The sequence below is a fragment of the Populus nigra genome, chromosome 11, assembly GCF_951802175.1.
Source record: "Populus nigra chromosome 11, ddPopNigr1.1, whole genome shotgun sequence".
NCBI lineage: Eukaryota > Viridiplantae > Streptophyta > Magnoliopsida > Malpighiales > Salicaceae > Populus > Populus nigra.
This window is the reverse complement of record NC_084862.1, coordinates 6,673,039-6,817,217: the sequence shown is the minus strand read 5'-3', so window position 1 is coordinate 6,817,217 and position 144,179 is coordinate 6,673,039. Positions and strand designations below refer to the sequence as shown.

Sequence of the window (144,179 nt, the reverse complement as noted above, 5' to 3'; positions counted from 1 at the left end):
TGCAGAATATACAGAACACCCAACCAAAAAAGATGTTGAATATAGTATTGGAATGGAACCAATACACTAACCTTTCCATGTCATAATGGAAGGTTAAACATCGCATTTTCAACTAGTAAGAAAGATGTCATTCCAGGTTTTCTATTTTTTTTATTTCCAATTATTATTCTCCTACAAAACAAAAACTTCATCCCATAGTATATGCATTATTGATCTCCTCAGATTATTAAGTGAACAGAGCAATTTAAAGAATATAGAACTTCGCGTGCAAGATGCCAAAAGTGAAGAAACTTGGATAAACTGAAGTGAAATTACACAGCTAACCTTGGCCAGAGGGTTTTTAAATTCAGTTAACAAGAGCCTTGTCTGTTTTTATGTTGCCTGATAGAGTGAATGAATTGAGCTTGCATACCTGCCCTTGGGATTTGTTCCTTTGCGGAACCAGTGCAGAATGGTGTCTTCTGCAAGCACGTCCTGATCATAGAGAGACCTCACAATCTCAGGAAATAGCTTCATCAACTTAGCATCCTCATAGCATTGCATCTGAACTTTGTACAAGAGTTCCAGCTCAAGTTTGCCATTGGTGCAAAATGTATTTAAGAGTTGTGCCCATGTCTTTACCTGATTCATGAAAAGAAAACTCATCACAAAGACAGCATTATTTCATTAGATTACAACTGGTGACTTAATCAATAAGCAACTGGCATGCAGTTGCCACAGGTTAACAGAGAGCTTCGTACTTAAATAACCATATCTACACATGCAAGATCTTTAAACTCAAATTGTCCTTTTCAAGTATATACAATTAACCCATCAAACTGCACTCTGAAATAAGGTAATGTAGTCTACCTAGACATTATATGTGAAAGCATTCAAAAGTTCACAAAGGTTGCCCCAGCACAAAAACTCTTACCAATTGATCAAAAGAAGATAATGATAAAAGGACTAAGAAATACGGATGACAAATTAATTTGAACCCGATGAATACCAACCTGAATTGATGGATTTTTTATGGATAAAGTTTAATATTATCAAACCTAACCCAAAACCCGACACCAACCTAACCCAGGACATCATATATATATATATATATATATATATATAGAGAGAGAGAGAGAGAGAACATTTATATTTTTTTTGGGTTGGGTACTATTTGAATAATAAATAATAATAGTAAAATAGATATCCATATGGATACCCGATACTCGAAACCCAATGAATAGCATATGGATATCTAAATTTCTTCACCTATGGATAAGGATAGGATATGAATATAAAGAAACCCAACCCATTGGTACCATCTCTACTAAGAAATTTAAATTTTGTCTTATATGACACTAGAAAAGACAACGCAGTGAGGGAAAAATCACTCATTAAGGCTTTGTCTTCCTAGCATGTCATGTACTCAGTATGTTATGAAAACAGAAATTCTCCACCGACCTTACCATTGCTCATAAGAACCTTAGTGTCTCTATGTGAAGGAAAGCACAAAAACAAAGTTCATAATGAAAACTACTTGCAAGTATAACAAGTACCAAGAAAAAAGTGGATCAAATCTCGTTATGCAGACAATAAAAGCAGCAAAATAACTTTATTTTTGTAGGCAAGGGTATTTCTACAATTTCCAGATTTTCTAGGTCTACATTTTATTTTATCAGTTCCAAAATAAACTATTAGGATGCTTTTTACATATGATAAGAAGTCCTTGTAAGACATGCTTTCTACATGTGATAACAAGTCCTTGTAGGACTTGGGGCCTACAAGGATTTTTTGCATATTTTTGTTTTTGCTTCTCAACCTACTTAATGGGGCCTACTAGGAACTCTATAAAAGGTTATGTAATTGATCAATATAAAGAGCCGGTATAAATAAAATTTCCGACAATTTGCTTTTGATTGTGCAACTCAATTTTCTCTTAGGTGTGATTTCTACAAATACTAGGTGTGAAGCTTTGGTTTTTCCTCCTCCTAGGCATGACTTCTAGAAATCTATCCCACATCTACATCCACATCCAAAGAGAAAAACCATGTCAATCTAGCCTTGAACACTCATCAATAGTCCCTAAACAGCCTCCCACACTCACCTAATCAATCCTACAACAATTACCCATCAAAGATTAAGCCTAAAGTCCCCTAAAAAAATATCATATTACTATTCCAGCAGCCCCTATATCCAGACACGGAACAGGCCCATAAGCATCCTGTGTCATCTAGTCAATTTTCCTTTCTAACTGAAGTATTTCATTCATTTGCATCAACACGAGCACACAAGTTCACTGAAAAATGACATCAATATCTTCGGTAATACAAGCGGAAAAAAAAAGGTGTGCTTTAAGCCATACCTGGCGCAAAGCTGAATTGGCATTCTGCTGCTGATTCTTCCCAGACCATTGTACAGCATCCATTAATACATCCCACAAAATACGCACAATTTCAATGTCTGGTAACTTAGCATCTTTAACCCGTTGTTTCACTGTGTCGATGACTTCAGACATGTCAGCTTCCTCTGCTATCTGAGTTGTTAATGCAGATTTCATTTCCTTCAGCTTCACCTCAAATATTTTCTTTTCATTATATTCAACCAAAGGTATCAGTCCTTCCTTGCTGAGGATCAACAATGATTAGATATAGATAAGTTCCAGATTATGGGTAATAAAAATTTAGTGTTACTGATGAAAGACAATGCATGCGAAAAACAAGTGCTAGGGAAGCACAAAGACTATAAATTTGTGCATGCTTTGAGAGTTCAAATGAGACTTTTAGATGGGCGAGTTTTCATGCAACTGAATTTATAATTTATTTGTGCATAATTAATCTTTATTGCACTCTTATAATCATTTCCACCCAAGGAAAGAGTTTGGGTGCATTGTTGGAACATATAAGCGAACAAATTAAATTGACAGAACTGTAACAGATAGGAAAAGTCAAATGGTTAAAACTAGCATCTCAAGATCTAAAAAATAGAAAAGAAGTTAAGGCAGAGCTTAATTCATTTAACAATCATGAGAAAAGCTTTCTGTATCGAAACTTGGCTACCATGTATCATGAGCCAAAACCAAGCAGCATAACATCAATCATTTTACTGTTAATGTTGTAAGAATATTTTTGTTTCTTCAGAAAATATTTCATTGGCATAGGAAATAGCACTACTCTTCTGCTCCAAGCTACAACTAGAATTTCGTTCACATTTCGTCAAGGGATGTCAACTGAAACTTTTTCTTCAAAATTTCTCAAGACATTTATATTTCCCAAAAGCATACACACAACCGCATCTCACCACACCTGCAAACTACCATATGTTGGGTCCAAAATGGTACTAGATCAAGCATAAAAAATTACTTTGTCATCTCAGCAACAAGTTTTCACCAAAATAAATCATCAGATTGGACGAGCATAACCATTCAACTCAAATCAGAAAGGCTAAACATGTTGGGCTCTTCTCCATTCCAAGATAACGAAGCAACATACCATTGATCACAGATATCTTTGCCAATATCCAAATTAAACAACTATTTTTTTTTTCTTTTCGAAGCAATGAAATCTTACCATTTGCAAATGACAAGAAGACAGCCCATTTCTGGTAAGGACCAGAGAGGAAACCATCATCCAAATACACGTCACAAATGACATAGTAATTTCAAGGTTAAAAGAAAGACAAGAACCACATAAAAAGTAACTCAAAGCGAGAAAAAAAAAGGATCAGAATTGACATGTATAAAAAAGTCATGTATTTTTTGTGGCCATGAAACATTATATATCCTATCAGAAATAGAAGCATTCAGCAAAATCAAAAGCTTAAAAGGGTTAAATCAACAGATGCAATAAAGAACCATGCCAATTTTATCAATCAGCATCACAAAGTGTAGATTCGCCTTTGAAAATAAAGTTTGTTTTAAATATTACAAGAAAATAATAAATTATCTCTGAAAAATATTTCATTCTATTATCGAAGAGCAGGTGGGAGAAAACTCACGAGAAATGCTCAGAGAAACCTTCAGCAGATCGCTTTGCAGATGGGAAGAAGTCCATAAGGTTCTCCTCCATTTTTCCCCGTTTCAGAATTGAAATCAGATCATCAAGGCTATTATCAACCAGATACTCCTTGAAGAAGTCTGTTATAAATGAAAGAACTATCCCTTTGGCCACAAGGTTATCCTTAAGCAGAGGCTGAAAAACAGTCTCCGGTGGCAACCCAGATAATTTCTGGGAGAATGCAAGAGCCGTGAAAATGGCCAGCTTCTTCCTTTCATTTTCTTCAAAAAGTTCCAGTGACTGCAGGAACCTTCGCATAACATTTTCAAGGTTCTTAATGAGAAATGGTTTGCGGCGCAGAATTTTCTGCGTGTAGATTACTGATGGTAAAATGATTTCCCGTGTAGGCTCACAATCTATTATAGAGTAAGGATGGCGTTCACCTTCATCAGGTTTTGTTGTGCCAGGTTGTGTACGGCCTCCTGTGAAAACAACCTGCATGTATATGATAAATTAGATTGTCTGAGAATTTAAGAATTCACTTTAGGTGAAAACATAGTGATATAAGCAATTTGTTGGAATATTACAGCGCCAAACAGCTCAAAATTTCCTCCAAAACAGAACATACATGACAGTAGATAGGAAACCCATTGCCTATATTGCATAGATTAGCATCTGCATTAATGTTGAGCCCAAGCATTTTAGCTCCCAACATTTCCTCACACATTTAGAAGGGAGAAATCAAGGTTTTTTTATAAAAATAAAAAAACACGCGCGCGCACTCCAACTTGCAAATCAAAATTAATTTATAGAATTAGCATAGCAAGAGTGTATTAAATGCCTTAAATCCTGCAAAAGTAAATTTCATGCATGCGACTCCAAAATATTTGCTCCTGCATTCCTTAGCATGATTTTTCTTTCATGTTCTGCACATGGACCACCAGCAAGCATATGCAACAAGGATATAACTTCCCTAAATCTAATATTTTTTCACTGAGATTAACATTTCTGATTCTGAAAAAAAAGATTAAGTCTAATTAAACTAACTCCCTTTGATTTTGGAGCATTCTTTAGAAATGATATTGACAATTTGAACCTTCTATATAATAAATGATGAGCTTGCCTCAAAAAAGGTGTCACCGTATCTTGAGAAGTTAAGGTCTGCAGATTCAATGCTCTTAGCAACAAGTTCCTGCACGTTGGGAATTTCAATAAGATCCAGGTGCATGAGCTAGTGATGCATATTCAGACATGACATAAGAAAAAAGATGGTTGGCGAGCATTAGATTTAGGAAAAATAAAAAAGAAAGAAAGAGAAATTACCAAATCACCAGCATTATCCAAGTAAATCTGGACCACTGCATCAGCAAATGCTGCAGGGTCCAGTGGAGCAGCAATATTCCGTTTGCGGGTCTTAATCCGCGTGCCACTGAAGATAAAACGTTAAGTCAAGAGGTATTACAGAAAAAACTTTTTGTAAAAATCAAGGCATCCATTGACAAGAACAGACACCATCAGTATCTTAACATGTACCATATCCATAAACTAAAAATTTGACGTTTTGTACTGTAATTAGATCAAGTAATTCAACAAAATGAAAAAAAAAAAAAAGAAACCAAACAATTCATTGACTAGAACCCAGGAACCGGAACTCTCCAACTAACTATTTGCATGTTTTTTCTTGGAATACGCGATCATATCCAATAATTTAATTGGAAATTGCCCAATATAAAAGCAATAACACAAGAAGGAGAATAAAAGACTTACCCAAGAGTGGGTCTCTCCTTCGAGCTGCATATAAGAAATAGAACATAAAACCAATCAGAAGAAAAAAAAAGAAGCAAACGAACAAAACAAATCCAATACGATAAAAGTGAAAGAACATTAAAAAAAATTAATTCAAAAAACAAAATGTCAAATAATTAACAAGAATTTGCTTTAAAACCAAATCAAAACTTGAAAGAACCAGACCCTTCTGCTCTAAGAACCCTAAAAGAAAAAGAAACAGTATAAAAGCCCTAAAACAAGAAAAGATGATATTTTAGAAGAAAATAGCGATGAAAAATAAAAACACAGATCCAAAAGTAATTATGAATATTGGCAGATCCAACGCAAGCAGGCGTAAGAGAAAGATGAGCATACCTCATAAACCAAGATGAAAAAGGGATCTGCGAAGCAGAGGGTCTCTCTGAGATTTGGGGTTGAGATTATCGAGAGAGAGGGGAACAGAGAGATTTTTGGTAAGATGGGGTTTCGACAGTGATATTATATATTATTATTGATTTCAGTATTACCTTCTTCGCCTGCACTCTTTTCTTTTCTTTTTTTTTATTCTATCCTTAAAAAAAATACCTAAAACAAATTAAAATATAGAACACTTTTGAGGCAACCGTGCAAAAACATTTATATAAAATTTTGATTTTTTTTATTTTTTTTAAATTATTGTAATATTTTATACCAAAATTAAATTTTAAAAAATAAAAATATTAAAATACATTTAAAAATTTACAATTATTACTATTTCAAACACTCAAGGTTAATTAAAATACTAATAAGATAACATGTAAAACAATATATTTTATTAAAAAATTTGAGATTGTGATATATTATCTTGACGCAAAACAAACATGATTAATTTACGAAACTCATAATTCAAGGTATGAGATCATAATAATTTTATAAAATTCAAATTAAAATAAAATAGAGAGTTCAATTGTAATAACTAAATATTAAAGGTAAAAAATGAAAAAAAAAATTCAGTTAAAAAAAGATCCAAAAAATATTATATTTAAGCAAATAAAAATATCATGAAATAAACACAACAAAAATATTGGATAACATATTAAATGAAATATTTTTTAAATATTAAGATAGTGATTAATCCATAAAAAATAGAATAATAACCCACGTTATATTGAATGATATATTTCAAAAAACAGAATAAGATGATAACATTTTAACTCGATTTTGATCAACTATAATTGACCCACAAAACTCATGATTTAAGGCATGAGACTTGATGATCTCATGGAACCTAAATCGAAACAAAATTAAGAGCTGAATTCTAATCAACTAAATTTTAAAGGTCTAAGATGAAAAAAAATACATAAAAGCTATATTTAAGCAAAAAAAAATTATCATGAAGTAAGCACAACATACTTATATTTAAGCAATTGATATAATTTAATTCAACACCAAAGTTTCTTTTTAAAAAACTAAATTTAACAAAGAATGATAAATAAAAAAACCCTAAATAACCTAGATTATTTTTAAATTTAGTGAAAAATCATGTAAAAAGTAAATAAAAAAATAACAGAATCTAATCTATAATTTATTCAAATGTTGAAAGATCAAATTAAAAAAACATGAGTTTTAAAAAAGAAGAAAAAAACAATAAATGAACTGGGCGAATCTCCTAATCTCTCAAATTCGCAACCCATTAAATTATAGACCCGGACTCAATCAAGAAGCTTAATTCAATGTTAAAGGATAAAATCATAAAAATTATATATATATATATATATATTAAAAAAATCAAAGTAAATGACACGACCAAAAGATTGATGTCTTTTCCCAAGTGCAAAAGTGTCGAAGTAATAAATAACCCGGCAAGACAAGGTCGAACTACAGGGAGGTTACTTGTATAAATTATAAGCAACAATAATACAACAACAATAGTAACAACAACAACAATAATAGTAGTAGTAGTAATCATACTAATAATAGTAATAGTAATAGTAATAGTAATAATAACACCAATAATACTATTAATGTAAGGATTAAACAATGATAACAACAAATGTCAAGGTTAGAGAATCCATTAATGGTATTTCAAACAAGTATAGTATAAACTCTTATTATTCAATTGGAAACCACACACAAGGAGGTTCCAATCAGATTATAAATTGTTAACATGATTACATTAGTTATCTTATTCGAATAATGCTAATACTTGTAAATGTTGTCAACCATTCATGATTATAACTTATGTTAACAACAAATCAAGTTCCTTTCATAGCTCAAATGTCGGTTATACCATACAGTATGGGCTATGAAAGTGCCAAGTATTTGTTGTACCAAGTGTTATACAACATAAATCTAGATTAATCATTTAACAAACAAAGTATTAAAAGTGAACAAGATAACAAATATAAAGCATGTTAGTATCCAACATTAAGGTCCATGTTAAGTTTATATTATACTTATTCTTACACCTTTAGTGTACCCTTTTCACCTTAACACAATTAACTTAGTTAAACATAATGAAAGAAAGAAACATAAATAAACAAGATAAGAACATAAATGAGAAAGAAGTTAACTAAGTAAAGAAAAGAAAATGAAAGGCATAAACTAGATATTAATGAAAGCAAAACTTAAATATTAAAAATACAAAGAGAGAAAGCAAGAGCATGATCTTGATTTCAACACCAAGATGCCTAAATACATGGCAAATGCCTCCTTTTATAGGCCAAAATTTGGAACTATTGATTTGTTGACTAATTGATGAGTGGGTGGCCACATCTTGACATGGTGACAATCCTTATCTTCTTGTCTTCCAAAAACATCATTGATAACGTCAGGATTTGAAGAGATTCTCTCATGAAGGTTATAGACAATTGTCTCAGCTTTCCAGGAAAAAAAAAGATGAGGTCATTTGAACTTCTAGAACTCGAGATATGGGCTAAACACTAAATAGTGTCTGGGTTGCAGGATAAATTCGGACTTCTCCATTGTTGCTACAATTTGGACTTGAAAACGGCCTTTTTAAATCTTGGGCTCCACATGAAAGTTGTATGCCTATGTCTTATCTTTCCATCCATATAAAATGGACATAAATCCAAGATCTACAGCTCCAGATATGACCCAATTACCGAACAGTGTTCCAGTTTGGACTACACCAGCATCTCTTTTCTAAGTTTGGCCATCTTTTTGTCCTTTCAATTTCAGTACTTCAACTCATCAATCAATTCTTTCATTTATGTGATAGGCCTGCATTTAAGATGAACATTTACCATAAATTAAAGGTATCTTATATAATTAGATATGTTATTATAAAACATGCTTTAGTTAAGGAGTTATTGATACTTCAAGTGCAAAATAATGATATAAAACCTTGATAAAAATGCACTTTTAAGTACTAATCAGTAAAAAAATAGCAACGAAGTAAAAGAGGATGAAACCATAATAAAAAATCAATTTTAAAAATGATCTCAAATAAGATAAATAGCAATCAAGAGAATGGAGGCCAAATCTGACATATTAAAAAATTAAAGAAGGGTGAAATTGAAAATAAATTTTAATTCTTTAAAATAATTCAAATAAAAAATATAAATTGAAAGAACAAGGACCATTTTCGAAGGAAAAATAAATTGAAGGTTGTGAAATTTTGCAAGGTCAAACACGAAAATCAAGGAGGGGAGAGAAAATAAGAAGAAAAGGAAAAACAAACCAACACCAAACCGAAAGGAATTACACCACATATATCGCTCAGGGAGGTAGACCTCGTTTGTGATGAATCGGAAAACATTAAGAAGCCACACATGTTGCTTAAATATAGAGGGGCGACTTACTTATTGATGTGTTCCATGAAAGCACCAATAACCTTTTATATATATATATATATTAAAGTACAAAATTGTCCTCAAAACCAATGAAAATTAAAAAAAAACTAAATAAAAGTACATATAAGCTCCTAGAGGTAAGGTAAGGCAATTTGATTTTAAGGACAATAGAGTCATTTTACTATACTGTGAAAAGTGAAATATCAAAAAGCCTATAAACCCAAGTTAATTTTTTTTTGCTTTTAAGAGCTATTAAATAATTATCTTATGTATAAAAAAATGAAAAGACTGAGCTACCATCAATCAACTCTAAAATGACCAATAGACCTTATAAAAATATCCAATTACCCTTAAACCTATTTGTATTCTTAAAGTAGCAAAAAATCAAACTAAGACAAAAAATCTTCCCAAAGCCAGATTTATTTATTTTAAGAAAGAAGAGGACCAAAAATCATCGCTATCAAACTCTTCTTGCCGAATGGAATATTTTTATATCAACTTGATCATTTTGGTTGCCATAATTGAAAAAAACCAAATACTTTCTTTTTTTCCGCAACTATTTTCTAGCAAGTCTTTCTCTCATCCAATGACTGAAAATAACAAAAGTAAACTTTATAATCAAAATGAAAATTATAAAAATTTGGGATTAAACATGAATTATCATGTCTTACATTTTAATCCTTTGTTTTTTAATTTTATAAGTATACCACAATTTCAAGGCTAATTTAATCCAATTAAGCTAGAGAAGAACTAAATTGAACAAAAAAATAGAAATAAAAAAACAATAAGCAGGAGCTTCACTATTTATATGAAAAGTGAAGCTCCATAACATATTCTAGTTCTTTTAGTTTGTTCAAGTAACTATCAATTATGTTATTATGCATTATGCATTATATATTAAGTATTATAATTATTAAAAAATACTAAAATAATATGTGGTTATACAGTTCGGAAACCACTTTTAACACTCACATAAAAACATATTTATCATTTTTATATTTTTTATTTTGAAGTTTGCATTTTTTTTTCAATTCAGTCATATCAGTTATTTATTTGTAATTACATCTTTTAAAATTATGTTTTCATGGTTTTATGAGCTCTATTTTTTTTTTGAATTCTTATCTCACTTTTTTGATGTATTGTTAATTTTTTTACATTAAATTGCAAATAGATTTTATGAAATATATAGTTTTAGCTTTCTTTTGAAAACCACTTAGGACCGAGATTGACATAAAAGGAATAAATCACTTAGATTTCTTTTCCATAAATGTTGCACAAGAATTCCATTTGATCGCTCAAGTTATGTTTTGTTCATATTCTTTTAGGTTATTACATTTTAGTGCTAGTTTGATATTATGTTAGATTTGCTTTTTAAAATATTTTTTAAATTTATTTTTGCATGAAAAAGCATTAAAATGATGCTTTTAGGTGTTTTTTTAATTATTTTGATGCATTGATGTCAAAAATAAAAAAAAAATCATTTGATGCATTTTCAAATAAAAAATACTTTTCAAAAGCATCATACACTACATTAACAAATACAAACTTAGTCTTAGAGGTCTTTTTTTAAACATTTCAATCCTTGTAAGTTAAGAGGAAAAGAAAAGGTCATTGAAAAAGTTGAAGATAGAGAAAGCTCTTGGATGAAAAGATTTCGACCAACACTAACTTTGATTTTAATGTTTATGGTTTTGACTTAGAGAGAGAAACTCAATAGAAGTAGTTTCCACTTTCAATAATACTTGAAGAATATGTTTGATCTTAGAAAGTTTTTTTTCCAATTTGAGTATGAGTTTGTAGACATATAAGAGAGCGTTTTAAGGTTGATAATAAACATATCAAGCTCTCCAAAATGTTTTTTTAGATGAAAATAGATGAGAAGTTAAGTTATGGAATCCTAATACACTAGACCCTGATTTTCGATCACCTGTGATGGTTGTGGTTTGAACTATAAAGGAGTCATTGCATGGATTTTTGTTTTTAAAAAAGGAAACTTTCTCATGAATATTTAATAATTTTTTATATTTTATATTAGTTTTTTATATAATTTTTTCAAAAAAATTATTCTTTTATTTTTTATACTATGATGTCATAATTATCATGACATTTTTTCTTACATTAAAATTTTGTTTTTTATATGTTGCTAAGTTATTATTTAAAAAAAGTATTCGTCTAACAAAAAAAATAGACATGTTTTCAATAGTAAATAAATATGAATAAGGTAAGAGGGTTTTGGAAAGATAAATGTTTATTTTTCTCCTTGATTTAAATATTTTGAATTCTTGTAAATATTTATTTTAATTGGGTTAGGTTTTCCTTCAAAAAAATCATGTTACTTATAAAAAAATGCATGCTTTCATCAAAATGAAAAAAAGAATGCATTTATACAAAAAATAAATTTTATACTAAAACAATACTTTTCTCTATAATTTAAATCATTTGGATTATTAAAAATATTTGTTCTAATTATTGTAGAATTTAGTAAAACTAGAGTTTGAGAATTGCCCTAAAGTAGCGCACGAGTATACAGCTAGTAACATAATATAATATGAAGTAGTTGCTTACAAAATACTATTGTGTTTTTTTAATTAAACTGAAAAGGTGTATTAGCTATATATCTCTATGGTGGTATTTGATTAGTATTTCATAATAAAATATAAAAAAATAGCTAGGAGAAATAAGACAAGATGGAATTGAAGACAAAGACAAAGTTGTATTTGATAATGATATACAAGACAAAATGAATATCTACATATTTTGTATGATTGATAGGGGATAAGGTAGAAGAAATTATAGAAAAGTTTGCTTTACTATTAATATACATTACTATTAAACTTGCCATATTGTAACAATAAATAGAGATCACTAGATGGGGTGCTCACACTTCATCTCGGGCTAAATACAAATGTTGTTAATGTGTTTTATAGGGCAAAAAAAACTTTGATTTTGAACTAAATAATTGGTGCATATGTCTACTAAATTATAGGGCAAAAAAAACTTTGATTTTGAACTAAATAATTGGTGCATATGTCTACTAAACTAATCAGGAACTATATATGTCAACAAATGTTAAAAAAGCTTTAACGCTAACCAAAGTAAGTTATGAGACTAAAAAAAAGATGCATATTAAGATATTTAATTTTATAATGTGAGAAGCCTCTCAAAAAAAATTCTAAACAATACATCAATAATTTTTTTTTCAGGAAAGTAAGTAATTTAAACTAAGTTTTAAAAAATGTGGTATATTTTCCCCTTTCCTTGTTAATATATTTTTCTTAAACCCATTTCTTTTTGTCCTAGGTTTATAATTTAATAAATATCAAAAGCAATTAAAATAAGTATAGAAATATTTAGATAATTTCAAATAAGGGGGAAAACACCTCTCTAATTTTATTTTATTTTAAAAAACAATTTTTGGATGATTTAAAAAATATAAAAACAATGCACCACTCGCAAATTGTCATTAAGATGTTTTTGGAATCCTTTTTGCGAAGACAAGAAGAGGAAAGACAACTAATAAAATTTAAGTAGGAAAAAAACTTAAGAAGGGTTGTATAGAAATAGCACTTTCTGATATTACAAAAATATCGTAATCCCACAAAAAAACAAAGTTAAAAGTGAACAATATGCAATAAAATATTATAAAAAATATATTTTAAATAATTTAATTTTAATGAATTTAAATAAAAAAATGGAAAGAATCAAATACATTTACAAATTGAGCTTAAATGCATAAACCCAATTCATAAAAAGAAAGCGAGACATGCATGGACTTGCAAGCAGGTAATTTGCTCATATTTTTTTCCCAAAAAAAAACAAATGATATAGAGCTGTAGTGGCACACAACACATTGCATTGTAGTATGATCTTTGGCCACCTCGAGTGGTCGGAAACTCAGGTTCCAATAATTTTCATACAAAACTGTGCATAGTAACATTTTTCTCACCTAAAAAAAACCTTTTAGACCTTAGTAAACATGTTAATAACATCCAATCAGCCTTTTATCTCCCAAACAAGAAAAAAGAAAACAATGTGGATCATGATTGTAATACATAATGTATTATCTCCTCCTCCTATGTTGCATTTTTGTTTATTTTTTTGGAACATTTCTTCCATTTCACATCATTTTACGTATACATGATCTCAAAAACAACCCCATGGTTTATTGAATGTTGATTCTGCAAAACCAAATAATATTTGTTGTTAAAAATTACAAATAAAAGAATGAGATCAAAGTTGACATTAAAAAAAAATTGACTAGCCCTTTTTTTTTTTTTGGAGAGAGCCAAACACAAAAACTGATGAGCAAAGAGATAAAAAAAAGAGGAAAAGAAAGAAAAGAAGAATGAGTTTCTAGAGCCACATCGAAGCTGTTTAATCAAGACGTATCACACAATAAGAAAGCCATTGTCAATATGACTCTAATAGCACCAACGAAAACCGTTTTTGAAGCTTAGAGGAAGCCATATGCACCACCATAATGTAGTGGTGTCCCTCACATGCTGGTGTGTGTGTGTGTTACTCATGTAGTCACTTTTCCTTTTTAGTCCTTGATTTGGCTAAAAAATGGCTAAAATTTTATTTAAGTTTCCAGTTAAGTCCTTAAATTTTAAATTGTTTTGAATCAATCAAAATTAAGTTAATTTTGCTCAATCAAGCATTAACCAAGTGTTTGATTTATTTGCTGACATTGTGAGAACCCTATACCAAGTTAACCAAAACAAAAAAAAAACAACGCCCAACCCTAAATCAATCTAATATAAAAGGATCAAATAAAAAAAATCAAGTGATAAAAAAAGAAAAAAAGAAGAAGAAAGTGTCGTGGATGGTAGATTTGGCTCTTAGATTGAAGAGAGTTTTGAATGTGTTGGGACAAATCATAAAAATATGATTTGAAGGGTTTAAGAGTCGCCACTTACCTATGGTAAGTTGCATTGTTGATTGATTTTTTTTTCTAAGATCATGTTTCTATTTGTTGGCCTATCTAAAGTTCAAGAAAAGTCCTTCTAAGTAAGAACGTCCTTATCATGCTAAAACTTAACAATTCTAAAGCTCAAAAAGTTATGTATAATACATATCTCAAATTCAAACAAAATGAGTTTTATGGTGTTTTTTTTGAAATTTTGGTCAAATCTTAATGAATAATCACAAACTTGTTGTGATACCTATTAATTGTTTTTTTTTTGTATTTTTCTAAGTATGATAAAATGCAATTTTTACTTTTTTATAAAATATGCATGAAAATTTTAGAATAGACCATATACACACAAATAAAAATGTATTTTTGTATTTTTTAAATAAGGAATTTTTTATTTTTTCTAAAATTATAAAGAAAAGCAAGTATATTTAATACTGGGTCAGTATCTTACAATGTAAATTTATAGTCTAAATATTAAATGAAATGGTTGGAAAACATGTGAGGGACCCACAATATATATTATATTGATTTTTCAGTAATGATATTGATTTTTTCATGATGTAAAAAAATCACTTATTTAGTAAAAAAAATAATTTTTAATAAAAAATAATTTTTCATTAATTAATTTTATTCAATCAATAAAAAAACTTATTTACTCTAATTCATTTCTTTTGAATTATTATAAATTATTAAATTGCATAAAATAATTTTATATTTATTTTGAGGAATTTAGTTTCCATACTAATTCGATGAAAAGAAAAATCCAAAATTTTAATGCATCAAATTTTATATATATTTGTGTGTGGGGTATGATAAAACATATTTGAAAATTAATAAAATAATAAAAGATTTAAGTTATGGAATGTTTAAAAAGACATTTATGAAAACAAATAAATAAAAGATTGGTTAATTTCTAAGCTTATTTGCAAGTTATTTATTGTTGGTAGATATTCGTTGAGTTAGTGTCATACCTTAAATCAAGAATCTCGCAACTCAATGATTTTTTTAGTTTATTTATATATTTATTTATAAACATTTGTTGACCATGTTATCATTATTATTTATTTATTTACAAAAAAAATTGAAAAAAAAATACTATGCTCGTCCCACATTGGTCCCTCATTGGTCCCTCATTGGAGAAGTCTTGTCGACTCATTATTGAACTCGTTTTAAAATTGTAAAAAAATATGTTAGGCCTATATCAGTCCCTAAAAACTGGGAGACATGTTGACATAGTTTTACAACCCAAGATTAATAATAATAAAAAAAACATGATGAAAACTCTTCGATGTTGTTTTTGTTTTTTTTAAATAAATAGTTACACACACATACGTACGTAAAAAAATAAAAGAATAGTTTTATAAAATGCAAATAATGTTAACATGAAGAAAGTAAAAATAAAAAAAAATGCATAGGTGAATAGTAACTTATTTCCAATAAGGTAAGAATATAGTTTTACAAAATAAAGCTAACGAGATTGTGAAGTGAACAAAACTAAACTAAAATAACAATAAATGGATGTATACTAACCATACATAAATAGTGTAAAGTACACTATTTTCATTCATGAATAGTAAAAACAATGCAAAAACCTTATTAAAAAAATAAGAAAACAAGGATTTCGCTTACCTTGGGGTTGGTTCCAGAAAGAAAAGGGAGATGTTATGTAAATCCCGAGAAAAAAAAAAACAAAGCTGAATTAAATTAAAGAAAATAAATTAAAATAAAAAGAAGTGGGGGCAAGAACGAATACACTTGAAGAAAATGGGGCCTAAATGTAAATAAGAATAATTATAGAGCATAAATACTTCTATTCTCACCAAAAACAGATCTGTAGCTACGTAAAGAAAGAAAAGAGGTAGTTTTTATATCTATTTTTACAAATCAAGAGAGAAACACCAAAATTTCAAGAACCCATCCCAGATTGAGGGTTATAGGTAAAATAAACCCTGGTGGGAAAGGGATTAACAAGAAAAATTGAACAAGAAGAGAAGAGGGGAGGGTCGGCTGTCATTAGAAAGAAAAGGAGGGTTCGAAGCCTTGATTCGCATCAGGAGGGACCACAAACGTGGTGCAACAGTAGCAGCAGGGGAGCACGAGTAAAGCTTCTATTGCAGGTAGGTGATTCACACCTATGCTTCCTAGTTAAATTCCATGATTTAATATATTTTGATGTGAAATGTGAATTACTGAATGTATGTGTATTCAAGGTGAAAAGTTGTTATGTGAATTGCCAAGTGATGAAATTATCACTGAAAAAGGAAAATATGAGAAGTGTGATTTGAGGCATAAACTAGCATACATTGAGTGTATGTTAGGATCCCGGGTAAGGGGATCACCATGTATTGTCTAGCATACATTGAGTGTATGTTAGGATCCCGGGTAAGGAGATCACCCTGTATTGGCTAGCATACATTTAGTGTATGTTAGGATCCCGGGTAAGGGGATCGTCACGAATGGACTAACATACATTTAGTGTATGTTAGGATCCCGGGTAAGGGGATCTCCATGTATTGGCTAACATACATTCAGTGTATGTTAGGATCCCGAGTAAGGGGATCACCATGGAGTGGCCAGCATACATTTAGTGTATGTTAGGATTCCGAGTAAAGGGATCGCCTTATATTGACTCCTATGGGGTGGTGATGACGATACCAGTGAAATTGGTATCGGTAATGTGATAAGCAAAAGTAACCACGTTGATCTTATAAGGTCTGGAATGAAGGTTGATAGTGGTAGAGGGAACGATTATTAATAGTTTGAATAAGGAAGATATTTTAAATAAAAAAAAAACTAGAAGGGAGAAGTAAATGAAATATGAATGCATGTTACCCTATTGAAATTATTAGATATTCGTATTGTTATATTTATGGAAATATTCACCTTGCAATAATATGGATTTTGTTTCAGGATCATCGCATGCACGACAGGAGTAGATCCTAGCTTATGTTCCCTTTTTGAAGTCTAGGTTCTAGGGAGTATACCCTTGTATTTTGTAAACATGAAAATGGTTGTATAACTTAATTTGTAAAATAAATGTTTAAACTTGATTGGATGAATTTAACGTTGTAGTTTATATAACCATATTTCATGTCTATAAATTTATATTTATTTAAATTATCTATCTATAATGATATTTTTGTTATATCATGCATATCATAAATATTATGGTTGATAGGTGTGAGTATAATTGTGGAATTGAAACCCAGGTTGATTGGGTCGGGAATTAAGTTATGAGATGCGAACTGTTAGAAGTGTAAACAGGTTACATGTCAGTAATTTGGGACCTTCCGATATAGGGGGGACTCCGTCAAAATTTCCGGTAGATGTTAACACGAAGACCGGGAATATGTATATATATAAAAAAATTTAACTACTCCGTTTTTCTATTGACATGAGATTGTGGTTTTATCCCAGAAATGGGGGATGTTACATGTTATGATCACTAATGGTGTAGTTTTCGGGTGGTTTTCTCTCTACTTCAAGTTTCTTTATCTCTTTTGATTTTGCCTTTCTTCTTTCTTGTTTTTTTTTCTCTTTTCTTCACCTTCACCCTCTATTTCTTCCTAGTTTAGATCCATTATGTTTTCAACTTAAAACTATCTTCTTTTATTTATTGAATTTCAGGTTTTTTCCTCTTTCTTTTCTTCTTTCACCTTGCCTACCTTTTAACTCAATTTACCCTCACTTTTTTTTTTCCATCTTAAACCTTATTTTTCCTCCCTCCCTCATTCCCTCTATATATATCTTAACATTTTCTATCTATAGGTTAGCTCCTTTCATTCCTTTTTTTGCCCCTGTATTTATAGACAATGATGAAACTTTTTGAACCTCTATTGGTGGAATGATTGTGGTCATTTGTTCCCTTGGGTTAATCTTAACCCTCCATCATGGTTGTACACTTTGGCAAAACATGTTTGGGTTTGCCTTTTTATACCAGTTTTATAGCGGTTTTAGAGGGTCCGAGCATGCATTTATTAGCTGAGAATGTAGTACAACGCAGAGTAAAAGAACCAACATCTCTTTTCTAAGCTTAACCCTCTCTTTATCTTCTCAATTAAACTCATCAATCAATCCTTTAATTTATGTGATAGGCCTACATTTAAAATGAATATTTACCATAAATTAAAGGTATCTTATATTATTAGACATGTTATTATAAAACATGCTCTAATTAACGAGTTATTGATACTTCAAGTGTAAAATGATAATATAAAACCATGATAAAAATGCACTTTTAAGTACTAATCACATCCCCCAACCAGCTTATTACTAGTCCCTAGTAATCAAAACGTTAAAATAGAAAAACAATTTGCAAGTTCCATAAAGCAAGGCATTCATCATTCAACTTCCATTAATCTATCCAAATAAAGAAACTCTCATTAAATTTATATATCTGTTTCGTACTTTTGAAACAAGATATTAATAAACCTTCTTTTTATGTGCTAAATGTATGAAAACATAGATGATGAGACTTTTATTGGAAGAAAACAATATTATGTTCTAATGTTTTTCTAAGGTTACTTCCTTGGGTTGGGATTACTATCTTTTTTTTCTTTTTGTTTTTTAAATATATATACATATAACTTAAAACACAATGCATCTTTAACCCATGCAACGAGCTTTTGACTACTGACTCCCAGACCAGTTGGTCTTAGGGCATTAGGTGTTGAAACACCCCTACGAGCTTAGTAACTCGGGTTGCAGATACTGATACATAGATAGTGCAATGTTTGATTCCATTAAGCTTTTCTCCTTAACCCATGTAATAAGCACTGGGCCAATAGCTCCCAAGTCAGTTGACTTTAGGGTATTAGGTGTTAAAACACCCCTTCGGGTTTAATTGCTTAGGTTAGGGAGGCTACGAAACCAAACTTATCTACGTTTTTATTATCATCAATATTTTGTTTTTTTTGTTTTTTTTAATACAAATTATATATTATCCATTTCCCTTAGTTCTTACCTTTAACAAAAGAATATAAATAATGTAATAATCCAATATGCAACCCACAATCATATGTTAAAGTGTGTGTGTGAAAATGAAGGTTTAAGAATACTTGTTAAATGAGTATATGAGCATAATCAAGTGATAACAATGCGAGAGTTTGTAAATCTGAATATTTCAAGAAGTATTCTGATAGACCTTGATAAGAATATTTACTAAGATGCGTCTCAAGAGTCAATAAAATTCCTCCTTACTCTGCCATCCTAATAACAGTTTTGTCAAATGGTTTTAATAATAGCAAAAATAGTTAGTATGTTAGTTTTTTTTGTCAACTATTACCTTCTCCCCCCAACCAAAACGAGACATTATCCTCAATGTTCTAAGGTAAAAAGATAGAGTATAGAAGACATCACCTGAAATAACGAACACTGACAAACCTGAAAACACATTTAAACAAATATAAGAAATAACAAAATAAAATAATATGCTATTAATAAAACCAAAGGACACAAGGTTTCATAAATGAAAGTTCAAATCCAATTTAAGCTTTTTACGGCTTTCCATAGTTGACTAATTTATGCGACTCATGGAGGGATCCAAGTACACGGATGAAAGATTGAAGTTCGTCAATCAATTGTTCAGCAGTAGCAGCAGGGATTATGATTTGTCGTGCTGAAGATGTTAGAAATTCCTGTTCCACAGCTTGATCAAGAATAGATAATAAATTTTCATAAAAACCATTAACATTTAACAAACCTATAGGTTTATGGTGAATGTGCAGTTGGGCCCAAGAGGAAATATGAAAGATCTCTTCCAATGTGTCCAGACCACCTGGTAAAACAATGAAGGAGTCAACATGGTTAAACATTGCATTTATTCGATCAGACATTATGGAGACCTATAATTCCTCTCAAATTGTTTTTCCAATACTATCCCTTTTTACTAAAGATTTAGGGACGACCCACAAAACTTGATTGCCTCCTAAAAATACAGCTATTGACACACCCCCATTAACCTAAGGCTGCCTCCCCCATACACTAAATGAATCTTTCTTGCAGCTAGTACCTGACCAAGATGATTTGTTGATTCTAAAAACTCATTTTCTTTCTCAGGACTGGATCCACCGAAAACACAAATATTTCTTATGTGATGACTTGAGGAACCTGCCATTTCTACACACTTCTATATCTGTTGAATGTATGGGTTGAGTATAAATGAAGGGAAGAAAGATAAGATTTTATAGATGAGAAATTAAAAATGCAATCATACCACCTATTTGTAGGCCAGCTGGAGTTTCTCCCTCTTCCCCCTCTCTCTCTATTTATTTATTTTGAAAAAGCATGTATATGTACAAGTAGTTGTGATTGTGGCTCACATCTTCCTTTGATTTTATGTCCAAGAATGGCTTAAACGCCCTCTATGGGTCGGGGATAGGCTTCCCATCTAGTTGTCTTAAAAACTGACAAACAGGTTCTTTTTAGTCAGATTCCCAAAACTATGTCAAGCATGTTCTTTATGGAATTGTGGCCATAAATCATGAATTGCACGATGCACATCTCTACTAGGATCTGGCTCAAGAGTCAATAGAAGATTATCTAAAGACCACTTACTCAGGCCATCCTTAATGAATTGTATTTTATCTTCACAGTTTACAGATACCATTCCTAAAGAAAGACATGTTGCATTATAAGTCTATCTAGCACATCTGTGATAGACTTTCAGTCGTTTTGCACGACGTTTCTTTGCAACAGTGCTTCCACTTGTTCTAGGCAAGTATAAAATGAAAGAACTGGAAGACTCACTTGATAATTGGACCTTTGCTTCAATTAGCCAGCGAATATCTTCATGAATTCCATGATTCATTAACAACCTCAATCTTTCACACCTAGAACGGTAAATTTTTGTAATCGCATTTGGAGGCAAAACGGGAAAATAATTTTTTAATTTTTCAAGAGTGGTGTCCATTTTCAAATGAGAATTGGAGAAGAGATGCAAAGAAAGGAGAAAGAACAAAGAATTGCACAAATATATACACATATATCAGTTATTATGGGAAATTGAAAAAACTGACTTAAGACTCACGGAGTACTGTTATCCGCCATTTAACCAGGGTGAGAAAGACTAACAAAATAAAATTCACACAAAAAAGAAACACAAAAACAATGTGAGAAAAAGAATCAATATTTATATACATGATCACTTAATTCAATAGAGTCATTTTCAACTGAAAAATTGTCAAACTAAACTTTTAAACGATACCCATTTACCTTGAAAATATTGTCATTCTTTGGATTCTCAATATCACAGGCCCCATATAGATACACATGTTTCACAATAAAAGGACCGCTCCAACCTGATCTTAGTTTTCCAGGAATAAATGGAGTCGAGAATTATAAAGCAAGATTTTTTGACCAACATTGAATGTTTTTCTCAGTATTTTCTTGTTATAAAACTCTTTAATTCTTGCTTTATGAATTCTTAAATTTTCATATGCATCATTTCTTATTTCCTCAAGCTCACTTATTTGTAATTTTCGCAGTTGACTAGCATTATCAAGGTTTGAATTAAAAGCTTTAATATCCCAATAAGCTTTATGTTCAAGCTCCACAGGCAAGTGACAAGGTTTTTCATAGACTAATCTATAAGGTGACATACCTAATGATGTTTTATAAGTAGTTCGATAAGCCCAAAGTGCATCATTAAATCTTAAAGACCAGTCTTTCCTATTATGGTTCACTGTTTTCTCAAAGATCTATTTGATCTCCCTATTAGCATGTTCTACTTGTCCACTTGTCTGAGGATGATAAGGGGTATGTGTTCCACCATCACTTATCATGGCTCGGGGGATTCCAAATCGACTTAAAAAATTTTGTTTCAAAAACTTTATCACTGTTTTATGATCATTGTTTCGACTTGGAATTGCCTCTATCCATTTTGAAACATAATCTACTTCGACTAATATGTACAAGAAACCAAATGATGGAGGAAATGGACCCATGAAATCTATACCCCTACAGTCAAAGATCTCAATGACAAGAATAGGATTTAAATGCATCATGTGACGTTTTGAAATAGATCCTAACTTTTGACAATTTTCACAAGTCTTGCAGAATGCATGTGAGTCCTTGAATATGGTGGGCCGGTAAAATCCACTTTGTAAAATTTTTGCAATTGTCTTTTTTGACGAGAAATGACTCTCACATGCCTCAGAATAACAAAGTTTAATAACACTACTTACCTCATTGTCCGAAATGCATCTTTGAAATATTTGATCAGGATAATATTTGAATAAGTAAGGGTCACCCCAATAAAAGTTATTCACTTCGTTCAAAAACTTTCTTTTATCTTGGGTATTCCAATGAGCTGGTAAGAAAATTGATATTTTTAGCAAATCAAGGTATTGAACTAAGAGAAAGTAAAGATTCATCAGGAAAGTAATCATCGATTGGTGTGATGTCAGATGTCAAATCTATTATCAATGTTGACAAATGATCTATGACAACATTACCGATGCCTTTCTTGTCCTTGATTTTTTTTTCCAGAATAAATCATTTGTAAATCTGCATATTTGTCAGACTCTGTTTTACTCATGGTAGATTCAATTTGATCATAAACTAATTCTTCAATAAGATCTGCTTCTTATAAATCATTATCATCTCTAGGTTGCTTGCAAATATTGAAAATATTCATCTCCAATGTCACGTTTCCAAATGATAGCTTCATTAGTCCATTCCTACAATTAATCAATGTATTAGAAGTTGCAAGAAATAGTCATCCTAAAATAATTGGAATTGAATTATGCTTCAACAGGTTGTGTATCCAAGACAATAAAATCCACAAGATAAATGAATTTATCAACTTGTACTAACACATCTTTAATTATTCCTCTAGGCACTTTTACAGATCTATCAGCAAGTGAAAGAGTTACAGAAGTTGGTTTTAACTCACCTAGATTGAGACTTTGAAAAACCAAATATGGAAGTAAATTCACACTAGCTCCAAGATCAAGTAAAGCTTTTTCAATTTTATGTTCTCTAATAGATAATGAAATTGTAAGACAACCAGGGTCTTTATATTTCAAAAAGTTATTGTTTTGAAGAATAACACTTACTTGTTCGGCTAAAAAGATTTTCTTTTTCACATTCAATTTTCTCTTCACAGTGCATAGATCTTTCAAAAATTTATCATAAGAAGGTACTTGTTTAATAACATCCAACAAAGGTATATTGATCCTTACCTGCTTGAAAGTTTCAACGATTTCAGAGTTATGATTGACTTTCCTTTGTTTGGTCATGACATAAGGAAATGGAAGTGCTGGCGGGGAATCAGTCTTTTCTTTGTTCAGATTCAACCTCTTCCTTACCCTCAGAGATTGACTCATCATCTTTCTCATAATGTTCAAGAGTGGATTTTTTAATAACCTTACCACTACGAAGAGTGATGACTGATTTGATATGATCCATGTGTTGGCTTCCGGAACTACTTGCATTTGCATTGTATTGCCCCTTTGGATTTTGCTGTGGTTGAGATGGAAACTTACCTTTCTCTTGAAAATTGAGAGCATATGTGAACTTTGCAAGAGTATCTTTAAAATTTAAAATGGTTTAAGCAAGTTGAGTGTTGATTGTCTCCTGGTTTTCAATGAATGCATGCAATATTTCCTCAAGATTTCTTATAGGAAGTGGAGCATAAGGAGGTGCATGAATTTTAGAAATTATGGTATGCTTGAAACTGTGACTGTGAAGTTTGTGCATTATTGTTATCACTCTTCCAACTAAAATTTGGGTGATTTCTCCAACCAGTGTTGTATGTAAGCGAATATGGGTTATGATTGGGCCTTTAGAAATTGTTTAGAGCATGGGCTTGTTCATGGAGGCATTCCTTGAAAGAAGGCAAAGTTGGACAATTATTGGTTGAGTGTTAATTGGTTTCACAAATTTGACACACAATGTCTTGAACATATTTTAATTGACCACTCTTTTTCAATTCTAGTGCCTTGACTTTTCTAACTAAAGATGCAAACTTGGCTTGGAGGTTATGATATTCCCTAAGGTTATACATTCCTCCACTAGATGTATGAGGTTGAGTTTTACTTGGTGCCTCATAAGTGCATGTAGTGTACTAATTTTAAGCATTTTCAGCTAGCAAATCTAGATACTTCATTGTTTTATTAGGGTCTTTATCTTCAAAAGTTCCATTGCACATCAATTTCACCATTTGCCTATCTTTAAGTGTTAACCCTTCATAAAAATGTGAAACCAATCTCCATGTTTCAAAACCATGATAAGGGCAAGTATTAAGCAAGTCTTGATACCTATCCCAACATTGGTAAAATGTTTCTCCTGGTTTTTGAGTGAAAGTGGTGATTTGTCTTTTGAAAGAGTTTGTTCTATGACAAGGGAAAAACTTCTTTAGAAATTGTTATTGCATTTCATCCTAAGCATGAATGGATCCTGACCTAAGATTTTATAACCATATTTCAGCTTTATCTTTTAATGAAAAAGGAAAAAGCTTTAATCTGATGGTGTTCATGCTACAATTTAAGTCATTTTAAATGTTACAAACTTCTTCAAATTCTCTCAAATGTAAGTATGGATTTTTTAGATCCAGACCATGAAAAAAAGGTAAAAGTTCAATAATGTCTGGCTTAAAATTGAAGTGAGATGCATCAGGAGGGAAAACTATACATGAGGGTGCACTTGTTCTTGTAGGATTCATGTGGTCTTTAAGTGTTCTAACTCAATTATTCTCATTATTCTCATTATGAAGCGACTGATTATCTTCTTCAGCCATATTTTCTAAAAATGATGAGGATACCCTACAAAGTCTACCACTTAATGTATGTGACCAAACTCTTATGCACGTGTAGGAAAATAATAAAATGGAAAAAAGAAAAGAAACAAAAAGAAACAAAAGAAAACAAAATAAAAGAAACAAAAGTTAGATAAAATGAGAAGTTAAAAGAGAAAAAAAATAAATATTATAATTTATACAAGAATTTACCTCCCTGGCAACGACGCCAAAAACTTGATACGACCAAAGAGTTGATGTCTTCTCCCAAGTGTAGGAGTGTCAAAATAATAAATAACCCGGCAAGACTGGGGTCGAACCACGGGGAGATTAACTGTATAAATTACAAATAAAAAAATAGATAATAACAGAAAAGGAGTTGAAGAGAGCTTTGAGATATGATATTGATATAAGGATTAAACAAGGATAAAATAATTGTTAAGGTTAAAAGATCTACTAATGGTATTTCAAACAAATATAGTATAAACTCCTTTTATTACTCAACTGGAAACCACACACAAAGGAGGTTCCAATCGGATTATAAATTGTTAACATGATTACATTAGTTATCTTATTTGAATAATGCTAATACTTGTAAATGTTGTCAGGTATTCATGATTATAACTTATGCTAACAACAAATCAAGTTCCTTTCATAGCACAGATGTTGGTTATACCATACGGTTGGGCTATGAAAGTGCCAAGTATTTGTTGTACCAAGGGTTATACAACATAAATCTAGATTAGCCATTTAACAAGCAAAGTATTAAAAGTGAACAAAATAAAAAATACAAAACATGTTAGTATCAAATATTAAAATCCATGTTGAGTTTATACTATACTTATTTTTACACCATTAGTGTAACCTTTTCACCTTGACATAATAAACCTAGCTAAACATAATGAAAGAGAGAAACATAATTAAACAAGATAAGAACATAAATAAGATATAAGTTAACTAAGTAAAGGAAAGGAAAGGAAATGAAAAGTATAAATAAGAGATTAATATAAACAAAACTTAAGCATTATAAAAATATAAAGAGAGAGAGTAAGAACATGATCTTGATCTGAAAACCAAGATGCCTAAATGCATGGCAAATGCCTCCTTTTATAGGCTAAAATTCAGAACTATTGATTTGATGCCTAATTGTTGAGTGGGTGGCCACATCTTGACTTGGTGACAATCCTTATCTTCTTGTCTAAACAAAACATTATTGCTAACATCACTTTCTCTTTGCTTTTCTTCACTTGGTTTTGAACATTGTTATCATATTTGCTATTTTGTTTGGTGCGCTCAAACCTTTTGAACTTTTTGAATTCTCTATATGCCCCTAGCTTTGTTTGGGCATATTTAATTATTAAGGATTTATTTTTGCATATTTCTCGTATTTGCCCCCAGTGTGGGGTGTAATCTTAGTCGGGGTTAATTTTCTTAAGAAAAATGCATTAGGCTAAAAAGGGATTGCAAAAAATTCCTTTTTAGTCTTGTGAAAGGACTATTTAAGATGACTTTTTTTTTAATTTCAAACACATGTATTTAGGATTGGTAAGCTTTGTTTTCTTTAATGTGATCATGCGAAATGGTTTCTCATTATTCATTCTGCTAAAACTTAGCTTTAAAGTCGTCTCATTGTATTGTTATTCTTCAGGTTTTTTAGGCATATACTCACCTTTCTAGGAGATCACTTGAATTTTTAGAACATGTTTGTTATAAACAAACATCAATTTGACCTTTTTCTTTTGTACGAAAACTTTGATTTTCCAAAAACCTTTGTGAAAACATGAGATTATCTATAGTTTTTGGAGAAAAAGGAAAACACACCAAATAGTTCTTTTATGAATTGATGGAACTTTTAGGATTTCTGAAAGTGTAAGAATGAGGACAGTCATAAACACACAAAAATGCATGATATTATTAAAAGAATGACTTATTTAAAAGGAAAAGTCTTTTGGCATTATGAGTCAAATTACTGACAAGACTGAAACATGACAAAGTCAAAACAATTTTGCAGACATAATCAAACAAAGTCAATTACTTTTTAAACACAATATGAGTAGGCTCTATCTTCCAATTCTGGCCAGCCTCCTCACGAAAGCTCTTGCAGGGATCTCATTTATGGCGAGGATAAAAACTAAGTGCTTGCTCGAGTAAGCTAGCGATGCGGGCCGTCTTAACTTTCAGGGAATCCAGCTTATTGCGGCAAGCGTGTTCTTTATTTTTCATGTTTCTTTGTCAAAGTTAGGTGTTGTAAACTCTATAGATTTGAGCTTTTAGGGGACATATATTTGAACATGTCATATGCTAACATGACATTTAAACTTCAAAGCATGAATACATGTATGCCTATAGATGTAAGTGTATGTACATGTACATTGAATATGGATTAACCCGTTCGAATGGCTAATCCATGACTTTTTTTTTTGAATATGGGAAAAAATCCATAGTCTGATTAATATGGAAAGATCTTTTCCAAGTCTCTATCTCGGTTAAATCTCATACATATAGAATTTATTCGTAGTAATCTCTCAACCTTGGTCCTTAGATAAATACACCATCTCAAATTCTTATCCATATTCAAAAAAACAAATCATGATCTTAGCTCAGAAAATCCTACGGAGTTCAGGATTATTGACTAGGTTTGCCTTAATACAAAATGAATTATTATGGTGTTCAAACCCAAAGGGAAGGTTCTAGGTCATTACATAAAAGGTAAGTTTTCTACCTTATCTTAGAAAGGGTATTTGAGCTACCCAGTGACCACCTTTCATAAAGACAGTATAAGGGTTTACAAGGAATGGTTGGGGCATAGTATGACCGCCATTACTAAGTAAATGCTCAGCTTATAATTGGATGTTTCACGAGTCTGAACCCCGACTGAAAGTTATGAGGTAGACTATTACTCCTTACCTAACCTAAAGTTTGGTTTATTCGTGAAAATTAAAATTAAAATTAAAATCCATACCCAACGTACTTATGCATGCAGTATGTAAAAATGCATGTTAAATGTTGTAGAGTTAAACAGACCAAAACAAATAGGCAAACAATCAAACAAGCAAAGCTTAGTCTAACTAGATAAGGCGTTCCCTAATGGAGTCATCATCTTGTCATAACGGCGCGGCGTCGAGAACGACTAGTCTACCTCCCAAATAGTGTGTAAAAATGGGTTTTGGATAAATCATAAAATTATGATTATAAGATTCAGGATTTGCCACCTAGTATTATGCTTATTAGAAAACCTATGGTCTGCGAGAGTCCAGGTAAGGAATTGGTTGTGCAAGGGGAAGACACATTACCCCTAGTGCACCCTAACTAATGTAAGTTGCATTGTTATTTCATTATTTTTATAGGTCGTGTTTCTATCCATTGGTCTTGTCAAAGGTTCAAAGTAGATATCTTTTTGTGAGAAAGTCTTTATCTTATTGGGTTAAAACTTAACTGTTCTAAGGCCCACATTTTAGCACTATATTTATTTCCTAAATATAACTAGTTCCTAACGTTTCGAATAGAATAATTTTTATGGTTTTTTTTTTGTATTTTAGTCAAACTCTAATGAATAATTATAACCTGGTTATGATATTCATTTAAAAAATATGATAAAAATGATTTTATCTAATTTTTTTTAGAGAATATGTATGAAAAACTTTTAGGATTTGTCCATATGCATAAAGACAACATATTTTTTGTGTTTTTGGAAAGAGAAAATTAATTTTAATTTTTTTTGAAATTTTTGAATTTTTTTAAAGAAAACTTTCGAAGAAAATCGAGTATTTTTAATATAGGATCTGTATCTTACAATATAAGTCTACAACCTAAAATTGTGAAAAATAGTTGGAAAAATATGGGAGGAGCCCACAAATATTTTTAAAATGTCATTTGGAAAATTTGAATTTTTTTAAAAAATAATATTTTTTAATATTTTATTATTATTATATGGGGTTGGCCCGGCCCAGCCATATATGTTGGGTTGAAACAAGTCTAGCTCATCATTGCATGGTCATTGGGCCAGCCTAGTGACCATGCTTAATTAGTTGTGTCACTGCATGTAGAATGAAGTGGCAAGGGGGAGATTTGAGGAGAAAAATAGAGAGAAACCTTGCCTAGCTAGAGGTAGAGGGTTGCTGGGAGCATTCCTAGTCATGCAGGGAAGACTAACATGTGGTTGGTGGTGGCAACAACGACTGAGATATGGTGGTTATGGTGTCGTAAATGATTCTGGTGGAGGAGAATAAAAAAACAAGGGAAAGACTGATTTTTTCCAACTTTGACCTCTGATTTCTTCTCCCTCAATGCCTAGAATCCTCTTTTTATTTATAGGGGGTGGAAGAAGGACACTTTGTTTTTATTGGGGACAAATCTTGGCCATTGATTCAATTAGGAAGGATCCCAACTGTTGGCTTAAAGATGCAATCATGGACTGAAAAAATTAGCAACTAAAGGCTTTATGAGTTGGTCTCTTTAAGGCAGTGTCACGATAGCTGTGGTGACAATCATTTAGAAAGAATCATACCAGGATGTAGTCAAATGTCAGGCCATCATGGTGGTTTGTGTTTTGTCAAATTTAGTGAAAAGACAAAGCATTATATACCTTTGAAATGTAGCCACACAAGCAACGTTTTCAGAAAAGAAGAAGATGAAGTTGATGAATAGTAATCAGACGACTTGTCGTGTGGTCTATTTTTTTTTGTATTGTTAGGTTAAAACAACGTTGTTTTGGTCAAAACGTGTCATTTTGGCTTTCAGGGTTTTAATTTAGGGAATTGGCCATATTCAATTTAGTTATTTGGCTTTTGATTTCTTTCAATTACACCCTTAATTGACCCCAAACTTTTTATTAAATACAATTTTACCCCTACCAAATTTCAACATCAGCTCTGAATTTCAGCGTCTTTTTTTATTTTAGTCCTTGGTCTCGAATTTATGCAAGTTGACCCTCAATTAACCATTAAACTTTCAAATCTCTTCAATTTCACCTATGAATTTCGATCAATTTAGTCCCTAGTTCAGCATCCTTTTCAAAATGGTTCTTAACTGTGAATTTCTTTAATTTAATCTTTACTTGACTCTAAATTTTCAATTTCTTGCAATTTTACCCCTGATTTGAACTAATTAACTTTATAAAAAGTTTATAGAAAAGTGTTTTTTATTGGTTTATATCAAAAGCAACAATTCTCCAGTGTTGTTCACAATTTTAACACAAAAAAACCATTAGAATAACATTAGCTACATAAATTTGTTCCAAAAATTTGCAGCAATATATCTTTATCTCTTGACACCAACTCTTCACTACAAATCATGCAAACACACACTCTTTAAAATTACCAACCCAACACAAAAAATCATCAACCACACACATTGACTAAAATAGACACAAAATTACCACAATAATTTCATCATATTTATCAAATGCTAATAGCTTACAAATTTGTAACAACTAGAATGGATTAAAGTTCAAGAACAAAAAGTGCACGAAATGTGAAAAAAGAACAGTTGTCAAGATATCAGAAATAGATGCAAGTAAAAACAAGTTTTTTTTATAGGTGCGATGAAATGTTATGCAAGAACACATTCATTAATTGGTGCAAACTTATTAATAATATTGAATTAACCACTGTAGAAGGAGAAGGTGTTAATGAAATCAATCGAATAGTAGATGAAGTGAAGAAGACAAAAGATGAATTACAATGAGTTTGGATCATGAATTACAATATGAAGGCTACCTTTAAAAATGTAAAGTTATTATTGGTTTGTAATTTAGTGTATGTAATTTTACTATTCCTAACTATGATATTGTTCATCATATTCAAATGAAATGAATAACAATAATGAATTTATGAACTAAATATTATATTTCACAATGCATACTTCAATAAAGCAACAATTATCCACAAAGCTTACTTTTAATCAATACAACTAGTTTGGGTTGAGTGTTTGAGATGATGATGTTTCAACATCACTGTAATTTCTTGCACCCTTCAGACCCTTTTCAGTACCCTTTAAACCCATAGAAACACCTCTAGCAACACTTATCAAACCCCTTCTAATATTCCTCATACCTGTGTAAATACCCTTTAGGCCCCTTCCAACACCTATAACACCCTTTCCAACACCTTTCACAGCTATATCAACACCTATAACCTCCTGCTAGTATCAATAACACTAACATGACCCTTTAAACCCCTTACATCACTTTTTAGACCCTTGCAAGCACCCTTTATAGCCTTTATAGTATCCCTCAAACCCTTGTCACCACTTAAACCCATTGCAACACCACCTGAACTTCTAGCACTATTGAGTTGTCCAATTTGTTCAACAATATCTCTTTGACAATTCCTTGTGTAACATCCCCCCTATACCGAGATAAAAACAACAATCTCTTGTCAATCGAAAACAGAGTAATTATAATTTTTTTTTACATATTCATGGTCTTCGTATTAATATCTACTGAAATTTCAATAAGGTCCCCCCTTTATACCGGAAGGTTCTAAGTTATCGACATGTAACTTGTTTACACTTCTAGTAACTCGCATCTAGTAACTCGCATCTCATAACTCAATCCCGACCCAATCAACCTGGTTTTTAATTCTACAAATATTATCACACCGACCAACCACAATATTTATGATACATATTATATAACAAAATATTATTGTGGATGGATAAAAGTATAAACACATAGACATTAAATATGATTATATGAACTACAGAGCTAAGTTCATTCATTCAAGTTTAGACATTAATGATACAAATTCAATTATACAAACATTTTCATGTTTACAAAATATAAGAGTATACTCCTTAAAACCTAGATTACAATAATAGAAATATAAGCTAGGATCTATTCCTGTTGTGCATGCGATGATCCTGAAACAAAATACATATTATTGAAATATGAATATCACAACATGCATTCATATTTTGTTCACTTCTCCCTTCTGGTTTTTCATTAGAATCTCTTCTTTATTCAAATATTAATAATCATTCCCTCTTCCATCATCAACCTCTATTTCCGACTTTATAAGATCAACCATCATTATTTTTGCGTAACACATTACTGATACCAATTTCACTGGTATCATCATCATCACCCCGTAGTAGTCGATGCAAGGTGATCCCCTTACCCGGGATCCTAACATACACTAAATGTATGCTAGCCATTACATGGTGATCCCCTCGCCCGGAATTCTAACATACTCTAAATGTAAGACAATACATGCTCGATCCCTTTACCCGGGATCCTAACATACACTAAATGTATGCTAGTCAATACATGCTCGATCCCTTTACCCGAGATCCTAACATACACTAAATGTATGTTAGTTCATGCCTCAAATCACACTTTTCATATTTCTTTTGTCAATGATGATTTCATTACTCGGCAATTCACACAACAACCTTTTACCTTGATTACACATATATTTAGTAATTCACATTTCACATCAGTAATATATATTAAATCATGGAATTTAATTTAGAAAGTATTGGTGCGATTCACCTACCTACAATAGAAGCTCTACCCGTGCTCCCCTACTGCTGCTGTTCCACCACACCTATGGTCCCTCCTGCAAATCACAGGTTTATCTCATAAATTTTCCTTACCTAGGATATTTTTTATAGTAACCATATCAACAATCAATAAGTCTTTATTTTAGTCATTTCTTAATATTTTATGTTTTTCTCATTTCACCCATTAATATTGTTGTTATTTGTCCAACCATAGTTATCATTCATTTCTTTATATTTGGACTGTTACTATCCAACTGTTACTGTCTTGTTTTTGAATCGTTATTGTCTTGTTTTGAACTATTATTGTCTTGTTTTGAACTGTTACTGTCTAAACATTTGATCTGTTACTATCCAACTGTTACTGTCTAGACATTTGAACCGTTACTGTCTTGACATTTGAACCGTTACTGTCTTGTTTTGAACTGTTACTGTCTAAACATTTGAATTGTTACTGTCCAACTGTTACTGTCTAGACATTTGAACCGTTACTATCTAGACATTTGAACCGTTACTTTCTTGTTTTTGAACCGTTACTGTCTTGTTTTAAACTGTTACTGTCTAGATATTTGAACTGTTACCGTCCAATTTCTCCTTAGATGTTTAACTGTATCTAAAGTTATAGAACTCTGTTTCAAGCGAGATTAGTCTCGTTGGAAGCTAAGACATGAGGCTCTAAGTTTTCTGAAGGAAGGAGAACCCAGATCTATCTCCAAGACAGTTAAAATGGTTTATCAAAGAACCGGACCTATTACCCTTCAGGGTCTATCGTGACCCAGTCTCGGTTGGTGACCTATAGCTGGAGTTCTATAACTCCAAATTGAGCAAGACCAATTTTTTTAGTTAGTCGACATCTAAAACTACAATTTCTATGAGGAACCTGATCTTAATTCCTTCATCCTCCAACCTGAAATCCCTCTGAAAGTGAAGAGACGAAACTGTCCAGATTCGTTTACCTTAATACACACAACACCTAAAGTTATTTAATTTAGCGACTCATATATTTTCCCAAAATTCAAGTCTAAGAACCCTAACTATAATTCAACATCCAGATATCAATTTATAATCGACTTTAAAACAACTTATAAAACCATGTTTAGAACACTTTACCCGGAACGAATCAAGGTTTCGATCTTCAACTCCTTCCTTTTCTTTCTAATGATAGCTGACCCTCCCCTCTTCTTTTCTTGTTTAAATTTTCTTGTTAATCCCTTGCCCACCAATGTATATTCTACGAATAACCCTTAATCTTGGATGGGTTCTTGGAATTTTTTGTGTTTCTCTCTTGATTTATAAAAAAAAGGTGGATACAAAAACTCTCTCTTTTCTTTTTTTATGATAGCTGCAGATCTTTATTTATTTATTATTATTTTCATTTAGGCTCCATTTTCTTTAAGTGCATTTGTTTTGCCCCCACTTTTTTTTAGTTTAGTTTATTTTTTTTAATTTAATCCAGCCTTAATTTTTCCCAGGATTTACACCTTGAATAATGTTCATATTGCTTATATATATTGCACCTCAAAATAGATGCTTTTTTTCTTTCTAATATTACTAGTATGTTCTTCTTTTTGTTTCCTCTTTCTATTCTTTCTAAGTCTACCAATACTTTTTTTGAGAGTATAAAGTAGAATAAAGACATCATCTTATGGATCCAGATCTACTTTAGGTAAAGGGTAAACAATCTTATTATATATGTAATATACATGATACAAGTTAAGTCTCTTGTGTTGCACATAAGGGATCATATGCCTACAAGGGATGTTTGTCATCCTTCATTTACCACATGAACACTCTATTTTATCAAAATCTATAGAAAAATTTGCTCGACCATTAAAAACTTTATATTAATTTGAACTAGCTACTATCATTCTCATTTATCTAGACTTTTTAAGTTATCTAACAGCTTCCTAACATTAGGTGTGGAGCATGTTTCACAACATGCAACCTTGGCATATATATCATGAAACTTAAACATAAGTTTCAATCTATTTTTTTCTAGTAATAAAATAATTTACATACTTCTATATTTTCCACCCCAACCATTAAACGACTTACGTAATTTTTTGTTACATTTTCAACCTTAATCTTACTATCAAACAAATGTCTAAACTATGTTTTTGCATTGATGTTATTCAACCAACCTGGAGTTGCTTTGTCAACATCACCGATATCCTTCAAAAAGGACTTATACGGCATATTTATATAAGCTTTTGATGCTCCTCAAAATCCAATTTTCATCTCCAAACTATAAAACCCATTGTTCTTCATATTAGCATAGATATGCATTGTACGATGTTTCTAAGTACAACTTCTAGTAAACTTTGCATTCAAAAAGACAAGTTAAAACATTACACAACAAAGAAAAACATGTTTAAATATTATGAATAATATACCTTTTACCTATTATATATAATGCAAAAACACCTCTAATATACTCCATGTTTTATAAAACCATACAAGACATATAAGAACCATCTTCAGGTGTCATTGTTTTTTGCCTTTATAATGGCATACATAATTAAAAAAAAAAGTCTATTATTTTCACCCAACCCCACTGCTGATAAAAGGACACCTTAATATAGACCTTGTAGATGGCATTCATCAATGTTAATGAAAGGTTTACAACCATTCATAAAAACCTCCTTTTAAGCTATCAAGCACACATATATTCTTTAAAACTTTCTTGGTGAATAACCTTCATAATTGAAATTGGGATCATTTCTTAGAAATGCATAAGAATATGAGACACATATTTTTTTTTAACAAATGTATATCTAGGAAGTCTAATGAATGACTCCTTTTGAGTTCCTTCCATAAACTCATTCTTTTTTGTCCTAACCCTTCAAAATTGCATTGGATGTGGTTTGATACCATACTTTTCCTTTAAGATTATATAAAGTGCTTCTTTATATATGTTTAGAACAACATTAATAACAGATAGTATCTTATTTGCAATCCAGGTAAAATTGATACCTTTTATAATGGAAGTTCTAATACAAGTATACTTATCTTTAAGAGTCTTAACCATGAAAGTATTACTCTAAAAAACAAGTGAAACATAAATCCTTCATTAACAACCAACATCTAAACATGTGAATGCAATCCTTTTCTTCTGATTAAGGTATCTCTTCAAATGATAGCCATGTTTATCTTTTGTATTATCTCAACACTTCTACAAAATGATTGACATTACGAAATATCTAACATTCCTTGAAATTAATTGATCTATCATCTCCCACTTTAAATGTCTTACATTTGAAACCATATATAGGATCAAACTTTACCTTCTTATACTTATTCTAATTTTCTCTACTTTTATATTTAGAACCCTCAAAACTACTATTTGATTTTGCACTAAATGCGATATTATCATAATCTTTGTTGCTGTTTATCTTCTACTTATCCTTTAATTATAAGTCACTTAACAAACTTTAACCAAAACATGTATCACCTTTTAAGCTAGCAATCCATTCATCTTCTTTTTCGTTAACAAATTAAAATCCTCACTTATTAGAAGGAATATAATCATCATTTGCCTCTTCCTCTTCCTTTTTATCCTCCTCCTTATCATCATCATTTGAATATTTATCGCCACTCTTGTCATGCACACTACTATTCTTTCACTTTTTATATTGGCATTATTAAAACTCTTGCCAACTTCCACATTATCACTATCATCATAAAAAAGATTCAATTCATCCATATCAAATTCTACTATAACTTTATTACTAATAACAACATCATCATTGAAGTATTTTACTCCAATTCTCCTATTGCATTCAACCTTGCTAGTGAAATATTTGATTTTATTTGTCATCTCTTATTTTAAAACCATATATATTTACGACAAAAACTTGTTTACATATGAACAACATGTCCATATAGATCATATAGTCATAGCAACAACCTTTCTCAATGCATAATAGGTTACCATGGTGAGCAATAGTAGATGACATCTTGTATCTTGCCATTATAAACAATATAAACCTAGTTAAAGATCTATCTAGTATAAATCCTGATTACATACATATCTAGAAGTCATACATGTCAAACCCTTAATTTTATCAATGAGGTTTACTATGAAGAATAACCTTAAGATAAAATTAGGGGATTTATGTTTAGTTAACAAAACATATTAGGTTTAGTGTAAATTAAAAATTATTTGTTTTTTTGTTAAATCAAGTACATATTCATAATACTTTAACCATCACCCACAAATTTTACAAAAAATAACACCATGCACATGCCACTAAATTAGGATTTCATGAAAAAAAAAACTCACCTCTCCATTTTTTCAAATGAACAAGGTTGAATAAAACAACAACATAAAGAGGTTTCAGTCTCCTAGTACTCGTACAAAGAGATTAAGTGTAAAAAAATAAAGGATCCTACTTCAAATCTATATGTGTATCACGTTTGTAGAGAGAGAAAAGATACTAGAGTGTTTGGGAGAGATAGAGAAATGAGGTTTGGGAGCAAATTATAAAGATTTACATTTATTATATATGAGGCAGAACATATCTTTTTATCTAATTTGGTTTTTCCTGTTAACCACGAAGACAGACCATAATTTTTCAAACCTTAGATTGAAAATGAAAAATGAAGGAGATTTTTTGTAATTATCCCTTTATAAAACTAATAAATACATATTTTAAAACAATTTTGTGACTTATCAAATAAAAATTGGTAGAAATATCTATAACAAAAAGATCAATATATATACTCTATAAACAAAAATGCCAAATTTATATGTCATTTTTTGACACATGCTAAATAAAACTTTATCAAACTTGTATACATATAAACATCTTTTTTATAAAAAAAATATTTGATAAAAAAATTAATATATCAGTTCAACAAAACATTTTCTAAGAATGAAAATTACAAATATAAAAGAGGTGGGAAAACATTGTATACCAATTTACGAAATGCCTTGGATTTGAACAATATTCTTTTTTTTTTGTTTATGAACCATTTTGTACTCTAGTTGCCGAACACTTTGTTTTTTCAATTCCATCCTTCCATGTCATGTTGATTGAGAATTGAACCTGATAATTTATTTTAATTTACTTGATGTGGGGTTTTCATAGTGTCAAAAATTATATCTCGACATTAAGTTGATGCTCAATTTTACAAAATAGAATTTGATTTTATTTCTTATGAAAAATTAAACTACATGGCTTTTTTTCTTTTTTAATTGTTCATGAGGCACTTTGTAAAAATTATAAAAATTTTGATCCCTAAACTTTTTCGCTATTTCATTTTTGGTCCTTTGTTTTATTGAGGTTTGGATGTTTCAGTGCTACACTTCAATGGGTTTTTTCTTTTGCATTTCAGTTCTTGGAATTAATGAGATGAAAAAGAGTCAATAGAAAACAGGGAAGAAGTGATAAAATTATCGGTTGTTCACATTTTGACAATAAAAAAAGTCAATCTTAATGTCCGTGGGTTTCATTTGATGATAGAAGTTCCATTGCAGTGTTTTGGATCCTTCATCTTACCTAAAAATATAGATTAGGGTTTGGTAAGTTTTATAGATTCAGATCATTTTTTGACTTATTAAAGGTTGATCTAAGACTAGAAATGGATTTATTGAGGTATTTATGGTGTTTCTTAAACATTGAGAATTTTGTTTTATGGGTCTTAGAAGTCTGATCCTAACTTTCCAAATACCTAATATAGCGAGCAAGTCAAATAGTGAATGACACATCATCTACTTTATTTTTTTTTCAAGAAAAAAAACAGGTCAAGAAACCTGAACTTTTTTTATAAAGCCTTTTTTTCTTAAATTTTATTTAAAATTTATTCAAATAAATAACTAGAATTATATGAAGGATATTATTAAATTAAATATCATTCAGTTTTATTTTTTTTCCAAATAAGATTATATTTTTTTATAATATTAGCAAGCCCTTTTTGTTGTAGTCTTTTAAGATTATTTTCTTAAAGTTTGATCAAAATCAAATGAATAAGATTATATTTAAGATATTATTTTATTAGATGTCATTCATTTTAACATTTATTTTAATATTGGAAATTGTTTTATTAATTATGATACATGAACTTGCTATGAAGATTTTTTTTTTATGTTTGTGGTCATGAATATTCTATGGAAATAAAGTTCAAGTTATTATTGTCATTGCAAGGATTGTTTTTTTTTTAATTATTATTACTTTTTATTCAATAAACTATACTTCATAATAGAAAAAAGATTTTGTTTTTAAAAAAATAAATTACATGAATTGAAAAGGGAGGTTCTAACAAAAAAAAAACTTTTTCTTCATAATTGTATTTGTCTTCCATGTGAATGTCTTTTTTTAAAATCATATTAAAAAATAAATTCCTAAAAGCTTTTCGTGACAACGCGTGAGCATTATATTATTTTATTTTTTGATATATTCACGTATTATCAAAGCCTATTTTTTAAAAAAAACTTTTTTTTACTAAAATTGCTTTTAAGGTTCTACTAAGCTATTTTGTTTTTTTTTAAAACAATTATTCTAGTAAAAAGATGTCAATAAATTGAGTGCATTAATAAGATGAATAAGTTTTAATTAAAGAGATATTTTTTTATCCTCATTTTAAAATTTTCAATTTTTTTATATTAATTCTAATTGTTCTAAGTATTAATTGAATAAACAACATAGCTTAGAAAGCTAATAAAAAAGGAAGGAATTATAATAGAAATTTATTTTATTTAATGAAATTTGAATTATTATTATTTTTACAAAAAAATCTATATTGCCATATAATTAGATAAAACATTAAAGAGGTCCTTATAATATAAGATAAAATATCTTAATTTATATTTATCTTTCAACCTCCTTAATTTAGTTTTAGTTAATGGTAACAACTATTTTTTTTATATTTATTAGAGTATATAATATTTTTATTTATTAAATTCAATAATCAACTTTTCAATTCATGATTAAAATTTTTCTCATATTATAAAATGCATTGAAAACAATCACATGTTTTTTAGGGTAAAAACTTTTTAATATGATTCATAGCAAAAGTGCAGTTCACCAATTAACACAAACGATATCGCAAATTAGAAACTTTTATGATGCTTAAATAGTAACTAGTGATATCTTATTAATTAATTTTTAGGGTCCACTTTGAAAAAAGAGACATACATAAAAATAAGAGAGAATATAAAGTTTATGACCCATAAAAAAATATCTCAATTTCTCTCTCCTAGTTACATTTTTTTTATTTTTTAAAGTGGATTCTAAAGAGTAACTAATAGAATGTTACTAGTTACTCGTTGAGCACCATAAAATTACTCAAGCAAACCTATTTTCATCTTATAAAATCAATTTTTATCACTTAATGCACCTTGGATGGTATTATACCCTCCAACCCCTCGCTCGAAGTAGGTTGAAGACCCGTTTAGTTAGAGCATGTTTGTTATTGTGGTAGTAATTGCTTTTCAAATTACTTTTTGTTTGGAAATGTATCGAAACCATGTTTTTTTTAAAAAAATTATTTTTAATATCAGTACATTAAAATGATCAAAAAATATAAAAAAAAACTTAATTTAAAGCAAAAAAATAATTAAAAAGTGTTTTTAAAATGTAAAAATAAACAGGCTTTTAATGTACGAGCTCACATGTGGAAAATCAACTGAAGGCTTTTATTTCAATACGTTGAAATATTTTTTCTTCTAAAGTTAGGTACATTTGAAAATCGCATTAAAACTTTCTTAGGGATTGAATTCGCAATTCTTTCAAAAGAAATTTCTTTATAGAAAACATTAGTATATTGGCTCGCGCTCTATAGTGGGTCAATATTTTTTAAAAAAATATCAATAAACAATTAAGAGTATAGAGAATGTTTTAAGCCCATTGGGTCTGGCGGCCATGTCAGGCCCAACAGACTTGAGTACCCAAGTTTACTTGAATAATAATAATAATAATAATAACCATACTAACAACAACAAAAACAAGAACATGCTTGACCTAAGTCTTGGGTCAAGCAGCAATGTCAGACCCAAGAGCTTTGGGTTCGGTAAGTATGCTAGGCCCAACAAACTCGGGTATCCAAGTTTACTTGAATAATAACAACAACAACAACAACAACAACAACTAATAATAATAATATAGTAATAGTTAGTTGTAATTGTGATTGTGATATCAATAATAACAATAACAATAATAATAATCATACTAATAATAATAACAACAATAATAAGAGTAATAATAATAATAAAAATAATAATCATACTAATACTACTACTACCCAAGTTTTTCGCAGATTTCAAGTTCTCTTCTATATGGTCCTGTATGTTCATGAAGCCAATCATTTTCTACTCTCGGTTGGTTGATGTTGTGTCTTGTTGCTTTGTCTTCTTGTTGTGCTATGTCTTCTTGCAATGTTCTTAATGTATTGGATAAGAAGCTCATGGGAGGTTATGCTTCAGTGGTTGGTTGCCACTGCTGTTGTTGTCTCTTTGTTCTCCTAGGAATTGTTTTTCTTTGTCGAAGTTCCTTTCAGACGATTACCTTCTATTGTTTTGTTCTCTGCTAGCCATTTGTCTTCTGTTGTGCTGATCATGTTTCAGGCAGTCCATTGTCTACTATGTTGTATCTGTTGTTGGCCTGTGATAGAAATGTTCCTCGCTTTATTTTGTTGTTATCTCTCTTTGTGTATGGCGAATGCTAAGTTCCTTCTGTTGCCTACTATGAAGCAATCCTAGCCTTCCTCAGTGTGCATCTTGTGTTTGATTGTTGTTCAACAATGCTATTTTGCCTTCTGCTTTTTGGTTAGGTAGGGCACCTCATCATGAATTTGGTTCCCTATTTAACTTATATCAGCTCCTCCTTTTGATTTGTTAACTCTTTTTAGATGGGCTTGATGTAAATGTTTTGTTAGAGAGCTTGTTTCTTTTTGTATATTCTTGTATATGATCTTGCTGGTTTTTTAGCCTTGTATATTTTTTATCTTTTATATATACTTACATTTTGATAAAAAAAAATAATAACAACAATAACAATCATACTAATAATAATAATAATAATAATAGCATTAGTAGTAGTAGTAGTAGTAGTAGTAGTAATAATAATAATAATAATAATAATAATAATAATAATAATAACAAGAACATATCTGATCCAAATTTTCTTGGGTCTGACAACAATGTCAAACCCAAGAATCTTGAGTACCCAAGTTTGCTTAAATAAATAATAATAATAATAAAAAGAAAAAGAACAATAATAACAAAAACAAAAAAGAAGAAGAAGAAGAAAAAGAAGAAGAAGAACAACAACAATAACAATCACAATCACAATAACAATAACAATCATGTCAGACCCAAGCACCTTGGGTCTGTCAAACATGCCTGAGTCAAGTTTACTTGGAACTAACAACATATCAGACCCACATTATACTTGGGTCTAATAAACATGTCCGACCCAAGACACTCAGGTTTGGCGGCCATGCCAGACCTAAAAAGCTTTGGTGTGGTGGCTAAGCCAAACCCAAGCGGCTTGGGTTTGACAGTCATGCCAGACCCTAGAGCCTTGGATCTGACATTATTGTCAGATTCAAGGACCTTGGATCTTGTGCAGTACCCAGACTTAAGGAGCTTGTGTCTGACGTGTTTGCCAAACCCAGGGTGCTTAGGTGTGACAACCATTGCCTGACCCAAGCAAATAACAAACAAATAGAGGATAATTGTGCACTTTAATTGTTAGGAGAAAGAAATGAAAGAAAAAAAACACAAACAACCAAAGAAATGTCTCGTGAAAAGATAAGATGACCCAATACCAAATGCCTTGGGTCTGACGACCATACTAGGCCCAAGAGCCCTAAGTCTGATCGTCATTCCAACTCAAGAGATTTAGGTCTGGTGGCCATGCCAGACCCTAAAGCCTTTGGTCTGTGACATTGTTGCCAAATGTACTTTAGTTGTCAATAGAGAGAAAAGAAAGAAAAAAACGCAAACAATCAAAGAAATATCTTGCGAAAAGATAATACGATAAATTAAAAGTGAAACTATTATTATAATTCACCGTAAAGATCTATTGATGTACAGTGATATCCTCACATCATTTAACTTTTGTTATAATATAATTATGAACTATCCTTCCTTGAAGAAGAGTTGTCTCCACCCTCCATCATCTTTCATTTTTTTTTCTTTTCTAATTTAGCACTTTAGTTTTGGTAAAAAGAAAAATACTTATACAAATAAAATACCACTGAAAATATTTTGTGTTTCATTCTGTACAAAATTAAAGAGGATCAAATGTCCTTTTCTTATGAATAATATTTATGATATATTTAAGAATGAGACAAACCTTAAGTAGATGTCTTACATATTAGTAAAACTAGTTTTTTTTAAAAAAAATATTAATATGTTATTAGTACCCAAAACAAAAACAGAAAAAAGCTTGGCCTATAACCTAGAAGACCTAACAAGTGTGCGATCACCTCAAAAGCTGACATTTTTGTGATTCCTTACCTAATTTGTTATTTTTTATCAATACCCTATTGACGGGGAGAAAATACCAATAATTTTTTGACCATAAAAAAGAAGAAGAAAAGTTGAATGAATAGAAAATAAAATAAATAAATACCCATCATTCAATTTCAACAGGGGTAGGCACATAATCCATAGACCGTAGGCAAAAGTCAGTCCGGCGGATTAAAAACGAATTAATAATCACAAGGGATTGAGCAAGAAAATATGTCTCTGACCTCTCGCGTTCTATTTACTCCTCCCACCACCATTAAACTCTCCCCTTCCCTCCCTCCCTCTTCTGCCTTTTGTCCTCTCAAAACCCCTTCCCTCTCTTCCATTTCTCCCCATCCATCCTTCCTCCGCTTCACCCATATTACAAAGTCGCCGTCCTCTCTATTCGCGAGGGTCTTTTCGTCCTTCAACTCCACCGCCACCACCACCCCCTCAACCATGGGTGACGCTCCTGATGCTGGCATGGATGCTGTCCAGAGACGCCTTATGTTCGAGGACGAGTCTGTTTCCCATTTTCCTCTCCCTTTTCTCTTATTTACATTGCTCCCAATACCTCTCTTTCTTTCTTTGTTCTTATCGTGCTACTTGCTTTAATTGCTGATCCGGGTTATGTTTTTTTTTTCCTTTCAAAAACAATTTGTAAAGAAATGGGACTTTGAGGTTTTATTGGTTTGTGTATAGAGATGCATAAAGAAAATCTCTGTATTTTTTTTTCTTTTCGTGCTCCTGTTTGCTAGCTTCTTGAGTTGACTTTTTAGTTGAGCGTGGGATTAAATGGGATTTAATTAATTTGTTCAATATATATAACGATTTGATGGGCTTCTTTCATTTCCTCTTGTTGTACGATCATTTTCATTAGTGAAGTCAGTTATATCCCATGTGTAAATTTTCAATATATATGTTTATTTGTCAATTTTATTTTTATGTTCAATAATATGCTCAATATAATTCTAGTTTATAATTAGAGCTTGTAAATTGAAGGATCAGCTCTGTGTGAAATAATTGATGTCAAAACAATAGTAAGTAGTGATAATAAAGGAAAGGATATTTGATTTGAGATCTCAGCTTTCTAATGTTGGGGGCTGCAAGCTCTTGCATTAGAACATAGACTTTGTTAGAGATCTGGTTTTTTTTTTTTTAGAAAATAAATTGCTTTCCGAACTTTTTAATTCTTGTTATTTACTACAATTGATTGCATACCTAAGTTAGGTTTGATTACCTAAGTTAGGTTTGATTATCTTTAATTAATTCTAATTGGCTGCAGATGCATTTTAGTGGATGAGAATGATCGGGTTGTTGGTCATGACTCCAAGTATAATTGTAAGTATAATTTTCGTGTTGAAACCTTTTGCAGATTTAGTATTTGGTAGTTTAATTAATTGGATTACAAATGAAATTACCTGTTGCATATCGTGTAATCTTTCCTACCTTAGGCATGTGAGTAGTCTTTGAATGACAATACAAACAGCTAACTTGCAGGGTTTTTTTTTTTTTTTTGATGGATCTATCGTAAAATGCTTGTAGACTAGATTATCTTCAGGTTGGTTTTCTCATAATTCATGCTTTTGAAATCTACAGGTCATTTGTGGGAAAATATTTTGAAGGGAAATGCCTTGCACAGAGCTTTTAGTGTGTTTCTCTTCAACTCAAAACATGAGCTACTCCTTCAGGTATGTGGTCAATATTTCCAGACCATGTTTCTGGAAAGCACTGGTTCGAGCCCGGTTTGTGACGAGGCCTTTTTGGTTTTGAGAATATTAGTATTTCATTTTAGGATCTTGCATGTTAATTGTTATGCCTAAAGATTTTGTAACCTAATATGACTTGATATGTTATTAGCTTTTTCCTACCTCAATGGAAGGGAATGGATTGCTCTTTTATTGCTTTAAGCACTCTTGCACTCGTAGTTAGAAAATTTCCGCAAGCTTATACCTTTTATAACCACAATCAAAAACTGTAAATGCCAAGGAGACAACATTAATGACCACATGAGCGGAGCTACCCCAATCACTAAGAGAATCCAACTAAATAACTTGCACATTGTAGGAGCTGAAAAAATTAGAAAGACTTTTGCTAAGAAACTGATTTTGTGACTGGAAGAACATTTTTCTTATTCACAATTATTCTGTGAAAATTTATGACTATTGAGATAACATATTTATTTTTTTGTTCTTTTGATAGCAACGCTCTGCGACAAAGGTAACATTTCCCCTGGTGTGGACTAACACTTGCTGCAGCCATCCTTTATATCGTGAATCTGAGCTTATAGATGAGGATGCCCTTGGTACATATTTGTGCACTTGTCCATACTCCAGCATCATCTACTATACATGTTTCACTGGAGTGGGTAATAAGTTCTTTACCTTTTCTTCTTTGTAATTGTCAGGGGTGAGGAATGCTGCACAGAGGAAGCTTTTCGATGAGCTTGGTATTCCTGCTGAAGATGTGCCAGTTGATCAGTTCAGTCCGCTGGGGCGTATATTGTACAAGGCACCTTCTGATGGAAAGTGGGGGGAGCATGAACGTAATGTTCCCTACTTGATATGGTTTACAGCTGTTTGGTGATCTCATCATATTTTTCCTGTATTTCTTGTCAATTTGCCTCATTTGCTTCTGAGTTGGGGACCATTGGTTGTGCTGAAATCAAACTGTGTTTTTCTAACTAATGTTGCAGGCTTTTATTGCTTGTATTTTACAGTTTGATTTCATTGTTCATATAGAATCCTTCCAACTTCCTGTCATGATAGCATTTTACTCTTAACTGATTTGCTTAACTCTTATATCTTTCAATTTTGCAGTTGATTACCTGCTCTTCATTGTTCGTGATGTTAGCGTAAATCCAAACCCTGATGAGGTAGCTGACATCAAGTATGTTAACCAGGATGAGTTGAAGGAGCTTCTGAGAAAAGCAGATGCTGGCGAGGAAGGTTTGAAGTTGTCACCGTGGTTCAGACTAGTTGTGGACAACTTCCTGTTCAAGTGGTGGGACCATGTCGAGAAAGGAACTCTAGAGGAAGCAGCTGACATGAAAGCGATTCACAAGCTGACTTGAGGCACGCTGGTATCATCTGCAACTTTATTTCAATAAACTTGGACATGAAACAGTTCCAAACAAGTTGGCATTCCATCTTTGTTGTATGTAACCTTGCTATTTCCTGAAACCACCTCGTTTGGCCTGGTTATGTATTTCTTAAAACTTGGGTTGCGGAAATTGAAGAAATAATGGAAGACAATAAATCAACGGGCGTATTCCATACTCACAAAAGCCACAAGTGGCTATATATTCTATTCTGGTTGGTTTATTCATAGAAAAGATTATATATGATCCATGCTTATAATGATAAATCAAATACATTATTACATAATAAATTATTTATCGTAATAAATCTTTAGATTGATTCTTGTGATTTAAGAGAGTTGAAAGTACTTTTCAACGTTATTGAACATGAGTTAGTTAAAACTGGGCAAGGTACTGTTCGTGCAAGTTTGATTTAGGAACCTGCAAAAAACAGTTGTGGCGTTTTTCAAGTATGTTTGATGCTTTGGGAATGTGGTTTAATCTGTATTTTTAAAATTTTAATTTTTAAAAAAATTAATTTTTTTAATGTTTTTTAATTGTTTTAATTTACTAATATTAAAAATAATTATATATATTTATATATATAAATAATACTTTAAACTGCTATTATAGTTAAAGTTATGTAGCCCCGCATGCCTCTTTATCCTTGTTGAGCGAAGGGCGTGCTACTTGCTACTTGTTTGATATGGATTGGGGCCATGAATTTCCTCCAGATCAGGCTAAGACTCTATCGTATACGCGGAAAAAAAAGTTGGAGTATGGAACCTGAAAAAAGGAGTGAAAAACCTGAAAAAAGGAGTGTGAAAAAAAAAGTTGGGGCCATCAGCCATGAATTTCCTCCAGCTCAGGCCAAGACTGTATCATGAATTTCCTCCATGAATTTCAGGTTCCAAGTTTGATTTAGGAACCTGAAAAAAAATAAAAATTGTGGCCCTTTTCGAGCATGTTATCTCATTCTGTTTTTACAAAATTAATTTTTTTAAAAAAAATTAATTTTTTTAAAACTGTAGGGGTGCAAAACGGGGCATACAATAAATGATAGAAATGTTTCAACTTTAGTCTTGAATCAGATAAGGCTACATGTTTGAAAATATTTGGTTTTAAGTGTTTTTATTTAAAAATATATTAAAATAATATATTTTTATTTTTTTAATTATTTTTTACATTAATACATCAAAATAATTTAAAAATATAAAAAAATAATTTTTTTTAAATACAATTTTAATTACATTCTCTCCCCAAGATAGATTATACTTACAAAAAGCACAAATAGATGGAAATTTTTATTATAAACATATCAAAACCCAGAAAAACTCAAGAACACGAGGAATATGCTCAATAAATATTAATCAAAATCTAAATCAGATATGAATAAATAAATTTTTAATTAGTCTAATATTAAATTATAAAAAATTAAAAAAACTACCAAAATCAACCCTGATAAACTCATCTTCCAGATATGCATGGCCGTTCACAAAACTTGTATATTTTGGGCAAGTGCTTAGGTGTTCTCATATGGACTTGTGATTCCACTAGGGAACCTGGCCTTGGAGGAGACGCCTTTTTGTCTGGTCAGGTGGGACAAATTGATTCGTTTGGCACGGGGTTCTGAAAATGTAAGAAGTGATTTGGTACCTTATTTTCTATTGAAAGGAAAAATAAAAAAATAAAAAAACCCTTAAAAATAAAAAAAAACCCTTAAAACATGTAATGCAAAATCTAGACGCATGGAGAGCTTGGACTTGGACTTGCATTTTAAACAAGCACAAGCACTCATTTAAATATTTGATCTGATTAGGGGATTTGATGAGTTTAATTTTTTTTAATTTTATTATTAAATATTAGGTTAATTAGAAATTCAGTTTTATAATTAATTTTGTTTAGTTTTCTACAAGGTTATCACTGTTTCAAAAAAACATCTCGGTATAATGTTGGTGTTTGATTTTATAATCATATATTTTTTTATTATATAATTAAATAAAAAATAGTTTTAAAAAAATATATAATCTCATTGGAGTCTATAACCCGGTACACAGGCTTGGTGTGCTAGCCAACTGATAATTGCTTATTGTTACACGGGGAGTTTTGTAATAAACCACATAGAGGAAATAACAATATGCTTTATGATTTAAAAATATTGTAAGTTTTTGTATGATTTACATTGAATTATTCATAGTGTAAAGGCTTATAATTATATTATATTATAAAAGAATTCAAGAGATCCATATATTTTATTGTTTTATGAATTTTTTTATTTTACTTATTATTTTTATTTGATTTTTTAATCTTGGCCTTTAAAGTTTTTCCCATACTCTATTTCAATCAATGAACTTTATTTATTTTTAAGAAAAAATTCTTCTCAGCATCCTATAATGTAAAGGTTTATAATTATATTACATTATAAAAGAAACCAAGAGATATTTTACTATTTAAGGATTTTTTTTATTTTACATAATGTTTATATTTGATTTTTTTCATTCCTCGTCTTTAAAATCTTGTCCTCAGTCTATTTCAATAAATAAACTTTATTTAAAAAAAATACTTTTTGACCAAGTTTTTTAATATTAAACTTTACAACCTGAGTCAAAGCAAATTTTAAAAATTAATGAAATGACAATATATATCATAAAAGGTACTACTAACGCATACCTTATTCTCCTATGTTTTGTTTATCAAACATAAATCTAAAAACAAACCCTAAACACAAATCCATGATTTAAGGTTTCTAGTTCGACTCAAGGTTAAATTTTCTAAAAAGAATAAAGGTTTTGACAAGGATACAGAGCGACTTATGAAGTTGGTGAATGTGAAGAGTAGGTAGACATGAAATATGTGGAGAGATAGAGTAATGTAGGAGGTGAAAGATGGTTGTGGTGAGTTTGGGTTTATGATTGTGACGGTGGGCAGTAAAAGATGTTGGGTGACTTTGATTTTATGAGGAGATCAAGCTATGTGTTTCTAATGGTTAGATATGAAGAGCGTGTTTGGCAGTGTGGTTGCGGGTGCTTTTCAAATAACTTTTCGTGCCAAAATACATGCTAACGATGTTTTTTCATTTTTTAAAAATTATTTTTGACATCAGCACATCAAAACGATCCAGAACATACAAATTATATTAAATTTTAATAAAAAAAAATTTAATTTTTTTGGGAACGCAGCCGCAGCCGCGTTCCCAAACGGGGCCTAAAGAATGAAGATGACAACGCGGGTCTTATGATGATGAACGAGAAAAGTTACCGTGTGGAAAAAAAAAAGAAAAAGCTTGTTGAAGAATCTTCATTATTGGTTTAGTTTTATACTTGCCCTATAAGAATTTCCTTAAAGCAACTAGTGGTTTCTCTTCAACCAATTTGATCGGAGTGGGTAATTTTGGTTCTATGCATAAAGCAATTCCTCACGATAAGAAAATGATAGGGGCAGACTGAATCTTTAACATCATGAAGCTTCAAAAGCTTTCATGGCCAAGTGCAAAGCCTTAAGAAACATTAGACATCAGAATCTTGTCAAAATCCTAATTGCTTGAAACAACTAAGACACCGTTTGGGAACGCGGCTGCGGCCGCGTTCCCAAAAAATTTGAATTTTTTTTTTTTTGCTAAAATTTAATATGATTTGTACGTTTTGGATCGTTTTGATGTGCTGATGTCAAAAATGATTTTTAAAAAATGAAAAAACATTGTTGGCATGCATTTTGACACTAAAAGTTATTTGAAAAACACCCGCAACCACACTGCCAAACACGCTCTAAGAAGAAAGGAAGAGATGTGGCGGAGATGGTGGTCTATAATGGAGAAAGATAGGAGATAAGGGTTGCTTTTCTTTTCCTTTCTTTTTTTGTTTTGGTTTGCTTTCTCAGTCTATTTCTTTTTTTTTTTCCATGTATTTTAGTTTTATTTTTGTTAGTTTTATGCTTCTGGACTCCTTAATCATTATTTCAAATATAATGATAATCTTGTAAATAAATACATATTTTTTGTTGACTTGTTTATAGCACCAACTCCTAAAAATATAAAGTGTTATTTGCCTTCAAATTTCAGGTTGTAAAATGTAATATTTAAAAATTGTATTACAAATTGAACTATGTTGACATGATTTTATTTGTTTTTGTCTGTTTTGATTGTATGATTTCGAGTACTTGATATGTCATTAAATATTTAAACATTGGATTAAAAACCAAATATATAAGAATGAATTTCACATTGTTCTTAAAACTAAAATTAAAAACCAAATATAGGATGCGCAATTTGGTCCCTCTAATTTCACCTTTTCATAATTGTTACCTATTCTTTAGGATTTTTATAATTCGGTTCTATATTTATTTTTTTATTTATTCGAGTCTTGGGATATCTAGAGAAGAGAGAAAAAGTTACTTGTAAAAAAGAGAGACAAAAAGCTCTTAGATAGCCAAATTTCTACAGCCAATAATTGTAATCTTGTAAATAAAAAAAAAGTTGAAATTTATTTATTTTTAATCTAAATACTTGAACATTGTGTGTTTGGACCTTATAAGTTTAATCTAAATACTTGAACATTGTGTGAACATTTTTAATCTAAATAGCGAGATACACGAGCCAATCTCTTTAGCCTAGGCACATCGTTTCTCTGTTTTTTTTCTTTATCAAATGGCCCTCATTGTTTTATACATTTTATAATAATATTTACTTTAAATAATTTATAAAAATGATATTTAAATAATTATCCTATTATGCCATATTCTTTAAATAATATTATAGTTTTTATGGTAATATTAACAATTATTGTTTTAATAATTATATATGAACCTAATATGCTTAATTTTTTTAAAAAAGATTCCGTCATGAATATTTAATATAAATAAAAAAAATATTTTTTATTGTAAATTTTTATTTGATTTTTCTCAAATTTAATTTTGTTTTTTGTATTTCTAGTAGAAATTATTGATTTATAATTTTTTTCTTATTAAAACCTGCTTTTAAGATTATGATAGGTTTTAATTTAAAAAACAATACTTCTAATAAAAAAGACATGTTTTTGTAAAAAAAACATATAAATAAGAAAAAGGAGTTTTGATTAGAAAGATTTATTTTTTGCTCCGTATTTCAAATCAATAATATTTTTTTCTAATTTCTATTTTAATCACCTTTATTTTTTATACAATAAACCATATATATTGCAAACAATAAAGTATTTCTTTAAACAAATAAAATATATGAGTAATAAAAAATAATCTTGAGTAAAATATAAATTTTTTCATGGTTTAAATTATTATTTGTTTTTATGAATATCTATTGTTATTTCTATTCAATTAAATTAAAAAATTGAAAAACAATACTTGTGTCCCTATACAATGAATATTAAATTCTCGTTTTAATCTTTATTTAACATTAATGCTTTTTTTATATGAATCATTAATTTATATTTTTTTTATAAAATAAAAATATCATCTTTTTTGTTTTTAATTAAAGATTTTCATGATAGTAAAAAACATATCCATAACGTTCTTCTTTTTTGAAGCACATTAGTTTCAAATAATCCTATCCGTAATATATCGCTTGGTCACACAGACTAATTATTGTTATATATTTGGGAAAGACATTCTAAGGGATTTATAATAGTAGGGTGTTCAAAATATTGGTATATTTGTAATATTTATATTATTTTACTTGATTTAATCTGTAAAAATTATATAATATATGAGTCACAAAATTTAAGAAATAAATTTCACAAATTAAAAAGACAGGTAAAGAATTTTGAAACTTTATTAACCTAACTTAACTTATACACCTTATCTTTATTTTGTTTTTATATTTAATAATTTGTGTATTAATAATTTATTTTTATTTTATTTAGAAACATCTCAACTAAAAAAATTCTTATTAGTGAATTTTTTATTATATCATTTTAACATAACAAAAAAACTTGTCTTCTTACAAGAAAAAGATAAATATAATTAAAATTTAATGGTGTTTTAGGTATGAAAATTAAACCTCATATTAAGATGTCATAACACTTATTTTCATGTTATAGATTTGCCACTCAATACGAACTCGTAAAAATTAATAATATAAAATTAACTTGTTAATTTTTTTAAATTCATAAAAAATCTAACCTAATTTGATATACTTAGTCCACTTAAGTTTTTTTTTAAATGATTTATATTTGTAATTTGTAAAATATCGTAAATTAAATTTACTACAATTATAAGTTTAAACCCCATACAACTATACAAGCCATTTTAAAAGCCGCCGTGATTCATATGATATGAGTACCATCACCGCGTTTTCCACTAGTTTTGACATTTCTTTTTTTATTGCGGAAGCATTTACTAACCCATCTTGACATCCCCCTTTTTCAACGAGATCATGGCCTTGTTTGGTGTGTTCGTCAATTCTTGAATATTTTTATATTATTTTAATATATTAATATTAAAAAAATATATTTTAATATGTTTACAAAAAGGAAAAATGAACCGCGTAGGCATACATTTATCGATGGAAGCCATGGTTTTTCACAGCCACATATTTTTCAAGTCTTCCTGTGCGCGCGTGAATAGCACAAGCTCAAGTCCAAATTAAAGTAGCTCGTTCATACTAGACAATTACATTTACGAGCTTAATTCAAATCTTAAATTAGTAATAAAAAAATAAATTAACTTAACAAATTAAGCTAAAATCTTTAAAATGTCTCTCGAATTTTAGATAAAAGAAATATCAAATTCAAAGTGGTTCAATTTATATTTAAACTAATTATATTGTAATAGTAATTATCTAGTAGGTGGTTCTATAATAAAAATTTGAAATCAAAAGATTTGTTTTTTCTATAATTTCAGGTTTGAACTATGTGGTTGCTAATATAATAGCTATTGGAGGCTTATATGATCGTTAACTTCAGAGCCTATGAGATTAGTTGAGGTACGTATAAGCTGATCCGGACATCCATGTTAATAAAAAAAAATTATATCTTAACAGTGAAAAAATCATAGCATTATAAACGAAATCTTATAAAAAGAAATATCAAATTCTTGGTTTTCCTGTCTCTTAGCTTCAAATTTACTCCTCGTGAGTAGGGAGAGGACATTTTGTGTAATTTATTCAAAGCCATTCGAAAAAATCATATACCAAATGTTTCCACTTCTCCCAAATTATCTTATTTTTTATTCATTTTTTAATATGATTGTTTTTTATAATCTACTTGTACATATATTTTAAATAATATAAAAGTTGATTTTATTTATTAAAAAAATCTAAAAAAATTAATTCAATATTAAAAGATAAAATTAAATAAAAACACTATATTAAAGGATAAAATTTAGGAAAAACAAAAAAAAAATCCAAAGAAATTATTAAAAAAATAAAATTAAAAAAACAAAACCAAAAAATTAAAAACTGGGGCCAATAAACTTTTATAATATAATAAAAAAATACAAAAACTAATTTATTATTAATTTAATATTAAATAATATAATTAAATAACATCTATAATATAATTGGAAAAAAAAAAAATCGAGACAACCACCGGGCCAATGACTAGAACCCGCGTGGGAGCAGATCAACCATTGACCTCCTCTGCGTGCACGCGCTTTTTACTTAAACTAACTAACTTGTCCTTCCCCCCTCCGAGATACCAATCTCTCTCTCTCTCTCTCTCTCTCTCTCTCTCTCCCATACAAACACAGAGTTTTCAGTGACCGAGGGCATATTCTCGAATCGAAGGCATCTTTCTAAGCAATTTGCAGGTAAAGTTGAACGAACATCCAGATCATGTTGTTTTTTTTTAAAATTAATTTCTTTAAGATTTGATGCTTGTAAACTCTCTTTTCCATTATTATAGCCCGTCCGTGAACTGCCTGTCTCAAATCTCTCATTATTGTTATTGAGAATGCTTGGATCTAAATTAGATGCCATAAATTACTTGGGATTTATGTGAGTGAGTCTTTTGTAAGTTGACTAAAGAAATTTATTGAGAATTGTTCATTTTTTGAGCGATCCGTTTAGACCAATTGCTTTCAAATGAACGATTATGCTGTCCAAGATGCGTATTTCTGATGAGCTTTCAGTACTGGGATTAGTATGTTTACAAGATTATCATTGCGTATTTCCGTACTAGTGCTCCCCTCGCTCACCCTAATCGACCCATCGCTCAATTTTATTAATTACCGTGTGTTCAACGTTGCAATATAAATTCCTAGCTTGTTTCGATTTATGATTTATAAGAAGAATGATACTAGTTTTATGTAATTAGCTTCTGATCCTGCTCTCTATTGCTGTTCAAATGTTAGGTTTTTACCTTTCTATTCGAACTAGAAAGCCCATATGCATATGATTTTGTTTTGGTGATTTTTTCTCTAATGCGTGCCTCTTCTTCAAGGAACTTGGATTCAATGGCATTGGTTACGACCGCCGAGGTTTGTGACGCAAATCCGCAGCTAATTGTTAGTGGTGAGCTTCGAGCACTCCAACCAATCTTTCAGATTTATGGACGGCGCCAAGTCTTCTCTGGTCCAGTAGTGACTCTTAAGGTGTTTGAGGACAATGTTTTAATTCGGGAGTTTCTTGAGGAGAAGGGTAATGGCAGAGTTCTTGTTGTTGATGGTGGTGGCAGTTTGCGCTGTGCGATACTTGGAGGCAATCCTGTGGTACAAGCTCAGAACAATGGATGGGCTGGTATAGTGGTTAATGGCTGCATAAGGGATGTTGACGAGATTAATGGTTGTGATATTGGAGTGAGAGCCCTGGCCTCCCATCCAATGAAAGCCAATAAGAAGGGGATTGGAGAGAAACATGTTCCTATTACCATAGGTGGCACCAGAATCAGTGATGGAGAATGGCTTTATGCAGATGCTGATGGAATCCTGATTTCTCGAACAGAGTTGGCTGTCTGAGCCGCCTCTTACTATGAAGATAGTTCTTCAAAAATGCTTTTATTAATTTTTCTAGCGATGCTTTACTTTTAAACCTATCTTTGGCAATCACATTTACATTCGCTGGTCTATTTGTGATTTGTAGATTAGAAAAAAAAGAGAGAAAAAAGCAGAGCTGTTTCTGCCTTTCTGGTATCATGTCAGCAAAATATGTCGTTGATGTTGCAGAATACTTCTGCTTGGGGATTTATCTGGTGGAACTCCTTGTGTTAGATTATTTGATATTTGCTTCTGCCCCCCCTTCTCCGAGTTTTCCTACTTTTTTCCTGCTGAGAATAAAATCTCTTCTCATCATTATTTTGCGAATCAGGTGGGGAAAGGAGGTTCGATGAACCCCCAGAAAGTTTTTGGGGAAACAAGCAAGATTGGATTGAGTGGTGATTTGTTGACCAATGGCTTTTAACTATTCTCTCTTGCTCTAAGCTCTTTTTAGGACCGTTATCTTCTTGCTGTTTCGTCCCGCGGAATTGGAAGTGTCATGCTATGGTTATTTGATATTGAAATTGGTAAAATTCAGTAATAGGTGTTATTGATGTAGCTTCGGCTTTTTGGCTGCAACTCAGAACTCTGTTTTGCATTTAGCAACCAGAGAGCGGAAAAAATAGTGATGCCAGTAAAAAGTACAGCATATGAGGCTCAGCCATCAAGAAAGAGCAGGAAAGATTCTTAGAGCCCATTTGGGAACGCCCAAAGCGGAGCCTTAGTCGTTATAAGCCATTAGGTTTGGGTGGCAGGCAACAACTACGGCTGAAAACCTACCGGACTGGCATGACTGCTTCCATGCAGGCGGGCCAACATAACTTAAGGTAAGCCTTTTATTTCTCAAGTAAGCCTACTGGTTTTCGCTGCTCATTGTGGATGCATGACAAGACGACTTCCACATGCTGTTAACAACTCGCATGATTTTTTTCTTATCTTTTCCAACATGGTAAGAAGTGCTAGTAGCTTGTAAAACCTTCCGACATCCCAGGGTGGTACATGACATCAGAGTACTGTCATGTAACTATTAAGAGCCTTGTGATTCAACCTCCGCAACCCAGATCATTACCTGTGTCTATCGAAGTGTATACGAATCCCAGAAAACAAGCACGCAATGTTAGCAATCATTCGTTGCTAACAATGGAAACTAGCTAGGACTTGAAATTTAATGAAAGGGTTCAACATCTAAATTAGGCTTCTCTCGCTGGCCTTTTCGACTGAACTTTTCCTTTGATTGGAAGTTCAAATCAGTCCATAAATTTGTAAATTTCTCATTTCCAACTAAACCATTCTACACAGAGCTTTGGAGCTTGTCTTCTGATAGCTAGATTTTGCCATTGATAAAACTTCTGCAGTCAACTGAAGTAGCAACAAATGAGAAATTGAGCCGCGCATAGAGGTAAGATAGAGTCAAGTTCATGCATGCCTAACTTTCTCCAGTTACATTCTCATCATCTCTTTACATACGTAGACATACATACACATAAATATGTACACAAATGCATGCACTAGGGTGCTATTGGGTGTGAGTCGTTGATAAAAATTTACTCATGAACAATATGATCAAAGGGAGAGCTCTCGGAAACAAGTCTTCAAAATTCAGATGGGGCATAGAGGTAACCTACCGAGAGAAAATGCTATGTTATAACCAGAGATTAGTGCTAACAATTGTCTGTGATATGTGATGATTATCTAAAAACATCATACATCATGTGACGTGGAAAATAAATAAATACCTTAAATAAAGGAACAAAGTCCAAGCTTCTTCACATAATTTTTTTTTGGGAGTATGCTTTACAGAACATAGGGAGGTTCCTCACCTTTGTTTGTTTTTTGAACAATCACAAAATACAAACAAATCTCATGCACTTTTTCTCCAATTCCATCTTCCATTTGAAACAACAAAAAATGAATGTGAAGTTAAACAGATAGAACCAGAGCAAGAAGATACGTGCATCAAAGACTTGAGGAATATATATATAGAAGTAGATAAGTATCATAGTAATTGTTGGGTTTCTGAAACACAAATACACAATAAAATAGTAAATTTAAAATTTTTCAAGAGTTTCAATGATCTAATTAGACAAATCTAGAATTGTTTAGGGTTTATATGAATATTACTTGAAGATCAATTGATCTTTTCGGCTTTTAATAATTGCTTTAAAAATGAATTGTCTCAAATCATATATTGGATCGAGCTGACTTTTTATAAGAGCATTTCCAATGGGAAATACTATATTGAAGAGTCAAATGAAGAAAATGGCTTTTTGAATAGTGTAAATATAGCTTTTTGAATTATGTGCATTCCAATGGTAAAAAGTTATTTAGAAAAGTCATTTATATTTTAATATATTTCATGTTAAATTAATTTTAATATAATTATATAACTAATTTAGATATTTTATATATAATATAATTATGATGTTATTAATTATATAATTAATATGAGTAATTTATAAAAGTAATATAAAATTAATGAAGTAATATGAAAGTTAAAAAATATAATTTAAAATTAAATTTAAAATTTATTTATATAAATATTTTTAATTTTAAGTTTTATATGTTATTGTTAAAAATTTAATTTTTTAAAAGTAAATTCAAATTCAAACTTTTAAAAAATAACCGCCAACATAACCGTCAACATTTTAAATTTTAAAATTTTAAATTTTAAAAAAATAACCGCCAACATTAAATTTTCAAATTTCAAATTTTGAAAAAATAACTGCCAACATTTTAAATTTTAAAATTTTAAAATTTGAAAAAATTACCGCCAACATTCTAAGATTTTACAATTTGAAAAAATAGTCCATCTATAAATATTCTCATATATCTTAACATTTTATCTCATCATTTTCTTCTCTCCAATCTTTGTTATATTTCATTAAAATTCATCATGAATCATTCTAATTTTAATTTTTATGATGCTTTTGATTTTGATGATGACACTCCTGTGTTGACTTTTCAAGTTGCTACTACTGTGGTTGCTGAAGAAGAATCGAATAATCAAGGGCGGAGAACAGGGTATCGTGGCTCTATTTCTGGTCACAATATTGTCAATCGTAATAGAAAGGAAGGTGAGTTAAGGTTATATAATGAATATTTTGCAGAAAATCCTAAATTCATTGAAAGTCAATTTCGAAGAAGATTTAAGATGAGTCGTTGTCTTTTTCTTCAGATCGCAAATGTAGTGGAAGCTCATAATCCATATTTCAAACAAAGGACAGATGCTCTTGGTGTTCTTGGTTTATCTTGCCTTCAAAAGATAACTGCAGCTCACAGAATACTTGCATATGGTATTCTTGCAGATCTTACTGATGAATATCTTCGAATTGGAGAAACCACTGTGATAGAAAGTCTTAAAGCTTTCGTCAAAGTAATCGTAGAAGTTTTTGGTGATTGGTATCTAAGGGCACCAAACGAGGCCAATATTTATCGATTATTATCAATTGGAGAGCAGCGTGGGTTTCCAGGGATGTTAGGGAGCATTGACTGTATGCATTGAAAATGAGAGAAATGCCCAATTGCATGGCATGAGATGTATACTGGTCATTGTCGTGAACCAACTATAATTCTAGAGGCGGTGGCTTCACAAGATCTTTGGATATGGCATGCCTTTTTTGGAATGCCTGGATCATTAAATGATATTAATGTTCTTGATCGGTCACCTATCTTTGCTGCACTTGCTGAAGGTCGTACTGCTCCTGTCAATTATACAATTAATGGGCATGAATATACAATGGGATACTATTTAGCAGATGAGATTTATCCTAATTGGTCAACCTTTGTTAAGACAATCTCAAGACCATTAGGAGCAAAGAGAAAATATTTTGCAAGCAAGCAAGAGTCTGCAAGAAAAGATGTGGAGCGGGCATTTGGGGTGCTCCAATCTTGTTTTGTAATTGTACGTGGACCTGTTCGATACTGGGATGAAGAAACGCTTGCATATATTATGTAAGCTTGCATAATAATGCATAATTTGATTATTGAGGATAAAGGAGCAATGAACTTTAGATTTGACCATGAACATGAAGTCAATTCCTTTATATCAGTGTCACATGGTGAAATACTAGAACTACATGATTTTCTTCAAACTCATAATCGAATTAGGGATAGAGCAACTAGCTCTCAACTACAAGAAGATTTGATTGAACATTTGTGGGAACAATATGGCAACGAGTAGAATCTTTAGATTTGAACTTCTTATGTTATCATAATTTTCAAGTTTTTTTATGTTTTTTTTTTCATTATGTTTGTTATCTTTTAAGTTAATTAATCCTACTTGTTATTGTTAAGTGTTAGAGGAACTTTAAAAAAGTATTATGAATTGATATTAATTTCATAACAATGTATTTAAAATAACCAAGAATTTTCTACATATTTAATTAAAAATACATTACATTACAATAAATCAATCAAAGTTAATTAAAAATGAAAACCCCTCTTTTACGTAATTTTTAACTTTTTATTTTGAAAATACGCTACAGAAATTGAATCCAAATTAGAAATATCCATTTTCATAATTTGTTCTTCTTTCTCAATCCTGTCCAATTCTTGTTTCTCTTGACTTTGTTGAATCATCATGGCTTGTTGCTCTAACATAATTTTCCTGTTTTGTTTCTTCTAATCCTCAATTTCAACTAGAGTATCCCTGAATTGTTGTAAGAGATTCGTTATAGTTACATCCCTAACTTTATCTTTTCCTTGTCTACGTTTAAGTCGTTCCTTTGCAGCCTTCTGACCGATTGGTCTATCTTGATAAATCAATGGTTCACTATCTTCTCCTAAACTAACAGAATCAGGGGTAGATGGAGTTGATGAAGCCGGACTTGCATTGACATGACCTTTTTGTTTCTTGTTTGACCTTTGATGTTGACTTGCACGCTTAAATTGCCATTTGGGTTCTTTTCTTAAGATAACCTAACAATGTTCTAGTTGAAATCATTTACCAACGCAAAAAGCATACATTTGCCGATCATCATTAATCTGATAAAAAAATAAATTAATTAAATAATGTTAAAATATATGTTAAACAATTTAACATAGAAATGAATATTAACATTACCCTTGATTCTTCGGTCATTCCACTTTGCTGACGATTTTTAATTTGAGTGACAAATCCAACAAATTTACCGACTTCTCTATTTATTTCTTGCCATCTACTTGAGATGCTTATTTGTGAACGATTATTCAAGTTTCTTCCATTCTCTACAAAGTAAGCATGTACGCGAGCCCAGAACTGTTTTGTTTGTTGTTCAACTCCTGTAATTGGATCCTTGCTTGTATTTAGCCATGTAGAGACAAGTAAACAATCCTCCTCTGGTAAGAAATTTTTACTTCTTTGTGATTTTTTTGCCGAATGGACATTTAAATTCAAGCATGTTAAGTCATCAATTAATTGATTAGAATCACTTGATTGAGAGAAAATATCTTCTGACTCACTCATAAGAAAGTTGGTAAAAGAGCTTGGAAAATTTGAATCCATCTACATTAAAAAAAAAACTCAAGTTAAAACCTTATAAGAGAGTGTAAAAGAAGCTCACATTCAATGTCTAGCAATTTTGTAGTTTTCATACATGCGAATTAATAATAAGCATTGCCTCCTACTTGTTCTAACATAATAATTTGATCATTTTTTGGAATTAAAAGAGAATCGATATACTAGTTTAATTGCATTTTCAAGAAGACAAAATATAATTGACCTCAAATTAAAACAAACAATCAAAAATAAATTTTAAATATGTAACTCTATCTTTTTATCAATATCAACTACCATTATTAATTCCTCTCAATTTTATCAAAGATAACAACATAAATAAAAATTGTCTTCCTTAACCCATATTAAAAACATAAAATAATAAAGAAATAAAACTCATCACAAATATTAAATTAACAATAAAAGGTCTAAAAAATCAAGAGATATAAAAAAGAAAATAGAAAAAGCTTTTAAACAAGCATACCTTTTAATTTCAGCTAATTAACACAACCGATGTTAATAATTACCCGGAGAATAATTGATTCTTGTTTTTTTAAATTTGAGAGAAGGGTGAGGCACAATACAAAAATTTAAAACTACAAGTTTTTTCTTCATGTATTTATAGAAAATTTCTTCTATATTAAAAAAAAAAATTGTTGGCCAACGGCTATAAAAATAGTCGTTGGCCAACAGCTATCATTTTGGCCATTTCTACAGTTAAATGTAGAAATGGCTGTTAAGGAAACAAACAACCATTTTGGCTATTTGTTTAGCTCCTCCGTTGGAATGCAAACAGTGAAGAAATAAAAGGCAAAGGACGTTTGGCTTCTCATTTAGCTGCTCAGTTGGAGCTGCTCTAAGAAGATACTAGACACATATAAATATTTTGTGATAACTTTTAAGGTCAAATGGAGTTCAAGAACATGTTATTTTAGAGGGTCAAAGTTACTAGACGAATCTTGTCAAATATATCAGATTAGTCATTCGTGTATTATTTGGAACGAATCTGAAGCTACGAATTTAATTTTGCTGCGATTTAAGTTATAATGGAAACTAGATATCTTAAGATTTTCAATCATATATGGTAGGCCCAATAGTTCATCCAAACAAGAGAGAACGACGTGTTTGAAGTCAAGAATGAAATTGCCAAGAATGTATGAAAATTAGAGATTTAGGTTACATAGAGGAATTTTAACATGAAAACTTTGTTTTTATTATTTTATTTATTTATTTTTGAATAATTATTTTTTAATTTGGATTTGTTTTGGCTCATTAGATATATTTTAGGGATTTATTTGATTATTAAACTTATGTTAGTTGATTTGTAACATAGGCTCATTAGCTTGTAACCCAAAAAGTAGGGTTAGTTAAAGGAGACTATATTATTTTTTTGAGCTGCAAATCTCAGCAGCAAGTTGAAGAATAAATGTGAGTTTTTTTGTGTGGCAAAACAACCTTTCTTTGTAGGGACAAAGATCATACACTTACTTATTAAAGATTAAATGCTTTCATGACTTCATTTGTATATTTAAGGTTTTTAGATATAATGTTATATATAAGTCAAAGTTTTTTTTTCAATACCTTTAGTTCTTAAGTACAAGGTTACCTCTGGGTCATGATTCTATCAAACCTGATTTTCACCTTTATGGATTGTTATCTACTTCATTAGGGGTTACTTGATTATGTGATCAAGAGGTCGTATCATGAAATGCACCTGCTTTAGATGCCTTTTTTTTTCTTTTTTCATTTCCTTTTTTACCTTTCAATCTTAGATTTTTTTTTCACATTCATTTGGGTTACTTTTAAATCGACTAAGTTGATTTTATCATATTAGGCTAACTCTCGCATGGTTTAATTTTAAACTCAGGCTAGGCAATGAGTCAAGTTGAGTGATTTTTTGTTTTGTCAATTTTGATTTTTTTTCTCAATTTAATCCTCAAAATATTTTTACTAGTTGACCGGGTTGCTTTTGGATTAGCCAAGTTGACTGAGTCACGTCGAGAAAACTCTTATTTGGTTAAATTTGAAACCTGAGCTAGGTAAAGAGTTGAATCAAGAGGTTTTTTTATATCAATTTTATCATTTTTTTTTATTGGTTGGGCAAGTTGCCTCTAGAATGGCCTAGTCAACTAGGTTAAGTTAGAGCAATTTCCATACAGTTTAATTTTAAACCCGAGTTAGGCAATTAAGTCAAATCAAGAGGTTTTAAGGTTAACTCGTTCGGTCAGGTTTAATAACAATATCAAATATTTCTTTACAACCTGGATATTTATTTATTACATTAAAAAAAATGATTGGACCTGTAGCGTAGCACAAACCCGTAAACTAGCATTAACTTCTAAGAGAGGTGTCAATATCTAAATCCAATTAGCTTCGTCATGAAAATACTTTAATATTTGGTTTAGACATAAACTAGATTGGTGGTCTGCACTACGACACGAGTAAAGCTATTTTTTTCTAACATAAAAAAAGGATGACCATGCGATGTTATTGTTTTTAGAGAGGTAAGAAAAATTTGAAACTTGAGTCATTGAATGGACTAGGTTCAATAGGCTCGGTTAAATCAATAATATGATTAAAAACAAGAATGATAATAACTAAGCTGAACAAAAAAAATTGACAACGATTAATTGAAAAAAATAAAAGAACACTTGCCAATATTATGAAAAGATATTCCCACATAATTCTTAAAAGGTCTCTATGACCTTGTCAATAACAAAGCAAATATTAAATGAGAACATAATAACCCTAAAAAAAAATTAAAATTAAAATTCAATTCTCAGCAAATCAAATGTTAAGGATGAAAATGAGAAAAAAATAATTTTAAAAAAGACAAAAAAAAAACCAACTTGAATCCACCCGAGTCAACTAGCCAAATTCGTGACTTAGTCATCAAATCAAAATAACCTTGTAAAAAGCAAATTGAATAAAATCACAAAGTTCAATTATCAAACCTACCTAATATTGAAGGGTGAAAATAAAATAAAAAACTAATTTTTTTTAAAAGACTCGAGTCAACTTGAGTTAATATGTTAAACTCATAACCCAAAACATGAGATCGAAATTACCTCATAGAGAGGAAAGTGAGAAAAATAACGAATTCCAATCTCTAACCAACTGAATATTGAATGATGGGACTAATTTTTTTTTAAAATGACCTAAAAAAGGACTAAAGTCAGCTCGGACTAATCTTACAAACTCGTGATCTGGGTCATGAGACTGAGATTACCTCATGGAAAGTAAATATAAAAAAATCACAAAGCTAAATTTCTAATTGCCCAAATGATGAGGGATAAAATTGAAAAATAATTGAGTTAAATGGGATCTAAAACAAAATAAATAGCAATTAAAAGAATAAGGATTAAATTTGATATAAAGCTTAAATGAAATAACATGTTAAGAGGTGAAATTGAAAAATAAAATTAATTAAAAATACAACAAACAACAAGCAAAAGAATGTGAACTAAATTTGATACAAAAACAAAATGATAGGACATCTTTCAACTTTAGCAATCTAACATGAATTCCAAGTAGAGGAGAGAGAAAATATAGAGAAGAAAGAAAAGGTTGTCAAATCCTCACAAATGCACAACTGTTGACACGTGCCCCACCATAAAACATAGTCTTTTCATGATGGCTCTAACAAATTTGCAGATGTTGCTTGTCTTTTTCAGTATCTGGATTTGTTTTTAAAAATTTAAATCCTTAAAGTTTTAATTGTTTTATATCAATAAAATTGTATATAATTTTGCAAAAATGAGCGCCAAATGCCTATAGAGATTTTTCATTGACATTGTAAGACCTCTATATCTAGACAAAAAAAAATATCAAGTCCAGTCTTAAAAAAATATAGCATAAAAGGATCAAATTAAAACATTATCGAGTGAAAAAAAGTTGAATCTCTCTATTAATTATGCAAATTAGTGTTTGATGTTTGCAAAAAAATAATAATTTAATACTCGTGAATTGTTCAAATTAAAATTGTTTTAATTCAATTTAATTTCATTTGGTTTTTTTTAATTCGAGCATTAATTGAAAGTTAGTTTTTTTTTTAACACCGCAAGTAGCCAAAACAAAGTTAAACAAAAAAAATAAAGTTTCATCCCAAATGAATTTAATGTAAAAGGACTAAATTAAAAAATAATAAGTAAAAAATATAATTAAAAAAGGGTATATTGTTTTAATATACAGTACATCCCCTCACAATCAACAATAAAAGACCAATACCTTTTAATTTTTTTTTTTTCTCTTTAAAAGAAATCTCGGGTCTTTAACGGGTCCGTCTCAAATGCAGTTAATTACGGTCCATGTGGTTTAAGAAAACAAAACAAGTGGCCTTCATAGGTTCCGTACACACTAACATATACTGCTCAAAGCCAATTAAACATGAAACGACATTGTCCAGAAGGAGAGAAGTTTATCCGAAAAGAAAGATTCACTAACAAACAAAGCCTTGAAATAACAACAATATCGTTGTTATTTTTAGAATTTATGAAATTAATAAAAGTATATATAAATTAATTTAAATATTTATATTAAATTAAAAAACAATAATAATAATAATATATTGATTGAGATATACACATGCTAATCTGAATATTCCATTAAACTAAAAATAATAAAATAAAATAAAAAAGCTGGAAAGAACGAGGGACGTGTAACTCTTGCACTTCCTTCCCTCTCCAATCCATCATCACCGTCATCAAATCCATGGACATCAATCCTGGAGCAGCAGCGTCGGTTAAAAGGGAAAGCAGAAATGGTGATGGTAATACCAGAGGCATTGTTAGCATTGTAGAGAGGAGAGCATCAAAATGCGGGTTCAAAATGAAGAAATCGGAGAGGATCAACGGCTCGCTTTCGAACCACCAGCCCTTTGAACTCTCCTTCCGCGACTCCTTTCATAATCATTCCTCCCGGCGTCAGCCCAACCGCCTTGCTTGATACGCCCGTTATGCTACCCAATTCTCATGGTCAGGTATAATTAAAAAATTTTATATTCATTATTTTACTCCAATGGTTTGAAATCATACAGTACATTACATTACAGTCATCTTCTACCACCGGAGATTTTCCATCATCCCCTCCTCTTAAATATGGAAGTTTGTTGCTCAAGGGAATGGGTGGTTGTGGTGATGGAGATAGGGGCAGTAGTAATTCAAGCGGTCTCTCCTTCAGATTCAAGCCTTATGGTTATGGGGATGCTCTCCTGGCTTTTTTACTTCAGGAAATCAGGTACTTAATTATACATTTCAATTTGCTATATTTAAGCTTCGTTACTGTAATGTATCCCTGGTTCATTCATCTGGAACAATGCATTAATTCTAGTCTAGGAACTATTTTCCATTCTAGTCAAGGTAGCAGATCCTGTTTATTCCTGTTTTGAGACAGAAGGGAAGAATACAGTGCAGATAAAAAAAAAATGTATTCCTGCTTTGAAATGATAAAAATTCATTCCAAAACTATTTAAAAATAAATTTATTTTTATGTTTAAGTCTCTGTTTTTCTAACTAAACATGTTTATGTCCTTCTCGAACACTAACCAAACACATAACCTATGTTACTATAGTAATGATCTAAAAGATATTTCATGCTTGTGGAGGTTGGATGGGATGTGCCTTCATTTGTAAATTTTGCAGGAGGGTGTGTATACTAGTTTTCAATTTGTTTATTTTCGCATATTTAAATTGTAATTTATGTGTTTTATTTTTTTTCTTCTTGCACAGGGTAATGATTTTGATTTTGAAGCTAATATCTTGTTGGACCCAGCAATGGATTTTCAATTTCCGGTGGGGTTTTCAGAGGAAGCTGCTCCAGAGAAATGCACCAGTGGTTCACGTACTGATGTGAATGTCTTAGATAGCATGATTGCAAATGCCACTTGCTCTTCTGATTCACCTAGTAATCCCATTTATGTACAAAGCGAAACTATCCATGAAGAAAACATTGAGTCGCATCATCACCTTTTGGAAGAACAGAAAGGAACATTACCGGCAACAGCAATCGGAAGGACTTCAGATAACGGATACAATTGGAGAAAGTATGGGAAGAAACTGATTAAAGGTAGTGAACATCCAAGAAGCTATTATAAGTGTAACCATGAAAATTGTCTGGTCAAGAAAAAAATAGAGTGTGCCCATGATGGTCAAATAACAGAAATCATTTACAAAGGTACACACAATCACCCTCAGCCTCAGCCAGGTAGTGGAGCGCCACCTGGACCAGCTTCTTCTTTATATGAAATGCCAGAGATGGGTGAAGGTGGAAACAGTGTTAAGGTTAAAGGTGGATCAGTTCAGAAAAATAGAGAGTCAGGATCCAAGGATATAAAAGTTCATGATGGGAAGGTTGATGGCCTGGAAAGGACATCCTCAACCTCTTTTGTGATCGAGCTTTCAGATCCGTTATCAGCCGCTCAAGTCAAATCTGTAGGAACATCTGAATCAACAGAAACTCCAGAGCTTTCCTCCACATTTGCTAGTCATGATGATGATGATGATGATGGGTTTACTCAGGGAAGCTCATTTAGTGTTGATGTTGATGATGAGTCCGAGTCAAAAAGAAGGTACCCCGTTTAGCATCCAGTGCTTCCAGTCCAGAAGACATGATAGATAGTTTACAGTTTTTCCCCCATTTCAGGAAGATAGAGAGCAGTTTGGTTGAAACAAACATGGCATCAAGGCTTGTCTGCGAACCAAGAGTTGTTGTTCAAGTAGAGAGTGAAGTCGACATACTAGATGATGGGTATCGCTGGAGGAAGTATGGGCAAAAGGTCGTCAAGGGGAATCCAAACCCAAGGTACTGACATTTTACAGCATTTTATGTGTGTGTGAATGGTCTTTGTTCTAAATTATAACGGTATCCTCGTTAGATTGGCTAGCTCTGTGAGATGGACATTGATGAAACAAGGGTGCGTGGTTGAGTATACATTTATCTGATTGGAAATAATCAGATATTTCTCTTAGTTTTGCTTTTGGAGGTGGATGGAATGATCTTATTGATAATTGGACGAAACGTCAAATGGTAATGGATAAAGAACAACCTTTTGGGTAAAAATTGACAGAATCCAAATTTTATTCTTACATATATGCATGTATACAGTAAAATATTTGGCTCATCTCCGTTAGAATCCTGGGTTTTTGAGTCCCTTTTCTAGCTTGCATATGTTTTCAATTCTGCATTTCTTCATGTTGAATGATGCGTGCATGCAGTTGGCAGCATCTTATTATTTTTCCTCGGCATAGGCAAGGTATATAGGCATTCAAAGTTGGTGTTTCTCATTTACCTAACAGGAGCTACTATAAATGCACAAGTCCTGGATGTTCAGTAAGGAAGCATGTGGAGAGAGGCTCCCGCAATCTAAAACATGTAATTACAACTTATGAAGGGAAACACGATCATGAAGTGCCTGCATCCAGAAACAGCAGTCGCGGATACTCAGCTGGTAGCAATTTGTCCCTGACTGCCGGCGATACACAGCCTGCCCTGGCATTGGCCAGAAACACCAAGGCACAAGTTCAAGAGTTCGCAGAAAACCAGTGTGTAACAATGACTATTTGAGATCCAAAGTTTCCCTGGAAATTTCAGTAATGAAATGAATCTTTGGTCTTCTTCTATTTACTCAGTGAAGCTTCCTCCCATCCAAAACGTCATGCCATATGATTCTTTTGGGTTCAGCAACCACCACCTTGCTGCCAATCACTCCGGTTCTGTCGCCCCCCCTGTTCCAGATTTCCCAAGATCTTTGTCACCATGTCTGCAAACAGCTGCAAATCTTTCTCTGGCTAGAGATGATTGTAGGAGTCATGGGAAACCAGATGGCCAAGCTCAGACTTTCCTCCTGGGACAGCAGTGGTAACAAGAGCTAAAGGATGATAACCTTTATGGTGCTAGCCCACTTCATCATGGATAATCTAAAAATTGCAGCGTCCTCATCATTGTCCGTATATCATATGGTGCTAGCCCACTTCATCATGGATAATCTAAAAATTGCAGCGTCCTCATCATTGTCCGTATATCATCGCCTCCTGGGGAACTTTCCGTCTTAAAGAACTGCGTTTGCTTTGCTTCTAAAAATTGACATTGAGACTCGGAGACTTTTTTCCTTCTGGTGTTTAAAGGTCACTAATGCGTAGTAATAAATTATTGGCCCCATGGCCCATACCTACAGAGAAAGCAATTTAAAACATGCATATGTATAGGAAATTGCCTTTATTCTTACAGAAACTGCTCACGGGTATTTGTATGAATTTTTATCAACAGGTTTTTCTTATTCCTTTTCTTCTTTTTTTTGGTAACCCGGGGTGTCCGGCCCAGCTTACGCGCACCACAACTAATTCCCGGACCCACTGAACACCCTGCAAGCCCAGTAGGCATGTAAGACACCGCGGGGGTCACAGGCGTGCACGCTAGGACTCTAACCCAGGTGACAGAGGCAAGGAAACCTTGCCTCTGCCGCTGGGCTACAAGCCCTGGTGCTCTTATTCCTTTTCTTTTCTTTAGAGGGAGGTGGGATGATAGATCCCAATCAGAACTGTTAAAGTATTTATCAAGATATATGCTCTCTCTTCGAGTGAGAACAAATCACAGATTTTGGATAAACAATTGCTCAACTTTTTTTATTTTTGAACCAATCTTTAAATAAGCCGTAGTTTAACAAACCATCTAAAAGCAAATAACAACGTAGCATGAAGCAAATAGCAACAAAAAAGCTAGAGTCTAACAAAACAACTTATTCGAAATAATCGGAAAAGCTTCTAAAAACTTGGTTTCTTGTAATCCACATCTCTCATAGGTTGATTTGTGCATGCAACCACTCTATTACTAGTCAATTTTCGCCACAATATTTGGGATTTTGTTTGCCATGTCTGGTGGACCATCGTAGTGGCCTATCAATTCTTTCCCCATCGAGTGAATCCTTGCCCTCAAGATCCATAGTAGGAAACTGTTGCTGCAACTTCTAAGCATTTTCCTAGGTAGCCTCTTCCGCGGGTAAGCGACGCCACTGAACCAAATGCTCCATTATAAACTTCTTGCCCTGCTTGACCCAGCGTGTATCAAAGATTCTTGTTGGCTCAAGCAACACAGCCCTGTCATTTGCTACCGGTGGTAATTCTAGACTCACCTCTTTGTTATCCCCAACATATTTTTTAAGAAGCGACACATGGAACACCGGATGTATGCGCGTACCCTTAGGTAACTGCAACTTAAATGCTACTTGGCCAATTCAATAGAAATGGATACGGCCCAAAGAATCGACTTGCTATCTTATGATGAACATAGTTAAAGGTGGTATGTTGTCGATACGGTTGTAATTTCAAGAACATCATATCACCTACCTGAAATTCCACATCCTGTCGTTTCCGATTAGCCCCCTGTTTCATGCGATTATGGACCACTGCCAAATTGAATTTAAATTGTTCAAGAAGTTCATCCATGCGAATTAAACTTTAGTCCACGTCGTTCATAGGTGAGTCTCTAGCTTGGTAGTGGAGAATGGTTGGTGGAAGGCGACCATAAAGAGCACGAAAAGGCGTCATCCTAGTGGAAATGTGATAAGTGGTATTGTACCACAACTCAGCCCACGGTAGGTACTTTATCCCCTTCTTTGGTCATTGATGAACAAAGCTTTGGAGGTACTATTCAAGGTAGCGATTCACCACTTCCGACTGCCCATCGGTTTGTGGGTGATATGTTGAGCTAAGCTTGAGTTTGGTGCCTGATATAGTAAAGAATTCCTGCTAGAATTTACTAATGAAAATGGGGTCACGATAATTGACTATTGACTGGGGCATGCCATGAAGCTTGATTACACCTTCCATAAATTTTTTGGCTGCCACCCTAGCAGTAAGGGATAAGTTAAAGATATAAAATTGGCATGCTTACTAAGCCTATCGACGACCATTAGAATGGTATCCTTGCCATGAGACATAGGCAGGCTTTCAATGAAATCAAGTGTGATGTCACCCCATACTTGACAGGGAATGGGTAACAGCTAGAGAAGACCTGTTTGTACGAGAGCTTTAGATTTCATCTTTTGGATGATCTCACAAGTAGAGACATAGTCTTGGACATCTTTATACATGTTTGGCCAATAGAATTGTATGGTTGGCCTCTTATAAGTGCGCAAGACTCTGGAGTGGCCTGCAAGCTTACTATCATAAAATTCAGCCAGAATTTTCTTGCGAATCTCTTGAACTTGAGGCACCACTACTCTGGTTTTATAAAAAACCAGGCCATCACGTAACATATAGGATACTCCTGACTGATCTTAGGCGGCGTGACTTAACTGGATAGTGTACTCATCACTACGTGTAGCTTCCTTTATTTCTTCCCATATGTAGACCTGCAGCACAAATAAATTATTGAGGACTGGGTTGGCTAGCTTGCGTGAAAGTGCATTTGCAGTGGTATTTTCCTGACTGGGATGGTATTGAATTTGATAGTCATAGCCCAGCAGTTTTGCCACCTATCGTTGTTGATCAAGGGTTGTGATTCGCTGTTTCAGGAGGTATTTAAGACTCCTTTGATCATTTTAAATGATGAACTTCCTGCCAAGGAGGTAAGGTCGCCATATACGAATGGCTTCTACTATTGCCAACATTTCCTTGGCATAAACGGACTATGATCGCTTTAAGATTCCCAATGCTCGGCTCATAAAAGCAATTGGCTTTCCTTGTTGAGAAAAGATTGCACCAATCCCATCACCTGATGTATCGGCCTCAATGGTGAATGAGTCATTGAAGTTGGGCATTAATAGCGTTGGCGTGGTGGTCATAACACTTGTAAGTGCGAGGAAGGCGGCTTCTGCTTCATCATTCAGCCGAACTGGCCTTTCTTTAGGAGATTGGTGAGAGTGCGGGCGATGACACCATAATTTTTCACAAATTTCCTGTAATACCTAGTGAGTTCTAAAACCCCACGTAATTCAGAGATGTTAGTAGGACTAGGCCATGTTATCATGACTTTTATTTTTCCCATATCTACCTTAACCCTTTGGTAAATGAGTAACAAATATGTCCCAAATATTCAAGCTCATGCTGACCAAAAGCATATTTTTTTTGCCTTGATAAAAAACTGATGGTGTTGTAGTATCTATTTTTAATTCAGTGATGTAACAATATGTCCCAAATATTCAAACTCATGATGACCAAAAGCATTTTTTTTTGTTTTGATAAAAAACTGATGGTATTGTAGTACCTCTAAAGCTATTTTCTCATGTTGCAAATGAGTTTCCCAAGTTATGCTATAAATTAAAATGTCATTAAAAAAACAAGGATATATTTTCTATGAAAGGGTTGAAAGATAGAATTCATGATGATTTGGAAGGTGAAAAGGGCATTGCATAGGCCGACAGGCATGACCAAATACTCGTAGTGGCCATTGTGTGTTCTAAAAACAATTTTAGGAATGTCTAGAGAATGAACCCTTACTTGATGGTATCTTGACCTGAGATCCAACTTGATAAAATAGGTGGCACCATGCAACTCGTCCAACATATCTTCTATTGTTGGGATGAGGAAGTGGTCTTTGATAGTCATTATGTTGAATGCATGATAGTCAGTACATAATCGCCAACTACCATCTTTCTTCTTAACTAGAAACACCGGGGATGAAAAGGGGCTAGTACTTGGTCGTATGATTCCTTGGTTGAGCATCTCTTGCACCTGTTTCTCAATTTCCTCCTTCTAGAAGTATGCATACCAGTATGGTTGTACGTTAATTGGTCTGGTTCTTTTTTTTAGAGGAATGAAATGGTCTACTTCTTTTGTAGGTGGTAATTGGATGGCTTCAGCAAAAACATCTACGTAATGTTCTAATAATTTATGCATGGCTGGTTAAATGTCTTCCTGTGCCACATCTATTAGTGAATGCACATAGATGGCAAATAGAGAATGACCTTGACGAAATTCCTTTGACAACTCCTTAAGGGAAGCCTTTTGGATTGAACATTGGTCCAATCCTTGCAACTTTTATTGTGTATTCTCCCATTGAAATTCCATAGTGAGTTGCTTCAAATTGCAAGTGACTGACCCTAGCATCTCCAACCATTGAAAGCCCAGTACTAAATCGAGACCTGCTATGGGAAGGGCATATAAGGTAAGCAGAAAAGGAATACCCTGTAGGTTGATTGGTACCTCTTCAAATCTCCCTTGGCAACTCAATTTCTCCCCGTTGGCGACTCATACTTTGAAAGGGTCGATGGGAACCACGGGTAACCACAAAAGACGAGCAATACGGTCACTAATGAAGTTGTGAGTCGAATCGCTATCGATGAGGGCTACTACCTCCAGTGATCTGATCTTGGCTGCAACCCTCATTGTCTTGGGTGAGGACCATCTTGTTAGTGCATGCAGCGAAATCTTGGGCTCTGGCTCTGTTTCAGGTTCAATCTCCACGTGATATTCATCTGTCATTTTTTTGCATTTAAAGGAACTGGTTCCGATTAGTGCTTTCAATAACAGCAATTACGACCCTCAACATTTATGACTTGCAATGAATTTATCATTACAATTAAAGCTCAACCCCACGGTTCGTCTTTTCTGGATTTCTTCCCACGATAAGCGTTTGACTAGGAAGGCTGGTTTGATACCAGTTGGATCGGGAAGATTTGGTTGCGGACGGTTGATTTGGGGTGGTCGTGTGAATCATCGTTGTTGAACTAGTTGTTCATCTTTCATCCTCACAAGGTAGATAACTTCTTTCAGTGTTAGTGGTTTGATTATCCGAATACCTTTAACAATCTAATATTTTAATCCACCCATAAAGGTCCCTACTAACACCTTTTAAGTTCACCCCTAAACTTGATTGCCCAACTTCTCAAATTCTTACCGATACTCTCGTAGAGATCCTACTTGTCATATTTGTGAGAGAGCCTCATCAAAATCTTCATCGTCTGTAGGTCCAAATCGAGCTCGCAATTCCTCCCAAAAAACTACCCACGTGACCTCTCTCATTTCTTCACAAAATGTATGGTTTAACCATCTCTACCATTGGTTGGCTTCACCTTCCAGGTTAAAGGATGCCAAAAAAACCTTTATGCTTTTGTCGTGGTTTGGAACTCAAAGAATTAGTCCACTTGACCAAATCACTTTGTTAGGTCGCCCCTTGAAAATCTGGGAAACTTAAGTTTGGCTGTTTTATAAGACACCACCAAACGGGGTCCCTCGTTGTTATCTCTATGAGAGCGTGAATATGCATCTTGCTCATGAGTGCCTTGGTTAGTGCTTTCTTTGTTGGAAAAAAGCATTTCAAACATATAGTTGAGTGTGGCCTCCGTTGACTAAATTTATCTGTCATTCCCAGCTTCATTCGATGCATATCCTACAGTCCACTAAGCCCAGCTTCCAGACTTTCAATATGTTCTTTGTTGATGGACATTATAACAACTTGTCTCTAATACCAATGATAGGTCCCAATCATAATTGTTAAAATATTTATCAAGATATATACTCTCTTCGAGTGAGAACAAACCACAAATTTTGGATAAACAATTGCTTGCCTCTTTTATTTCTGAACCAATCTTTAAATAAGTTGTAGCTTAACAAACTACCTAAAAGCAAGGAAACTAACAGGAAGCAAATAACAACAGAACATGAAGCAAATAATAACAGATGCAAACTAAGCTAGAGTCTAACATAACAACTTATTCGAAATAATCGAAAAACCTCCTAAAGACTTGGTCTCTTGTAATCCACATCTCCTATAGGTTGATTTGTGCATGCAACCACTCTGTCACTAGTCAATCTTCACCACAATATTTGGGATTCTGCCTACAATGTCTGGTGGAACTTCATAGTGGCTTATCATGGGACAGTCATATATGATTAGGCTTTCTGCTTTTTTTTTCAATCTTTATTCTTAAGAGGATATCAAGGGCTGGAAATCTTGGTTGCCCTGCTATTATTTTTAACCATATCAACTATTTTAAAGTAATTTTTATAGTTTTTAACCTCTCTATCCACTTTCATAAACGAGATAAAATTAAAAGAAACTAGATTTACTGTAACTATTTTACTATTGCTCTAGACTTGTAATCAACGTGGATTGTAACAGTGAAAATATGATTTTTTTTCTTGACAACAGCACACAAATGCTCTTGGAAATGGAGATATAATGGTTTTTTTTGTTTATTGAATAGTAAAATGACTTATGTTGCCTTGAATAAAAAATAATAATATGCACCGGCGAGTAGGTTTAATTTTGACTTTTTAATTTTATTTACACAGTAAAATTATTATAAAGTTATTGAATAAAAATTATATTTGCCTCTAGGTCAAACGGTTTTTTGTTTTTTTTAATTTGGTTTTTTTTTGTTATTATAGAGTTTAATCATGGGCCTTTTAGCATTTTACCATAAATAAAATATTATTTATTCTGAAAAAGTGGGATGCACGTGATTTTCATGCAGACATGTGTGGGTTCCCTCTCAGACAGCACGTACGACGTTGTTTGGTGACCAAACTCTAGCTTCTACAATGACGTTTTAATCCTTATAGCGTTGCCTTCATTCCTAGGCGGCGCTTGTGGAAAGAATATGTTAGGTTTTACGTCAGCAGCCGTTTCCTTTTTTTCTTTCCTCTATCTTCCTCAATTTTAGAGCCAACCCCTCCACATTTTCAAAACAATCTTTCAATTTATATTTCTTTTAGATCTAGTCACTACTGTTTTTATTTATATTTATCTTATTTTAGATTATGTATGCAATTGGAAATTTCTTTCAATTTAATCCTTATTTGGTTGTTTTAGCTTTCAAATTTGATGCATATTCTTTTCATTTTGATTTTTCGTTTTATATTATTCTCTTAATTGAATTATCCTTTTATTTGCATCCCTTTAATATTTTATATCATTTTTTTAATTAATTAATTATTTTTCATTTACATCTTTCTATATGTTATATCATTCTCTTAATTGAATAATTTTTTTCATTTACATCCTTCAATATTTTATATCATTCTCTTAATTGAATTATTATTTGAATTGCATCCCTTAATATTTTAGTTCATTTTATTTTATGTCAAATTTATTCCTTATTATTTTAATTGCTATTTGTTTTGTTTTCAATCATTTTTATTTGATTTTTTTTATTTCTTTCCTTAGCATTTTATTGATTGGGATTTTGTGAACCTTTCGGGTCATGAGTTTGAAAGATTTGATTGGGTTAACTTATATCTTTTTTTTTTCAGATCCTTTTTTACAATTGGTTTTTGATGGTATCATTCTTCTATAGGGTTATCTCGATCTTACGTGTCAAGTCACGAGTTTCACATGTTAACCCAATATTGCCTAGGGTAATATTTTTTTATAGTTATTTTTTGTTGTTTTTGCCTTTTTTATCATATTATTAAATTAATCAAAATTTAACCTGGTTATCAAATTTTTATTACTTCTTTAAAAACATAATCATCTTCAATTTTTTTTTTCAAGTTATAAAAAATTGGTCTGGCTCACGACATCGTGCGGGCTCCAATCAAGTGTTTTACTAAATTTGCTAGATAATGTTTTGGGATAAAAAAGATGGAAACAAAAACATTTTTGATTGAAGAGACAAAGATAAATATATAAAAATAATTATTTTTTTGAGACAATTTTAAAGTGAATTTATATTCTTTTAAAATAGGAGTTGCATAACAGATATGTTTTTTAAGATAATATTTATTTTTTACCCCTAAAATGTTCATGTAAAAAATCATAAACATGTCCAACTAAAGTATTTAAGGATAATAATAGTTATTATTATAATTTTAAAACTCAATCCTGGTAACGATTGAGAAGGGTCAACCATTTTATTTTAAGATTGAAACGTCATTGTTTTGACAAAAAAAAGAAGTCAATAGGGTTTCATAACTAGGGTTATTATACTATTATTAACACTTAGACCTCGTTTGTTTGCTGGAAAATAGTTTCCTTTTGGAAATTGAGTTTCTAAAAAGTGAATTATTTGTTTTTATATTTGATGGCATCTTGAAAAATGAGTTAAAAAAGACTTTACAATATTTAATTATGTCGTAGAAAATGAGATGAAAAATAACTTTTTAATATTTTAATTTTTTCAAGTTTATTAAAAAAATAAAGACTAGAAGTTGGAGAATGAAATTAAAAAAAAATATAATTTCATAAATTATCTCAAATAAAATAAATAACAATTAAAATCATGAAGATCAAATCTTACTGATAAAAAAAATTAAAAGATGATGAAATAAAAATAAAATTACAATTTCATAAATTATTTTAAATAAAAATAAATAGCAATTAAAAGAATAGGGACCAAATATAAAAGATAAAAATTTTCAATTAAGGAAATGATAAGAGAAAAGAAAATAACAATAAAAAGAATGAGGACTAAAATTTATATAAAAATCAAATTAAATTAAATTCTAAAGGATGAAATTGAAAAAGAAATTGAAAACAAAATATATAGTAATAAAAAAATTTAGGATTAAATTTGATATAATCATCAAATAACAAGATATATCTGATTTTTTCACAACTTCTAAAAAGTATTTTTCACCAAAAATAAAAGAAAAATACAAGCAATTTTTCTTACTAGAAAATGTTTTTTGGTGACCATTTTTCATAAAATAAACATGCTTAATGTAAACTAAAATATGTAAAAAAAACCTATATATATAAAAGTGGAATAACAACAATAGTTTTCCAGCATTGTCCTGTACTCGCATGTTGCCCTACCAAAAGCCATTAATGGGAGCAGAAAAAAACCCCAAAAAGAAATTTGATTCACACGAGGAACAAATTTTTTTTTGCAAATGAGATTATAATTATAAGATTATTTTTGTATCAAAATATTATTTTTAATTATTTTTAGTTAATGTTCTATTAAGATATAACATTAAAGTTAAAATTAATATATATTATATTTTTTTTATAAAAAAAATAATTATTTTCACAGAAATATTTGAAACTAATATGTAAATATTTGTTTTATATATATCCAAAAAAAAAAACAAACATAATAAGCATGTGGGGTTGAAAAGAAAGGCCTATTTTTTTAAAGTTAGATAAAGTTTTTTGAAATAAAATAATAATAATAAAATCTAAATAATAAAGGATTTTTTTCTGTTTTAATTTAAAGGGCTCAAAGTGCATCAAGTAAAAAAATTTAAAAAAAAATTAACAATTAGATCAAGTACATGTCCCACCCGCAAACATGGCCCCTAAAACTAGGAATTGAAAATAAAAATAGTCAATGAAAAAAAGGTTTAAACAAATACAGGAGTGAAGTTGCGTCAATATATTAAGTAATACTCTAAATTTATTATAACTTTTCTATGCCTTTCACTTTTCCATCTTTAATATATTATATTATTATAATTATTATATTATAATATATACTAAAAATTAAATGAAACGTTAAATTGTTTTTTTTTTTACTTTTTTTTATTTTTTTAATGAATTTTTTTGTTTGATCCCAGGTTTGATGGGTTAGTCTAATTTGACGAGTTAACTTGGGTTTTTTTCTTTTTAATTAATTTTTTTAATTTAGTTTAGTTTGTTAATGTTAAATTTCTTTATATTTAATTATCAGGCTTTTAGGACACGTTTCCCGGACTTGACGGGTTAACCCAGTTAATTTTGGGTAAACCCATCATTTTTTTTCTATTTAGTTATCAAACTTTCATGACGCGAATCCCAAGTTTGACAGGTTGACCTGGTTTGAAGGGTTAACCTAGTTAATTCAGATTTTTTTTCTTTATTAGTTTTTTTTCTTCCTATTGGTTTTTTTTCCTTTGTTTTTTTTAATTAATTTATTTAATTATCACACTTTTATAACACGATCTTATAGCCAGACCCACATCCAATGCTTTAGGATCCGGTGTCGCAGCCAGGCTTACTTAAACTTAAGTCATGTAAGTTTAATGTTATTATTAATATTGTAAATAGTATTCTTGGATCAAGCGTTGCAGCTAGACCGAAGACTTTTGGGTATATCTTTGCAGAAAGACCTAACACTCTTAGATCTTAGTATTTTTTGATATTTTTATGCAACAAAAAAAAAATTAACCCGTGGCGTATGCTTTTGTTTTTTTTTCCTTTTCCTTTTCCTTTTTAAGCCTTTTACTTTGAATAGCACGATGCAATCCACAGCGAAAAAACTTATGTCTTTAATTTATTTTTTTTGTCTATAGTTTCTTAATATTAAATTTTTTCTGTTTAATTATCAGGCTTTCATGACACGGATCCCAAGTTTGATGGTTTAACCCAGTTGATTCAGATTTTTTTTTCTTTTTCTTCATTAGTTTTTTGCCTTCCTATAGGTATTTTTCTCTTTGCTTTTTCCTTTTTAATTAATATATTTTTAAAAAAAATTAGTTTATTAATATTAAATCTTTTTTCTATTTAGTTATCACACTTTCATGACACGAATCCGAGGTTTGACGGGTTAACCTGATTTGGCGAGTTAACCCAATTGATTCAGATTTTTTTTTCTTTTTTCTCATTAGTTTTTCTTTTCTGTTGGTTTTTTTCTTTTTAATTAATTTATTTAATTATCATACTTTTATGACACGACCTTGCAGTCAGACTTACATCCAATGCTATTGGGTTTGGTATTACAGTCAAACCCACTTAAACTTGGGTCATGCAAGTTTAATATTATTATTAACATTATTAATATTAATCTTAGGCCAGACGTTGTAGTCAAACCCAAGACTCTTGAGTATAGCTTTGCATAAAGACCTAATACTTTTAAATCTTAATTTTTTTAATATTTTTTTATGCAAAATAAATTGACCCGCGACATCGCGCGGGTCATGTAACTAGCTATATCTATGATACGGGTCATGCTTTTAATTAAATTTAATAATATTTGATTTATGAAGTTATTTTTCATTTAGTTATACAAAAATCAAGGATAAGGGACAAAAAAATAGTTTTTTTAAGTTAAATAAAAAATAGTTTTTTTAAGTTAAATAAAAAATTAATTTTTAAGTTAAATAAAAAAGAAGTTACATGTGCCAACGATCCAAAAACCAAACCAAACAAAATATTATAAGTGAGCATAATTTAAGGAATTCATTTAATTTAATTCATTTTTTTTAAAAAAGCTAAATTTTAAAAATATTGACAAAAAAAAGATAATCACCAAGGTTATTTTTAAAATCAATGAAAAATCTTATGAACATCAAATAAAAATATAATGGAGGCCAATCTCCAATTTAATCAAATGCTAAAAAATAAAACTAAAAAAATAAGAGCTTAAAAAAGAAAACAAATGAATTTAGATGAATCTTCTAAACTTAGGTTAATCTCTCAAATTCGCAACTCGTTAAATCTTAAATCAAGGCTCAATTAAGAAACTCAATTCAATATCGAAGAATAAAAGAAAAAAAATATCAATTTAAAAAATTTGTTAAAGTAAAAAAATAGCAATAAAAAAAATGAAGGATGATGAAATCATAAAAAAATATTTAAAAATGATCTTAAATATGATAGATTACAAAAATTAAAGAATGATGAAATTAAAAACAAATTTTAATTCTATAAAATAATTCAAAATAAAAAAATCAATTAAAATAATAGGGACAAAGTCCAAAAAAAAAAATTGAAAAGTTGCTGTGAAATTTTGAAAGGCTAGCGTGGAGATTGAGGAAGAGAGAAAAGAAAAAAAAATAAAAATTCAATTTGCGCAAAATCCAAAAGGATTACATTACATGCGCCACCCATGGATGTAATACCCACCATGATGAATTGAAAAACACAAAACAAAGCCATTTTTTATCGTCGTAAGCCACTTCAAACACCGTTTAAGTATATGACAGAATGACTTACTCGCCGACGCCTTTAACAAATATGCCAACTATTTTTTTTTCTTTGCATTAATTAAAAGATCAAAATTGCTCTTAAAACTTCATGATAATAACAAAAAAAAAACCGAAAAGAAAGTATGAATTAGCCCTAGGTTAGAAAAATCTTGATTCCCCATGGCATTTAATTCATTCTGTAATGTTATAAAATGTAAAATATCAAAAACATCCCTAGACTCATGTATATAATTTTTTTTGCTTTTGGAAGCATTTAATTAATTGTACAACATGAAAAGTTTGAAAAGACCAATATGCCCCCAATTAATTTAACTAAGACAAATGAACCCTGTAAAAAGACTATTGCTATCGAGAGACAGGATAAGAGGGGCAAAATAACAAAATCCACTATTACAATTTACATAATTTATTAACCAAACCCAACTCAACCCAACCTAAAGTTTGACACACTCCGATTCAAAGACCTAATCCTTCTATTATTAACCAACTCCTCATTTAAGGTGCAACTAAAGGCAATATTTGTAAGCAGTGTTCGAGAATGTGGTTGAAACTGTATTTTTTTAAAATTTAAAATTTTATTTTTATTTAAAATTAATTTTTTAATGTTTTTAAATCGTTTTGATATGCTGATATCAAAAATAATTTTTTTAAAATAAAAAATTATTATTTTAATATATTTTCAAGTAAAAAATACTTTTAAATTATAATAATAAAATTAAATTTTAATATTTTTATATTATTTTAATATACTAATATTAAAAATAATTTTTTTTAAATAAAAAATATTATTTTAATATATTTTTAAATAAAAAATACTTTAAATTACTCTGAAAAATAATTCTATTTACGGTAGTTAATGTGTCGACCACGAATAAAACAGAATAGAAAGAATATAAGATAGGAAGAAACATTATAGTGTAAAGAAGCTAACACCATCGTATCAATCCATCGAAATTCATATCCCTTTTCAAATTACTTATAATTTTTTATCATACAAAAAATGGTTCTCTTTTCAGGAACCAAATCCTACTTTTACTCTTCTCCCATACTCTGCAAGTCCACTGCTAGTAACAGCAACCACAGCCATGCTGCCCATTCTCTGGACGCTGCCTACATCAAACGCGCCGCTCAAATCGCTGACAATTCCGCCGGATTCTCCTCTCCCCACCCCAATTTCGGGTGCGTTATCGCCACACCTTCCGGAATTGTCGCCGGAGAGGGCTATCTGTACGCGCAGGGGACCAAGGCTGCGGAGGTTCTTGCGGTGGAGGCTGCGGGCGGTTTTAGCAAAGGCAGCACTGCTTATTTGAATATGGAACCTGGTGATTGCCATGGTGACCAATCCGCTGTCTCTGCTCTTGTTCAGGTTTTTCACTTGGATTTTTAATTGTTTAGTTTGTTGATATGTAAGATAAAAACAATTTAATAATCATGATGATAATTAATTATTCTGTGATAATTAGATTTATACATTGTGACGTAGTAGTTTGATTGATTGACGTTTGCGTAGATTAGGCAGGAATTACAAGAGTTGTGGTTGGAATCAGACATCCTTTGCAGCATCTTCATGGGAATGCTATACGCTCACTAAGAGGTCAAGGTTTGCAGGTTGATGTTGTTGGTGAGGATCTAAAGAGTAAAATTATGGAGGTAAGATTTTTGTTTGTCTGTAAACAACCATTTTATTCTCCGATACATTGAGGCTGTACATCTGACTTTTGCAAATCTACTACAGCTTCTTTACTGACCATGTCATTTGCTAAGTTGGTCCTTGCTGATTCTATTTGCCAACCATATATTTTTTTTCTAGGTTTTTGCTAACAATTGCTTTGTAAAGCACAGTTTTACGGCACAGAAGCAAGCTAGTTCCTGGTGAATTGATTCACTCCGGTAGAGCAGGAAAAAAAAATTAAATTTCACTTAGTCAGCTAATCGAGCTTTGGGACAACAATTTATTTGAACAATAAAATCCAAACATGGTTTTTCCAAAAAAATCATCTACGGAGCTCTAAGAACCCGGCATAGTTTCTTGATTAATTGCTTACAGTTCTTTGCCATCAGTGCTAATATTAACTGTATTTTGATGTGTCAAGAGAACAAACTGATCGATTCTTCTCTGGATAATTTGTCTAAAAAAAAGAAAAGAAAAGAAGGGCAAACAAGAACAACTTCAAACATTCATGGTAACCATCAAACATATTGAGTAATATGATGGATAAGTACAGATTGTCAATACATGTACCCCCATATCAAGTAGGTTATTCAGTTGCTTGTTTTTTGTGTCTTGATTCAAGTAATGGCTGGTGGATTATTAGAGCTTGAAGAGGTACAGTAGGCTTGCTTTGAATTTTATGAAAAGATGCATATGCATTAACTTTAGGCACTAATTTTTGTGTATGGCATACTTCTTTAAATTTGACAATCATTTGTGTAAACTTGTGAAAGTTAGTGGCACATGCTTTATATATTCTCTCTTTCTTTACACTATGTACTCAGGAAGCTCGAAAATCTTGCCTACTTGTGAATGCTCCTCTAATTCATCGAGCAACTTCCCGAGTTCCCTTCTCTGTTCTCAAGTATGCTATGACTCTTGACGGTAAGCATTATGGAGATATAGAGATCTTATTGACTCTTAGGCTAAACCGTGCAAACCCCCTTTGAACTATTACCCATTTTGATTAACATCTTTATTTTTCTGATTTCATCAAACTATAATGTTTTTTATTGACACCCCTTCTGTTATATTCCATTTAACTTAGCTGTTAAAGATCACATGCAAGTCTCAGTGTTTTCCTTGTAAGAATACTAAAAAGTCATCAAAAAGTCATTAAACCATTGATGGTTGATTTCTTGATGATAATTTTGTCATATCGTTGTAAATGATGTTTTTAGCATTATATTGGGGGAGTTTATTAATTTTGATGCTTTTTTTCAATTTTTTTTAGTGATATTTTGTAACGAAACTTTTGCAACTCACATGTTATTTAATGGACAAATGGACGGACTGTAATGGAAGGGGTGATTTCAGGGGTTGAAATCAGATAAAAAATTTCAAGGGGTGTCAATAGTAATAGCTAGGGGGGTGCTTGTATGGATTAACTTAATTCTTAATTCCTTTTCAGAATTGAGGGAGAAGTTTAATAATTTTTTTTTTTAGGGTGAAGTAAATTATCTTCCAAATTACAAACAGATACCTTGAACTTTTGGTAAAGAAGTCTGACAATAGTCTTCGTTGATGCAAATAGGAAAAATTGCCACTACTAGTGGGCATGCAACATGGATAAGCAGCAAGAAATCAAGGAATCGAGTTTTTGAACTACGGGGTAGAAGCGATGCCATTATTGTTGGGGGAAATACTGTACGCAAGGACAGTAAGTATGATCATTACCTTTTGACTTTGTAATTTTTTTGCTGATTATGTGGTATTAATTTGTTATTTGAATTAGATCCACGTTTGACAGCCCGGCATGGAGGTGGGCATACACCCATACGGATTGTAATGACACAAACATTTAATCTTCCTGAGGAGGCAAACCTTTGGGACATTTCTGATGTATCTACCATTGTTGTGACACAAAGGGGTGCCAGAAGGAGCTTCCAGAAATTACTTGCATCCAAAGGAGTCGAAGTGGTTGAGTTTGATATCCTAAATCCTAGAGAAGTTATGGAATACTTTCATGATCGTGGGTATCTTTCCATATTATGGGAGTGTGGAGGGACACTGGCAGCATCTACTATTTCATCTGGTGTGATACACAAGGTTTCTATTTTTCTTTTTTCAAATTTTTTGTTCTCTTTGCGAGATATCATATGTCGGTGTGCAAGCAGCATTTTAGATGTTTATGTATAATTTGGAAGTGTTTTTTAGTCTTCAACGAGGCACATTTTTTTCCAAATGATCATCTATAGAATTGAAGCATGGTTAGTCTCTAGAAATTTAATTCCAGCGGAGTAGGCGCTTTTGTTTTTAATAATGGTGGTATATTCTAAACTGGTCGATTAGTGTGGCCTCATATACAAATAATGTAGCATTGGTTTGGGGGGTGTGGGGGAGCAGGGGTGTTGATGGGTTTAGTAGTTTTCAACAATTACCCTATCTTATGACATGTGAAAATAAAATTTACAATCCTTTGTAAAGTGGGGAGCATGGTTTCTCTCAGCTTAAATATATCTCTGTGAATACTGGCATTAGTTAAGTCCTTTCAACTTCATTTGAATACTTAACAATCAGCAGTTTATAGTTTTTGTTTTTTTGTTTTTTTCTTTGACTTCTGTAAAATCCAACATTATAATTAGCCACTACCATGTTATGTGATGCTTGCAATTTTGTTACATTTGCAATCAAATTTTGTTCAGTTATTTCTTATGAATCTAAAGTGGCTTAGTTAATCTAAAGTGGCTTGGTTTCCGCCCGGGGGGGGGGGGGGGGGGGGCGGCCTCATATACAAACAATGTAGCATTGGTTTGGGGGGTGTGGGGGAGCAGGGGTGTTGATGGGTTTAGTAGTTTTCAACAATTACCCTATTTTATGACATGTGAAAATAAAATTTACAATCCTTCGTAAAGTGGGTGGCCTTATATACAAACAATGTAGCATTGGTTTGGGGGTGTGGGGGAGCAGGGGTGTTGATGGGTTTAGTAGTTTTCAACAATTACCCTTATCTTATGACATGTGAAAATAAAATTTACAATCCTTAGTAAAGTGGGGAGCATGGTTTCTCTCAGCTTAAATATGTCTCTGTGAATACTGGCATTAGTTAAGTCCTTTGAACTTCAGCTGAATGCCTAACAATCAGCAGTTCATAGTTTTTTTTTTGTTTTTTCTTTGACTTCTGTAAAATCCAACGTTATAATTAGCCACTGCCATGTTATGTGATGCTTGCAATTTTGTTACATTTGCAATCAAATTTTGTTCAGTTATTTCTTATGAATCTAAAGTGGCTTAGTTAATCTAAAGTGGCTTGGTTTCCGCGCGGGGGGGGGGGGGGGTGGTAAAGTGGCTTAGTTAATCTATGCGTGGGTGTCTTCTAAATGTGCCATCAATTATTAATTTAGCTTTTATTTTTCTAGATTGATGCAAATGTATCTTACATATTTTCAGTATTTTTGATGGACCAAGAACCTTAATGCAGATTGTTTGTTTGTCTTAGTTGACCAGTTTTTGATTAGAAACTTGGATTGGTTTGGTTAACTTTGACAGGTAAGTTTTATTAAGCAATCACCTACATCAGCAGTTAAGTTTTAGTGTTTGAGAGATGCTTCTATATCAATTACTCTTATGCATGGGCTCACTTTCCCCTAATGAGCACAGTGTGTAATGCTGGTAATTTGAGAAGTGAATTTGGTCCGAATGTAACACTTCCTGATCTAACACCATGCTGAATAAGTGCTTCTAGCTCCTGTTCTAACTTCTTGTCCACCAACCGCTTTCTCAAAAAGTCCAAATAATGGAGAAATAATGGAGAGACAGAGAGTTATATGCTAAAAAATTGTCAATTGACATGCAAGGGTGTTGAGAAAAGTAATTTCTCCAACTTTTGCATTGCAACTCCTATAGGGATTTGATTTCCATTAATTTTGTTATCTTACTACAACTCCATTGTAGGTTTTTGCATTTGTTGCTCCTAAAATTATTGGTGGAAAGAATGCGCCATCTCCTGTAGGTGAGCTGGGAATGGTTGAGATGTCACAAGCCTTGGATCTAATTGATGTTTGCTTTGAGCAGGTTGGCTATCATTCCTCTCTCTCTTTCTCCCTTGTATGCATAATTAGTTTTAGTTGTTTCCAAGATAGTTTATGATTGATGAACATATTTTCACAGAATTTGCTTGTAACTGATTGTATTGCAGTGATACATACTCTGCTTAATGCTTTAATCCATAATTTAGACCTGTTTGAGAAATTTGAAATCAGTTCCTCGTTCTTAATTGGCTTTTTATGATTAAAGTGTTTGCGATGTGCATTGTAGGAATAAGAAGAGTTTGACAAGGAACAGGGAATGACTATTACTATAATGTCTTTACTTTGTCAAGTGCATATATATGCCCTGTTGCCTCAGTTAAACATGGAAATCTAAAGCCTTAGGATGCCTTTGATGCAACAACACTGAGGGTAAAACCAGCAACAGGGTTATCACTTGATTTCTGGGCTTTGTTTAACAGCTGACCATCTCTTCCACTGGACTTGGAAGAGAAGACCATGAGTAACAGAAGTGTTACCTGGGCTTGGATTATAGAGAACAAAGTGTTAACTATTGGTTGCGGGTGATATCTGTTTCCACAGGCATTTCCCAGAGGTTTCTAATAAAGGTGCCCCAAGTACTTTGAATATTTAAAAAAATCAAGAAAAAAACCTATTTTCTATAACTTACTTGGAACTTTGAACCCAGACATGCATTGTAAATGCATCCAGTTTTAGACTAGACCCTTATTAAGTTAATAACGAGCATACCAATCAAAAGGCAAACTGACAGTTTATGACAGTTTTATCACTATCCTACTCTGAATACCCTCTGTCCTCTTTTTTTTTTATTTGTGAATAATTGCTGCTTGATTTATTAAAATATAAGATAGACGTAATTAATACTAAAACAGGACTTTTTGTCACACAATTGACCCTTGTGAGCTAGTGTTGGAAGAGGAAAACAGCAGAAAACAAAAATCACAGCAGAATAATGGCTAAATTTAGGGTAAACTGAAGTTGGAACGAGATAATTAGGGATTAGGGTCATAAGAAACCTCTAAAATCTGAATAGATTGATAAAATAACAAAAACTACCTTTTAGAATAACCTAGCAGGAGCCAATTTATGTTAGTCTAAGGCCTATATCGCTTTAGACTAAAAGGATTCCTAGTCTTAGTCCTGAAGTAAAACTACTTGGCCTCTAAAGGAAAAAAATTAAAAAGTCACATGCTAATCACATGATCCTAAATTAATTAAAATAATTCTAAAGAGAGCTCCTGCATCACCTTAATATGTGATAAGAGTCATGAAATGAATATTGCCATCTACTCTTGTCCGTGAAAATACTTGACCTGACTTTAAAGCTTTGTATTGTTTGTGCCATATGCTTGTCACCTAATATAAGCTATAAAAAATCTCTCCAGTTCGCTAAACATTTTTGTTTATTGTTAGTATATTGATTATTAGTAGAAGTCATTGTATGTTATAATGTTTTCCATCCAGTTTAATGAGGCATGTGGCAACGCAATAATTTTCCTCATTTTTCCAAGTGAGCTATAATTCTTCACCCATCTAACTTCAACTAATATTTTAATACAAACAATTGTTCATGTAAAAGCATTTAACTAGTGAATATTAACCTTTTGGATCAACTGGAGTATGCAATTATTATGATGCTCTTTTCCCTGAAATGGCTACTTGGCTGGTGAAAGTTTCCTTGATTGCATTGTTTTATATGTCAATTATTTTTGAAATGTCAATGTGAAAAAAAATAGCAAGCCAATTGTCTATGGACATTACAATTGAGAAAACAAGCCTTCAAGAATGAGAATGAAAGGAATTAAAAGTATGTGCATATTTAAGCCCTCCTTCTAGTAATAACTATACTCTGCATGTATGTTTTGCAAAATGTCTTTCATCCTCTTGATTATGTGTGCATTGATGCTTCCTATGCTTGAACAACAGGTTGGACCAGACATGCTTATCAGTGGATTTTTACAGCCTGTTCCGGACTTGGTACCAGTTATTCCATCAGAGGATGAAACCTTTGCAATTGATCCTTCTATCACCCCATATGAATCGAGGATCATATTCTTCTATAAAACATGGGATCCTTATGGAGCTTTTTCGAATTTTTCTCCGCATCCAATTCAAATGCCTGATGGAAGTGGTGCTTATGCCACATGGTCAAGCGTAGAGCACTATTACCAGGCACTCAACTTTTCAGCATCAATCTGTTTTCTCTTTGTCAATCTGTAAAGGCTGTCATATTTATTTATTTTTTCTGAATTTTAGGCACACAAGTTCGTGGGGGTGGATGAACCTGTGGCAAAGGATTGTGTTGAGAAGATCAAATTTGCCAAGAGCCCTGAGGAAGCAGCACGAATGGGAAGATCAATGCAGAAGCAGCGCCCAGATCTGGTGAGTTTCCTAGTTTAAACTGAAATTCAACTTGGGCCCTTTTCTGACATATGACTATTTGTAATGGGCAGAAGCTCATTTTGTTATGTTTGCATACTATCTCTGAACCTTAGGAGGAATCAACATGACATAACTTAAGTAAACTTGAAATACAAGAGTAAAGTATCTCACAAGTCTTTTCTTACTTCCTCTCAGCAGTTGTGCAAAACGATTGACAAACATATACTACAAACATATACTAAATACTATATAATTTAGAATTGTATGATAGAAGTTATTAATGAGGGAGACTCAAGTTCTTTGATCAGTTCACGTGAAGACATTGATACTTGTAGGTTGGATGGTTATGCAATCCAGTGTGGAGTGGTATGGTACTTAATTAAAACATAAAACTCTTTGCCCTGAATTGTTAAGAAACAATTTTGTGATTTCATGTCCGTGATTTTTTTTGGGGTACTTTATAGCTGTCAGCATCTTTTTAGGGAGGAGAGGCTGGGACCTTGATATTATAAAACTCTACAGAAGTAGCAAATAGGGGCAATTATTTATGAACATTATGTTCTAACATAGGATGCCTGCACACCTATTTCCATGTCTTTCTTCCAATATAAGAAGAAGATACTCGTCTTGGGAACAGCATGCATGCTGGAATTAAATACCTTGAGTATATCCTAGTGGTAATCTGATAGAAGCCAATACTGTGATGAACCAGGTGAGGTCTGACTGGGAAGGTTTGAAGATTGATGTTATGTATAGAGCATTGAAATGCAAGTTCTCAATTTATCCTCATTTGCAATCTATGTTGCTATCAACTGCTGGATCTGTTCTTGTTGAAGCTTCTCCACATGATCTTTTTTGGGGTGGTGGGCGGGAAGGGGAAGGCCTAAATTATCTGGGCAGGCTGCTGATGCTCATAAGGTCAGAGTTTCTTGGTGAGTGCTCCTCACCAAGTGAAATCACTTGCGAAGCTCTATAATATGCAGCGAAAGAAAGCATGTAGAGAATGAATAAAGATTGTTGGTGTAAGATGAAGTGTTATCCAAAGTGGTGAGTAAATTCTATTGCTATCATAACTCACGAGTCAATCAGTCCACTTCTCCTTTTGTATGCAGGACGGGTGTCATCATTCAGACAATCTTTTTCAAATAAGATTGGTCAGATAGGTAATTCAGAATAATTTAAAGATTTATAGAGTATTTTGCAATGTTCGAAGCCTGGGAAGCGTTTTGCGTAGAACTTGTACTGAATGCCATTTGGCTGCACACTGAGTTGACATCCGCTCTGTGAATATCCTATTACTTATCTGAATCTTATCTTCTTTCAAATAAGGTATTTTTTTTATAGGAGAAACTAAGTTTGTTAACCTTCGAGATAATGACTTCTTTCATTTACCTTTTGCAAAATTAAAGCTCACTTGCGTCAGACCAGTGTGAAATTAAAGCATGGCTTGCCATCATTTTGTGTGTTCATATTTGTTTTCTCTCTCTACAATGCGGGGGATAGATGTCCATTGTACAAGGAAGAAATGTTGTACAGATTTGTGTGGTTAATTCACCACCCAATACATGTCCCTTAAACTAGCTCGAAGATATCTTTCATTGCCGGCTTGTCGATCAAGTAGTAAAATTATTTATGTGAAGTTCCTTTGTAAGTATATTAGTGAACTTGCTTTGTGGTTGGAACATATAATATACAAATCATTCCATTATCAATCCTTAATTTCTTCGATAAAGTGTTTATCAACTTCCACATGCTTTGTTCTATCTCAAAGACTGAATTGTGAGCAACTAAGATCCTGCCTTATTGTCATATTATACCTTCATGATTTAGAAGTTAAGAATCTTCGAGTTTTCTAGAAGTCTTTTAATCCACGTAACTTCACAAATCTCAAATACAATTGCTCTAAACTCAATTTTTGCACCACTCCTTGCTACAACACTTTGTTTTTGGCTTCACCAATTAACTAAATTCCCTCCAACATGGGTATAATAACGAGATCAATTTGCATAATTATAGACTTCAATATGTAAAATCCATGTTTCTTAAACAATGGAGCTTCCGGGAGTCCTTTAAGTGCATGAATTGGTTAGCCATACTTGCTATAAAGGCCATATCTAGTTGCGTGAGCCAAAAAAATTAATTTGCTTGTGAGTCTTCAGTATTGCTCCTGATTCGTCACTTCTACAGTTTTGGCAAATTAGAGCTCCAAGTTGGTTTCAATTGGTGTTTCGGTTGCTTTGTATCCTAACAATATTGTTTTACCAAGTAAATCAAACACATATTTATGTTGAGTGATAAATATACCTTAAACCTAAAAAATCCCATTCCAAGTCAATATTTCAAAGCACCTAAATCCTTGATCTCAAAATTATTAACAAGTTTCTTTTCAAGTCATTCTAGCTTAACATTGTCTCAAGATTATATTATCTAAATAAATAATCAAGATAATAATTTTACCTTCTCTTAAACATTTATACTTGACTTTGACAATAACAAGAACAGTGTATAACCTTGTCAAAATGCTCAAACCATACTCTAGGAGACTGCTTGAGACTATATAAAAACTTTCTTTTTAGTATGCAAGCTTTATTTTTGTCAATTTCCTTTTCAAACCTAGATGATATACTTATAAAGACTTTCCTTTCTAAGTCTTCATCTAAAAAAACATTTTAATAACCAATTGATGTAAGGAACAATTAAAAGTTACAGCTAAAGATAATAACACTTAAATTAAGTTTATTTTAGTTATTGGAGCAAATATGTCCTTATAGTCAATATTGTATATTTGAGTGAAGCCTTTTACTATAAGTCTTGACTTGCAGTTTTCTATGCTTCCATGAGCTTTGTATTTAATTATAAACACTCATTGACATCCTACTTTCTTCTTTTCCCTTGGCAAGCCAACTATTTTCTAAGTGGCATTTTTATTTAGAGCATTCATTTCTTCCATAACTACTGACTTTCAATTTGGATAATCAAGAGTTTATTGAATATTTCTTGAAATAAATAATTGAGATATCTTAAAGGTAAAAGCTCTATGATTATTATAAATTTTGTGGTAAAATAAATATTTAGTAGTAAGATGGCTAGTACAAGATTAAACTCCCTTTCTAATAGCTATAGGGATGTCAAGGTCTATAGGCTTATTATTACAAGGAAAAATAGATGGAGGAGTAGAAGTAGGAATACCTGGAATATTCTCAGGACCATCTTTTAGAGAATATGGTTTATTCACGTTCAAAACAAATGCGAGTATTCTTTAATTTAACCACATATATACATCTGATCATATATGTATTGTTGTTATGTACTACAATAATGAATACAAAAGGAGGATTTTCTTAACACCTGAAGTCTAGGGAAACTTGTTAATGTAGCTTCGTAGCTTTATAGCTATTATAGCTAAGCTTTTGAAGGAATTCCTTCTTTGTAGCTACTGTAGTTAAGCTCCTGAAAGGCTTCTACCAATCTTTACTTAGCGTTAAAAGATAAGAGCGAAGTTGAGACTCTCACACTTATACATAGTATACCAAACACACTCTACAAGTGGATTAGTTAAGTGATTAAACCGAGACTTGAGATGAATCACTTTTCTAAATCTAAAGAAATTGTGTTAGAATAATAGGTCTTTCTTTACCTTTCGTGTGAGTTCTTCTTCTAGTATAACTTGAAGGTCGGGATTTGAATCAGTTTGATCCTTTTATAGTTTTTCAATCATTCAACCATTTCATTTTACTAAGTTCAATGTTAGTCAGATTAGTCAATATTTATATGTTTCGATGCAACAACCAGATGTTATTTTTAACAAGTAGTTTTGTTGGTTGGTTAATTGGTCACATTTTATTCATGAAATAGGTTGGATTGATATTAGTCTAGATATAACAAAATAATTCTCTTAGATCGAATAAATACCTTGTGTCAGAATTGAGAAATTCTATGAATTGCAATACATTTTCCCCTGATAATGATTTACTAGTACTTTCATTTGTTTCAATACCATGAACATTCTTTTTTTTAGATTGTGATGTATGTCCTAAAAATCATCATCTTTCCTTTTTTTATCTCCTTGAAAATGATTTTTGGTACAATAAAGTTGATTTTTCTATTAAAAAAAATACATTCATACTTGCATGAATTTCTCTGGTTTAAGGTTGTAACATTTGTATCATTTTTTGTTTGAGGTATATCCGATGAAAAAATATTTTTCAACTTTAGGATTAAGTTTGGATTGAAATTTGCTTAGAATGTGAACAAATATTATGCAATTGAAAACTTTTATGGGCAAATCATTTATATTCATGTATGAGGAAAATAATTTTTTAGGCAATCTAATGGTGTAAGAAATTTCAAAACTCGAGTAGGCATCTTGTTAATCAAACATGATTTTGTCAAAAGAACTTCACTCTATAAATACTTTGTAATCCTTATAGAAAACATTATGGCACAAGCAAAAGTAAATGTTAATTTTTTTCTCTTGAAAGTTTCATTTTGCTGAGGAGTGTCTTAACATATAGACAGATGTTGAATCCCTTTTTCTTTCAAGAAATCCCATATATACTCATTAGAATATTTTGTCCCATTATTCTAATGAAGTGTGTTAATTCTTGTTTGATATTGGTTTCTATCATTTGGTAAAAATCTTTAAACATTGTTACTACCTTACATTTTTCACACATAAAATAAACCCAACATAATCTTGTGTAATCATCTATTAATGTCATAAATCATTTTTTTTACAGATACAATAGTGATCTTTGATGCAACTATTGGAACCAGGGGCGAAGGTTAATGAGGTTTATTATAAGTTAATACTCTCAAATAATAAAAATACCATAATTATAAAGGGACACAAAATATTTATTTTTAATTCATATATGTCTCTGCTTTTCGAAAGGCTATTATAACTCTTTATATAGAGAAAAAACTAAAAACCCTCTAGTAATACTGAATAGGAAAAATAAACTAGAAAAATTATTCCCTTCAAATAGAGAAATAAAACTAGAAAAGCACAATAATATATAATAGGAAAATAAAAATAGAAAAAAATAAAATTATCTAAAGAAAATCTTTATTTTCCTAAAACAGCTCCTACATTAATCTTCTCGGGTTGGAAGAAAAACTTATCCTTAAGCTTAGGCCTCAATCAACAACCTTTATGAACCCCAAATATCCTTTTAATTGTGGGTCACCGCATCATGGGTTCTTAACACAATATCTTTGTATAGGCCACTGTATTGTGAGTCCCTAATATAATACCTTTGAGAGGGTCACCCCACATTGGATCCCACTACTAGGATTTTTAATAACAGTAATTGACACAAATGGAAAAAAAAATACACTAGTTCTTAGATGTCCTTTTCTATAGGGAAAACTCCTAATCCCCTCATATAAGCACGTCTTGTTATGCAACTTTTTTCATCCATGGTTATTTATCAGAACACAACGAAAAACCACTAGAAATAATTGAACTCTGATACACATCCTTTATGACCTCTAACCACAACTACCATGAATCGTTGGGCTTTGATATCATGTAAATAAAGAGTATTATTTGGAAATCAATATATTGATTTAAATCAAAATAGTTTGTACAAGGTTCCTATTTAAATGAGAATGAGGCATGAAACTATAAACTAAATCAAATCATATATCCAAATTAGAAATGACTTTTAATTTATAGGAGTTGACTAATATCAAATCTATCTACAATTATAGACAACCTAATATAGAATATTTTCATAACATATTTCCAGTTCATTTGATATGAGTAGTAGACCAAAAACAAATTTGAAGATGTTGATGATCATACGATATAAGAGATTAGAGGGGTTAGGGGATTCAAGCCAGTGACCCGGCTGGGCAAAGGCACGCACCACGCGTGCGTGCAAGAGTTAATTAAATCCAAGTTGTAGTGACTTTACAATGAAAAATAGAAAAGAAGGGAACGAAGATAAACTTACCTGATCTGCGGACATTGCTGGAGGCGATGAAGACAATGAGGATGTTAATGTTGGTCTCTGTGTCTCCTGCTTGCGTTTTCCTTTTGCTTCCCCTGTCTTTCTGTTTTGAACTTCTTCCTTTGCTTTTAACTTTGCTCGTCGCCCCGGTTATTGAGATGGAAGGGACGAAGACGATGATAAAATGATGTATCTTGGGTTTGTTTTTCATCTTTTAGCCCTTCGATTATGTGATTCCTTTGTCTCCTTCTTTTCTCCCCAGTTTCTCTTCCTCTTTTTCCCCCTGCTTGTTTTCTGGGTTTTTCGTTGTCTACAGGGACGAAAGCAATGGTAAAAGCAATACTCCTCTCTGTGTAGTCTTTGTTTGGTTCGTGCTCTCCTTGGGTTTTTGCTCTGTGTGCTGTCTTTTTTCTGTTTTTATGGGTTTCCTTTTTTTTTTTTCTGCTCACTTGGTTTTTTTCCGTTCTCCCCCAACCAACCTCTGTTCTTCGGTGCTCCTCAGTTTATATAGAGCCCGACAGGTTGGTAACGGGCGGTAGACTGAGGGTCGACCACCATTAAGGCGCCCATAACTGAAACTAACGGACGATTACTACTGCAATGTCTGCCTTTACTGTAAAAAACGGTGGCTGGCTTAAAGAAGAAGGAGATGAACAGCGTCTTCAAAACGACGTTGTTTGGAGATAAACAGTGGCCATTTTCGTTTTGACCCGTGAAGTTTCGAACATTTTATAGTTAAGCCCATGGTTTAAACCGTAATTTCCCCTGCATTTTGGCGCCTTTTACAAGTTAGTCCTTGGACTTTAATCTGTTACAATCGTGCCCCCAATTAACCCCAAACTTTGTTATTTCTTCAATTAAGTTCTTAATTTCATTAATATAATTAAATCCAAAGTCTAATTAAGTCTCTAACTGGATTAATTGATTGGATGAATTAAATTAATTTCAAGCTTAATTAAGTTTTAAAATTTATCAATTCTCCAATTAAACCCTTGATTTGATTAATTAAACAAGTCAAAAATTTAATTAAATCTTTAAACTTCCAATCATATTACCCTTAACCCAAATTTTAATTCATTCTTCATTTATTTCATTTTTATTTTTTTCATCATCATTATTATATTTTTTTCATCATTTTTCAGTAAATAAAATAATAATAATAATTAAAATAAAATGGTCAAAAATTAGGTTATGACAGTTGAGGAAAATTTTAAGGTCGCCGTAATGTCGGGTGCGACAGCATATACTTTTAACACACGAGTGGAGTGTGAAAAAAGCTTTTCTCAAATCATTAGAAAAAGAAAGTCTAACACTCAGTTGAGTATAAATGGACCAAGCCTGAAACTTCTTTTAACAATTGGTTCAGAGATGAATGCACTGATTTTAATTGGTATAATAAAGGCCTAAATGCTATATTCATAGCAGTGTCTCCTGATAAATTTAAAAGAATCTTCATGTGTGAGATAGCCAATGAAACTTGAGATATTCTTGAAGTTACTCATGAAGGAACCAAGACAATGAAAAACTCCAAATTATAAATGCTAACCTTAAAACTTGAATAGATAAGAATGCTGGAGGATGAATCTTTCAATGAGTTTTATGCAAAACTTCTTGATATTGTAAATTTCAGGTTCAATCTAGGAGAAAACAGTGGAGGAATCATGAAGAGTAAGGAAGATTTTGAGATCCCTACTAGAAAGATTTCAGCCAAAAGCTCTATATGGCCTTTGGAGATGCAGAAATCCTTTTCCCCTTTATGGAAATCAATCTATTCTCTCAAAAGTAATTTGATAGCCTAGTTTGCAGGTATTTCGGATGCTATTGATACTCTTTAGGGTTGGCATTATGGATCGGGGTCTTTCATTGCCAATGATCACGAGTTCTTTCGGGTTAAAGGAAATCCTGTTAGCTGGCATCGTGTGGTATGGGAGCAGTGGTCCTTACCATAGTACAATTTTATTAGATGGCTTACTGTCGTAGGTAAGCTTAGAATAAAGGATCGACTCGGCTTCCTCTCTATTGACTCAATTTGTGTCCTATATAATCAGGAGGAGGAATCCCATGTTCACCTGTTTTTCAGCTGTGATTGGACTTCATTGTTATGAAGTCTTGTTAAGCAGTGGCTTCGTCTAAATCGTTTTATGTCTTCCCTATCTGGTGCGCTTTGAGGTCTCTTTGGAAGAAGTAAGGGGTTGCACCAAAGAATGAGACAAGTTACTCTCCTTCTCCTTGTGCACTTAATTTGGAATGAAAGGAATAAACGTCTATTTGAGCATGTTTCCAAATCTGTTGATGCTGTTTTCTGAAAGTTTCAAGTTCAGTTATTCATGGTTCTTCATTTTCATGAGAATCGTGTTTCTTCTATTTCGTGAATGCATGGCAGTGTCTTGGCCATGCAAGCTTTGCATGAGAGCTATTTATTACTGTTCCTGCCGGTTTGGTCTTGGGGGCTTGTCCCTATCTGGTTTTTCTTTGAGTAAAGCTTGTATTTTCTATGTTTTTTCTAATGGTTTTTTTAGTTGTATTTATTTAGTTAGGCTGGGCAACCCCTATAGAATCGGGTTCCTACCCTAACCATCTATTGTTCTATCCCTGGTTTTTTCTTTTGTTTAGGGAGCCTATTCCCTTTGTTTCATTTTTTGTTTTATATTCTGGTTTTTTTTGGGTTCTAGAGTTGTAATTTTTGATCTCTTATATATACTTACATTTGATAAAAAAAAAAAAGATTTCAGCCAAAAATAATAGTTATAGAAGAAAGCAAGGATTTGGACACTATACGTGTTGAAGAATTTGGCCAAAAGTAGCAAGAAGAACATAGTCAAAGATACTGCAACTGAAACTGAACTAAAACCCTAAAAAAAAGAGTAGTGAATTGAGGGGTGAGTCCAAACACTCAGTGAGAGATAATAACTATTATACATGCTAACATATATTATGAGATACGTGATTACAGTTGTACAAAGTAGGGTATATAACAAACATATAATGAACAAAGGGGTTATGCATGTCATAATAACATATCATATTACGAACATCCTATTCGTCAGCTAGGAAACATATATAAGTGTAGGGGGGTCAATCCGTATAGTATTTGCATCTTACTCATCAGCTAGGAATCAAAATACCATGTGTACATAGGCTAACTACTCTCCATTAGCATGAAGTAATTAACTACCCTCTGTTAGTTTGGAGTTTTTGACAGTAGTCTAAATAGGGTAAAAAAAATCATGAGCTCAAATGAACAAAAAACATGGATATAAGGTTCATGGTTTATCATCAACTTTAAAGACTTGTCAAATATCTCTAAAAGGGATATGATATATGATCCACCAAATCTACGACCAGTTAGGAAGATGGTGTGTGAAGTATGTTAGGAAAGAAAACAATCTAAGGCTCAACATAACTATTGACATTCTGACCTCAAGACGCCTTGAATTGTTATATATAGACCTAATAGGTCCAACTCAAACTGAGAGTCTGAGTGAAAATAAGTATATCATGGTTATTGTAAATAACTATTAAGTTATACTTGAGCTATTTTGTTAAGAGAAAAGTTAGAGTCCTTTGATCTTATAAGGAAATTGTTCAGAAGACTGTAAACAAAAATCTTTCCATTTCTAGAATTCATAGTGACTATAATAAAGAATTTGAAAATACTAATTTTTTATCTTTTTATGATGAACATGGTATACATCAAGAATTATATACTCTTATCAATTCTTAGCAGAATGTCATTGTTAAGAGGAAAAATATAGCCATACAAGAAAAGGCTTGAACTATGTTGAATAGTAAAAAAAAGTTATACTATACTTCTAGGGGGAAGCTGTCAACATTACTATACATATTTTAAACTGTATTATGGTTAGACTTGGAACAAAACTCACTTCTTATGAGTTATGGAACAACAAAATGCCTACTGTCAAATACTCCATTGTGTTTGGAAGTTCTTGCTATATCTTAAGAGATCAAGAAAACTTATATAAGTTTGATAGCAAGAGTGATAAAAGAATCTTTCTTGGATACTCATCACACAACAAAACCTATAGAGTCTACAACCTACGAACTCAAACTATCATGAAGTTAATCAATGTGGTTATGATGAGAAATTTGAAGGAATATATCAAGAAAGGTCTCGATAACATCATTGAGATAACTGAAGAAACCTCATCAGAACATGATAAAAAAGACCACGAGGAGAGTTCTTCATATGTTTTTGAATAGTCACGAGAGAAAGAACCTTTCTTATGGATAAAACACAATCATCCTAAGAAAAATATTATTGAGAATTTGAATAAAGATATGAGGTTAATAAAAAGAGTTACCAATCAAGTCTCATATACATGTTATTTATTGCATATTAAACCTAAGAAGGTTGACAATTCCCAACAAGATGAAAGTTGGATCAAAGCTATGCATGAGAAATTAAATTAGTTCACAATAAATGATGTATAAGAATTGGTTTCATGTCTAGATAGTCGTAATATAACTAGAACCAAATGTATCTTTAAGAACAAATCAGACGAGCGTGGAAGAATCATTAGAAACAAAGCAAGATTAGTAGCACAAGGATACACTTGAGTTGAAGGGATTGATTTTGATGAAACATTTGCTCCAATAGCTCATTTGGAATCTATTCACATATTGCTTGCAATTTCTTGTCACTTAAATTTCAAACTATATTAGATAAATGTGAAAAGTGCATTCCTAAATAGAATTATATAAGAAGAGGTCTATGTAGAACAATCCAAATGTTTCATTAATAATTTGATTTATGATCATGTGTACTAGTTGAAAAAAAATCCCTTTATGGTTTAAAACAAGCATCGAAAGCATGGTATGAACGGTTAACAAAATATCCGTTAGATAATAGTTTCAAAAGAGGACAAGCTGACATGACTTTTTTTGTAAGAAAAACTAGTAAATATTTACTAATTTCTCAAATTTATATTAATGACATTATGTTCAGAGCTACTTGTGACTCACTTTCTCATGAGTTTGCTATATAAATGAAATTAGAATTTGAAATGAGTATGATTGATGAGTTAAACTCCTTTCTTAGCATACAAATTAAGTAAAAATAAAAATATAATTTTTATTTCTCAATCTAAATATGATAGAGATATGGTTAAAAAGTTTGACATGGAAGGAAATTGTCATGATTGTACACCTATGAGCATATCTGTCAAAATCAACTTAGGTTTTACAAGTAAGTGTGTTGATTCTACACTTTATAGAAGCATGATATGAAGTCTACTTTATATTACTGCTAGTAAACCTGACATTGCTTTTAGTGTGGGTATTTATGCTAGATTTCAATATGATCCTAAAGAATCACATCGTACAGTAGTTTAAAAAAATCTTAAAATACCTTGGTGCTACAATAAACTATGGTGTATGTTATTTAAAAGATTCAAACTTAAATCTAGTTGGCTATTCAGATGTTGATTAGATAGGTAATGCCGAAGATAGAAAAAGCACTACATAATGGTGTTTTTATATTAGTGGTAACGTGGCAGTATGGATGTGTAAGAAATAGAATTCAATTTCATTGTCTACTGTAAAAGCTGAGTATATTGCAGCAAGTAATTGTTGCACATAACTTTTTTGAATGAAGAAGATGCTAGAGGATTATGGTTTCTCTTAAGATAATATGACTATTTATTATGATAATTCCAGTGAAATTGGTATCTCTAAAAATCTTTTGCAACATTCAAGAACCAAGCATATAGATATATAACATCACTTTATTATAGACATGGTTGAATAAAAAATTATGTCATTAGAACATGTGAACACTGAACATTAATTGCCTGACTTATTCACAAAACCTCTAAATAGTTTAAGATTTTAATTTCTTAGGAAAACCATTAGTGTATGTTAAATTCTCAAAATCTTAAAAGAGACAAAATTTGTAAATAAAAAAAATATGTGTACATAATTTTGTTTGGGTTTTTATATGTTTTTCAACAGGTGACAGGTTGTTAACATTGAAGCATGAAAAAAAACCTTGTAAGTATACTTAATTTAAATCTTTAAATCTTCTAAATTTAATTTTGCTCGGATCAAGGCAAATCTTATTTGGTATGGTCTTCACTTTTGAAAAAAATATTATTTTGGAAGACCAAATAAAGGTGTTATCTTAAGCATTGTAAGGGATTCAAGTTGTTATATGAACTGTTAGAAAATGAAAAATTGATTTAAATATAGATATACTAACAGTTAAGGGGAAGTAATGTGTGCTTTGAATTGACTAAAGTTAGTTCAACCTAGCACACAAGCCATTAAGATGACCCTTCTAACAAATCCTTTAGAAAAAGTCAAGTGTTCACATCATTGTGGGAATAGACGAACACTTCAATATGGATCCATTCTACTCTCTAATTCCTTGAAGAAAAAGTCAATTTCTCATTGTAGAAATAGATGAGCAATTACATAATGAAAATGATAGAGTTCAACAAATCTTATGTGAGGAGTGAAAATCATATATATCTAGGCCCTAACATAAAATTTTAACTTTTAAGGTATGCTCATACCTTGCTAGCATATATCAGATCAAAGAAAAAAAAGATGAAGAATGAAAATTTTAAAGTAGAACTGTTGTTTTTCTCACTCACACACTCACATCTTGATTTGGTCATAAAAAAGATACGTGTTCATAAATGAAGATTGACCAATAAGGTACATATCTCATTTTAAATTATTATTATGAGTATTTTTAGGCTAGAAAACTTGGTTACTTTATATAGGTCCATATCTTTGTCTAAATGGTACAATTAGACACACTTGTAAGAAAAAATATATGAGAAAATGATGTGGTCTAACTAATTTATGAAACAAAAGGAGATATGGTTGTCTAAGGAGTCAATCTTTTTCATAACACTGATGTGTCATCTTAAAAGAGACTATAAGAACATATCACGATCCTTTATGTAAGCAAGAATGAGAGAAAAATGTTTTTTCAAAAGATAATTTATTAATGTCGTTCATCAAAACACACAATTATCTCTCTCTCTCTCTCTCTCTCCTTCTTGTTTTAATGCACTCATCTCGTGACTTTTCAAGTAAATCTCTGCATCTTTACTTGACATCTTCTGATAAATATAAAAGAAATTTATTAGTAAATCATCTCTCTCTACTTCTTGTTTTAATGCAACAAGATATTGTGAAGGTTAATGACAAACTTGTTTGACTCGGCTTGGACGTCAACCAAATGCATTGGTCTATTGTTCGTGAAGATGAGGAATATGATTGGTGTCAAACCAAAGGGGAGACAATGATACATACAAGGGAGAAGAAGCATGCAAGCAGCTAGCCAAGCCAACAACCCCGTCAATTTTTTTTAACTATTCTGGAATTTTATTGATTTTTTTACCAATAATAAATGTTGAATATTCTGGTCTGTAATAACTAGAATATATTTTTAGCATAGGAACCTCTATGTTAAATACTTGATGCACTTTGAACTTGATGCATATAATTGCATAATAATATCTCATGTATTATAGTTTTTTAATATATTATGAACTATTAGGATGCCACATGTGAAGTTTTTTTTAATAGGTTATGAATTGTTTGCATGAAACATGTTAGGAATTGATAAGATATTATTGCATAAATAAGACCTCCGAACTGAGGGTTCGATCAGTAGAGGGGACGACTTTGCCTACCCGGAAGAAGAAAAGAAGGGACTAATTGCTCTCATGCTATATAACATTGTTTCAATTATGCTTGTAGAAATATACTTTAATGAAGTATTTGTTTATGATCAAACTATCTAAACTACTTGCATACTAATTCATCCTTATAATGTTTTGTCATAAATCAGACAAAAAGGGACATAGTAAATGTCAAAATGTTTGGCTTTGATTAGTGAAGAACTATTTGCATTGTTGAAGATGAACTTGTTTAGATTGTTAGTTTATCTAAATTAGATAAATAATTACTCAAGTTTATCTTATAAAATATAACATGATTATTTTTGTAATTATCTATTTTGTTTGGATATATTATTTAGAAAGTTCATATAGGTTTTATCAAAAAAAAAAAAAGAAAAAGATACAAATTATCCAAAGATAATTGTCAGGGAACTATTTTTTTGAAACATGAATAACAATCTGTTAAAAATGTAATAGACTAGAAAGCTTGAAGATAATGTTTATCAAATGTTCTTTATATATATATATATATATATATATATATATATATGAAGCATTAAAGAAGCGAGAGCAACACTAGGTGGAGCATCACTTGTAGTGGAGCAAGATTGCCCAACCAGTTAAGAAGTTATATAGAGTTTCACAGTATATACTCTTGACACATAAGTAGAGTGTTATTCTTAATGAGAATTGTTTGCTTAAGAGCTAAAGAGCTTGCAGACTCGTAGGGAGAGTTCTTGTGTTAACTGTAAGCAACTGGATGTCCCAATTAGAATGACAATAGTTTGAAGATCTTCAAGTGTTCTAGCAATCTACTGTGGTAGAAGAAAAAATAGAGTGTTTGTCTTGTTGACAAATAAGGTAATATAGTTACAAAATATTTGTAGTAAAAAATATTCCTCTTGTAATCTTCTAAACTAATTTTTTTTTAATTTTGTTTTTTAGCATGATTACTAACATGTTATTATTTGACAAATTAGTCCCACTAGACATGACAATTTATTTATCAATCATTGATTTTTCAATCAATATGCTACATGTTATCTGCTAAGCAGAGGCAAGTAATAGCCTCGCAAATCAAGCAAAGCATGAAATTTCTAACTTAATTTAACATGTTAATAGATTAAAAAGGTAATGCCGAAACTATAAATTTGGTAAAAACAATAAAGAAAAGCAATAAAGAAAATGATGATGGTAGTAAACAAGAGAAAGAGAAGGTGATAAATTGTAGAAAACTTATATATACAGACCATTTTTTTCAGCTGCTAAGATACAAGATGACTAGTGCAATTTGTACTTCTAATTGTGCGCATCCTCCTAGTAATTTTATGTGTTCTAATTATAATTATACTATAATATTTATAAATTTGCTAAATATTTTTTTTTTAATAGGACTTGATCGTGGATTGAAAATGTAAATCTTAATTTCTTGACTAACGGTCAATTTTAACTTTCTTTTCTAATTTCTTTTAAAACACAAAGTTAACCATTATTGTTTTTATTAAATTACATGTAAATATTTATTTTTATATGATAAAATGATAATGAAGGAAAACGTTAAAAAGCCGTACATGAATAGTAATTAATCACATGACATCCTTCTCATTGATTATAAAATCCCATAATTTGATGGTCAAACTAATTGGCTAGAGATCCGAAAGTGTTAAAGCAAGATTGTTTTACATTAATACGTATTTTTTAATCAAATTCCACATATTTTAATTAAATTCAGTTTTCCAAATAATCGAAAGACTGACTATTTATGGTAGACTTAAATAATTGATGAGCCTTTTATATATATATATATATATACAAACAAGAAACAAAGAGAAAGAGAGTTGTTTGCATTGGTGTGTTATAATTAGGCAGGCGTGTAAAGAAAGAAAGAAAGAAAAAGGAACGGAAATCAAAGATGGCTACGAGAGGAAGGAACCGACCACTTTATTTAGTCATGAGACGCCCCTTTGACATTAGATTGCCCAGGGAAAAATTGAAGGAAACGTCTAGATAATGAGGTGTATGCATGTATGAATCTACCTGTACAGGCACAAGGCTTCTTTTCTTTATTCATAGCTGCGACGAAACAAGTCTGTGCGCCACCACATGTGAATTTTTTTTATTAACTATTGATCGAAGAAGAAAGTACATAAAGAAAACTCATGATGTATTTTTAATATGATCAAAACTTAATGAAAAAATTACACTCAGAAGATGAAATTGATAAAGGAGTTATGGCTCGGTGTTTCGAATTTACGAAATCGGTGTTTCGAATTTACGAAATCGGTGTTTCGAATTCCTAGTGATGAAATTATTATTAAGGTTTCAGAGATGCAATGTTGTTTAAAATTATTAGTGGAGAGACACGAATAATAAAGAATACTATATTTTTTTCCGTACTATGTTGTAGAGCGGGTCAATTTTTTGTCATGAAAAGATATTTAAACGATGATAACTTGAGTGAATCGAGGTTAATTTCACTAATTTATGACCTGAGATAGCTTCAGAGAAAAAAAGAAAGCTCAAGGCTCAACAAAATTAATTTCAAAAGATAAAATTAAAAAAGAAATTGAAAAACAAAATGTAACAGAAAAAATCTCGAATCAACCCAAGTTCACTCTACTAACCCACCAGTTGCGACAAGAGACTGTGATAAGAAAATTATTTTAAAAAAATAATAATTTAGATAAAGGATCAAAGATAAATAAAAAATTATTGAAAAAATAACTCAAGTCACACTGGGTTAACCTAACAAACCTACAACCCAGGATAACCATATAGAAAATGAAAACATTAAAAAAATAATAAATCTCAAGACTCAATAGCCCAACGTTAAATGATAAAATAAAAAAAATATTAAAAATATTGATAAAAAATCCAGAGCAACCCGTGTTAACTTGATTAATTCACGACCCGGGATAACCCCAGAGGAAGGAAAGGGGAAAACATAGAAAGTTCAAGATTCAAAAACCTAATGTCAAATAATAAAAAAAAATTCTTAAAAAAAGATCAAAGTTAAATGAAGCTAATTTTCAAAACCAACAACTTTGGTCATAAGATTGAGATGATACTACAAAAGATAAAAAAAAATCTTGAACAAAATTCTTGACCATAAAAAAAATAAAAATAATAAGGATCTAGTCTGATATAAAAACTAATGAAAGAAGATAATGAAGGACTTAATCACAAAATAAAATTAAAAAAAAAAGATTAAAAGAAAGAGCAATTAAAAGAATGAGGTAAAATTGGATAAAAAACAAATAAATTAAAATGTTTAGGGAAAAAATTGAAAGAAAAAACAAATTAAAAAAAGAATTAAAAAAATAAAGATCAAAATTGATTAAAAATACAAATGAAGTAAAACATTGAGGGATTAATTGAAAGAAAAAAATTAAGAAAATGATAAAAAAAAATATAATTAAAAAAATGAGGACTTAATCTGAAAAATAAAATAAAATATTAAGGGATAAAATTAAAATAAAAAAAAAACAAACCAAGAAACGAATAAAATAAAACAACAACAGTTAAGAGAATGAGTAAAATATTTGATATAAAAAATCAAAATCTAAAAATAAATAAAACACTAAGAAAAATTAATTGAAAGAAAAAGGATGATAATTGAAAGATGAAATAAATGAATTTCAAATAGTGGAAAGAGAAAATAGGAGGAGAAAAAAAGTCAACTACTGCCAGAATGTTGTGATTTGAGCAACACCCACTACCCCATAAGCTTCACCTCTACTGGATGCTTCAAACGACATGGTGGTTGGGAGATTTTGGTCGCTATACGACGCTGCATCTGTTGCTTAAAGAGCGCGAGCGGTGTCCACTCACGCCAACAATCTTTTCTTTATTATTATTATTATTTTTTATGAAAATATTAAAATACCTTTTGACCCACTCTTTACTTTTCTTGACTTTAAGATTAATGAAGTAATTGTACTATTTGTCAAAAACAAATTACGCAAAAACTTTCTTAGCCTTTTTTTCCCCTTCTAAGGGTATTAAATATGTCTGACTCAAGTTCTTATAGTTTTTAATTTTACACTTCAAATCAAATTTATGATTTTTTCTTCAATAATAATAATTTTTTTTCAAATTTAATAATAATAATAATAAGACTCATGTTCTTTGGGTATGTCATCCCTTTCCAAATCCAAGTAACTTGAGTTTGGCATCCATACCTTAGTTTTTGGGGTTCGGTCGTGCCACACCTAAGTTCATGGGATCTGACCGAGCCAGATTCAAGTTTTTTGGATATGACATCACCTTATAGATCCAAGTAACTTAGGTCAGGCGCCTCTGCCAGACCCAAGTTACTTGGGTATAACATCCTCTGTCAAACCCAAATTTGGGTATGGCATCCCGTGCCAACCCAAATTAACATGGATCTGGCGTCCTTGTTATACCCATGACACTTGAGTCTAACAGCCTTTCCAGACTCAAGATACTGGGTTCTAGCAGTCATATTATTATGTATCCCGATAATACAAGTTTGTATCTCGATAATTTATGCTGCTTCTTTAGGGCTGCAATGAATTTATTAAATGAAAAAAATATGTATGTGACTCCACATTAATTTGTGTATTTTCTATATACATGGTATAACATGAATGTTCTAATTTATTTAGGGATAATTATAAAAATCCTTTTATATTTTAGTTATTTTTTTATTTTATCTTAATTCTTTTAAAAATTATATTTCAGAGTTTATAAGTTCATAACACTATATATTTTTATTCTAGTGCACAAAAACAATATTAGATTATTTACACAATTATTATTATATTCTATTTAATAACTAAAGAGCTCTTAATTATTAAAATGATAAAATTACTACTAAAAACACTAAAACTTTCACATTGATATTTTATCAAACATTTTTCCAACAATACAAAATCAACACTAATTTAATAACTCTTTTATAACATAGAATAATGATAACTTAGAATAAAAAACTTATTAATAACATTTACTAAAGCTATTATCAACGAGGTAATTGAAAGTGTAATAATCACAGTTGTAAGTAAATTTATTGTTAGTAGCAAAAACTAAGTTTTTGGAGAGATTGAAAAGCTTTTGACATGAAATTCCCATTTTAATTCAGTTTACTCAATATGAATCACAATTTCTTGAGAAACAAATCGTAGATCAATAATTTTTGGCTCATTTTTAAAAATTCAAAATTTAAGCTTTTCAAAAGAGAGATCTCAAAGGGATTTTTGTTATCTTTGTTTCTTTGTTGCCATGAACGAAATTTGAAATTTGGTGAGTTAAGTTGTTTTGTTTGATAGTTTAAGACAACTAGTTGTGACAGAAAATCTACAAACAAATTGCCATTTAGAATCCATTATTCACTATGAGTTCCCAATTGCAAGTGCAATAAAAAACCATTAGAACTACTAAAAAGACCAACAAATCTTTTCCAATTTACACTATAAAATCGTTGATCCTCTAGAGAGAAAAAAAGTATTATGAATTAACTAAAAGAGAGGCATTAGACTTGAAATTAAAATTTTTACTATTTTCCCTCTTTTTTTGCTAGAAAGAAGTCCTTGAACCAATCAAAATCGTCATAGACAACCAAAAAATTGAAAAAAGAAGCAACAAAAAGGTGAAAGAATAGAAAAAATAAAAAGAAATCAATAAAACATTTGTTGACAATTTAACATGTTATGGATGCAGACAAAACTCAATGGAATTACCAATGAAAATTCCATTGGTGATTTTAAATGAAATAAAACATAACAGCTGCTCTTCTCCCAACTATTTTTTCTTTTTTCTTTTAAAACAACAACCCTTTTCTCCCAATTAATAAGCAAATTCACTCACTCTCTTCACAAATTCGATCACCCAACCTATCGATATCAACTTAAATTTTTTAGTAGTGTTAATTTCTCTCTTTTGAATCCATTTATTGTCAAGCTTTACTCCACCGAGTAAACAAACCCATCCATTATTTTGTAACCCATTTATGTTTTAAGTTGATTTATTGATAATTGTTTGTAGTATTTGTAGTTTGCTTATACATTTAAGTGTTTTAAAGTTTTTCTCTAGATGATGTTGTTGAATTAATGTATGATATGTATTTTGGGGGTATGTTTGAGATTTGGAGGAAATAGATTTTATTTGTCACTAGATGAAATTGAGTTTGATTTTGTAATTTAAATGTGTTATAATTGAAGAAATGATTGGTAATTTAATGGGTATCAATTTTATTGTTAAGTTGAAAATTTGAAGAAAATTAATTTTTATGGAATTTATAATAATTAAAATATATTAATTTAGGTTGAATAAGTTTGAATTGAATATATATTTTATTGATTTTCCTGGGGTGTTCGATCTTTAAAAGCTTTTGTTTATATTAACATTATATAAGAATTCATTACTCCGAGTTAGAGTTAATACAAAGGTTTGTCAACTATAATTCTAATTTGGGATTTAAGATATTTACATTATTTAAAAATATAGATGTGATCTTTCATCATGTAATAAAATTGGAAATGTGCAAGGTATTTATTGGTTCATTATATTTATATTTGTTAGATAATTTTTGTTGTATGTTTTTTAGATATGTGTTCATTGATTCAATCATTGCACAAGTGTTTTTTTTTTTTTGTGGTTGTGAGTTTAATTTGAACAATTGTTAGCTTGAAAATTCTTGGTGTTATTTTTTGTTATTGTTGTTGTTGTTACTGCTGCTTCTACTGCTTGTTTGGGTGATAATTGTTGGCTTGGTGATTTATAACAACAAAAAAAGGTGAAAACATCGATGGAATCGCTGATAGAGAGGCAATTTCATTAGCAACTCCATTAGAATCTTCTTGGTATTTTTTTGATAGAATCAGAGATGAAAAATTCTATTGGAAAATTAGTTGTTGATAAAGTTTTTGAGGAAAATAGGTGGCAAAATATGCTTTTTGACATGAATATTCCATCGCCTATTATTTTCCAAAGATGAATTTCCATCCATGATCTCATCAACAATTAAAATACTAATGGAAGTTTTTCCTAAACGCCAAAACATTGATGTTTTCCAATTTTCTAGTAGTGACACCTTGAAGTGTCATGGCTAATTGACCTTTTAAGGGAAGACTATGTCATAAACCTTCAAACTTAAGGTTGCAAGAGCATCAACATATTGCATATATTAAATATCACCAACTAGGCATTTGGCTCAGTGGTTTCACAAGTGATATGCTCATGCTCATGCTCATGCTTTTGAGGCATCTATATATGTTTATGGGTATTGAAATGAGTTTTGACTTGAAAACAATAAGCTTTATGATGGAAGAACTTGTAAATATTACAAATTCTCTAATTAGATTGGCTTCATGATAATGTGTTTCCTCTTTCTAGGGTCATGAGCCAGATACTTCTTTTTTTTTCAATCTTTTACATTTTTGCGAGTCGTTATATAATGAGAGAGATGAAGATAGAGAAGGGAAGAGAGAAAAGGTAAGAATGAAGGGAAAGAGATTGGAAAAAGAAATTGACATGTCATTTTTGTATTTGTGTTGTATTATATAAAAGGGTAAATTTAATTTTTTAGTTTATTTTTAAAATTAAGTTGATATAAGATATGAAGTGTAATTTATGAAAGAATTAAGGAAAAATAAAAAAAATAACTAAACTACATAAGGGTTTTTTTGTAATTATCTCATTTACTTATGATCATGGATATGGCTCCAAGAATGATTAAAAAGAAAAATAAATTATTTATCACATTGGGTATCCATCAAGCATTCATACTCGACTTGACCTGACTTATAAAAACACTAACATAATAACTTAGAAGAATGCCTTTCTAAAACCAAACCAAATACCCCAAAATTTTTTGCCTAAACACAAGAATTGCTATAACTAGTATAGATTAAGAATTAGTATCAAAATTATAAAATACAAAATTTATTAGTATTAGCATCAATACTTGCAATAAAATAATGTGCTCCCAAATACTTTGCAATCTATTTAATTGCAACTACTTGACTAATTCTTCAAATGAAAGAAAGAAAGCATTGATAAACAACAGAAAAGCATTACATAAATACTGGAAAGTTGCACAACCATCCTCATTAATTGGAAAATGAAAGCAATCCTTATAAAATAAAACTTCAATTATAGATTTTGACGTCAAAAAGTTCCTTGCAATTATTGTGAGTGAAGTTTGTCGGTGAAACAACAAGTTCCACCATAGGAAAAAGATCTATTCATTTGCCATACTCATCAGCTTTAATTGCATTTATCTTAAAAAATCAGCTATTTGGAAAGAAAAATCTCTAGAATGGATACACTAGCTCAGTTGATGATGTCTATTAATTGAAGCTCCAACCTATTGGCATTGTTACTGATATTTGCTACTGGATGGAGAATTGGAGATTGAAGAAAAGAATGGGAGAAAGAGAGCAAAACATGGGTACCTAGGTGAGTGGTGATGGCTAAAGTAAATGGGGCAACCCTAAATGTTCAACATATATATATAACATGGTATACAATGTAATTTTTTGAAACTTTAAAGTTTTTTTATTGTTTGGGTAGGGTTCGGGTAGAGTTTCAGGTTGGGTAGGATAATATTTGTACCCTATCTAAACTCAATCTTTTGACTTCGGGTATTACGCGAACCTAACTTGAACCTAAATGGAAAAAAAAATTTGTTATCCATCGAGTCCTAAATAGGAAAAAAACATTGTTATCCATCAAGTTAATATTTATTGGATTTAGATAAAATTGTTACCCCTATGTTGAATACAAATTATATTTCCTTTGAGGTTGATTTATCATATTAGAGTGTTATCTTGAAATTATCACAATCAATAAACTTCTAATTGATAATAATACCGCTTGAATCACGACATGCATTTGTTTTGTTTCTTGATATTTCTATAATTAGACTTGAGCCTCATATTAAATTGTGAGGGTTATTACCCTCGATTAATGAAAGGTTACTATTTAGAAAAAGAAAATTATTGAATTAGAAAATTCACTGAAAAACTTTCATAGTTGAACTAGATGAAAAGCTAGATTAAGTGGTCTGTAGGGATTAGTTTTTAGTGTAAAGTTGAAATGGGAAGAATGAGCCATAATCTACAAAAAAAAAAAAAAACATAAAAGAAAACCAGGAGAAAAAAAGAAATAGAAAAATAAAAGCCATACAAATGGTAAATGAAAATCTTAGCCAAGTCAACATCCATGTATCTTTAATAATTTAATATGACTTTCAAGAATTATATTAAAAAAGAACTATAAATAGATTGTTTAAAGTTTGCTGAAAAAATATATGTCAATAAAGATCCTTTTTAAAAGGTGAGTATGATCATGGTTTGGTTAATCTTTAAAGATTACTTGCCCTTTCACTTGATAATCCAAGAATAAAATCAAGAAGAGGATATAAAGCAAAACTATGATATATATATTTATCAATTAAACATTTTCAAAATTATAGAGATATAAAATAAGTTTCATTCATTGCTCATCGCGCTACCATAAAGATTTTTAAAATTAATTTTCTTAAGTTCAGAAATTTCCAACAAAAAAAAAATACTAAAAAAACTAATAAGTATTTATTTCACTCATTAAAATAGAATTAACACAACATATATTTCTTATTTAAATCAACTCGCATTATATGAAATGAAAATGAACATTTGAGATTTTTAAAGAATAAATATAATCAAACTCTTTTTTTTAAAAAATCTTCACCTTTGACCGTCTAACCATTGTTTTTTTATATAAAAATACCTATCATGCTAGTAGAATGGAGGCCCCGATTCTTACATCATTGATGTTGAATACGAATTATACGTTTTTTTTTCCTGGAAATGTCAATTTATTGAAATTATCAAACCTCTAATTTCATAAAATAATACCACGTGAAATTGTGTGGGTCTTTTGGCATCACCCATGTGAAAACTATGGCATGCATTTGTGCTCTGAAAACTTCTCGAAATATCTATAATTGGGCCTCAGCTCATGTCACATTGTGTGGGTCATTGCCCTAGGTTACTCTTTCGAAAAAGAAAAAATAAAATTAAATGAAGCTACCAAAACCTTGATATATATATATATATATATATATATATATATATATATATATATGGAGGGACCAAACTTTATTGTATAGTTGAAAGGGGAAAAATACTAACCTAGGAAAAAAAAAGAAAAAAAAAAAGGAAAATTAAGCCATGATCTAGAGAAAAAAAAAATACAGAAAAACAGAAGCCATACAAATGGTAGAGGGGAATCTCAGCCACGTACCTCCACATCCAAATCTAAGGTTTCTCAAAAAATAAATAAATAAAAATAAAATAAAATCCGACCATATCACAAATGAATAATTTGCCCACTGCTGTCCTCAATTAATTCTACCATATCATCTCAATATTATTATTATCATTTCAATTTTCTACTGGTAGCTATATTATTATTATTATTATTATTTTATTAATTTTAATATTTGGATCAATTTATACGTATCTCGATTAATCTCACGGACTCTGAAATTAATAATCATATAAACCTTTAATGATTCTGAGATTTATAAGATTCGAATCAGTAATTTACAAAAAACAAATTTAAAATTTCATCAATTAAACTATACCCCTCAAATATTTTATAGATATTACTACAACAACTCAGGGTTGATACATGCACACATCATTATACATAAGAACACATGGCTTATTACCATAAAATATAGATTTATTAATTAATGATCCAATTTTTATAAATAATGTCCCTGTAGAAATTTAATTTAATTTCTCCTCTCTCTCGCTACCCTTATTAGGAGCGGAATCTGTGCATCTGTTCCTCGTCTTTGATGAGAAGTAGTTGCTATTATTTCTGGTAATTTATGGATCTGTAATCACTCCCTATCTAAAGAAATTCACTCCCTCTAAACCTGCAATCTCTTGGATTGTTTTGGCCTCTTCTGTGAATTGAATTCAGTCCTTTTTGTTCCCATCAATGAACCCTGCTTCTCTAATCTCTTTCAAATTTCTGGCAGCCCAAATAGCTTATTTTTTCTGGGCCTGGCTTCAATAGAAAACACAACTTGATCTGGTCAAATATTGCTCTTTCGGTGCTTCAGCGAAGATTTGAAGCTTTACTTTTTATTGATTTTGCGTTCAGTACGAACAAATATAATTCTTCTTTTTTTTTTTTTTTTTCTTATTATAGATCTCCTTCTTACATAGATCTGCTCTTTATGAAATATATGTCCTTTTTGTAGCTTTTCCAAGTATTTTTCTGAATATAAAATGGAAAGGACGGAGCCCAGATTCTTATCCCTTTTATCAATCTAGCGCTTCTTCATCAACACCCAAAAGGGTCATTGAAAAAAGATAGTGGAAAACTTTCCGTTCCGTTTGTGTGCTTCTTTCTTTCTTTCTTTTTTTGTGTGGTGTAAGGCAAATCTTGATATTTGGGCTGTAGAATTCAAAAGGGTTATAAGGTGAATCTGGTCGATTAATCTCACCATTGGGTCTGTGAATTCCGAAAAGGTTCTCTTCAAGATCTTCACCCCATCAGTTCTTACGGATCCGTCTTCTGAAAATAGGGGGTCTGATTCTCTGGCTGGTCTGGAGTGCATATTAAATATTATCAGGGCCCTCAGGATGGGGTCCTGCTTGTCTGCAGAAAGCAGGAGCCCTCGCCCTGGTACGCCTTCCTCTCCTGGCTTCGGGGTTAGGAAGAGGAAGAACTCCAAAAAGCGTCCAGGGTCTCGGAATTCTTCGTTTGACTATAGGAGGGAAGAGCCACTGCATAGGATTCCTGGAAGGCTGTTCTTGAATGGGTCTAGTGATATCGCTTCATTGTTTACCCAGCAAGGCAAGAAAGGAACCAATCAGGATGCCATGATTGTTTGGGAGGTTAGTTCTTTCCTCGCTTTCATTTTCGAAGGTTTATTCTCATTCTAATGCTCATAATAATAATAATTTGAAATATATTTTAGTTACCTTTCCTACCTCTGAAAAGTAAATAGAATTTGTTCTCTTCTCGAATGCAATATTCCTATCCTGATGAAGTGGCTAGTCCAGCCAATGCAATACTAATATATTGATATATAATTCGTTCTTTTCATTTGTTCTTCTTTTCTGTGTATTTTCTTGCAGAAATATATTTCTGGACCTACATCACATTCTGTTATTTTTTAAAGCAGTAATCACTTCTGGTATCTTTTTCTTCTTCAGCGTAGTAGCGAATCATTGAGTTTTTTTAACGAAATTTAGCATCAATGACAAAGGAAACTGACACCTCCCTATCTAGTTGCATTTGCTATGTCTTGTTCTCTACAAAAATAAGCTATTTTCCTGTGTCTTGCTTCTCTTTTATTTATTAATTTCCTGCCATGCATGTCTAAAGCCAGATGGTCCTGTTTGTTTCCTTCAACCAGAAACTCTCTCTATTTGTTTTAATCTATCCTACCATCATCCTATTATCCTTACTGGGCAAGGGTTCATTCCTGAAAGGTGATTAATTTCTTAATCAATTAATCATTTCCTTGTTGTGACTCTTCTTTAGTTTCATGCGATGTCTCTATCTTGTAAACGAGACAAATCCTGCTTCTGTTGGTCTGGATTGATTGTAGTAAAACACTTGCATCATCTGTGGGAGCATGTCAATCTGTCAGGTCATGTCTATATGCACTATAATGGAAAATCTCATCTTTATCTGGTAATTGAAATCATATGATGCGATTGAATAAATCCATCTTCATTCTTGAGTGGTAATGGACCTAGTTTTTGTAGAGTTAAATATTTTTACTTTCTTTTGTTCTTTTTAATTTGGATAATCGTAGAAGACATCAATTTCTTTTGAAGCCTTGCTATTATGCAAACTCTGTTTGTTTGTTTCTTCTTACATGTCATCTGGATTCGGTATTACAGATTAAGAGCTCCTGCTATATCTCTGCTGTGCAATATTGCTGGCCTCTTCTCTGTATTAGAAGCATAATGTTATTTATTCTTTGTGCTTTAACATGAAATCAAAGAGAAAAAGTAAAGAAAATAATAATTATAAATAAAATAAATCTCACTCTTTGATGGTTTGTATGTTTCCAGAATTTTGGCTCTAGGAGAGATGCAGTTTTCTGTGGTGTTTTTGATGGCCATGGACCTTATGGTCATATGGTTGCTAAAAGAGTGAGGGATTCTCTCCCCCTGAAACTGACTGCTCATTGGGAAGTGAATATAGCCGGTGAAGATGTTCTCAGAGAGATCAGCCTTAATACCACAGGGAGCATGAACTCGGAAGATACTTCCTTTATATCTGCTGATGACGAATCTAGGGCCTCTGTTGATCTTGAAGATGCCGAGAAGCACCCAGAGATTTTCCAGACACTGAAAGAGTCATTTCTGAAGGCTTTCAAAGTCATGGACCGGGAACTGAGGGTGCATACTAATATTGATTGCTTCTGCAGTGGGACAACAGCAGTTACTTTAGTCAAGCAGGTTTTTACTCATGAAGACCTTAATGTCAACATATATAGCATACTTAGGATCTTAAAATTTTGTGGCCTTCTTCTTGATCATAATTATTTGATGTTTACATAGGGTCAATATCTTGTCCTTGGAAATGTTGGGGACTCTAGAGCTGTATTGGGTACAAGGGACAAAGATGATTCTCTTGTTGCTGTTCAGTTGACTGTGGATCTCAAACCAAATCTTCCAGGTAACTTCCCACCTTCATTCTCTCTCCACAATGAATTCTTTTCAATTCTATTTTTTTTTTTATCGAGTACACTGCTGGTGTGCTGTGAGCTTTGTAAGGCATGAATAGTTTGTCCATCACATTCAGTTCATATTGTTGAAGGAGATAAATGGCAAATTCATCCTATATATGGATATAATTTTCTTTTTTCTATTTCAATTGACATCAGGAACTGCAGTAGCATAGAGCAGGAAAATCAAGACATGCACTAGAGTACAAATCCCATGCCCTTATGCCTTGACATGGATTATAGACTTGCATCTTCCTATAAATAGTTCAAATGTTACTGATATTCCTTGATTATCTAGATTGCACATGTAATTGATTTGTGTTTGTTCTGTGGTCTATTTCTGAAGCATAACAAGGGCAATTTATGTTTTCCAAACTTGATTGATGATGAATCAAATTTTGTTCTATTTAATTAAGCATGGTCAAGAGAAAAGTTGAGATGGCATAATGATTGATGACCTATGATATCCCGTGCTGAGAATACTTATGATGTAAGAGAAAAGTGGTGCCAACTATGGAAGAGCTCAAGTATATATATGGTATTAATTGCAAGTGAAGGATGTATAATGGACAAGACAAGGAAGAACTAAATGATCTTGAATGGATACTGGCACTGCATCAGTCCAACCATACTTGATTGGTCAGATGTCTTATGGATTAAATGATGTCAATTGTGTGGACAACATGTAGCCTAATATCTGATCTCATCTTTCCTTAGACAAAATTGCAATTTCAAATCTTCCTCCATCAGAACTGGATAAAAGTTTGCCAAATACGGTTGCTTTAACATGTTTGCTACTAGCTAACTTCCATTTCCTTTGACCATTGCTTTTGAACATGCATTTACTTGCTATATGGGCTACTGGTTTTATTGCCCAATCCTTAAATGAAGGTGACAGAGATAGCTAGAGGGGCTGTAATCCATGGTTTTCATCATCTAAATACAGTCTTGTAACTGACATTTCAACACTAATATGCTTAATGCTACTAATTACTGGGTGATGCTTTCCGTTATCATCATGTAATACCTGTGATCTGTGACACAATTACTATGACTGCATCTAAAATTGAAAACTGTGCTGTAATCTAATTTTGTACTTCTTACTATCAACTTTTTAGCTTATATTTTTTTTTGGTTGCCGACAGTGGAAGCAGAAAGAATCAGGAAATGTAGAGGACGGGTTTTTGCTCTTCAGGATGAACCTGAGGTAGCTAGAGTCTGGCTACCGAATAATGACTCTCCTGGCCTGGCCATGGCACGGGCTTTTGGAGATTTTTGCCTTAAGGATTTTGGTCTCATCTCTGTGCCTGATATTTCTTACCGGTGCTTGACTGAGAAGGATGAATTTATAGTGTTGGCTACAGATGGGGTAAGTTATTCTTAGACCATCCTCTATTTTTCTGTATATTCAATGAATTTAACATTGTGTCTCACATTTACACGGATCTTTTTATGTTTTAATTTATTATAGATTTGGGATGTGCTCTCAAATAAAGAGGTGGTGGACATTGTTGGATCAGTCCCATCACGTTCCTCTGCTGCGAAAACACTGGTTGAGTTGGCAGTTCGAGCCTGGAGATACAAGTACCCAACCTCCAAAATTGATGACTGTGCCGTAGTTTGCCTCTTCCTCAATTCCAATGATTTATCTACCGCTTCTAATACCAAGTCAAATGAACAGCTTACATCAGTGGACCAAGTTGACAGTGGCAGGCAGAAAGAGGATGATCTCTCAAGTCCAACCGGTCTCGACCGTGCAGGTACTGTGCGGACTGAGAAAGAGGCCCTCTTAGGAGGAAATGCAGAGGAAGATTCCACAAAGCAAGATGAAATGCAATTAGAATATGGAATAGAGTGGTCTGCTCTTGAAGGAGTGTCTCGTGTCAATACTCTGTTGAATCTACCGAGGTTTGTGCCAGGAAAGGAAGAGAAGAAGGCTGCAGGAGAGGCAAAGACTCGAAAATGATGGAAGGAAGGAGGTATTCTTAATCTTGGATTTCTTAATTAATTTCTCTTCATTTTTCTTCCTTGTTTCTGTTTTTGTTTACATTTCTACAGAAGGGGAAAAGATTTTAGGGCCATAAAATGTTGAAATTGGACCGGAGAGGTGGCCCCGGCTATATTAGCATGTCTGGGAAATTGTCCTCTCTCTAGTTGTGGGTAGAATTGGAATTTTGTGTAAAATCCAACTCTCCTTGTATTTGTCAATTTCCTTTTTTTTTTTTTTTCTCCTTTAAATTGTGTGATCTGTTGGAGTTTGTCCATGCTGATGATAATAATCTTGTGATGATGAAGCCTCCTCCTTTCGAGGTTAGAACTTAATATATTTTTTTTGGTTTCCTAGTGGTGGGGGGGAGAGGAGAAAGCAACAGCTATGTTATTTTTTATTTCCAGCCACTTAGCCCTATTTGGCTGAGAATTGTTTGAAGGACCTAACCATAAGAAAATGATAAGTGGCTTTGTGAGCCTATCAGGCTGCTGCTAGTGTCCTGATCTTAACCATTTCTTTTGACTTGAAATAAATATTCAGGACCCCTTTGATCTCTGGTCCCCAAAACGAGAGAAATGTCCTTCCATTTGTTTAGAAGTTTATAGATAATATTAAATTGTCTTTCATTCACACTTCTAAAACTCTTAAATTGTTCATCTTCTTGATATGTTCAAAGATATTGTTCATCTTCTTGATAGCAACTCTCTACGGCGGAGGCGACAACGCCATAGCTTCCTTTTCCGACTACTTGTTGAATTTCATAGGCTTTTTTCTCCATGCTCGGTGAAAAGGAAATTGAACAGCACCAGCAATTTATAAAAGAAATTCCAAATCTAAGCTTAATTAAGTTAGAAGAAAGAGAGAGAGGATAGAAAAAAGTGCTACCTTAATTGCTCGACGGTGAGAGAGGTGTGGAAAGAACCAAGCAAGAACATAAACGGGATTTTAATCTAAATTCAAGAATCTGTTCTTTGTAACCCATGACGAAACGGGTGTGCGCCCATTTTATGGGAAAGATCCCAGCCATGGGAGATTTTTTAACCCGTCAACTACAGTGTCGAAAGTCATCAATTTTTTAGTAAAGCAACACCTCATTTTTCCTTTTAATTCTAGTTAAAAAAAGGTAAAAAATAAAATGAAACCAAGCATTGATGAAGTAAAGAGAGAACACAGAGAAAAGAAATCCAAAATTGTTCTTGATTGTTGGGAGTGGCCTGTGGGTGTTCTGAATCTATTGGGGTTTTTACTTTTTTTTTTTTTTGGTTGTTGACGAGGATTTATTGATAAAGTCTGATTTATTGGGTTTTCTTGGTTTACTTGATAAGTATTTGTTTATTTTTTAGATTGGGAGAGAGAGGGGATTTTTTTTTTATTGTTTTTGTTTTGTGTTTTGATGGGAGGATTTGTACTGTAGTTTTAATACTCAGCCTGACCCGGCGGGTCGATCCGAGGTTAGAACCGGGCCGGGTTTGTGTAAAAATAAGTGTAGTTAAAAACCCGGTTGACTTGGCATGACTCGGTCATAAACCTGGTTGTAACTCATTGACTATTTTTTATTTTTTATCAAGATGATGTCGTTTTGATTTATAAAAAAAAATTAAAGTTGACTCGATGACCTGATCATAACCCAGTAATCCGGTCACAACCCGTGACCCGGGTCTTGAGCCGAGTCGACCACCGAACCGGGTTTAAAAACATTGATTAGTATAAGAGAATGGAGAGAGAATTAGTGGGGTTGTTATGGTTATCTTTTGGTTTAATTAATGGGATTGTAAAGTATAATATTCAAAAATTTAGTTGAAAAATAAAAAAATAATCAATAATGTTCAAGGTAACTTATCAAGAGATTTAAAGAAATATGTTTATTTTTCAACAGTATCTATCAATCCTTTAAAAATACAAGACGAAAATGGTGTGTGAATTTCAATTTTATCCCTTAAACTTGTGAGACTCTCTCTCTCTCTCTCTCTCTATATATATATATATATATATATATATATATATACATACAAAGAGATAAAAGTATTTAGCCAACGTTTTTTATGAAGTAATACAAATCTAACTTGGAAGTAGCACTTACTTAAAATTTTCATTTATTTACGGATAAAGAATTTATTTTTATTGATACTTTCAAAGATCTATACCATCAATTCTTTATTAGTAATTTAACGTCTTGTTTTATGCATGTAATAACGTTAATATAATTGATATAATAAGATTTGAAATCAAGAAGGATTAGAGATCCAATTATAAACCTTGATTTCATATTGAAACATCATAAGATGCCTTTTAAATTGGTAATTGACGTAGATAAAAAAAAATATAAGAAAAACAACAAGTATAAAAACATAAAATTTTCAAAAAAACAGATCACATAGAAACTCTAATTCACAATTTTATTACTAAATATTTATTTTTAAGTAGGTTGTTCTCTAAAAAGTTTACAACTTCTTAAATAAAATAAAAAATAACCTAACTAAACTAGGAATCTCGAAAATAAAGGAAAAACAATAAAAATCCTAAAAAACTAGAAAACTTGAAAATAAAATAAAAGAAATTAAGTCCTGACCAAACTAGAAAAAATAAATTTATTAAGCATATTATTTAAATTTTCTAAACTAAATACAAAAAAACATAAAAATAACTAATAAAACAAATAAATTTTCCTAAAAATCCTCCCACATCAATATTCCTAGGTTGAAAAGAACTCGTTCTCGAGTTTAAATTATTTTTGTCTCAATCAAGAGTTTACAACTCTTCATGTGCTCAACTTTTTATTAGAAATATCATATTTATCACGCTCAGTCTCCCTAACAATAAAACCAATTTTAGCATTAGGAGAATATTTGAAAATTTATTTCACAACTTTTATCTGAAGTACAAGAACATCAATATTAACCCCATCAATTCTAAAATTCTCCTTAAACACATGTGAGGAACATCCTTTATAATATGTTTCATTAAAAACACTTCTGAAACTATAACTAGTTTGGTTCTCATCTCATGAACATCATAAACCATACATTTTACATCTAAATCATCTTTTTTAACATCATCTTCATCATCCTCATCGAATTGCAATGTTGACTCTAATTCAAAAAGAAACTAGAATCATCAAAACTTTAAGTTTCAATATTATATTCATCTTGATCAAGAAGTTGCTTTATTTACTCATGCTTTTAAAATAGGTTCTCAAAATTAGCTATAGATTTATGATCACTCTTTTCATGTTCCTTTTGGCTCCTCACTCCTGCCAACTAACGTGTTGATTTTCCAATCTATTTGTGCATGTCTTCTATGACCAATTTCTAATAATCTTTTTTTAATTCTATAATTTGTCTTTGTATGTCTTCCATCATTAGTTCCTGAACATCTTTTTCTTAAGAAGAAACCTCCTCATCCCTTGCTATACAATCACATCATATTCTACAACCACTTCTTTTATCCATAATTATTTAACAACACACAATAACTAGCTACTAGAAATCGTTAGACTTTGATACCAACTAAAGCAAATAGAAATAACACAATAAAGACAATAAACATAATAACATAATTTTTTTTCGTAAAAAAGATCACACAGAAATCCTCATTCATAATTTAATTATTGAATATTTCATTTCAAGTAGTGTGCCTCTTTATAAGGTTTATAACTCCTTAAATAAATCCACAAAGTAACCTAAATAAACCAAAAAATAAAAGAAAATAAATAAAAGTCCTAATAAAACCAGGGGATTTAAAAATAAAGAAACGCAATAAAAGTCTTACATAAAAAAATAAGTCTTTAAAAATTTTAACACATCAGTAATGTTCATGTGGTCTTAGTTTTTTTTTAACCTTAATATCCTCTCCATTCATCATAAATCCCACTAAGTCAAGAGTCACCATTTGCTCCTTAGGTGTAGTAATAAAAAATCACAATACCTTTAGAGCATTTTTACGAATACCTTTCATCCAATGAAGTTTATGAATACCTTCCAAGCATTGAACACATTATTCATGTTCCAAAAAGCCTTATACAACTAATTAAACCCTCATTCATAATTTAATTATTAGAAACATCATATTTATCACGCTTAGTCTCCCTAACAACAAAACCATCAAAACCAATTTTATTGTTAAGAGAATATTTAGAAATTTATTTCATAACTTTGATCTGAAGTACAAAAACATCAACTTTGACCCCATCAATTCTAAAATTCTTCTCAAGTACATGTGAGGAACGTCCTTTATAATGTGTTTCATTAAAATCACTCTTGAAACTACAACTAGTTTGGTTCTCATCTCATGGACATCACAAACCATAAATTTTGCATCTAAATCATCTTCTTTAACATCTTCTTCATCATCCTCATCAAATCTCAGTGGTTGACTCCAATTCAAAAAGGAACTAGAATCATCAACAAAAACTTTTGAGATTGCTTCAGGTATAGGTATTAGAGCTGTTTTAATGCAAGATAAAAACCCTATAATGTACTTAAGTGAAAAGCTTAATAAAGAAACTCTAAACTACTCAATATAAGATAAAGAGTTATATGCATTAGTAAGGATTTTGGATACTTGACAACATTACATTTTGCTTAAGAAGTTTGTGATTCATACCGATAACTAATTTTTGAGACATTTGAAAAGTCCAAGGTAAGTTGCATTGCAAACATGCCAAGTGAGTGGAATTTATTGAGAAATTCTCATATGTCATCAAATATAAGCAAGGTAAGGAAATTATAGTTGCAATTGCATTATTGTTAAGGTATGTTCTTCTTAATACTTTGAATACTAGATTTTTAAGATTTGAGTATGTGAAATAATTATATCCTAATGATACTCATTTTAGTGAAACTTATTTCTAATGGGAACTTGCAGGAACTAATGGGTTTTTTAGACATGATGGATTTTTATTTAAAGATAAAATATTATGTGTGCCTAATTGTTTAATGCGAATTAACTATATCCTAGATTTTTTGGATTTGAGTATGTGAATTACTTGTAAGGAAAGCTTATGGTGGCAGATTAATGGGACACTTTGAGATTACTAAGACTTTAGAAATTTCACATGAATATTTTTATTTGCATAATATAAAAAGAAATGTGCAAAGAATTTGTGGTTGGTGCATAATATGTAAACAAGCTAAGTTTAAAGTGATGCCTCATGATTTTTATACACCTTTACTTGTTCCTAAAAAACCTTGGGTTGATATTTCTATGGATTTTATTTTGGGTTTACCTAGTTTAAGGAAAGGAAGAGACCATATATTTGTTTTATAGATAGATTTTCTAGGATGATGTATTTCATTACTTGCCATAAAACTAATGATGCAATGAATATAATAAATTTACTTTTTAAGGAGTTAGTTCGATTACATGGTGTTCTAAGAAGTATTGTGTCTAATTAAGATGTTAAGTTTTTGAACTATTTTTAGAAGGTTTTGCGAGGTTAGATAGGAACTAAAAATTTATTTCCCTCTACTTTTCATCCATAAATAGATGGTCAAGTTGAAGTAGTAAACATGAATTTAACTCAATTAGTAAGAACTATAATTTAAAAGCATATTAAAAATTGAAAAGATTGTTTGTCATTTATTGAATTTTCATATAATCATAATGTATATTCTACTACTGATTATTTAACATTTGAAATTTTTTATGGTTTTAATCCTTTTAACACCAATATATTTGATTCCTTTACTTATTGATGAAATGGTTAGTCTTGATGGTAATAAAAAAACACGGGTGATTAAAAGACTTAATGCAAATATACAACAACAAATAGAGAAAACAAATGAGCAATATGTATTTAATGCTAATAAAGGATGAAAATTAGTAAGGTTTGAACTAAAAGATTAGGTTTAGGTGCATATGAAGAAGGAAAGGTTTCCTAAACAAAGGAGATTAAAATTTATACCTCGACAAGATGGTCCCTTTTCAAATCAGTATTGATGATTAATGACAATACCTATAAAGTGGATCTACTAGATGAGTATGATGTTAGTGTTACATTCAATATTTCTGATATCTTTTTATTTGATATAGGTGATGATTAAAGGAAGAATCCTTTCAAGGAGAGAGAGAATTATATGATCCAAGTAACACCATGAGATTCGTAAGAGGTTTTCAATTGGTTCAATGACAAGATTTAGAGCTGAGAGGTTCAAAGAGACTTTTAATGGATTTCTTCAAAACACATAGCTAAGATGGGCTTCAAAAAGATATTAAATAATAAAGTACAAGTCTTGATTAATTTCATTTATATTCAATAAGGGCTTGTAGATGGGCATTTAGACATTACAAAAAGATTGAATTAAAAAGATTCAAATTATCCAATTTTGAAATTTTACTACTGTTTTGGTCATACCTGGAGTTATAGAAATAATTTTAATGCAATTCTAGTTGTATTGGAAAGTAAAAATCCATGAGTTTCTAGTAATATATGAAACACCTTCTAATTCATTAAGATAAGAGAGAACCATTCATTTGAATTTGGGCTTTAATTCTGCTACTAGATTACGATAATGATTTAAGTCTTATTTAAATTTGTTAGGATATTGTTTTGTTTATATTTTAGTTATTATTAGGCATTTTATAGATATTAGGGCTTTTATTTAAATTTAGGTTCATTGGATTATTATTATAATTATTATTATTTATTAGGTTTATCCATATTCATTAGGGATATCCTATCAGACTTAGAATTCTTACTAGTATAAATACTCTTTTGTATAGACTTTTTGAGGTTGGACTAGAAGACTATTTTAATATATAAATTGGTATTCTTGCTATCTTTTATGTGGTTGAGTGATTCTCATACTAATTTCTTAATTGAGCTTACAAACTCTTTAAATGATTGATCAACTTCATTGTGATTTATATACTACTAATTCATGTTTTTTTATAGGCGTAAGACGAGAGTGATCATTGTGTGTAACTTTGGTTATCCAAAGCAAGTTCTTGTTATGTCAAGTTGAAAACTATTTAAATCTGATTTTGGCATATCTTGGGAGGTGTCTGCATCATGGTTGTAATACTAATGTTTGCACTGTCTTTTCTCTATTTTTCTTATAGAATGAAAAGTTCTTTTCTAATCTAATTCATCTCATGTTTTTATTTTAGAATGTAAAATTTTTATGTAATTATGTAAATAAGTGGTGCAAAATGATACATTCATGGTGCTTGCAAGAACTTTTAAAGACACAGTATCTACACAAGTTTTGACCATTTAATTCTCTTTAATGGCTCAAGAAAATTAAGTTAAATATGTCCATAATTATCCAATTATAATAACATGCTAAGTGTGTGTGTTTTATATATAATTGATGTGAATGATATATTAGTCATGCTAAAGCATAAGACCTAATTAATAAAAAAATATATTGTTAATAAATTAAATACATGTTAAGAACAAGATTTGTTGCTTCTAATTTTATAAGTATAAAATGAGATTTCTATTTATGGTTAATTTATTGAGTTACTCAAGGTTGCCTTAAATCGACTATTTAATTCTAAAGAAATTGGATCCTACTTAACTAAACTTGTATGGTTCAAATGAGACACTTACACACACACACACACACACACACACATATAAAGAGTTCTCACCTAATTTATCTTTAATCATTTTAATTAATTAATTAAAATGATTAAAGATAAATTAGGTGAGAACTCTTTACACACACACACACACACAAAAGAAACTAATACGTGCAATATTTATATGAATAGGTTGATAAATCACTATGAGTAGCAATATATCCCTATGCAACACATTTAATGCTAACAAATTAACTGGATAAAACATCTCGCACCAATACTGCAATGTGAAATATATCCAGGTCATATGTTCTTGAAAATCCAATTCCTCTAGTCATTGATGAGGACGTTGATGATAAAGTTAAGACTAAATATCAATATCATATTGATAATGATGGGTAAACTATTTATATGATGTCATCTAGCATGTCATATCAACTTTAAATGTAGTATGAGAATATGGAAGCCAATACTATAATTATGCATCTCAAAGAACGTTTTGATGCTTTTAGTAAGACAAAAAGGTATAAGACTTTAAAGAATTGTTTCGCTATAAAATGATAAAATGTTTCTCTACAGACACCTATGTTCTAAAAAACAATTTATATATTAATATATTTAGCCAATTATGCTTCGTCATAGACCATTAGTTAAGTGTTGAATTGATATTGTAAGCTTTATCTTAATACATTTTGCAGTTCATCATGAACTATCACATCAACAAGCTGGATAGTTTTTTTTACCATAATTGCTTAATACGATTAAAATTGCTTAAATGACCTTTAAAAAGGAAACAACTTTGTTCCTCTAGTTCACTTTTCTAAGGCTAATCACCAAAAGCATAAAGGCTCTCCGTCTAAAACACTAAAACTTAGTAAGACCATTAAGAAAGACAAAAAATAAAAGGGTACTTATCATTATTGTGGCAAAGAAGGTTATTAGAATAGGAAATGCAAAAGGTATCTTACAACCTTGAAATCTAATAAGGTTATTGAATTCTATACTTCAGGTATATTTATGATTGAAAATTATCTTTCTACTTCACATAATAGTTCATAGGTATTACATATTGAATATTGTTTTCATATTTGCACGAATATGTAATAACTAAAGAGAAGTAAGACGTTGCATAAAGGTGAAACGGACCTACGAGTTTGTAATGGAACGAGAGTTATTATGTTAACTCTAAGACCTTATTATCTTACTTTTCTTAGTAAGTTGATACTAGAACTTCACAATTATTATTTTATTTCAATACTTTCTAGATACAGTATATCAATTTTTTATTTAGCTTTAAATGAATTTAAATTTATTATTAAGGACATATATTATTCCTTTTATAATAACAATATTTATTATAAATCTAGTATTTATACAAATAGCTTGTATATATTTGATTTTCATATGCCCATACTCAATATCAATAGCTAGAACATTAATTTAGGATAACAAAATTTATCATATTTATGGCATTATAGACTAGTTCATATCAATAAAATAAGAATCACTAAATTACATAAAAGAATATTTTGATCATTTTGATTATGAAACACATGAAACTTGTTATTGTGTAAGATCATGAAAATGTTTTTACAAGAAAGATTAAAAAAAAATAATGAATTGGTTAGTCTAATACATACACCTATCGCATGAAAATCTATGTTCATCTCATTTATTAATGACCATCATAAATATGGTAATTCCTATTTAACAAAATACAACTTTGAATCATTTAATAGGTTCAAAGAATTCATAAATAAAGTTAAAACATAAACTATAAAGAATATTAAGACACTTCAATCACATCAAGGTGAAGAATATTTGAGCTAGGAATTTTAAGATAATCTAAAAAAATAAAATTCTCTCACAATGAATACTTCTTGAAAAATCACAATATAAATAAAGTTTCTAAAATGATAAATCACACCCATTGGATATGGTTCGGTCCATTATGAGTTATATAGATCTTAAATCATATTTTCTAGGGCTAAGCCTTATAAACTGCCATTTATTTTTAATTAGAGTTTCAATAAAATCTGTTGATAAGAATCCATATATGATATAAAAAGGTATAAGATCAAACTTATCATATTTAGATATTTGGGGATGTGATGCTTATGTGAAGTGTATCATATCTAAAAAGTTAGGAGCTAAATTGCATAAATATACGTTTGTGGGATCCGAAAAAATAGTTGAATATTATTTTTTCCGGCTCGTTAAGTGAAATGTTTTTGTCTAAAAAATACTATCTTTTCAGAGATAACTTATTCTTAACAGGAGCATTAGGATGAAAATAGAACTTGAAATGTAAGAACCACAAATCGACATCCAAATGAAACCCAAGCTTGAAGCTACAACATTAGATGTTCAGTAAAAAGTTCAAGAAACACAATAACTCCATAGATATGGTATGACACATCATGCACCAATGTGATATTGATTTCTCATGGAAGTTAGAAATGATGAGCCTACCAACTATATGGAAGTGATATCTGATATTGATTTCATGAAATGTCATAAAACCTAAAATGGATTTCATGTACACCAACTAGGTATAGTCGTTGGTCGATCCACGTGAAGGGATAGAACTCATTAGATGGAATTAGGTTTTTAAAAGAAAGACTAACATGGATGGTAATGTATATGCATACAATAATTGACTAGTTGATAAAAGTTGCAAACAAACATAAGAAGTTGACTTTGATAAAATCTTCTCACTAATAACTATGCCAAAATCCATAAGGATTATGCAAACTATAGTTGCATACCATAATTATAAAATTTGCCAAAATCCAATATATATATATATATATATATATATATATATATATATATTGGAATGCAATTTTGATATCTATTTGTCAAATTATATATATTGGAATGCAATATAAACATAACTTGAAGGTTTTCACACCTATCTCTCCAAACATTATGTGTCCACGAAAAAGAAATAAGACAATTATGATGAACTTATAGACCCAATAGAACTCGTAAAAAAAAATATAAAGCAACCTGGAGATTGTAATACAAGATTGCGATACCATGTTCAAAATCTTTTCAATGACTTTCCACGAGTCTATTGGGCATGATACCATAGCCTAAAACCCAACTATCATTGACTTTCATAATCTCTATGTAAAACTTATCTCCTATTTTAGTACTAGTATACCAATTTAAAAAAAAAGCATAATTGAGCTATTCGTTATCACATAATAAGAATATAAGAGCATCAAAGCATATCAATAAACATTTAATAAGGAAACACTCAATATGGAATGTCTACATGAACTCATTACCATTAAGACTTTGATTAATGGTGTCCACAATTATACTTTATAAAAATGATTATAAGCTCTTTTAAAAGTTAAAAAGATAATGGAAAACCACATTTTAATAGAGAAGGCGATTGTTACCAAGTAAGAAAACCATTGGGTTCAATGATAAAAAAAAAAAAAAAAGAATCTCCCAAGCAACATCGATTTCCTCATAGGCCTATAGCATCTAAAAAGAACTTAAAAGGTTCCATTCATGATTGGTTGATATTCTCATATGCTCATAATGATATCTCTAACCACCATACATACTTAGGTGTTGGCTTCCAATAAAAGTAGAGAATTTGTGCAATATTCAAGCAATGTAAATATACAAAACTCTAATAAATTTTGTCTTGTTCGTTATAACAATTGGTATGATACAAAGGACTATTATGCCCTAAAAAAAGATGGAAATATTGATTTCTAAAGGTTACCTCCAATAATTTTTAATGAAAGAAATACAACCCGAACAAAGAAGAAAATAGATCGACACAACTTGCAATGCATTACCTGAGATGAAATAATTTTCAAGAATTGTATCTCTATTGCATAAGCAAATCATTTGAACTTTTCATAATATTGTCTCTCTAATGAGTCCATGTTATGTTTTTATCCACAATGTTGATCATTTTCATATCTCTATACGAAGTCTCTTTATGATTTTTTATTAGGAGAAAAATAACTCTTCTGGTTACGAACATTTCCATTTAGTCATGTACAATTACCAACTCGGGTACAATATGATCTCTATTCGGGTACTAGACAATCTGGCTTGATTTCAAAATATTCTTAAAAAAAGTATTGATCTCCATATCTCCAAATAAAATCTCCATCCAAATCTTCATACAATAACCTCCCTAAAACATTCATTATAGTATTTTCTTCATGGTATTCTTCACCCCTAGCAAAAGTGGACTTCATGAAATTTCTTCCTTTCCTAGGTATAAAACAAATCTTCATACAAGCCTAGACGACAAAAGTCTTCACAAATAGTCACTTTACTCACAAACTTAAAAAAATCCTTAAGCAACAAGAAAGTCTTGATGAAAGTTCTCCATAAAATTCTCTATCAAAACGACCTCTATAAAAAATCTCCATTAAAAATGTAATTTATATACATGTTTAAGCACACTCTTACTTTATGACATAAAATAAGAACAACAAAAAAAACAATTTTCAAAATGTATGCATTTTTAAAAACTAGGAGGCAACAAATGAGGGAAGGCCAACAAGGCCTATCTATTGGCCCAATTGAGCTTGAGAGGGGGGGGGGGAAGAGAAAGAAAGAAAGGAAAAAAGGAAAAAAAACAAAACACAATCAAGCTCACCCTTTGGCTCACTCGAGCCTAAGGGGAAGAAAAAGAAGAGAATGAGGGAAGGATAGAAGGGAAAGATAGAGAAGCTAGAGGGGAAGAAAAGGATAGAAGGAAATGATAAGGGGAAAGGAGGAAGAAGATTACGTATATTAACAGACGCATATGTTTATTGCAAGTTTGCAACATAGTGTGTAGTTGTAAATGTATAATATAAGATTATGCAGGAACTTGTCCTTCAACGTATGTTAGCTTGGTATAAATTAATTCAACATCCACAATTGTAACCCTTATTAAATAGGTTTCCTTTAAAAAAATCATATAAAAATAAAAAAAAAAGAGTTCATTTTATTATATAAAAGAAGATAACACAAAATCAGAATATGTGTATACTAAGACCTCAATTATTCAATCCCCTAATTTTTATATTGGCTTTCCATCCAACCAACGATTGAAGAAATCCAACGACTCTCGTGGTTTGTATTCAGGAACTGTATGCCCTGCCCCCTGTGCAAAAAGATTGCATTTTATAATTAAATAATAAAATTTGTAGCCTTTCACATTACACGACTTAAATACTAACAATTATAATTTTTTTTTCTGTGAACAAAGGCTATAGAGGTAATAATCAACCATATTCAAAATCACTTCATCATATTATTAATAGTGTGCTTAAATGTTTTGCAATTATAATCCAAAGTACCTTGGAATTGAGTCTAGGATATATCTCAACATTGTTGATGAAATATATTATATATTGTTCATGCCATTCTACGTGTCGTTCATTTATCATACGAAAAATCAAATTATTGGTATTTTTTTCCCTTTATAGTTATATTCAGATGATCAATTTAATTATAAAGTAGGGTGAGATTTTTTTTTATTAACGTGAATGTTCGGGTCAGCTTACGCATACTCAACTAATCTCAGTGATCATTGATAAACAAACTCAAGACTTGACAAGCTAAGCTATCCATCAGGGTTAAGCAAAGTGACATTTGTTATCATAGATAATGGCACTGAAGAAGACACCTTTTAATAACACTTTAATTAACCCTCACTTGGGGTATTTTACAAGAAATATAAAAGGTTAATGGCGAACAAAAACCATGCAGTGTATAAAGTTTTTAGTATTTGGTGTTTTAAAGACCTCATTAACCGTGCTTAGGCGTGGAGGAAGGTTCTTGAGAAGAATTAATAGCTTCAGATCTTATTGACAGGATTAATGGCTTCACCTGGTCCTTTAATTAGCTAAAATTTATGTATTAGGGCTTGTTCATGATTTTGGCTTTGGTTTGAATGCTGCAACGACAATAGCTAACCTTTAGAAGAAGTGTTTTCTTTCTTCTTTCTTGAGATTAGCTTGGTGTGCTGTTTTATATGGATTCTGGAAGGAGCCTAATGGTAGAGTTCATGGACATCAAGGATCTCTCCTATCCACGTTACGATGATATAAATTATTTGTTTAGAATCAGTTTATTTTTACATTTTAAAAGTATTTTAAAAAAAATTATTTTTTTTATATTTTATATTTACTTCAGATTTTATTTTTTTTGTGTTTTCAAATCGTATTGATATGCTTTGATGTGCTGATGTCAAAAATAATTTTTAAAAAATAAAAAATATATATTATTTTAATATATTTCAAAACAAAAGGCACTTTAAAAAACAACCGCTATCATATTTTCAAACATCCCCTGGCAACATGTAAATTTGTTATACAAAAATTCTTCAAAAAGGTTTTATTAATAGACTCTTTTTTAACCAATCATATAAAAAACATTAATTTAATATTTTTTTTTATCAATTATCTCCTTCTATTTTGGTTTTTTAATGAATGACAAGCTTTCATTTTTCATTTTTATTTTTTAAAAATAAAGTTTGCGAGAACGCTTAATTTTGAATTGGTTGATGTGCATCCGAAAATTATTATAGTGAGGAGATGAGGTTTTCATACCTTGATGGTGAGAAAGGTTAGGTTATTGTCATATCCTTGCAAGTATCTGTAACAGTAAAAATAAACATAAAAATAAAATTCAGCCACGACGAAAGAGTATTAGTTACACAGTAAAATAATATTATTTTTTTAAAATTTTATTTTTAACATCAACAAACTAAAATCATCCAAAAAACAGTAAAATAATATTAATTTAAAGTAAAATAAATTAAAATACTTTTCAAATACAAAAACAAACAATTATAATACTGATTTGATAACAATAATTTTACCCGGCAACTTGATCGTTAGACATCCAAGACCTCCATTCATCTATTATCTTGTATCCAAGTGACCTTGTCCACGCTTGCGTACCAGTGAATGGCACGCACATATCATGGTCTCCACTGTATGTAAAGTAAATAAAAATTAGATTTTCACAGACTAAGAACAATAATTACTTTTATTTTTTTCCCGAAATTGTGGAAACAAAAGGAGGAGAACAGAAGGATTTCTATGAGCAAAAGAAGAACAGCATCCAATTAATGTTCATTGAGTATAATTGGAGAACTCCCTCAAACTTAAAAGACTTTTGTATCTGTAAATGAAATCACTTTAGATCCTTGAAATATTTAAATATATATATTGTTATGGTTTAGTTTTAGTTAGAAAAAGAGAATACGAATTATTCATAAAAAAAAAAAGAGCGTAGAAATTCAAGAGCATTAGCTATGATAATAAAAAACATCAATATTTTACTATTTTTTTTATTATTATTAATATAATTGTTTGGAATAGTTTATATACACCTCAACTAATTTTATGGACTTTAAAATTAATAACTTTGTAAGTTTTTATTGGTCCTGAGATTTATAAGATTCGAACTAACTCTCGAACGAACTAACTCTGTAAGGAGCAAATTTAAAGCATGATGAGTTAAACTTAATTAAACGCTATCTTGATTGAAAAACTTAGATTATTATATTAAGTTTAAAAAATCGATTTTATCAAAGACGAGTACATTACCTGTAAATAAGGGCTCGATATCCTTGGGCGGTAAGATTTTTATGGTATGGAAGCATGCTTCCAGCACCGTATCTATAATCTATTCTGTCGGAGCATATTTGCCAAGGTCCGGCGATGGATTTCTATCATTTGAGACAAGAAGAACATTAAACAAAAGAAAGCTAATTCAAATCTAGATGCATGCCAGCCAGGATCTCAAAACAAGATCGTGAATTCGGAAAACTTACCGGCTCGGCATGAATTGCTGTCCTAACAGATTCGTCATTTAGCCATGTAGTTGCGACTTCGTCGTTCTGTTTTATAGCAAACAATTGGTAAGAACAAATAGGATCGCAATATAGATTAGTTTCCAGGGCTTATTAAAAGGGTTTTGAGTGGCTTACAACACATGGGACACTTCCTTGCAAGGCAAGTTCCGACCACGATGGGAAATTACCGTCCTTTTCGAACGCCCAAAGCGGCCATGCACGGCCAAACATTCTCTTCCTCACCTTGAGAGGCCTGTCAGTTGCCCCCAATTGCTGGAAGCTAATCGGCAAATTTGAGCTTGTGTTTCCTTTTGCATGTTGATCGGACGCTGGATCGTGGTAACAAGGCTCAAGGATGTCATAAATGTTTAGCCCCGAGAGAGCCTGAGAAGAAACCGAAGGTACCAAAATTTGATTAACTTGCTTGAGATACTGAAATCACAGCTATTAAAAGGGTAAGAGAACAACATCATCTTACTTGGTCAATTTTACCAATACTATTATAGCAACTATCACTTGCATTTTGATAATTCCCTTTGCAAGCACGTTCAACTTCCTGCAAGAGTTTCCATGATCGGCTGCATCAACTAATTAAAGAATGATTTGGGAAAGGTAAACATAATTTAAAATTTTCATTGTATAATTGAAACTATTAGATTTCAATTCTCTAATGTCCCGAAGGAAGGAAGGATATATGAAACATCACGCAATGCAATAATATAATTAGCTACTTCACTTGCGCTTTATTGCGTCACACATTTCTTTTTCAAAAAACATTAGACGCACAAGTTTTTTTGATGTGTTTTTTAACATAAAAAATCTAAATTTAATCGAAAAGTTGTATGCAAGCACTTTATAAAATAAAATCAACAATCATCTATGTAAATAAATGAAAACAAAAATCATTAATAATAACTAAAAGCAAAACTGAAAAAATAAAGAGATAATTGTAAACCAAGATATTTGGTCAATACAAACACTTAATTAACTAAATCAATAACCATTTGTGTAAATAAATAATCATTAACAATAACTAAAAACAATATCAAAAAAATTAAGAGATAATTGTAGACCGAGATATTTGGTTTGCAACATAGAACATTTACCTAAATATGTTTACCGAATTTATTTATTAAAATCATTCTTTTATTAAATTAAACGATAATAGAAATATACATACACATGAAAATAATTGAATAAAATAAAAGGAAAAAACTTATCATGTAAGGTTGCATATATTATAAATATCATCTAAAAATAAATATTTTATATCTTTAAAAATAAAGTTCATCCATATAAAATAATAGATCAAGCAGAATAATAACTTCAAAAATATTCACACAAATTATTTTAAAAAAACTATATTAAAAAAAATCTTACAAAACTCATGGCATACGTCATGAGGTTGAGATAAATTAATAGAAAAAAAATTAAAAATAATGACAAAACCAAATTTTTTTAAAAAATAATATCAAATGATAAAATAAAAAAAATAAGCTCAAAACAAAATATGAATCTGTATTAACTTTTTAAACTCATAACTTAAGTTATTAGACTAGGAAGTATAACAAATAAAAATATTTATAAAATTCAATTTTTAATTGATAAAATTAAAAAAAAAACCACACAACAAGAAAAAAAAAATGTAATTTAACTTTCACAATGAATAGTCTTATATATATATAAGCTATTTATTGTTTTTGTTAATAGTGCCAGATGAGGAAAAATAAAATGAAATGTGATTTTCTTACCTCGAAAATGTCGTCGGAGACAAGGCCCATCCCATGTGTAAAAGGGACAAGAGCACTCAACCCCTCAAATTGGCTGTGGGACACTCCATTTCCTATCAGGTAGCCCTGCATAAAGAATTGCACCTGCGATTAGCAGTTTCACCATTTATTTGAATCGGCCCTGCTTGTCGCCGTCGGCATTTTCTTATTACCTTGAAGTTGATGACAGGATCTTGACCTGCCTGTATTCCTGCAAATGAAAGCAAAGTTGTACACTTTTTTTAAAAAAATAGCAACCATATTACCCCTTTTTTATTGTTTTTTTTTTATAGTTTTCATATACCAATATAAAAATAAATAAAAATAAATAAAAATTAATATATTTTGAATTGTCAATGCTACAAGCGATCGAGACACCTTTCACCACTTCAGCAGAAAGTGTAGGCACGTAAATCCCAGCATATGACTCTCCCGAGATGTAAAATTGATTGTCGACGAACTCTGGATATAGCTGAAACCACTATATTGCAAAACAAACAAATCTTAGAGCTGAAATAATTAATTAAAAAAAAAAACCCTTTATGTACAGAATTTCATAGTATTTTTGAACTAGTTTTCGCACATTGATCCTAAATCCACCTCTATAATATATATAATTAAAGATAAGTTGTTTTCTTTTATTTTCCTAGCTGGTCTTGCGTTTGTCGATGAACTTAAATTACCTGGAGGAGAAAACTATGCGTATCAGCAGCCGTTTGCAGGTCATCGTTTATATATTTGCTTTGGTTTTTGGAGTAAGACATGCCAACCCCGCAGGGAGAGTCCAGATAAATAATGTTTGAAACCTATTTAAAATAATTACAATAATATAAAGTTAAGAGAAAATATAATCGAACTATAATTAAGAGGATAAAATTAAAAAAACAAATTAAAAGAATTCAATAGAACTATTAAAGTTATGACCTTGGACCAGCTGTACGGGTTGAGATGCAATATTGGCAGGCTTCCTTTAGGTTTCCCTTCTTCAAAATTGAATGGCCCTGCAGATATTCCAATGAAAAGGAACCAAGAAAAGAAAATTTAATGCTGGTTAATGCATAAACTAATCTGAGGTTACTCTTAAATATTGAATCAAGAAAAGAAAATGGGGATTATATGTTTGTTTGTATGTAATTCTATATTATATAATTGAAGTTTTACCCATGATAAATTATATCTTTTTTATTTTTTTTATTAACGTTGATGTTTGAGCTAACTTGTACGTGCTTTGACTAATCTCACGAGCCTTAAAGTTAACAATTATATAAACCTCTAATAAGCTTGGGATTTGTTGGACTTGAATTGATGACCTCTAAGAGAACAAACCTAAAACCTGAACAGTTGAGTTACACACGACCTCAAGTTAGCTTTTATATCTTTAAAGCATATAATAGTTTAGTTAATTAATTTCTTTCAATATATTATATTATTGGCTAAATCATACACAAACACCCACTAACATTTGTTTAACATCATTAATTCTATTAATTAAAGACCATGACACGTCCAAATCATTTGTTTTTTCTAAATTATATTTTGTATATATTTTCATCAACGGAACCTAGAAATGAAATAAAAAGGAAATAATTTTGGAGAACAAAAAAAAAAGATGGCATAAAAAGGAACATAGCTCTATCCACTTTCCTTGGCTCTCCCAATATGGCAAAAAATCATCTTCGCTGCCTATGGTGAAAAGATCCTTTCCCCCTCCTATTTCTCCTTAACTCGTGACCTCTTCCTTTCTTTCTCTGTGTTTTCTTCTTTTATGATCTAGATCTTTCGTGCTCTTGCGTTTAGGCTTGTTTGATGTGCTCTTAGAATATTGTTGCGGTTGTGTTTAGATCAGACATATGATCCTAGATTGTCCATTCCATGAATGAGATGGACAACGAAAGCAGATGTCAAAGCAAAGTCTTCTTCTTCTTTTTCCCTTGAAAGAGCTTGTCTTGTTCTTTCTTATTACACAGTACTTACTTTTTTCTCCAAATTATTTGAAGTAATTTGTAGCTTTTATCAGCATCAATATATGGGAAGCATGTATTTGATTTGTGTGTGCGCTGTGTGCTGTGTGTGTGCCCCCACACACACGGGGGGGAAGCACTTGTTCTTCACTAAAACCACAGCAGAAAGGCCAAAGCGTTGGGCCCTCGTCTTTGTTTTTTATATCATCATCACAAAACAGGATTGTAATGAATCCTTGGCCTAAATAGTTAGTTTGTAGAGCATTTACATGCGCCACCGAGAATGGTTCTCAGTGGTGCATGGTGTTGATAGCCATTTAGGCAACTTGTGATTCGAGTCTCTGAGAGAGAAAAGACTTTAAAAAGCCAATTCGGTGTGAACTGATCAATCTTTGGACCTAATCCGTCGTTATCAACGAGGAAACAGTTCCTTGTCATAAAGTCCAGATTAATACGAGTAATTAAAAACATCCACGAAAATAAATTTGAAAAACAAGATGTCTCTCTCAATCTTTAAAAGTTGAGGTTGTGATGCATTACCATATCCCCATCCTCCCAAACTAGCGAAGTAATTCTATTGGATGAACTTTATATATATATTATTACTATTATTCAAGCCCAGAGAAAATATTAGGAAACAAAAACCTAAAGGGTTTAATTTGTGATCGCAAAATACTATAAAACCTAGCTACAGACTTAAATGCAATAATATATATAAGTAAATCAATCTAAAATGATGAAGAAAGTATATAAAAGAATGAAACAGAGTAAAATCTTGGTGGTTGATGGACAAAGGCTTACCATGTTCATATACGAAGCCGTCGAAGCTAGAGCATCCAGGCCCGCCATTAAGCCACAGAACCACGGGATCTTTGGATGGATTTCTCTCGGAAACAATGAAGTAGTAGAAAAGATTCTTATCATCGAAGGTTATATAGCTACAAGTTGAGATTTGAATAACAGTTAATATTTCTATCAAAACTCACGGCAGATTCCGTTAATCAGTAAAAGTATTTTCACTGGATACAACTAGATGATAAAAACCAAACAAGTTAAGGGAAAATTAACTTGCCCTGAGTAGTGATTTGATGGGAAAACGCTATTGAAACCAGGCAATCCTGTGATAAGCGAGCCCTTTGGAGCTGCTTCAACTGATGCAAAATTCAAAAGGACGCAAATTGATATACCAGAGAAAAAGCTCCACTTATCCATTGCCAGGACCGCAAGGACATCAATAATGCCTAACCAAGCCAGGAAGAATTGTTGACATGTAATTCCACTATATATATTATAGGTGGACCACCGGAGAGGAAGGGGGAGAGAACTTTTTTATATAAAACAGAAAGAGGGTGAGCGAACGAGATGATAAATTCAATGTGAGCTGAAGTGAGGACGTACACCACAAGGGAAGCAAAAGAAAACACCAAAGACGGGAGGAGATTGGCATAAAAGGCCAAAAATTAAATAAAGAAGCTTTTATACCAAATGTCTCTCACTTCGTTTCAAGAACTTTGTTTGAAAAGTGATTTTGAAGAAATTTAAAAAAAAATTATTTTTAGTTTTGTTTTAAATTAATATATTTTTGATATTTTTATATCATTAATGTGCTGATGTCAAAAATAATTTTTTAAAAAAATTATTTTAATGTGTTTTGGAATGAAAAACACTTTAAAAAGCAACCGCTACCACACTCTCGAACACCCGCGATGTTTTCTGTTATGAAATGTATTTTAACAATGTATTATAGTTAAAATATATTAAATTGATATTTTTTAGTGTTTTTCAATGATTTTAATGTGCGGATATCAAAAATAAAAAAAAAATTATTTTGATATATTTTTAAGCAAAAAACACTCTGAACTATAATATCAAACACACACAATTCAATTCTATTCAGTATTTGTTGTGTAAGCCGGAAAAAAACACTCATGCAATTTAAATCATTTGAAATTCCATTTTTGTATCTTGTAAATGAACTTAAATAAATTAAATATATGAGACATTTTGATGTGATTTAGCTTCCTAACTCGAACAAACTAGCAATTTGATAAGAAGATGAAGGAAAGTAGGTTTGGTTATATGGTTTTTCTTCTTCTTATGGTGTTTAGACTGAAAATTACATGATTTGTAATGAAAATGAGTAATAAAATATGAATGAAACTCTTTGATAAGTTGAAAAGATTTATATTATTTTAAAAGTACCTAATATTTCTCTGAAACATCATTATATACTTGGAACAACTCTTCAAGTCTAAGAAATACCAAAATGACATAATTGAGATCAAATAAATAACTTTGTTTAGAAAACTAGATAAATAATAAGTAGCACACAATTTTTACTTATAGAACACAAACACAGACATGCAAAAATTAAAACAACCATAATTTTTCATACAAAACTCCAATGCATGGTTGGACAAACCGGAAAAATAACATTCTGAACTTTAAAATCATACAGAATAAGTTTATTTTCCAATGCAATGAAGTGGTGAAACATTCGGGTTCAAATTAGTTACTAGGTTGATAGCAAACTCAAACTCTTTAAAACTCTCAAATCATGACCCAAGTCTTATTTAAAAACAAACAAACTTATTTGAATAATTTCCATTCAATTTATAAGCCTCCAAACTCATTGAAGCTTTAATTGTGATAATTTAACTTGTTAAGGCATTTTATAATTGTTTCGCCCAAGCTATCATCATTAAACTTTCCCAATGCTCATACACATTATAATCAATCTTTTTCATGTTAGAATCATAATGCATATTATAATAACTTGATGTTCCGTTTCACTTATTAAAGAGTGAATAAAAATACATATGGTGAATATTTAATTAGTTATATAACTAAGTGTATATCTAAGATAAGATAATTAATTCATTACTCTACACACACACACACTGAAGAACTAACACTGAAACCTTTTGTATTAATTTAAAATGTAGAATAGATTTTTAAATGGTATTGATAACTTTGGTTTGCATATGTTCTCATTTATAAATAAAAAAATTCAATCAAGAAAGAGAAGTTGCAAAAATGGAAGAAAACAAAGAAAATAAAATTCATCAAGTTGAATATTTACAGGAAAAAATTAAGCAAAACTTTAGAAAAAGGAGTAATATACTTGAAATCACCTCTAAGTTTAATTTATAAGATATTTGAAAAAAAATTTGTCAATTAAAACACTATCAGAATTCTTATATTTATTGACAAAATTTTCCGTTAGTATTTGTACTATCATTCTATTGGTAATTAATTTACCGAAAAAATCATAGACGAAAATACTCAGTCGGTGAATCTTTTATTGGTAATTTTTTTGTCCATCGATGAGTCCGTCAATAATAAAAAAAAATTATTACCGATGGATTTATTGACAGGAAAAACGTGTTGAAAAAATTATCCACTTCATTTCGTCTGTATTTCCCTCAAGAAGCTTGTCATATAACCGACAAAAATACCGTATGCAATTACATCGATGATTATTTAAAAATATTTCAAAAAACTCTACTTAACAAAGCTAGAAAAATAATTAAAATCTATTTAAAAATCCTATAAATAAATCAACTAAAATATTTAATTTAATTATTAATATTTTTAACCATTCCGTCGGTGATTTTGTCTGTAATATTTAATTTAAATTTTCAATTTAATAATATTTTTTCAGAAACTGCCAGATATCACTGACGACTTTTCAATCCGTCGGTGATTTTATCTGTAATATTTAATTTAAATATTCAATTTAATAAAAAAATTTCAAAAACCCTCTAAATAACGACGACAGTTTTTCAGTCCGTTGGTGATTTCATCTGTAAAGAACAATAATTAATAATGCAATTGAAAGTGAACAATTCCAAAGTTATTTGAAAAATACCGACAGAATTTTTCATCGGTGATTTCATTGGTAATTAACATGATGAACAGTATCAGGAAGATGTGAATAATTCAACAACAAATTTACTAACGGAATTAAAACTATTGATATAAATAGCACGTCATCTTATTTTTTAGGTTTGTTTTAATTTTTTTTCATTATAATTTTCTTAGTATATACTAAAAGAGTATTTCTGTTCATAAAATTTATTGATAAAAATATTTTATTTATATTTTTAAATTTTATTGTAGAAAAAGTCAAAGAAGGGCCACCTTCTAGGAATTATCAAAAATTTCCGCGTCGTTAACGTGCCTCAAACATAAAGAAAGCCAATGCAAGGAAGTGTTGTTGCTATTTGACTTGTCGTCTTTTTGAGCTGGTGGTGATCCCAAAGGGCCACTTTGTAAGACATGCCTGCTGGCTGGAAAGGCAATCTGAAAGAAATGATTGGAGCGTCAAGTCCATGAAAACAAGGGGGGCCCACTTAACTTTCCATTAATTTGGAGCCATTTTCTAAATTACTGGGACAGCCTTTTTGTCCTCTGCTCGAACCTACTCTTTCTTATTAAAAGACGAAAACTATCAGTCACGTAGAGAAATCTAGAGACTTTTTGGTATTGTCACAGAGAAAATATTCTTTAATTAACTAAATAATTTCTGTTCTTTTATTAGATTTTATATTTAATTGCGTTTTGAATATTGAGCTTTTGAGTTTGGAAAGATTAAAATAAACTTGTTTTTTATTTGTAAAGATTTATTTTTTATGCAAAAATTAATCTCACATTAATTTTACTTAAACAAATATTTGTTAAACATTTTGTTTTCTAAATCATAATTAAAAATATTTTTAAAAAACTCAATTATAAAAACTATCATAATGTCAAACATACATATTTAATATTTACCCTTGCTCCTAAAAAAAAGGTATATTATATTTTTGACTCTAGAGTTTAAAAAAAAACAAGTAATTTTTTTTTCATCTTAAATTATTATTTTTTTCTTTCTAAAAGTTATCTTTTATCAATTATTCTTATGAACTAGTTATTTTCCCTTTATTTTAATGTCACTAGAATAATCTTATTGATAAATGAATGTAAATTTATAAAGGTAATTGATTAAGAATTTTAGTTGAATAGAAAATGATAAAATTAATATACTTTAATAGATAAAATAATTGTAAAAGGTGGAGAAATTCAAGGACTATTTTAAATGCATTTAAAGAAAAATTAAAAGAAGTGATGAAAAAAAACATGCAATTGACCCAAAAAATAGAAAAATATAAGTCAAGGGACTAAACTGGAAAACACGAAGAAATGAGGGGAAATTATATACTAAATTTAAAGAAATTTAGATAAAAAGATTGAAATTAGGTGAAAATAAAATAAATAAATAAAAATTCAACGACCAAAATAGAGAAATTAGAAAGTTTAAGGGACATATTTAAAAACTTGAAAATTCCTATTAAATAAAACAATGTGTTTTAGGTGAAACAATGTTGTTTTATTATTCAATTAAAATAACGTAAAACGATGTCATTTTGGGCATAACTTAAACAACCTTTCTTCTTCCTCATGAGTGTATGACTACATCATTGCATTTATCTCTTTTGTTTTGCATGGTTTTTGCCTAACCTTTAGCTATCATCTTCTCTCTTTCACGACCAACGTCACCTCACCTGCATGTGTACTATATTATCAACCTAAAAATAATTGCTTATCTATCTAGAACGACTACAAAAGTGGTGCAAAGAAGTCAACCCAAGCATGCTTGGTCAAAGTGTACAACCATGGTGAAAGTTTAAGACTAGCCCAAGAAAATCAAGGGACACAATCATTCCACTGATAAAGGTTCTAGAACCTTCATCCTTGCCTATAAATAGAGGGGCAAGATAAGAAGCAAAAGGATTCAAGCTAGAGAGAGAAAATACAAGAAAAAGTGAGAGAAGAAGCAAAAGTGTTTAAGCCAAAAATAAGAGTTATTTAAGCTAGAAAGTAGCAAATAGGAGAAAAGAAAAAAGAAAAAAATCAGATAGAAGAAGAAAAACCAAAGAGAAATAGAAGAAAGGAAGCACACCTAAAGAGAGAGAAAAATAGTCAACCACCCTCAACCAGTAGCTTAACCATAATCTTTAGCATTAGTAGCCACTACTATAACTCCACTTTCACTTTGAATCAACCTTGAGGTAAGCCCGATCCTTCTTTCTTATCTTTTTATTTTATTTTATTTTATTTTTAATAAAATTACAACGATGTTAGATTTATTTCATAAAACTATGTTTTCTCATTTAAACTTATGCATATGTGCAAAACAAATTGTTTTTAAAACTAGATAACTTTTCACTCATGTGCTTTTTTTATTATTTGTTTTTTAGTTTCTTCTTCATAACATTAGATCCATTTCAAAAAAAATATTTTGTCATTTTTTTACTTATGCATGTGTGAAAAATTAGTTTTGTAAATCATCAACTTTTTACTCATGAGTTATATTTATTTCATAAAATTGTATTACTGCATTTTTACATACACATGAGTGTATAAATATTTATTTTCCAAACAAGAATAAAAATTACATTGACGACTTTCGTTAAATTTGCATCATGTTTTGATCAAAACTTGGTTTTTAAACAACTAGACCAATTTGTCTCTTAGGTTTGAGGGATAAACGTAGACTTAGCACGATGTTTTTAACTTTAAATCGTATTAAAAAAAATACATTGATGATTTTCATCAAGTAAACGACATGATTTATTTAAACTTGGGTTTGAGTGGTAATGTCAATAAGTCTCTTAGTTTTATAGACCATTATAGGTCTAGCATGATGCTTTTAGCCAATAATAAAACAAATAAAAAAACTAAAATAAATTATCAAGTTATGAGACTCTTAATTCAAGACCCGACACTAACTTAATGAACATCTATCGACAATAAATGACTCATGAATAAGCTTGGAAATAATTTAGACAATTAATGGTATGTGTAAAATAAATTTTAGAAAAAACACATAACTAAGGTAACCTTTCATTTGAAAAGATGTAGTAACAGTGATGTATATCTTTTTTTAAGTATAAACAACCCCTTACTTAGATCTTTGGAACCATTGTATATTTTAGGATTTTTAGATTTCTTAAAAAATAGGTGGCGACTCTATTTTTTCAATTCTCCTTTTAATTCTAAGAGGTCCTGATTTATATTAAGTAGTGATAAAATGTAAAATGAGTTCCATGTATACAAACCAAGTATAAACCGTGGTCGATCCACCTAAAAAGATGTAAGTAGGTCTTTAAAAGAAAGAATGATATAGATAGAAATATACAAACATGCAAAGTTAGACTAGTTGTCAAATGTTGAAAAAAAAGGTGTTGAATTTGATTAAAGTTTATTATTGGTAGCTATATTAGAAATCTATAAAGATTCAGCTTGTTATAAC

At 31.0% G+C, this 144,179-nt stretch overlaps 7 protein-coding genes and 1 pseudogene across 8 annotated transcripts in view; 6 read left to right on the top strand and 2 right to left on the bottom strand.

The window, feature by feature from the left end:
* The window catches only part of LOC133668429 (uncharacterized), a 6,579-nt gene extending 306 nt beyond the window's left edge, over positions 1–6,273 (bottom strand). The window contains exons 1-7 of the mRNA XM_062088277.1: positions 6,114–6,273; positions 5,739–5,762; positions 5,295–5,400; positions 5,095–5,163; positions 3,973–4,466; positions 2,342–2,603; positions 413–621 (exon numbers count right to left, since the gene is read on the bottom strand). Of these exons, the coding sequence (XP_061944261.1) occupies positions 413–621; positions 2,342–2,603; positions 3,973–4,466; positions 5,095–5,163; positions 5,295–5,400; positions 5,739–5,762; positions 6,114–6,118 (1,169 nt within the window). The 5' untranslated portion in view covers positions 6,119–6,273. The remainder of the gene's footprint in view (positions 1–412; positions 622–2,341; positions 2,604–3,972; positions 4,467–5,094; positions 5,164–5,294; positions 5,401–5,738; positions 5,763–6,113) is intronic.
* Positions 6,274–43,305: 37,032 nt separating this feature from the next.
* On the top strand, positions 43,306–46,424 carry LOC133668568 (isopentenyl-diphosphate Delta-isomerase I). Its single transcript, XM_062088498.1, has 6 exons — positions 43,306–43,659; positions 44,424–44,479; positions 44,738–44,829; positions 45,341–45,443; positions 45,546–45,683; positions 45,958–46,424. Exons 1-6 carry the CDS (start codon positions 43,373–43,375, stop codon positions 46,209–46,211), a joined length of 930 nt encoding a protein of 309 aa, XP_061944482.1. The 5' UTR covers positions 43,306–43,372; the 3' UTR covers positions 46,212–46,424.
* A 7,372-nt stretch (positions 46,425–53,796) lies between these two features.
* On the top strand, positions 53,797–55,373 carry LOC133668494 (putative 4-hydroxy-4-methyl-2-oxoglutarate aldolase 2). The gene is made up of 2 exons (XM_062088382.1): positions 53,797–53,951; positions 54,584–55,373. Exon 2 carries the CDS (start codon positions 54,597–54,599, stop codon positions 55,095–55,097), a length of 501 nt encoding a protein of 166 aa, XP_061944366.1. The 5' UTR covers positions 53,797–53,951; positions 54,584–54,596; the 3' UTR covers positions 55,098–55,373.
* LOC133668691 (uncharacterized) lies at positions 55,274–59,070 on the top strand. Its single transcript, XM_062088643.1, has 5 exons — positions 55,274–55,330; positions 55,447–55,513; positions 58,082–58,189; positions 58,304–58,573; positions 58,691–59,070. Exons 1-5 carry the CDS (start codon positions 55,274–55,276, stop codon positions 59,068–59,070), a joined length of 882 nt encoding a protein of 293 aa, XP_061944627.1.
* A 6,107-nt stretch (positions 59,071–65,177) lies between these two features.
* LOC133668331 (probable WRKY transcription factor 20) lies at positions 65,178–68,860 on the top strand (annotated as a pseudogene).
* A 12,418-nt stretch (positions 68,861–81,278) lies between these two features.
* On the top strand, positions 81,279–89,897 carry LOC133668703 (riboflavin biosynthesis protein PYRR, chloroplastic). Of its 2 annotated transcripts, none has more exons than XM_062088653.1 (9): positions 81,279–81,738; positions 81,888–82,022; positions 82,869–82,968; positions 83,618–83,743; positions 83,834–84,132; positions 85,978–86,097; positions 88,020–88,265; positions 88,350–88,475; positions 89,188–89,897. In XM_062088653.1, the coding sequence occupies exons 1-9, from the start codon at positions 81,373–81,375 to the stop codon at positions 89,449–89,451; spliced, it is 1,782 nt and encodes a 593-aa protein (XP_061944637.1). In that variant the 5' UTR covers positions 81,279–81,372; the 3' UTR covers positions 89,452–89,897. The 2 variants fall into 2 exon arrangements, with proteins under 2 accessions (XP_061944637.1, XP_061944636.1); XM_062088652.1 differs by having other exon boundaries at positions 81,280–81,738; positions 83,819–84,132.
* Positions 89,898–112,807: 22,910 nt separating this feature from the next.
* LOC133706304 (probable protein phosphatase 2C 33) lies at positions 112,808–118,144 on the top strand. The gene is made up of 5 exons (XM_062131813.1): positions 112,808–113,951; positions 115,143–115,532; positions 115,635–115,752; positions 116,947–117,170; positions 117,273–118,144. The coding sequence occupies exons 1-5, from the start codon at positions 113,697–113,699 to the stop codon at positions 117,765–117,767; spliced, it is 1,482 nt and encodes a 493-aa protein (XP_061987797.1). The 5' UTR covers positions 112,808–113,696; the 3' UTR covers positions 117,768–118,144.
* A 12,126-nt stretch (positions 118,145–130,270) lies between these two features.
* Positions 130,271–138,333, bottom strand: LOC133667869 (serine carboxypeptidase-like 20). Its single transcript, XM_062087555.1, has 14 exons — positions 137,955–138,333; positions 137,684–137,820; positions 135,846–135,922; positions 135,605–135,727; positions 135,300–135,402; positions 135,095–135,132; positions 134,904–135,008; positions 133,631–133,708; positions 133,288–133,536; positions 133,132–133,197; positions 132,905–133,026; positions 132,172–132,285; positions 131,900–131,945; positions 130,271–130,449 (listed from the first exon to the last, which is right to left on the bottom strand). Exons 1-14 carry the CDS (start codon positions 138,092–138,094, stop codon positions 130,366–130,368), a joined length of 1,482 nt encoding a protein of 493 aa, XP_061943539.1. The 5' UTR covers positions 138,095–138,333; the 3' UTR covers positions 130,271–130,365.
* Between the last annotated feature and the right edge of the window lie 5,846 nt (positions 138,334–144,179).

Coding starts and splice junctions, on each gene's coding strand:
- LOC133668568 (XM_062088498.1), top strand. CDS start 43,373: ATGTCTCTGACCTCTCGCGTTCTATTTACTCCTCCCACCACCATTAAA. Junction 43,660..44,423: donor CGCCTTATGTTCGAGGACGA/GTCTGTTTCCCA, acceptor AATTGGCTGCAG/ATGCATTTTAGTGGATGAGA. Junction 45,444..45,545: donor TATAGATGAGGATGCCCTTG/GTACATATTTGT, acceptor TGTAATTGTCAG/GGGTGAGGAATGCTGCACAG.
- LOC133668494 (XM_062088382.1), top strand. CDS start 54,597: ATGGCATTGGTTACGACCGCCGAGGTTTGTGACGCAAATCCGCAGCTA.
- LOC133668691 (XM_062088643.1), top strand. CDS start 55,274: ATGTCAGCAAAATATGTCGTTGATGTTGCAGAATACTTCTGCTTGGGG. Junction 58,190..58,303: donor CAATCGTAATAGAAAGGAAG/GTGAGTTAAGGT, acceptor TCGCAAATGTAG/TGGAAGCTCATAATCCATAT. Junction 58,574..58,690: donor ATTATCAATTGGAGAGCAGC/GTGGGTTTCCAG, acceptor CTATAATTCTAG/AGGCGGTGGCTTCACAAGAT.
- LOC133668703 (XM_062088652.1), top strand. CDS start 81,373: ATGGTTCTCTTTTCAGGAACCAAATCCTACTTTTACTCTTCTCCCATA. Junction 81,739..81,887: donor CTGTCTCTGCTCTTGTTCAG/GTTTTTCACTTG, acceptor TGCGTAGATTAG/GCAGGAATTACAAGAGTTGT. Junction 84,133..85,977: donor CATCTGGTGTGATACACAAG/GTTTCTATTTTT, acceptor ACTCCATTGTAG/GTTTTTGCATTTGTTGCTCC.
- LOC133706304 (XM_062131813.1), top strand. CDS start 113,697: ATGGGGTCCTGCTTGTCTGCAGAAAGCAGGAGCCCTCGCCCTGGTACG. Junction 115,533..115,634: donor CAGTTACTTTAGTCAAGCAG/GTTTTTACTCAT, acceptor ATGTTTACATAG/GGTCAATATCTTGTCCTTGG. Junction 115,753..116,946: donor TCTCAAACCAAATCTTCCAG/GTAACTTCCCAC, acceptor GGTTGCCGACAG/TGGAAGCAGAAAGAATCAGG.
- LOC133667869 (XM_062087555.1), bottom strand. CDS start 138,094: ATGGATAAGTGGAGCTTTTTCTCTGGTATATCAATTTGCGTCCTTTTG. Junction 135,403..135,604: donor CGCATAGTTTTCTCCTCCAG/GTAATTTAAGTT, acceptor TTTGCAATATAG/TGGTTTCAGCTATATCCAGA. Junction 131,946..132,171: donor TCTAACGATCAAGTTGCCGG/GTAAAATTATTG, acceptor TTACTGTTACAG/ATACTTGCAAGGATATGACA.